Source organism: Amblyraja radiata, chromosome 34, assembly GCF_010909765.2.
Source record: "Amblyraja radiata isolate CabotCenter1 chromosome 34, sAmbRad1.1.pri, whole genome shotgun sequence".
In the NCBI taxonomy this organism is placed as follows: domain Eukaryota; kingdom Metazoa; phylum Chordata; class Chondrichthyes; order Rajiformes; family Rajidae; genus Amblyraja; species Amblyraja radiata.
The window spans coordinates 9,052,019-9,196,197 of NC_045989.1; the positions used below are offsets into that span (position 1 = coordinate 9,052,019).

Below are 144,179 nucleotides of genomic sequence, written 5' to 3' on the forward strand. Positions count from 1 at the left end.
TTTTAGAGATAGTGTAGAAACAGGCCCTTCAGCCCACTGAGTCCAGGCCGACCTTTGATCACCCGATCACAGTAGTTCTATGTTATCCCACTTTTGCAATAAATCCCTAAAGTCCAGCGGGCGGCGCGACTCTCGTCAGCAGCGGCCTCTGCAGTCCGTCTGTCTTTTTATTATTTTTGTCTCGTTTCTATTTATTTTTTTTGTCAGGGTATGTGTGTGAGGGGGTGGGAGTGGGGAACTTTAAAATCTTTCCCCTGCACGGGAGACCCGACCTTTTGTTTGTCGGGTCTCCGTTGTCGTTGGGGCTGGGCAACGTGGAGCGGCCTCCAGCAGGAACGACCTGGGGCTGCAGTTGCGGAGCTGCGGACTACTCACCATCACGGGGCTGGCCGAGTCCGGAGCGGGTGGAGCTGTGGTGGAGCGCTGCTGCCACCCGACCCCCGGAGTTTCGGAGGCTGCAACTGCGGGTCTGGCGGACGGCAACACCGGGAGCCCGCGGGTCCCTGGTGGGAGACCGCTTTTCGGGGCTTCCGCAGCGGCGACTTCTCCCGCCTGAGTTGCGGGGTTGAAGAGCACCTGGAGCGGGGACACTTACCATCGCCCCGCGTGGCTTGGAATGGCCGCGGGACTTTGCGAGCGCCCGCCGTGGCTCCAACAACAAGACCCGGTGCGCGACCTTGCATCACCCGACGTGGCTTTAATGGCCGCGGGACAATCACCATCGCCCGCCGGGGGCTTTGACTCTGACATCGGGGGGGGAGTGCAGTGGAGAGATCAGTTTTTTTTTGCCTTTCATCACAGCGCTGTAATGGATGTATGTGTAAATTATGTTGTGTTTCGGGTCTTTTTCGTTTTGTATGTATGGCTGCAGAAACGACATTTTGTTTGGACCTCAACGGGGTCCAAAGGACAAATAAATTGTATTGTGTATTGTGAAGGGCAATTTACAGAAGTCAATTAACCTATAAACCAGCACGTCTTTGGAATGTGGGAGGAATCCGGAGCACCCGGAGAAAACCTATGGGGTTACAGGAAGAACGTACAAACTCTGTACAGACTGCACCCGTAGTCAGGATCGAACCTGGGTCTCTGGCGCTATAAGGCAGCATCTCTACTGCTGTGCCGCCTCACAAACCTGAGAGCAATACCTATAATGCAAAAAAGACACAAAGTGCTGGAGTAACTCAGCGCGTCAGGTAGCATCTCTGGAGAACGTGGATAGGTGACATTTTAGGTCAGGACCCTTCTTCATAATACTTTTAGTGCAGTTATTCTTGTGTGAAATTCAGCAACTCTCATGTTAACTCTTACATTGTAATGATGACCAGTTAATATTTTTCGGAGATGTGGATTGAGATAGATATTAGCAAGGGAGGAATAGATGGGAGGAATAGATTGGGTCATGCATGACCTGTTTTCCTGGATGGAAAAATCAAATATTAGAGGGCACAACTTTAAGGTGAGTTTAAAAGAGATGTGCAGAGCAACTTCTTTTACACAGTAGGAGGTGAATGGCTGTAACGCGCTGCCTGAGTCGGTGGTTGAAACAGGTATGACTTTGGATAGGATATGTAGGGAATGGAAGGATATGGAGATGGACAAATTCTTGATTAGAATGGGTGTGAAGGGTTCTGAGGAGATGCCAGGGAAATGGGATTTGGAGGCAGAGATCAGCCTTATACTGCTATCAGGTCTTGGCATCATGTTGAGCACAGACATTGTGGGCTGAAGGGCCTATTCTTGTGCTGTGCTGTTCTATGTTCAGATTGCCCCAGTATTTTGAGCATGCGGAACATTAGTCTGGGTTCAAGGTCCAGTTAACGCAACCATTAAGTCACCTCATCCCAGAAGGCAGTTCATGCTCGTGTACAGTTCTGACAATACTGTACTAAACACTCCTTTCACTGGAAAGGTTCTCTCTGGAGCTTCTGTTGGGTGGTACTGGATATGCACTATGGCTGTGGGTACCACCACACTGCTGGAGTGCATGATCAATCATAGAGACAAACTCAGATCTCTTTGCTGTAACTTGGCGACATCACAATTCTTGCTTTGAAGCTTTGAATACCTCCACCTGTAGCTACCAGGCATCAGAGAACACCAGGTTAAACACTGTTCACAAAGTGCTTCACCAGAACAGTCTGTTCTCACTCTCCTGGATCTGTGCAATGAGTGACCCATCACCGACTCACTTGGCTGCCTTTTCCAAATGGATGGAGCCCAAACCTTCTTGACGAACCAAACACAAGAATGAGTTGTGCTGATTCAGCCCAAGCCTCGCTGTTAAAAGGCATTTGGCCAGGAAAAATCTAGACAGATATGGGGCAAATGTGGGTAAATGGGACTAGCTCCGATGGGGCATCTTGGTCGGCAAGCATGAGTTGGCCCGAAGGACATGCTTCTATTACTCTCATTGCAGATGCTGGAAATCTGAAATTTAAAAAAGCAAAACTGCTGCAAATACTCAGTAGGTCAGACAGGATCTCCACAGATGTTGGCTGACCTGAGTATTTCAACAGTCCATTAATGGAGATATTTGGGCTGGGGTCAAAACCCTTTGTCAAGGAGAAAGGTATCAAGGAGGGTCATTTTACCTCAGCAGAGAGTTAACCCATAGACTGAAGAACCATCATCATTTTTCAGGAAACAGAAAATAGGTGCATTAGGCCATCAAACCCGCCCCCACCATTCAATATGATCAACTGATCTATACTGGCCTCAACTCTTCTGTGCCATTCCCTTATTAGCCCTAATTCCTTGATCTGTCAAACACTGGTTGGTCAGTGTGGGCAAGTTGGGCCGAAGGGCCTGTTTCCACACCGTATGACTATGACTCTACAACTGATGAAATTGAGAAAAAAAACTGCTGGAGGAACTTTTTCACACAGAGGGTTGTGAATCTGTGGAATTCTCTGCGTCAGAAGGCAGCGGAGGCCAATTCTCTGTATGCTTTCAAGAGAGAGTTGGATAGAGCTCTTAAAGATAGTGGAGTCAGGGGATTTGTTTAAGAAGGAACTGCAGATGCTGGAAAATCGAAGGTACACAATCAGGGGATTGGGGAAAAGGCAGGAACGAGGTACTGAGTGTGGATGATCAGCCATGATCACAGTGAATGGTGGTGCTTGCTTAAAGGGCAGAATGGCCTACTCCTGCACCTATTGTCTATTATCTAATTAGTAGAAGGCACCAGTAAAAATAAATGGGTGACGTTTCGGGTCGAGTATCTGCTTCAGGAATGCTGCCTGACCTACTGAATTACTTCAACGTTTGGGTCCTTGATATTTGTGGAGAAGACATGCAGGTGTAAAAATACATTACAAGTAATTAGGAGAGAGCACCGGTAAATCACAGACATTTGGAGATAGTAACCTGATTTGTGATAAATGTTCATAGTGACCCATACAGAGAAGAAACAGTTGCCAAGAGATTTAGGTTCATCAAAGTAAAATAATAGCTCAGCATTGCAGGGCGGGTTGTGGATCAGTGATTGTCCACCAAGTAAAGATACACCGATTGTGAGTACAAACATTCCCTGGAAAGCCCTGGTCAATGTTCACACCTCCCCGGGTTTACCAGTAAATAGTCGCACACGATCTGGGCTCATTAGTAGATAATCACACACTCCCAATATCCCAGTAAGTGTCCACACAGTCCCCAGACCCCCAGTAAATATTCACACACTACCAGTAAATGTTCACATTTTTGATATATTTTTTTCAACTTTGGGCTTTAATAATACAAAATGCCACCAATGGCGACTCTTGTCTACTCTCAGTGTAATCTGGTTTTCTTACTCTTTTGTGCTTCAGTATAATGTGTCTGGTTATTATTGAATTGTATGCAAACCTTTTTTTGACTGTACCTAGGTACATGTGACAATAACGTATCATTGAAACATTGAACTCTGCACTGTGGATCTTCCCTTTTGCTCTATCTGTTGTACTTGAGTTTGAACACATTGCATGGAATATTTGATCAGTTTGATCATATACAAGACAAAGCTTTTCACAAACCTTGGCATATGTGACAATAACATATCTGAGCAATTAATTAGTACAGTGAGAGGCTTTGCAGAGTGTTACACAGTTGCAATACAGTAGTTATAAAAACATAGAAACAAGGAACTGCAGATGCTGATTAATACACAAGAGGACAGAAAGTAACTCAGCAGGCCAGGCAGAATCTCAGCATCAGATTGGTGATGGTGCAGGCCGTCTGAGGAAGGGTCTCAACCCGAAAAGTCATCTATCCATGTTCTCCAGAGTTCGACACAAAATGCTGGAGTAACTCAGCGGGACAGGCAGCATCTCTGGAGAGAAGGAATGGGTGACTTTTCAGGTCAACAATCTTCTTCAGAGATGTTGCCTGACCTGCGGAGTTACTCCAGCATTTGGGTCATCGATAGTTGTTGAGAAGACTTGCAGATGTAAAAAGACATTACAAGTAATTGACAATGATACACAGAAACAGATATTATTCCCTTTGTAATGTTTAGTTAACCGGACTGGCTTGACCTAGTTTATCTCCCTTTTGTCACCTGACACCATAACACAATAACCACTTTGCTGTAACATGGCCCAGGCGAGAGGTGAGGATGCTGCAGGCAGTGGATGTCTGGTGCTAGGTGCTGATGCCGGGCATATTCACATTGGCCTTTTTCTCCGTGAAGAACTTCTTCAGGACTACCACCTGTCCGATCGTAACCACGAAAAGGATGATGGTCTCGGCCGTTGCCCAGTACATGATACTGGAGCTGACACTGTCTGCGTGTAGCCAGTCGACCAGTAACTGTACATGGTAATTTTTGTGCAAGTCTTCTAACCTTACCAGAGAACTGTGCACCTTGATGCAGGAATACTCCAGCTGACGGAGAAGCAAAAAAAAAAATCATGATCAGTTTTTAAATACAGTACAGAAACAGACCCTTCGGCCCACTGAGTCCGTGCCGACCAGCGATCACCCCAACCGGATCACCCCCCCCCCCCCCCGATAAATTCCAACCAACAGGGCAGAATTTGTTAGTTGTATCCAAGAGGGAAATCTGAAATTCAGGTCTTCTCAGAAGTTAACAGGTTTCTATACGGTCCTTCCATAAGCTAGGGTACTGTCCGACTCACCACTACCTCACTGAGGACGTTGGAGTTTGTCGACAGAACTGTTGTGCTTAAATGCAGAGAACTATATTCTGCACTTTGGATCATCCCCTTTGCTTTATCTATTGTACTTGAGTTTGAACTGATTGCATCTACGGATGTACTGTGTATATGATCTGTTTGAATAGCATGCAAAACAAAGTTTTCTTCTGTACCTTGATAAATGTGACAATAATGAAATGAAACCTAAACCCATATGGATAGTCTAACTATATAAGGGGCCAGGCTAGACTTTGTATTGGAAAATTAGTGGAGACTAGAGCTGCACAGTGGGGCAGCTGGTAGAGCTGCTGCCTCAGCACCAGACACCCGGGTTCGATTCTAACCTCGGATGCTGTCTCTATGGAGTTTACATGTTCTCCCTGTGACCCCGTGGGGTTCCTCCAAGTGCTGCAGTTTTCTTTCACTTTCTAAAGATATGTGGGTTTGGAGGTTAATTGCCTTCTGTAAAATTGCCCACAGTGTGTGGTGGGTGGATGAGAAAGTGAGATAACATAGAACTTGTGAGAACAGGTGATCAGAGATCGGAATGGGCTTGGTGGGGCGAAGGGTCTGTATGTATCTCCATGCTGTATCTCCAAAGTTGAAAAAAACGTAAACCTAAAAAAACCAGAATGAGTCTGGCCAGGTGACTGGTTTCAATGCGGGAGCGTTTTGAGTCAAGTCAAGTCAAGTTGATTCGTCACGTACACATATGAGATGTGCAGTGAAATGAAAAGTGGCAATGCTTGCGGATTGTGCAAAAAAACTACAAAACAGAATGGAACAGAATCAGTAATTACATATTTGTGGGAGAAATACAGAAGAAACAGGAATTTTAAAAATACACCACACAACAGTAAATTGGTACAGTAAGTTAATCCCTGGTGAGGTAAGAGTTTACAGTCCTAATGGCCTCTGGGAAGAAACTCCTGCTCATCCTCTCTGTTTTAACAGCATGGCAACGGAGGCGTTTGCCTGACCGTAGCAGCTGGAACAGTCCGTTGCTGGGGTGGAAGGGGTCCCCCATGATATTGTTGCCTCTGGATTTGCAACTTCTGATGTATAGATCCTGCAGGGGGGCGAATGTAGTTCCCATAGTGGGTTCGTCCGAACGCACTACTCTCTGCAGAGCCTTCTTGTTCTGAGAACAGTGATGCTATGGTTCAATGGTTCTTTATCATCTCGTATGGACAGCACAGTGAAATTCTTTTGCGCAACCACAAATGCACGGTCTACACATTTTTGGCTGCGTTTTAAAATTTAATAAAACAACTCCTTAATGTTTTAAGATAATCATGAATAAGGATACGTTTGGACTTTGGGGGAAAGTACCAAAGTGTAGAAGGGCAAGTGTTATTAAGCGGGAGGTAGGGAGTGTAAATCGGTAGTAAGTGTTATTTAGCAAGTCCACATCTGATATGTTGGACTCAATTGGAGATTGGATGTTCAGATTTCAGGGCTGGTATGCTCCAGTAAGGAGGTAAGGAGGAGAGACAAGGATGGTAATGTAAGGGAGAAACTTGGATGTCGAAAGAGGTTTTAAATGTGGTCAAATAGTAAAATGAAGCATACGTTAGGAAGATGAAATCAATGGAATTGATGAATTGAAAGCAACCAGGTGGTAAGTGCTCAAGCAGGGAGTTATGTGGGTCGGAGGTGCCATCAAAAATCCTTCGCAAGAAGGATCAGATAGAATCTCAAGACATATTATACATACATTAAAAAGAAGAGAGTTATTGGGGAGAGGGTAGGACAAAAAAACACAAAGTGCTGGAGTGACTTAGCGGGGCAGGTTTCATGGACAAGTCTAGGATAAAGGAGGAAATTTATGCTTAGATTCAAAGGATGTAAGCAAGATGCTAAATGAGTACTTTTCATCAGTATTTGTCATAGAGGAAGACATGTGGATAGTGAGATCAACATGGGGTCTACTAGGGGATATTGAGATATATGGAGGTGGTGTTGGATCTCTTGAAGAGCATTAAAGTGAACAAGTCTCCAGAATCTAAAAAGGGTCTATCCCAGCTTTTTGAAAGAGACAAGAGAGGAGATTGTTGGGGTCTTGACAAAAATCTTTCCATTTTCTTTAGCCACAGGCAAGATTTTAAATTGGTGTTTCGAGGCTTTTAGATAGGCAGATAGATATGCAGGGAATAGAGGGATATGGATCATGTGCAAAAAAAATTGATTGGTTTAATTTAGCATCATGTTCAACACAGACATAGTGGGACCAAGAGCCTACACATGTACCGCAGTCTTGGCAGACCAGTTAGCTCTTTAAATACATTCTATTATTCAATAAAATCCTGGCTGATCCAGCCTTAACTTCAACTCTACTTCCACACACTCTCCCCGTACTCCTTGACTCCATTGTACTTTCAACATCAGTCAGTCTCTGCTTAATATATAATCAACAAAACTTCTTCCTAACATTCTGTGGTAGAGAATTCCAAAGGTCCATGGCCGATAAAAATCCCCCTCACCTCAATCTTACAATGGCAACCCCTTTATTAGATCATAAAACACAGAGAGCAGGTTCATGGCCTTCGGCCTACAATACAGTGTTGACCATGATGCCCAGATACACTGATCTCATCTGCCTGTACATGATCCATATCCCTCTATTCCCTGCACTTCGAAGCTGTTTAAATGCCCCTGTCATATTTCCACCCCACCACCATCCATGGCAGGGCACCCACCAACCACTGTGTAAAAAAAAACCTGCCGCACACATCTCCTTTAAATTTTGCCCCTCTCATTTTAAAGTCCAGTCTTTGACATTTCTTCCATGGGAAAAGGTTTCTGTCTGTCCACCATCTTGATATCTCTCGGGAGATTTAACTAAAACTGGACCGGCCACAGTATAGTATAATTGTGTATACTTCTGTCAGGTCTCATCTCAGCCGTCGGCATTGCTGAGAAAACAATCCATGTTTATTATTCTGAAACTGTGCCCCGATTTGTGGATGCCTCCTCGGAGGGCAAACATCTTCTCCATATCGCTGGTTTAGAGTTGGAGATGGGTTAAGTAAGAGCAAGAGCACAGGATGGCACAGTGGCCCAGCTGGTAGAGCATCAATCCCCCTCAGAATCTGTTAGGTTTCAATAAGATCTTCTAAAGTCGAATGAGGAGAGGCTCAACATTTCCTTAAACATCAATCTAGAGAACCTTCTCTGCTCAACCCCCAATTCAAGCGCATTCTTCCTTAAACATGGAGACTAAAACTGCACACGGTCGTTCATCTGGCATCACACCAGTAAAGTTGTATCAAAATGTTCCTCATTTTATCCCCCACACCCCTTGCAAGACAGCCAATATTCCATCATCTTTCCAGACTTGTTAACTTCTTGTGTTCCATTTACTAGGACTCTCAGATTCACCACAGCGTTTTGTCATCTCAGTGTTAAAGACACGCATTATAGAACACTAACTTGTAGAGAGCAAAGATGGCTATCAAAAATTACAACAGGATCTTGATCAGTTGGGCAAGTGTCAATCAAGCCGTCCACAGAGTACAGATGCAGGATAAAGAGTATAAATAATGCTTAGTGCAAGATAAAGTTCAGTGAGGTCCAATTAAAGACAGTTCAAAGGTCTCCAATGAAGTAGATGGTAGGTCAGAACCGTTCTCTAGTTGGTGAGAGGACGGTTCAGTTGCCTGATAATACCTATGTAAAAACTGACTAGTCTAGCCATCAGTACTTCCTGTGCAAACAAAAAGGTATTAGTATGTATCTTTAATGTAAGGTAAAATTAAATAATGATGTTTAACAATTTAGAGGCGCTGCCATGCCATACCATCGGAAAATAAACCAGTGCTGGCCTCTTGGGTGAAGGTGAAACAGCCTGACTTTCACAAGCCCTGTCATAGTCAACTAACCTGGGTAAGAGCAGCAGCAGTGGTGGAGTTATTGGGGACAGCTGGAATAAAATCGCCAATCTTCAGTTGGAAGTAGATCTTCTTGTGGGTGAAGGTGGAGAATCTGTTGCCAAAGCAGAACTTGTAGACCCCAGACATCATAGCTTTGGCATTGTAAGATTCATGGCTTATCTTGTGCTTTCTGTAGGTGATGTTCCCAGTGGGGTCTTCAATGAAGCTATCCACGTCATAGTGACCCCCTGCAATCACCTGTGGATATAAAGAGGTTTACGTTTTATCAACACATCCACCTATGATCAGCTTAGAGATCCAGTTTAGTCTAGGGATACAACTTGGAAACAGGCCCTTCAGCCCATCGAGACCGTGCCAACCAGTGATCCCCACACACTAACACTATCCAACACACACTAGGGACAATTTACAATTGTACTGAAGCCAATTGGCCTACCAACCTGTACGCCTTTGGAGTGTGGGAGGAAGCTGGAGATCCCGGAGAAAACCCACGCAGGTCACGGTGCGATCGTACAAACTCCGCACAGACAGCACCCGTATTCAGGATCGAACCCGGGTCTCTGGCTCTGTAAGGCAGCAACTCTACTGTTGTGCCACCTTACTGCAGAAGCGATCATTTTGATATTGGGTACAGGAAATTGGAATTCCCTCCCTGAAAAACAGCAGAGGTCATGGGCTGTACCATGTAAATTGCCGCTATTGTGCAAAGGGAAAGTGGTACAATATAAAGTTCATGTGAACAGGCGAGGCATGGCTGGCATGGACTTGGTGGGCTGAAGGGCCTGTCTCCAAGCTAGATTTTTTTTAACTTAAAGAAAACGCACACTCTAGTGATTCACAGCCATTAAATACATGAAGTTTACAACCAATTAGTCCAACGTTGTATTTATTTAATATCAGTTGACTAAAACATAACTACTCTACACTGGAAATACCTAATTAGACAGTTGGCAGCGTTTCAAGAAGGTGGCTCTCCTCCACCTCCACAAGGCCAATGTGGGATGGGCCAACACATGCTGACACAGTCGATGAAGCCAACAGAATGAACTTAATAAAAACATAAGAGCTTTGCACCCATGTACGAAAGATTTGTACCCATTAGACAACTTAACGATGATTCAGCAAGAGTCACAATAGTTCATTGGGACCTGAATCCTTTAAAGTGGGGTCGCAGGTAGTCCAAAAGGCTTTTTGCACATTGGCCTTCATCAGTTGGAATATTGAATATAGAAGTTGGGAGGTAATGTTGCAGTTATATAAAGCGTTGGTCAGGCCACATTTAGAGTGTTGTGTTCAGTCTTGGGCACCATATTATAGGAAAGATGTTGTCAAGCTGGAATGGGCATGCAAGACAACTGATAATAATAAAGATTTATGATGATGTTGCCACTGGCAACTTGCCTGGATTTGAGGGCCTGAGCTGTAGGGAGCGGTTGATGAGGTTTAACAGGAACCTGAGGGGTAAAGTTTTTACACAAAGGGTGGTGGTTGTATGGAATGATCTGCCAGAGCAGGTATTTGAGGCAGGTACGATCACAATGTTCAAGAAACATTTAGGTACATAGACAAAGGACAAAGGACAAAGGACATTTATTGTCACATACACCCAATGGTGAAGTGAAATTTGTCTTGCCATGCAGCACAGATAAAGATTAGACATAACATTAAAGAGATTTAACAATAAACATAAAATCATCCCCGCACAATGGTTCCCACCATGAGGGAAGGCACAATGTCCAGTCCCCATCCCCAGTTCACCCATAGTCGGGCCTATTGAGGCCTCCGCAGTCGCCTCTACGGAGGCCCGATGTTCCAGGCCGTTCTCGCCGGGTGATGGAGCTCTGGCGTCGGGAGAATCCTCACAGCGGCATGGGACACCTGGAACAGCCGCTTCCGTACTGGAGGCCGCGGCTTCCGAAGCCAACAAGGCCGCGCCGGATGGAGCTCCACTACTGGCGATCTCGGTGAGAGATCCCAGGCTCCGTGATGTTTAAGTTCAGCGTCGCCGCCCGCAGCTGGCCGCTCCACAGTCCCGCAGCTCCGCGATGTTTTTCTCGGCGGTCTTCAGCTCACCGGAGCTCCAGCGCGGCGACCCGGGCAAGGCATCGCCCGCTCCGCTCCGCGATAGCGTTCCAGCGTTGTGCCGCCGCCGAAGCCGAGGTACTGGGCGGTCCCCGACAAGAAACGCCGCTCCAGGCCCGCTGGTAGGCCGCGAGGACGGGTCGAAACTGCAGCCCGGAGAAAAGCTGCCTCTCCGACCAGGTAGGAGACCCTAGAAAGCAGTTTCCCCCTCCCCCCCCCCCACCCCCCACATAAAAAGGCTAGAACTCCTAAAAACAAAACACTCAACTAACTAAAAATAAGAAAAAAGATGAAAAACAGACAGCTGCAGGCTGGGCAGCCATACCACACAGGACGGTGCCCCCAAGACTAAAATTAGATAGGATAGGTTTCGAGGGATTTGGGCCAAACGCAGGCAGGTCAAGTCAAGTCAAGTCAATTTTATTTCTATAGCACATTTAAAAACAACTCTCATTGACTAAATGGGACTAGAGTAGATGGGACATGTTGGTCGGCGTGGGCAAGTTGGGCAGAAGGGCTTGTTTTTGTATTACTCTATGAATCGAAAAATTACGAACATTCACATATTAGATAAGTGCCAAATGATATCCCATTAGACCCATGGCCCTTTGCACATTGCTTTTCCTGCTTCCTTTGCAACAACTTCTTAACCATTCATGGGATGCGACGTCACTGGTAATGCCAGCGTTTAGTATCTCTCCCCAACTCCACCTGACCTGCTGAGGGAGTTATGCATTAATGATGTACAGGCCTGACTGAGTCAGGTTGCCATACTTCCTGAAGGAAAGGAATTTTTTGTCTTTACTGCGGTGACACAACGCCATTCCAGATAGTGCTGTCACCATGTAGCTCCAGCGATCCAGGTTCAATGCTGGCCTCTGGTGCTGCCTGTGTGGAGCTTGCATGTCCTTCCTGAGACCACATGGGTTTCCCGGGTGATCCGGTCCTGTCCCCCCTCCCTGCCCCCATATCACAAAGGCATGTTGGATGTTGGCCATTGTAAATTATCCCCCAGTGCATTGGCTGCAGGCTGCATTAGGATGGGGGAAATCTATTAATGGAGTTGCGTGAGAGAGAATAACTTGCATGGAAAATAAGTGGGGGAAATGGGACTGATGACAATGCTCTGAGGACTAGCCTAGCCTCAATGGGCCGAACAGTCTGTTTTTATGTTATAAGAATATGGATAGTTTCAAATGTAATTAATTATTTGATTTTAAGTTCAGCAACTCTCAGCTGCTCTGATGGGATTCAAACCCATGTCTGATTGGTTTTGTGTAGGAAGGAACTGCAGATGCTGGGTTAAAACGAAGATAGACGCAAAAGGCTGGCGTCCAGCTGGTCAGTAACTAACCACGACGTTATCCTTTTCAATGTTAAACTAAATACGCTTCCAACATTCCCAGGGATCACAAATTTTTTTTTAAACCCTACCCTTCTCCTGATTTATTTGATAATTGTTTTAAATCAGAGTTTTCTGATGTTTCTGACCAAGACTGACCCATTCTCGCTCTACCTCTTTATTGTACTTGAGTTTGGCTTGATTGGATTTATGTTGAGTTTTATCTGATGAAAACATTTCATGCTTTTGAACTCTATCAATAAATCTACCTTTAGCTTCACGGTTCAAAGGAGAGCAGTCCCACGTCTCCTAGTCTCTCCATGTAACTCATACCATCTCATAACCTTGCCGTTCTTCAAAATGGATTGGTCCCTGGATTTAGGTAGATTCTTGGTTTCATGTTTCTTGGTTTCCTGGTCCTCCAAAATATTCCAAATGGAATTTAAACTGGTGGAGGGAGGACTTCAGCTAAAAATACCTTAAACTTAGTTGCATCTGGTTGGGTAACTATGGTAGGGTGAAGACTATTCCATGCTTTAATTGTGTGGGGGAAGAATGAATTGTTGTACACGTCTGTCTTGGTAGCTGGTATCTTAAATTGGATCGAATGCCCTCGTCTGCTCCTAATTGGTTTGGGTTTGGTATAGGTTTTGTAATCTATGTCGAGCTGGCCATTTAACATTTTGTAAAAACAGGTCAAACGGTGAGCTGGATGACCGTAGACTATGCGAACCAGTCATTTGTAATTAATTAACCCTCATACTCGAGCCCTGTATCTGGAAAGATTGAGATACAGTGTGCTTTTATCAACTAGTATATCAAAGATTTCTGCATTTGATTGCTGGAATTCACTGTTTCTCGATCCTTTTTAAAACAGTGCGTTTTAGGTTATGTTACCTCTTTCCAATTTTCCCAAATGCATTGGTTTTTCTGTGTTAAATTTCACATTTCAACTGTGCACATTTTACCAACCCGCCTTCTGAAGTCTTTTACCATCCCCCTCCATTGGAGCTCACTTTCAAGATTCACGTTGCTTGGAAACTTTGGTCACCACTATACATCAAATGTGCTGTCTTAATGCCAACCACAAAGGCACACTATTGTTTGTGTTCCCAGAATCTGATAAGCAACTACGAACAACAACTTGAGACAAAAAAAATACTGCTGACATTGGAAATGTAAAATAAAACAGAAAATATTGAAAGCTCTTGGAATTAGACAGCTTGTGTAGAGACAGGAACAGAGGAAGCATTTCCACAGAAAATGTCCAGCATTCCGTTTGTGTTGATCCAGTAGCATACTGAAGTTTCTCTTGGCCAGTCCTGTTGCCAATGTATCTTTAATCTAAACGACACACTTTAATCTCACTGACCATCAATTACCTATTTACATTGTTTTAGCTTTTAGAGGCACAGCATGGAAACAGGATCTTCGTCCCACCGAGTCCACGCTGACCACCAGCCACAAGTCTATCTTCATTCTCTTTTGCATCCTACACACTAGGGACAAGCTAACATACAAACCTGCATGTCTTTGGAAAGTGGGAGGAAATTGGAGCTTCTGGAGAATACCCATGTGAACACAGAATGTACAAACTCCGTACTGATAGCATCTGTAGTCAGGATCAACCCTGGGTCTCCGGCGCGGTGAGGCACATGGACTTTAGACTTCAGCATGGAAACAGGCCCTTCAGCCAACCAGCGATCACCCCGTACATTAGCACTATCCTACACACTAGGGACAATTTACAATTTTACCTAAGCCAATGAATCTACAAACCCTCACGTCTTTGGAGTGTGAGAGGAAACAGGAGCACCTGGAGAAAACCCGCGTGGTCACAGGGTGAACATACAAACTGCAGACAGCGCCCGGAGTCAGGGTCGAACTCGGATCTCTGGTGCTATGACGCACAAAGATCCCACATTAATCCCATGGGATGAATGCTGGGGCAGTGCATCTGATTGATGGTTGATGAAGCCTTGGTGGGCTGAAGAGTCTGTTTCTGTGCTGTATCTCTCTTTGACATCAGTTTTGCTAACAAGTCAGGCAAGTGATGTTTGCTTTTGAAGTCCAAGTACACACATCAACTGGATTACTCTTACCAACACGCCCTGTTACTTCACTGAAGATTTAAGATGGTCACACAGAATCTTCCTTTTACAAATCCATCAGATTTAGGTCATAGAGTGATACAGAGTGGAAACAGGCCCTTCAGCCCAACTTGCCCACACCGGCCAACATGTCCCAGCTGCACTAGTCCCACCTGCCTGTGTTTGGTCCATATTCCTTCAAACTTGTCCTATCCATGTACCTGGGATAGTCCCAGTCTCAACTACCTCCCATGGCAGCTTGTTCCATAGTTACCCTTCAGATTCCTATTAAATCTTTTCCCCTTCACCTCCAACCTATGTCCTCTGGTACTCGATTCCCCTACTCTGGGCAAGAGATTCTGTGCATCTACCCGATTCATTCCTGTCATGATTTGATACACCTCTATAAGATCACCCCTCATCCTCCTGTGCTCCATGGAATAGAGACCCAGCCTACTCAACCTCTCCCTATGGCTCAGACCCTCTAGTCCTGGCAAAATCTTCTCTGAACCCTTTCAAGCTTGACAATATCTTTCCTATAACATGGTGCCCAGAACTGAACACAATAAATGTGGGCTCACCAACATCTTATACACCTGCAACATGACCTCCCAACTTCTATACTCAATACTCTGACTGAAGAATCTGTCAAACCAGAAGGTCTATATAAAACTTGCCAAAACTGCAGTTATCTTTGCCAAAGAAGGCACCAAAAGCTGGAGTAAATCAGCGGGCGAGGCAACATCTCTGGAGAACATGGAAAGGTGACCTTAGGGGTCGGGACCCTTAAGTATCCATATTCTCCAGAGATGATGCCGAACCAGCTGTCACTCCAGCACTCTGCTCCTTTTTTGTAAACGAGCATCATTGGTTTATTGTGTCTCCGTTATCTTCACGGTGCTGGTTCCACAATATGACCAGAGAACGGCGGCTTCAATGCAAAGCCGGAACCACCTGCATCTGCATTTCAATGGAGCGTAGGAGCAAAGGCCCTGGTGTGATAAAGAGTGCACGAGAACTGGGGTCAATGGTATTGAAGAGAAAGTGGTCAGCACCAGGACAGCCACTTGCCAAATCGACAGGGTTTACAAACTATTGTCCAGCAGACTATTGGAGTTTTACTGTACAGTGGACCAATGCAAGACAACTGATAATAATAATAAATAATACATTTATTTGTATAGCACGTTTAATAACAACTCACGTTGACCAAAGTGCTTCACATCAGTGCAGGTACTAATTTGATACATACAATGGTAGACAGACCTAACAATACATACATAAACTGTTTACTGCGCCCCCTCAGAGGGGCTCAAAAACGCTAAGGAGTAGAAATAGGTTTTGAGTCGTGACTTAAAGGAGTCGATGGTAGGGGCAGTTCTGATGAGGAGAGGGATGCTGTTCCACAGTTTAGGTGCTGCAACCGCAAAAGCGTGGTCACCCCTGAGCTTAAACCGAGACCGCGGGATAGTCAGTAGCCCCAAGTCAGCCGACCTGAGGGACCTGGAGGTAGAATGGTGGGTTAGAAGATTTTTGATATGGGGGGGGGGGGGTGGGGTGGGGGGGGGGGGGGGGGCAACCCACATTAAGGGCTTTGTATACGTATAAGAGGAGCTTGGAGTTGATTCTACAGCATACACATTCTGAAAAAGACTTCCTTTTCTTTAATGCCAGCAGTGATTAATTATACATTTAAGGATATAATTTATATTTAAGAACTGCATGAGAACAGTAAGCTGCCTCCATCAGCATCACCATCCCTGGGCAATAAATGGCTTCTATTTTTACTGATGTCCAAAAGTTGATCATGTCTGTAAATTGGAAAACCATTCCATATGGTAAACACACCTCGTTATTGTGGAGACACAAGGAACTGCAGATGCTGGTTTACAAAAAACCTCCCACAAAGATCAGGCAGCATCTGCAGAGGACATGGATAGGTGATGTTTCAAGTCCCAACCCTTCTTCAGTCTGAAGAACAGCCCCAACCCGCAACATCGACTATCCATGTCCTTACAGATGCTGCTTGACCCTCTGAGTTACTCCAGCACTTTGCGGTCCCCCCCCCCCCCCCCCCCCATCCCCATCAATATTGTAATGAATGGCATCAAAATCATACATAATAGATTTGAAGGAGCAATTACTGAAAGTGGATGGAGAATGGACATTAGTTCTGCCAGTTGTAGTAACAAACATATGTACGTACATTAGACTTAATTTAGTTCATAATATTACGGGAGTTTGTCATATGTAGGGGTGTCCATAACTGGAGCATTCATGTCCCACAGATGGACTTTTTTAACTTTAGCAAGGAAATATTATCACATAATCACAGTTACAATAGACAATAGACAATAGGTGCAGGAGTAGGCCATTCGGCCCTTCGAGCCAGCATCGCCATTCAATGTGATCATGGCTGATCATCCACAATCAGTGCCCCGTTCCTGCCTTCTCTCCATATCCCCTGACTCCGCTATCTTACTACAAAGATTAAAAATGCCCCGCAGCTTGCCAACATCAATCTAGCAATCACCAAATAACAACAGTATTATTCCAGAGATTCGCTGGTCTCTGTGAGAAGATGTTTCCCATGCAACTTAGTTTTAAATGATGGACTCTACACCTTGTGATCATGTCCCCTTTGTCTGCGAAACATCTATCTACCCCTCTCAGTGCGCCATATGCTTGAATAAGGTCACCCCTCGTTCTAAACTTCAAGGAACACAGACCCAGATGTCTAGTTACTAGTTCCTCTGAAGTTCCTCTCCAGCATTTTGTGTCTATCCTCGGTGTAAACCAGCATCTGCAGTTCCTTTATATCCTTCTCTCTTCCTTGTATGTCTGTAACAGGCAACCCAAACATGGGAACCATCCTCGTTGGAATCTTGAGCAAAGCTCAAAGCTCCCGGGTCAGGCAACGTCTGTGGAGTAGACGGCAGATGCCCCCCACAGATGCTGCCTGGCCCGCTGAGTTCCTCCGGCACTTTGTGTTTCGCTCAAGATTCCAGCATCTGCAGTTCCCTTGTGTCGCCTCTTCGGGACCTTACCTGGAAAAAGAAGGTGAACTCGGTGCCGTTCTCGACCTGCTCGAAGAAACATTGGACATCTTGGTCGGCCAGTTCGAAGATGAATCGAGTGAAAGCGGCAGAAGCCGAGGACAGCAACAGCAGGAGATAGACGGGCGTGATCATTGCAGGTGGAGCGTGAGGAGCAGCCTGGATGAAACTGACTGGGAGAAACTTCAGGCAGCGCCGGGCTCCCGTTCACAGATTGAAATCATCTCGTCGCCCTCCAGGTCTGTTCCAGCTCCGCCTTCCCTCAATGATCAACCCAAACCTGACGTGGCAGCGAATCCTGAGCCCTCCGGTACAGGAGAGGTGTCATGGAGGGAGAGAGGAGGAGAGGGAGAGACAGAGAGGGGAGGTTAGAGAGAGAGGATGGAAGAGGCGTGTTAACACACTGGCCATTCTGCAGCGTAAAGTCGACAGCGCTGTCACGTTTACATTCAGCCTTCACTTTCTGATGTATTGTCTCCGTTCCTAGCTGAAGCTTTTTCTCTCTGACTAGCCAGAACATTATCCCTCCCCCACCCTTGCTGGTTTCACTGTTTGTATCTGCAGACAGACACAACAATCTGGGGGACAGGCAGCATCTCTGGAGAGAAGGAAGAGGTGACGTTTCAGGTCGAGACCCTTCTTCTGCCAGAGATGTTGCCCGTCCCGGTGAGTTGCTCCAACATTTTGTGCCTATCTTCGGTTTTAACCAGCATCTGCAGTTCCTTCCCACACATCACTGTTTATGTCCCTTTGTTATCGCCTCTTCCACATCCAACAATGGACCATTGTGGGCTCCACCTATCTTGAGTCATCGGTGCCTGCTGTGATTAGTTCTGTACTTTTTCATATCTCTAGTTTCCCTATCCCCTGACTCTCAGTCTCAAGAAGGGTCTTGACCCGAAACGTCGCCTATTCCTTCTCCAGAGATGCTGCCTGGCCCGCTATTACTCCAGCATTTTGTGTCTACCTTCGGTGTAAACCAGCCCTAGAAATCGTGGATGCATTTGTGATCATTTTCCAATGTTCTTTCGACTCTGGATCAGTTCCTGTGGACTGGAGGGTAGCCAATGTAACCCCACTTTTTAAGAAAGGAGGGAGAGAGAAAACGGGGAATTATAGACCAGTTAGCCTTACATGGGTAGTGGGGAAAACGCTGGAATCGATTGTTAAAGATGTTATAGCAGTGCATTTGGAAAGCAATGACAGGATCCGTCAAATTCAGCATGGACTTATGAAGGGGAAATCATGCTTGACTAATCTTCTGGAATTTTTTGAGGATGTAACAAGTAGAATGGATAATGCCCCTGTCCCACTTAGGAAACCTGAACGGAAACCTCTAGAGACTTTGCGCCCCACCCAAGGTTTCCGTGCGGTTCCCGGAGGTTGCAGGTGGTTGCCGGAGGTTGCAAGTAGTGGAAGCAGGTAGGGAGACTGACAAAAATCTCCGGGAACCTCCGGGAACCACACGGAAACCTTGGGTGGGGCGCAAAGTCTCCAGAGGTTTCCGTTCAGGTTTCCTAAGTGGGACAGGGGCATAAGGGAGAGCCAGTGGATGTGGTGTATCTGGACTTTAAAAAAGCCTTTGACAAGGTCCCACACAAGAGATTAGCGTGCAAAATTAGAGCACATGGTATTGGGGGTATTGACATGGATAGAGAACTGGTTGGCAGACAGGAAGCAAAGAGTAGGAATTAACGGGTCCTTTTCAGAATGGCAGGCAGGCAGTGACAAGTAGGGTACTGCAAGGCTCGGTGCTGGGACCCCAGTTATTTACAATATATATTAACGATTTAGATGAGGGAATTAAATGTGACACCTCCAAGTTTGCGGATGACACAAAGCTTGGATGGCAGTGTGAGCTGCGATGAGGATGCTATGAGGCTGCAGGATGACTTGGATAGGTTGGGTGAGTGGGCAGATGCATGGCAGATGCTGTATAATTTGGATAAATCTGAAATTATCCACTTTGGTGGCAAGAACAGGATGGCAGATTATTATCTGAATGGTGTCAGTTTAGGAAAAGGGGAGGTGCAATGAGACCTGGGTGTGCTTGTACATCAGTCACTGAAAGTAAGCATGCAGGTACAGCAGGCAGTGAAGATATCTAATGGCATGTTGGCTTTCATTGCAAGAGGATTTGAGTTTAGGATCAAGGACGTCCTACTGCAGTTGTACAGGGCCCTGGTGAGACCGCACCTGGAGTATTGTGTGCAATTTTGGTCTCCTACTTTGAAGAAGGACATTCTTGCTTTAGAGGGAGTGCAGCGTAGGTTCACCAGGTTAATTCCCAGGATGGCGGGGCTGACATATGATGAAAGGAGGAGAGAGGATCTTATAGAAACATATAAAATTCTTAAAGGATTGGACAGGTTAGAAGCAGGAAAAATGTTCCTGATGTTGGGGGAGTCCAGAACCAGGGGTCACAGTTTAAGAATAAGGGGTAGGCCATTTGGAACTGAGATGAGGAAAAACTGCATCAGTGTATGTGTTCAATTTTCTGCCATCATAAAGTAATAATTCGTGGAAACAGGCCCTTCGGTCCAACTTGCCCATGCTGACCAATAGATACCCCATCTACACTAGTCCCACCTGCCCACGTTTGATCCAGATCGCTCCAAACCTTTCCTATCCATGTACCTGTCCAAATCTCTTGAAATATCGCAAGTTAAAATATTTTACATCCATGACACATGGATGGGAAGAGGGGTTGTGGCGTAAAAAGTGTGGAAGCAGAAGCTGAGAACCATTGGTCCTCACTAATTGCCCTGTTGGATATTACTCCTGCTCCAGGATTTTCAGGATCTTCCGTTTGAAGTGAATTTCATGATTGCCCATTAGCTTGGAATGAACTTACAAAACCACGGGAGCTGGTTTAATGCAATGCGTGGAAGGAAGCTGCAGGCGGCGGCTGTTCTACACCCGAGTGCCAGATGCACAAACATTGGCGGAGTTTGAGGGGAAGGGCGGAACTGGAATACTCTGCTTTCTTTTAACTGTTATTGGCCTGTCCCACTTTTTCGGCGACTGCCGGCACCCGTCATGGGTCGTTGCGGGTCGCCGAAAATGTTCAACATGTTGAGAATTCAGCGGCAACCAGAAAGACGCTACGACTCTTTGGGCAACTGAGGAGACTACTCACGACCATACAGGCAACATGTCGCGGGGTGAAGCCTGTATGGTCGTGGGTAGTCGCCCAAAGAGTCGTACCTTGTTCTGGTCGCCGCTGGATTTTCAACATGTTGAAAATATTCGGCGGCCTGCAACGACCTATGACGGGTGCCGGCAAGTCGCCGAAAAAATTGCATAAGAGGGACAGGCCCATTAGATTTTTCTTGCCCACCTTGTGAAGTATACAACGCAGCATACAAACTGGCAAGGAGTAACCTATCCCGGGGATCAGGGAAGCAAAGAGGCTGTATGGACAAAAACTTAATAGCCACTTCGCAAATGACAAAGACGCACATCGCTTGTGGCAGGGATTTCATACCATCACTGACTACAAGCCCCCCCCCCCCCCCCCCCCCCCCCCCCCCTGCTGCGGATATGCCAAAACGACCCCTCTCTACCAGATGAACTGAACGAGTTCTACGCACGGTTTGAGGTTAAAAACAGCACCCAGACACGTGCACTACTGCCATCTCCCAGTGACCAGTCGCTCAGGCTGTCCGCAGCCGGAGTTAAAAAGGCCTTTGCCAGCATCAATCCACGCAAAGCTGCAGGGCCGGACAACATTCCTGGATGCGTTTTAAGAGACTGCGCCGAGCAACTGAAAGATGTCTTCACAGACATTTTTAACATCTCACTCAGCCAGGCAGTAGTGCCCAACTGTCTTAAGAGTGCCACCATCGTCCCCGTCCCGAAGAAACCAAACCCAGCCTGCCATAATGACTTTCGACCAGTGGCGCTAACACCCATAGTAATGAAGTGTTTTGAGCGACTGGTTATGCAGCATATCAAAAATAGTCTACCTGCCGACCTAGACCCACTGCAGTTCGCCTACAGAACCAACCGATCCACAGAGGACGCAGTCTCAACAACACTGAACCTCGTACTGTCACACCTTGATCGGAAAAATACTTATGCCAGGATCCTCTTCATAGACTTCAGCTCTGCTTTTAACACAATCATTCCGCAGCAGCTGGTGAAGAAGTTGGAGCTATTGGGGGTTGATGCTGGCACATGTAACTGGGTCCTGAACTTTCTATCGCAACGGCAGCAGACAGTCAGGGTGGGCAGTAGGACATCAAAAACCATAGCCGTGAGCACTGGCTCACCCCAAGGCTGTGTCCTAAGCCCCCTGCTGTTTAGTCTGCTTACACACGACTGTACTGCTAGACTCAACAACAACTTCATCAACAAGTTCGCTGATGACACAACAGTGGTGGGTCTCATCAGTGACAATGATGAGTCGGCGTACAGGATGGAGGTGGAGCTGCTCACAGGATGGTGCAAATCCCACAACCTCATTCTCAACGTGGGAAAAACTAAGGAGATGGTGGTTGACTTCAGGAGGGCAGGAAAACAAACATTCGTTGTCTCTAACTGAGACAATGACAATAAATTTGAATACAATACAATACAATACAACACCATAATAATAATAATAATAAATTTTATTTAATGAGCGCCTTTCAGACATCTCAAATACACCTTACATAGTAATGAGAATAAAAACATATAATCGGAATAGAACAGGTAAAAAAGACATCACAGAGACATAAATTAAAAACAGAATTCAATCCAAAAACAGAAAATCAAAAACACAGTGTGAAGAGAGAGCAGCGGCAGCCAAAGCGCGCCAGCGTCCACTCTCTCTTCACGGCAGCCATCTTGGACACAGACCTACAGGACTACAATTAGACCAAAAAAAAAAAAAAAAAAGATCCTCTGTACATCGATGGAGCTGATGTGGAAAGGGTCAGCAGCGTGAAGTTCCTAGGACTACACCTGTCAGATGATCTGACGTCCACGACCAACACCACAGCACTGGTCAAGAGAGCCCAGCAGCGACTACACCCTCTCCGAAGACTACGGAAAGCAGGTCTCCCCACTACACACCTACGAACTTTTTATAGGGGGACAATCGAGAGCACATTAACCTACGGCATCACTTCCTGGTTCGGGAGCTGCAAGGCGTACGAACGGCACCAACTAGACAGGATTGTGAAGACCGCCAGCAGGATTATTGGTGCTCCACTCCCTTTCCTGCTGGACAAATACAGGAAGAGATGTATCAGCAGAGCCATCTCCATCATCAAAGACCCCTACCACCCATCGCATCACATATTCTCCATCCTGCCATCTGGGAAGAGGCACAGGAGCATTAGCTTCAATATCAGCAGGATGCTCCTCAGCTTCTTCCCGCAGGCTATAAGACTGATAAACGGACTTTGCCCCCTGCCAAAGTATCGCACACCAACCACCAACCTGGACACACTGCAGCAGAGCCACTGTCGTGCCGCTGCCGATCGGAACGCCTGTTGATGTTTAGTAGAGAGTAGAGTGTTTAATTTGTTCATGATATATGTATTTTTATTTCTATTTATTTTTTACTGCACACTGAATGGACACTGGTTGAGCAACGTTTTTTTGTTTCCTCTGGGTATGTGAGTACTCAGGAAAATGACAATAAAGATATACTATACTATACTACTATAAGTATAGACCACCAACAAACTCTTCCAAGCTGATTGAGGGAATTTGTGTTTAGATTGGTGGGGCTTCTCTGTGCTGTGGTCCACCACTTTATATACCCTGCTTGCAATTTAACATTATCCTCTATCTGCTTTGTTTACCACAGATTCTGTCTCTTTCTCGTGGAGTTTCTCTTTTTGACTCTTCATGGCAATACACACAGCTGCACAGGCGTGGCATCATCTGACATCGATTTGAAACGTGTTAAAGACACACATGACTGGATCTGCAACTGTGATGATCAGCTTTGAAGTTTGGAGGTAAACTCATCCACCTCCAGCTGAACCACATGACCCTTTGCCCATAGTCATCTTTACCTTTGTATAAATGTGTTTAAAAACCTGTCACACACTTGGCAGGTTCACCCTAAAAGTCACCGACATTCAAAGTCGAGGAACACTATATTCTTTGTGGTTTCTCTGTGTGATTCGGATGTTAATCACGAACCTTCCAGGTGTATCTCCCAGACTTCTGTGCTTCCCTGGTGCCATGTTATAGAGTTATAAAGTTATACTGGCCCTTCAGCCCAAGAATTCTTGCCAAAGATAGACACAACATGCTGGAGTAACTCAGTGGGACAGGCAGCATCTCTGGAGAGGAGTGGGTGATGTTCCGGGTCAAGACCCTTCTTCACCCTTCTGTAGACTGGTAGTCAGAAGGGTCTCGACCCGAAATGTCACCCATTCCTTCTCTCCAGAGATGCTGACTGTCCCGCTGAATTACTCCAGCATTTTGTGTCTCTCTTCAGAGTAAACCAGCATCTGCAGTTCCTTCCTACACATTATTCATGCCAACCAAGTTGCCTACCAAAGCTACTCCCATTTGCCTGCCTTTGGCTCATATCCCTGTAATCTGTTCTTATCCAGGTACCTGTCCATGTTGAGAAACCCTTCGAGAAGGCATTTGGTAACTGCTGTTGATGTAGAGATGAAGCCACTGAATCATCCAGTTGTAGTTCCAGTACCAGTCTACGGACTTGAGCACAAATCCTAGGCTGGGATGTCAGTGCATTACCGATGTCCATATATGAGACCATAAACAGAACTCCATCTGCCGTCACTGGTGAAGGTATAACGACCTAATATTGAAAGGGGATACTCATTTTGGAATCTTGCTTTGCACAGTTTGGCTTTAGAGATTCTGATGATACAGAGGCATCTGGGATGTGAATGATGCCGTGCAAATGGAAGTTCTTTCTCTTTATGTGTGAACAGTAGCAGAGAGCTTGTAATGCATGTCCTCAACTTCTTTGAGAAGACTGGAAAATAGGGTGTGTGGTGGGAAGGAGCTGGGCTGGTGGTGGTTGTGGTCAGCAGAGTGGAACCAAGGAAGGTTAATGGTTGGGATGGAAGAGTCTTCATGAGGAACAAGCCAAGGATGCATCAGGGGCAGAGGATGAGGGTTGATGATTACACCCATCACAGTGTTGTTATTCAAATCCTCTGCAATGATAATTACGAAAAGCTTGAAGTGAGCTTCCTCCTCCCAATACTCCAGTGGGAGTTGGCAATGGAGAGGCATACAATAGAGGTTTTGCACAGTAGCGGAGCGGTAGAGTTGCTGCCTCACAGTCCCAAAGACCCAGGTTCGATCCTGACTATGGGTGCTAGGTAGACAACTTGGTTGGCATGAATAATGCATAGGAAGGAACTGCAGATGCTGGTTTACTCCGAAGACGGACCCAAAATTTGAGGAAGGACATCCTTGTGATTGAGGCAGTGCAGCGTAGGTTCACAGGATTGATCCCTGGGATGACGGGACTGTCATATGAGGAAAGATTGAAAAGTCTAGGCTTGTATTCACTGGAGTTTAGAAGGATGAGGGGTGATCTTATAGAAACATATAAAATTATAAAAGGACTGGTCAGGCTAGATGCAGGAGATATGTTCCTAATGTTGGGCGAGTCCAGAACCAGGGGCCACAGTCTTAGAATAAAGGGGAGGTCATTTAAGACCGAGGTGAGAAAAAACTTTTTCACCCAGAGAGTTGTGAATTTATGGAATTCCCTGCCACAGAGGGCAGTGAAGGCCAAGTCACTGGATGGATTTAAGAGAGAGTTAGATAGAGCTCTAGGGGCTAGTGGAGTCAAGGGATATAGGGAGAAGGCAGGCACGGGTTATTGATAGGGGATGATCAGCCATGATCACAATGAATGGCGGTGCTGGCTCGAAGGGCCAAATGGCCTGCTCCTGCACTTATTTTCTATGTTTCTATGTAGAATTTGTACAGTTTGGGTGGTGTTTGTACGTTCTCCCTGTGACTGCATGGGTTTTCTCTAGATGCTTCGGTTTCCTCCCACACGCCAAAGATGTATAGGTTTGTAGGTTAATTGGCTTCGTTAAGAATTGTAAAGAATTGTAGTGTGTAGGATAATGCTGGTGTATGGGGATCGCTGGTCGGCGTGGACTCGGTGGGCCGAAGGGCCTGTTTCTGCACTGTATCTCTAAACTAAACTAAACGCAACAGTTCAGGTCCATGACATTTTTATCAAAACCTACTGAGTATTTCCAGCATTTTATTTCAGATATCCTGATTCTACAGTATTTTCATATTGTGCTTTAACAAGGATGTTGGAATCAGTCATTTTATGTGGATCAAAGCTTTGTTCAAACTGTTACAAAGTATTTACGTGTGTGTCTGGATGACCTAGCCTCACCTTACAAAGTGTAGTAGGATCAGACTTTTGTTCAATTAATGAGCCTATTAAACATGAATGGACCAGATGCTGCCTTCATCCTTACTTAAAGGGGACGTTCATTTCTTGTTTAAAATATAACACAAAGTGCTGCAGTAACTCAGTTGGTCAGGCAGCATGTCTGGAGAACATGGATAGGTGCTGTTTTGGGAGGTTCAGACTCAAAACACTGCATACCCATGTTCTCCACTACTGGCCACAACGTGCTGGGGTAACTCAGCGGGTCAGGCAGCATCTCTGGTGGAAAAGGATGGGTGACGCTTCAGGTCGGGACCCTTCTTCTGACTGAAAGCAGGGAAGATAGACACAAAAAGCTGGAGTAACAGTGGGACTTGCAACATCTCTGGAGAGAAGGAATGGGTGACGTTTTGGGTCAGACTGGTTAAGGGACAAGGGGAACGAGAGATATAGATGGTGATTTGGAGAGATAAAGAACAATGAATGAAAGTTATGCAAAAAATAATGATGACAAAGGAAACAGGCCATTGTTAGTTGTTTGTAGGGTGAAAATGAGAAGCTAGCGTGACTTGGGTGGGGGAGGGATAGAGAGAGAGGGAATGCCGGGGCTATCTGAAGTGTGAGTAATCAATATTCATACCATTGGGCTGTAAGCTGCCCAAGTGAAATATGTGATGCTGTTCCTTCAATTTGCATTTAGCATCACTCTGACAATGGAGGAGACCGAGGACAGAAAGGTCTGTGTGGGAATGGGAAGGAGAATTAAAGTGTTTAGCAACTGGGAGATCAGGTTGGTTCACGCGGGCTGAGCGAAGGTGTTCCGCGAAACAATCACCCGGTCTGCGTTTGGTCTCGCCGATGTATAAGAGTCCACATCTTGAGCAATGGATACAGTAGATGAGGTTGGAGGAGGTGCAAGTGAACCTCTGCCTAACCTGAAAGGACTGTCGGGGTCCCTGGACAGAGTCGAGGGAGGAGGTATAGCGACAGGTGTTGCATCTTCTGCGGTTGCTGGGGAAGGTACCTGGGGAGGGGGTGGTTTGTGTGGGAAGGGATGAGTTAACCAGGGAGTTGCAGAGGGAACGGTCACTGCGGAAGGCGGAAAGGGGTAGAGATGGGAAAATGTGGCTGGTGTTGGGATCTCGTTGGAGGTGGCGGAAATTTCGGAGAATTATGTGTTGTATGCGACGGCTGATGGGGTGGGACTAGGGGGACTCTGTCTCTGTTGCGACTAGAGGGAGGGGGGGCAAGGGCAGAGCTGCGGGGTACCGAGGAGACACGAGTGAGGGCCTCAACTATGATGGGAGAGGGGAACCCCCATTCCCTAAGGAATGAGGACATCTTGGATGTCCTAGTATGGAACACCCCATCTTGGCAGATGCAGCGTAGACAGAGGATTTGGGAGTAGGGGATAGAGTCTTTGCAGGAAGCAGGGTGGGAAGAAGCGTAGTTGGGATAGTTGTGGGAGTCAGTGGGTTTGTAATAGACCTCAGTTATTGATCTATTTCCTGTGATGGAGACTGTGAGATCAATAAAGGGGAGGGTGGTGTCGGAGATGGTCCAAGTAAATTTGAATGCAGGATAACAATTGGTGGTGAATTTGATGAGGTCCGTGAGTTCTGCATGGGTGCAGGAGGCAGCACCGATGCAGTCATCAACGTAATGGAGATAGAGTTCTGGGATAAGGCCAGTGTACGCCTGGAACAGGGATTGTTCAATGTACCCTACAAGGAGGCAGGCAGAGCTGGGGCCCATGTGGGTGCCCATAGCTACACCTTGGACTTCGAGGAAGTGGGAGCAGTCAAAGGAGAAGTTGTTGAGGGTGGGGACCAGCTCTCCTAGGCGGAGTCGAGTGTTAGAGGGAAATTGGATGGTTCTGTGGTCGAGGAAGAAACGGAGGGCTTTAAGGCCTTCCTGGTGGGGGTTGAAGGTGTAGAGAGACAGAATGTCCATAGTAAAGATGAGGGAGTGGGGGCTTGGAAAGCGGAAGTCATTGAAGAGACGAAGGTATCTTGGACATAGGTCGGGAGAGATTGGATGGGGGGGGGGGGGGGGAGGGGGAATAGGATGGAGAAAGTAGGGAGGGGAGGGGGGTGAAGAGCTAGAGTTGAGGAAATAGCTGGACAATCAAGGTCAGCCACAAATGACCTCAGGCCGGGAGGTGCCTGGTAAGCCTATTGTTAGCTAAGGAAGGTGTGATCTCATGAGGGAAACAGAACTGCATATTTGCAGAACCTCATATTTGCATGTATGGTTGCATGGCAACTCATTTCACTGAACCTTAATTGGTGCATGTGACAAATAAATGTGAACCTTGAACCTTGGCCTCACTCTGACACAGATGCTGCCTGACCAGCTGAGTTACTCTTCAGACTACTTCAGATAGCCCTTGCTTTCTCCCTCCATCCCCTTCCCCTTCCCAATTTGCCCACTAGTCTTACTGTCTCCGACTACATTCTATCTTTGTCCTGCCCCCTCCCCTGACATCACTGAAGAAGGGCCTCGACCTGAAACGTCGCCCATTCCTTCTCTCCAGAGATGCTGCCTCACCCGCTGAGTTACTCCAGTACTTTGTGTCTACCTTCGATGGGAATGCACTGCCAAGGTTGGTGGTGGGGACAGATATGACAGTGGCGTTTAAGAGGCTTTTCGAAAGGCACAAGTCTATGCGGGAGATGGTGGGACATGGATCACGTGGCTACGTAATCAGGAGATTAGTTTAACTTGGCATCATGTTCGGCACGGACATTGTGAGCAAAAAGGGCCTTTGCTGTCCTGTTCTATGTTCTAGGAAGTTGCATATTTAATTACAATTCTGTACTGATAACAACCACCATGTAATCTTTCTTACTGTACGTATCCAGAAGAGGCCAGAGATATACAAGCTGTGCGCGGGATTGACATCGAGTACAAAGTGGCAACTGAACTTCAGTCAATAACTCACATTCTCCTCCTCCACCACAAATCACAATTAATAGTAATAATAATAATAATAATAATAATAATAATAATAATAATAATAATAATAATAATAATAATAATAATAATAATAAATACTTTATTGATCCCCTCAGGGAAATTCAGATGTCCAGAAGCCCCCAACCAACAAACCCACAGATTCAAAACGAACGCAGACAGAAAATACATAGAATACAATGTGGACACTACCTGAGAGCAATAAATACTTAAAAAGACCAATAATTAACAATTAAAATTAAAAATTGCAAAATGCATCCCCCTACAGCCTAGCGGTCCGAATTATAAAATCTAATGGCTGCAGGGGTGAAGGATCTCCTGAACCGCTCCGTTCTACAGGGCAGGGAGAGGAGCCGGTTGTTGTTCCGAGTTCTCTTTTGACTCTCCAGAATTATATGGCGGGGATGCCCGGGGTTTTTCAGGATGACCTGCACCTTGTGCCTCATACGCCTCTCAAGCACATCCATCCCAGAGTCCACTCTCCCCTCCAGCACTGAGCTAGCTCGTTTAACCAATTTGACCAGCTTCTTGGTGTTTTTTGCACTAATGCTGTTGCCCCAGCAGACAACAGCGTAGAAAATAACACTTGCAACCACAGTGTTGTAAAACATGTGCAGCATATCATTACACACATTGAAGGATTTGAGCCTTCTGAGGAAAAAGAGTCTGCTCTGGCCTTTTTTGTAGAGGGAGTCATTAGATGATTTGTAATTAAATAACACCATTTACTTTCCCACTAACTCCGTGAATTCAGCTTCAGTTAGGAACACTGTAACAAAAATAGAATATCTTGCACAAATAAGTTACAGCTGAAAATGTAGACTTTCATCATCTTAGGACATTTCAACAGTGGAGGGAATCACAAGATTGCTTTTTTAGTGCTGTTATCTGATTGAAGTAACTTAATTCCGGCTCTGTGAAAGAACAGAAGGAGCTGGAGTAATATAAGGCACATTCCATATCAAAACTAAACTACTTTTTAGAATGTATCCAAAATGCACAACTAGCTTGCATGTTGAAGCAACCTGGCCAATGTTAAATTTCCCATTTGTCTCTCTTCTGTGATTCAATCAGTCTCTGATAGCAAAGTACCAGGCAGCTTTATACTAGTGCGCAATAGGTTCTGATGGTTGCTCTGGCTTTGAAATGAAGCAAATAACATAATGCTCAGCCAGAGGAGAGAATCCGCAGATGACCTCAATTGATTCCAGAGTTACACCACAAGTTGCCAGGGCGAAGCAAAACTGCTTCACTCTTATTACGCAAATTGCATTGTCTGTGGCCCATGGTATTGTATCACAGTTTGAGAGAGGGTGGTATCAGACACACATTTATTCTCTGTTTCACTTTGTTCTCATGGAGATCGGGGGTGTTAGTGTTGTTAAATGGAAGGCTTTCCTCCATTCATGTGCAGCGTTGATATCAAGAAAATCCAGTCATATATCAGCAGGTGAGATCTTGATTGTGTTGTTCTCAGAAGGGCAGTCAACAGTGAAACATACTTGTTCCCATTTACATAAGCTGTCCTATGAGCAATATAACTAAAATTGCCAATTTCGTTGGGATGTGCACTTCATTGGCAGGAAGCATTTATTACCCAAGCTTAATTTCCTTTGACACAAGGAAAGTGAGCTGCCTCCTGGAATGAATAATTCCCAGCAGCAGTTATACTCCTCTGTAGTATCAACTGTGACACTTGAGGTCTGCTTTGTTCCACACTCTCCAAGAACAGCACTTGGAAAGGGTTATTATATCCCATGGTACACTCTTTGGTCCACATTTTTAAGATGCAATTTTTCATAAATAAAGGCACAGGCATACAAGGACCCGCAACACTTGATAAAAAGCATGTTGTGTGTGAAAGTACCCGAATATAGAATATGTGGTAAAACTTCAATTGTAATACAATGCACTTGAAAGGAACTTTCAACATCATTAGATTATAAGTACAGGTTGAAAAAAAAATGTGCTTCTGAACAAAGATGTGATTTTAAATGTACCCCCTGTGTGTGAATTATCACAGCCCAGAGTGAAGGATGAAGTGTCTCAACCTGAAATGCCACCTATTCCTTTCCTCCAGAGGTGCTGCCTGTCCCCGCTGAGTTACTCTGGCATTTTGTGTCCATCTTCAAAGTTCCAATGGTCTTGAGACTTTAGACTTTAGAGATACAGTGTGATAACAGATAACTTGACACACAGAGTCCGCGCTGACCAGTGATCACCCCGTACACTAGCACTATCCTACAAACTAGGGACGATTTACAATTTTACCAAAGCTAATTAACCTACAAACCTGTACACCTTTGGAGAATGTGTGTGTGTTGTCCCTTGATAATTTATCAGAGAATGAATGAATTAGAGGTTGTGTATTCAAGACTGTCCTCAGAGATCTGAATTCAGACTCTGTAGCGCAGTCCTAATGTAATGTTTTGGCCCTGTCCCACTTGGGCGTCATCTGCGCGTCACGCAGGTAGCGTGCGGAGATTTTGTGAATCCCAAAAATCCTGGGGAGCCGCTCGCGACCGCCCATCACCACGCACCATGCGCGTGTAATGGGCACCATGCGCGTGTAATGGGCACCATGCGCGTGTAATGGGCACCATGCGCGTGTAATGGGCACCATGCGCGTGTAATGGGCACCATGCGCGTGTAATGGGCACCATGCGCGTGTAATGGGCACCATGCGCGTGTAATGGGCACCATGCGCGTGTAATGGGCACCATGCGCGTGTAATGGGCACTATGCGCGTGTCGTGCATCGTGACGCGTAAATGATATTGCGTAAATGACGTCCAAGTGGGGCAGGCCCTTTAACTGTGTATGCTGATTCAAGTGGATGTAAAATATCTCACTGCACTGTGTTAAAGGAGAACGGGAAGATTTTCTAGTGGTCTTGGAAATATTCACATCTCAACAAAAATTACAAAAGAAAAGCTGAAAGTTTATTGCATTGGTGTTTGTGGAAGTTTGCTATATACAACTTAATTGCTAATATTTCCTACATAACAGCAGTGACTACATTAAAAAAAAAGTACCTCATTGCATGCCCTGAGTTTATGTAACGTGCTGTAGAATTTTCAAGGCTTTCTTTTCTCCTTATACATTCTTCATTAAATCCATTAATCGTTTGTCATCAAACTACTCCATGTAATAGCAAGGTCTACAATCCCACCACTGTCTGGGTAATGCCATTTCTCCCAAATTCTTTCTTACATTTACATTGAGTATCTCATGTTTTAGACATATAAAATAAATGTGTTGAGAATCACATGGTGACAGGCTCAATGTTTTTACGTATACTTTATGTAACAAGAGACTTCAAAAGTAACATACAAATAAGCTGCTTATTTTCACAGACATGCTTTAAATAAAATGCATAGAAGTGTTTCCTCTCAAGGTGCTTCTACTAAAAGATGAAAGTAAAAAAGTTACAAAAGTCAGAAAATTGCCAGCAATCTTTGTTTACAAAAGTTTGATCTAAGTTTGGACCATTACACAGAAGTAGACTTTAATATTTCTGGGAGTGACTTTGTAGGTGACTTTGAGACAATGTGTTACAGCAGATCTAGAAACATAGAAATAGGTGCAGGTACAGGTGTAGGCCATTCGGTCCTTCGAGCCAGCACCACCATTCAACATGATCATGGCTGATCATCCAAAATCAGTGCCCAGTTCCTGCTTTCTCTCCATATCCCTTGATTCCGTTATACGAGACTTGGCTTGCAGTGTGAGGTCTGACAGGCTTCCCACTCTAAAACACACCAGCAGGTCACTGTGCAAGATCACCAGCACTCCTGGCATCTCCATGGATGAAATGGTAAGTTGAAACCAAGTCACAGGGACAGTCAAAAAGTGAATTTTCCCCTTCAAGTTCTTGGTTTACTCTAAAGGGGTTGGGGAATGTGGGGGGGGGGGGGGGGGGGGGGGAGGGAGGGGTGTATGTGTGTGTGTGGGGGGGGGGGGGGGGGGGGGGGGGGTTGGAAGTGATTAATTGAGCGAGGAGTTCATTTGATCATATCTTTGGAATGCCTTCAGCCAGCTTTGGCAGCCCTGGTTGAAATATCATAGAGTCATGGAGACAGTACTGTTTTGTGGTGGTATGTGTCAGTATAGTGTACCAACATCTTTTAAAAGTTAAGAACTAGATTTCTAAAATTTTAGAATTATTAATTTAGAATGCTGATCTCATGCTTTTAGTTAAATTAAAACTATTAAACTATTAAATTAAAAGTTAATGGTTCACAAAATCAAAACAGTATATTGATGGATAAAAACATATTGATAAATGAAACTGATGTTTAATTGATATGCATAGCAGCACCTATTTGTCTGCAATGACAGTAGTGCACAGAGAGGTGCAGCACCCTTGGTTCACTGAGTTTGTACCATCTATCAAGCACCCATTTACAATGTTATTGTCCCAGATTTATTATTCTCCCCAGGTTCTGCCACTCTACATGCTGGGGCAATTTACAGAGGCCAATTAATCTACAGAATCACAGCTTTTTGGGTTATGAGAGGAAACCAAAGCACCTGGAGGTAACCAGCATAGCCACAGGGAGAGCATGTAAACTCCACACAGACAGCGCTGGAGGTCAGGATTGAAGCCAAGTCACTGGACCTGTGAGGCAGCAGCTCTACGAGCCACACCAAATGGCTTCCAGCCTCGATTAACTAGTTGAGCACACAGACAAGTATGCTGCTCGTAATGATGGTGTGCTGTGTTTCTGGAGGTAGAAGATAGCTGCAGAGAATATTCAGATGGATGTCAAAGATACTATGAAGAGGGGAAGGGAGCCACTACGATTCCTGCTCAACCAATATCAAAAATAGACAGGTCACACACCTGATTGTAAGGATTGATGGCACTTTTGCAGTGAGTTGGTCCCAAATTGTCTCTGGCGTGCAGGAATGAGAAGATAACGGGTGGAATAGTCCAATAATCACTTGGATTTAGATGAATGAGAAGTACTCATTGAATCATTCACAATTTTAAGAGGGAGTGACCAACGAAATGGTGAGAAACTGCTTTCCATGGTTTAGGAATAAGGGAGAATGTGGGTATAGTCAGCCAGTGTCACTGGGATAAGGAGACATTTCCTCAAAGAAATTGGGTGGGGTGATGGACTTGGCTCAGTTAGCCAACTTGGTTGGTATAGTCCAGTTGGGCCGAAGGGCCTGTTTTTGTTTGTACAGCTCTATGACTCTGCGACACTCAGATAGTTGTGAGTTTTTAACAAATGCCCTTGAGGGATGTGATGTCTCGATGCATTTTATCCAAGGCTAAGACAGGTGGTATTTTGAGCACATTGGGAATCAAGAAATTGAAGGAAGGTGGTTTGTAATTCATTCGTAGGCTGTGGCCATCACTAATAATGCCATCGATTTTGCCCAAATCAATTTGCGCTTGAACTGAATGAGTCTTTTGTCACTTTCAGTGGACTGCTATAAGTGAACTTCAACTGAGATATGTTACACTCTCATGCATTTATAACATAAAAGGAACAGGGGTGGACCACTCGGCCCCTCAAGCCTGCCCCCCCTCCCCTACCCATTTAAAATAATTGCCACAGTCCTCATCTCCTCTTCTGTACCAATTCACCAAAGCCCTTAATTACTTGATCTTGCAAAGAGCATATCATAATATTGCTAGATCTTACCATCTTAATCTGATATCTTTCCTTTCACTGTTACTGCAGTCACTATTTGATGGGTCTACAGTCTTTAAACCATTCTCCACAACATTGTTGGGTTAACCTTCCGGGCTTTCACCTCCACTTGTTCAGAAGGGTAAAGGTTAATTATCTAAAACAAGCTTAGATTTTAGACCAAAAACGTCGCCTATTTCCTTCGCTCCATAGATGCTGCTGCACCCGCTGAGTTTCCCCAGCAATTTTGTGTACCTTAGATTTTAGACTATACTGATCAGCAGGGAAGCGCTGGACAGATTTTTTTAATCAATTGTCTGTGTTTCTAATAGGGGGGAAAATAGTTATTTCAAAGAACATAAAATACCCAATGGTAAAAAAGTAACATTCCTCATGAGTACATTTCTCACAGTGTGTTCGTTATTCCAGTTAAGTAGCCCTTTTAGCAGTTTCCTATCATTTCTTCCAGACAGCACCATGCTCTTTATAAAAAGCAACAATATGTACCTTTAAGATATATTAATAACAGAAAATTGTTTGAAAAGCAAATGTGTTATTTGTGTATTGTTTTTCAGGCTCTAAGTCTGTCACTTCATTTTTAAGGCACGTGAGAATCAAAAAGTCTACCTTGGCTTAAAATATTGGATAATGTATCTGTTGAAAACATTGAATATACCTCTGGACATGATAATGTTCAAGATTATGACAGGCGAAAGTCCATTCCAATCAGCCATCTTTAAGCTTGATTATTATTCTCCATGTGGTGGGTGGTCATCGTTTTATAATCTTCCTCTGTTCCGGTAACCCTTTATTCCCAGACTTCCTATTTCATCTGGCTTTAAGGATCGCAAAATCTCTGCTTGGATTACTTATCATAAGATCGTAAGATAGGAGTAGAATTAGGCCATTCGGCCCATCTAGTTACTCCATCATTCAATCGTAGCTGATCTCTCTCTCCCTCCTAAACCCATTCTGGCACCCATACTAATCAAGAATCTATCTATTTCTGCCTTAAATATATCCACAGCCTTCTGAGACAAAGAATTCCACAGATTCACCATCCTTCAAATAAAGAAATTCCCCCTCATCTCCTTCCTAAAAGAATGTTCTTTAATTCTGAAGCTATGACCTAGACTCTCCCACTAATGGAAACACCCTCTCCACATCCACTCTATCCAAGCCTTTCACTATTCTGTACCTTTCAATGAGGTCCCCCCCTCATTCTTCTAAACTCCAGCGAATAAAGGCCCAGTGCCATCAAACGCTCATTCCTGGGACCATTCTTTTAAACCTCCTCTGGACCCTCTCCAGACCTAGCACATCCTTCCCAAAATTGCTCACAATATTCAAAATGCTGATTAACCAGCACCTTATAGAGCCTCGGCATTACATCCCTGTTTTTGTATACAAGCCCTCTCGAAATAAATGCTAGCATTGCGTATGCTTTATTTACTACTGATTCGACTTGCAGATTAACGTTTTAGGAATCCTGCACCAACACTCATTCCCAAGTCCCTTTGCATCTCCAATTTCTGGATTCTCTCCCCATTTAGAAAATAATCTATGCCTTTATTCCTTATGTATCCCTCCTTATGTATTCTACAATTCTTTGTGCAAAAAAGGTCTTATCCTGAATCCTTTATGTTGAATGTGCCTCTCACTGCATTAGCCCATTTTCTGCCATTCTGCCCTTCAACATCATCTCAACACCAAGTACCTGTACAACATTTCAATTTGTTTTAAGTAAGGTGCAACCAAAGGCATCCAGGAACCCATTGCAAAATGATATTTCCTGTAAGTACATTTACGACCAAAAAAAAAATCAATCATTGAAGGTTGGATGCTTTGACCTTCAGAGATTGATCTTAACATTAGGCAATTGAAAATGCAAGCTTCAGTGCATGCTGAAAAGAAATTAGACCTGCAGACTCTCTCCTGAACGCACAAGATTGTCACAGATTTTGACTTACGATAATGAAAACCCTGACCTTTCAATGGAATATTATATCATATTTTGAGGTCCAATCCCCACCAGGATTCTCACTGGTTTGAGTTTGGAGCATGGACCTCATCTAGCTTTCTGCTGATCTGTCACCTATGTCAGTGGAGTGGAGCTGGACCTTGTGACATTAGCATCTGAAGCCTTCATGTGCACAAGTCAAATTGCTTTGTTCATCACTTTTAAGAAACACTAAATTCCCATTCAAAGTAAATAGATTGTATTCTCAGTTAAAATATTGAGCGATATGTGAAGTGTTTCTAACTTTCTGCTTGGTGTTGATGAAGTTGCTACAGTAAATGACTACAGTATTTCCTACATGACAACTGTTCCAAACTCCAGAAGTCGGAAAAGTTGCAATTAAATCTTCCTGTCTAACCTGATGCAACATAAACATTTTTAGAAGATTTGTGCCTACTTTTGTCGAACCTCCTTTCTTAATGGACGTTCCTTAATGCTACATTTGTTCATATATATTCACACCTAGAAAGAATGATTAAAAAATAACATTTGATGACTTTTGAATCTCCTCTTATCTTCTCTGTCTGGAGCTCAATCACTGATTATCTAGATTTCCCTTAATACCAAGGTCCCCATTTCTGGTGCCACACTGAATAAACTCCTAGGCACCCACTCCTAACTACAGTACATTTTGGTGATAACAAACTATTTACAGTTTCAACTTTGACCGACTACCTTCACCAAAGGAAAGTTTATATGTAGGTCAATATATTTTACCTAAACATCACAACATACAATAGAAAAGGTATCTAAACAAAAGGATACCTCAGAGCTGGTGGTAGGGGAATATTTCTCTGGTCACTGTGCTCAAATAAACCATGGTCCTGATCTTTCAGAACCTCTTTATATTCAATATCCTTCATGTGAAAAGCAAAGTAATTTCTTAAACCAGGCAAAAGGAAGAATTCTCCTCCACCGTCTTCAAGGAAGGCAGAACAATTGCTTTCTGTAACTTTAAATTAAATAATCTGTTCTGGATAACAGCAGGTCACTCTAAGGATCGTAAGGCCAAGTAAAGGCACATGTACAACAACACAAACAACAAGAAACATTAGGAGTACCTTAGAGATCTAGGAAGGTGGTACATGAGGCAACATTTAAGCATTAATATCATAGAAACATGGAAAATAGTTGCAGGAGGAGGCCATTCGGCCCTTCGAACCAGCACCGGCATTCATTGTGATCATGGCTGATCGTCCCCTATCAATAACCCGTGCCTGCCTTCTCCCCATATCCCTTGAATCCACCAGCCCCTAGAGCTCTATCTAACTCTCTCTCAAATCCATCCAGTGATTTGGCCTCCACTGCCCTCTGTGGCAGGGAATTCCACAAATTCACAACTCTCTGGGTGAAAAAATGTTTTCTCACCTCAGTCCTAAATGGCCTCCCCTTTATTCTAAGACTGTGGCCCCTGGTTCTGGACTCGCCCAACATTGGTAACATTTATCCTGCATCTAGCCTGACCAGTCCTTTTATAATTTTATATGTTTCTATAAGATCACCCCTCATCCTTCTGAACTCCAGTGAATACAAGCCTAGTCTTTTCAATCTTTCCTCATGTGACAGTCCCGCCATCCCAGGGATCAATCTTGTGAACCTACGCTGCGCTGCCTCAATCACAAGGATGTTCTTAGATGCAGCTAGATGCAGATCAACCTTCTTTTCAATTTGTTTAAAACTTCTCAGTCACCACTTTAAGTTCCCCAATGGGCTCACCCCTTCCAATTTCATGACCTCTTCCGGCATGTGAAACCTTTGAGATCTCGATGTATCTCCAACAAGCTTCTCTCCTGATGAAAATCAATCTTCAGCTCCATCATATCTTCAACCGCTAAGAACCCAAGACTTGAAATTCCCTCCCTGAACCTCTCAGTCTTCCTCTACCCACTTTATCTCTTCCAAATGACTCCATCAAATCTGGTCCTGCCCAAACCTGGCCAAAGGCCACAGGTGTAGGGGAAAATTAAGACATTGTTTTCTTTAAATGTGGTCAGTTATCTCAAGTTTGCAGCCTGACAATGATAATTGCCTGGTTCTCCATAGAGTTATATGATAATTAGTTCTTAAATACCTCATAGAACACACACTGACAAGAACATCCGTTGATTCAACTACACCAAAGGATGTCTTTTACTTAAACTTCCATAACCTGATCTCGGATATTATACCCTAATCAAATTTGTTGGAGATCGAAGGCACAATGTGAAATTCGACCTAGACTGGAGAAATTTAAACTCCTTTAACGGAGCAGTACAGAGAGGCACTGACACTGATACAGAGGCCACTGACCCGACCTGTACTCACCCCAAGACCAACTTTATAATGCAATAAAATAAATAAGATAAGGGTGTAACAAGAATATCCACAGCACCAGGCCCAAGCATATTGACGATTATTGTACACCCATTAAAGGCACCATTTGGGAATTATATTCCTTTTGAACAGTTGTCCACTTCATCTCTTCACCAGTCACAGTATTCAACTGAGGAGGCTTTCCAAATGCTTTTCCCCTTCAGTAATCTTGGCCTCTTCTTCAGCTAGGCCAAGGGGAGGTGCACCATCCTAATCCACCTTTAGTTTCTCAGTGTAGTAGTGCTGGCTCCTCACTTCAGGTGTCTTTGGTTTCCAGTACAAGCCCAGGGAGAAGAGTGCAATGATGAGGAGGTTCAACAAGAGGGCAAGGCTGATCGCTCCAATGGTGTCCATGAAGGAAGGCAAAGGTGCGTGGAGTGCAAGCCAAGCTTGGCGCAGTGTCATGTCCTTGATAAGTGCTTTCATCTGGAAGTGGGTGCCTATGACAGCACAGATATGAAACAGTTGATGACTGTGACCTGAAAGAGATTGAGAAAGGAGGTTGTCACAAAGCATGCAATCTCCACCCTGTATCCTTGCAAGCAGGTCACTGATGTTATATCCGTGAAAAGACATTGTAGGTAGTGGTTTATGTCTAAATCTCCCGCAGGCTCAATTGGTTTATTGAATGAACTGGTCAAGGATCAACCTGACAAAGTCGTACTGAAAGCCACATTTTTCAACCCTAATGTTGCCAGCAGTACCGATTCACCAGAGAGGGCTGCACAGAGCTACTCTTGGTGAGAGGAGTGATGCTGGCAGTCGTTAATCTAGACCTCATGGTTTCTCATGAGCTCTGGTCAAAGATTAGCAAGGAAACTTCCTCCTGATAGACAGGATAGAGTGTATGTGGCAAAGATGTTTCCATTGGTGGGAGAGTCTAGGAACAGAGGTCATAGCCTCAGAGTAAAAGGACGTGCATTTAGGCAGGAAATTGGAGATTTCTTTAGTCAGAGGGTGGTGAATCTGTGGAATTCATTGCCACAGAAGGCTGTGGAGGCCAAGTCAATAGATATTTATAAGGCAGAATTTGATAGATTCTTGATTAGCATGGGTGTCAGGAGTTATGGGGAGAAGGCAGGAGAATGGGGTTGAGAGGGAACGATAGATCAGCCATGATTGAATGACGGAGTAGACTAGATGGGCCGAATGGCCTTATTCTGCTCCTATCACTTATGACCATGATTATTGCCAACCAACCTCACTCAGCTGGTTGAGCACTGCTTGGTGGAAGCGTTATGGGTTAAGGAGGCAGAGAATGGACTTTGCCTGGAGAATTCCTCTGCCCAATTCCAAGGATGGATTATTTAAGAAGGAACTGCAGATGCTGGAAGGTACACAAAGTGCTGGAGAAACTCAGCGGGTGCAGCAGCATCTATGGAGCAAAGGCAAATGGTAACGTTTTGGGCCGAAACCCTTCTTCAGACCGATTCAGACCTAACCCTACCCTAACCAGACTGGCCGGGAAGCTAATGGAATTGGGGCTCAACACCTCCCTGTGTGCCTGGGTCCTGGACTTTCTCACCGCCAGGCCCCAGGTAGTCAAGATGGGAGGGAATACATCGAAGTCCCTCACCCTGAGCACAGGATCGCCCCAGGGTTGTGTCCTCAGCCCCTATTGTACTCCCTGTACACACATGACTGTGTGGCTAGGTTCAGCTCCAACTCAATAATTAAGTTTGCTGATGACACTGTGGTGGTGGGCCTGATCACAGACAACGACGAGAAGGCCTACCGGGAGGAGGTGGCTGATCTAGCACTCTGGTGCCAGGATAACAGCCTCCTCTTGAACATCAAAAAAACGAAGGAGCTGATCATGGGCTTTAGGAGGGCACATCATCCGAGGACGTACACTCCTTTGAGGATAAATGGGGATCCTGTGGATAGGGTAAACTGTTTTAAATATCTGGGAGTCCACATCTCCGAGGATATGACATGGGCATCACACTCCTCAGCACTCGTGAGTAAGGCAAGGCAGCGCCTTTACCACCTCAGGCAATTGAGGAAATTCAGAGTGTCTCCGAGGATCCTCCAGTGCTTCTACGCAGCGGCGGTGGAAAGCATCTTGTCCGGGAACATTACCATCTGGTTTGGAAATTGCTCTGCCAAGGACAAGAAGGCTCTGCAGAGAGTAGTGCGTTCGGCCGAATGCACTATGGGAACTTCACTCGCCCCCCTGCAGGAACTATACATCAGGAGGTGCAACTCCAGAGCCAACAATATCATGAGAGACCCCTTCCACCCTTGCAACGGACTGTTCCAGCTGCTACGGTCAGGCAAACGCCTCCGTTGCCATGCGGTGAGAACAGAGAGGTTGAGAAGGAGTTTCTTCCCAGAGGCCATTCGGACTGTAAATTCCTATCTCACCAGGGACTAACTCTACTGAACGTTTTTCCTTCCATTATTTATTATGTAAAGGTATATGTGTGTTATGATTGTGTTTATAGTTTGTTTGGTTGTTTGTCTTTTTGCACAAAAGTCCGCGAGCATTGCCACTTTCATTTCACTGCACATCTCGTATGTGTATGTGACAAATAAACTTGACTTGAACCCTAACCCTAACCGTGCATTAGGGTTAGGGTTAGGGTTAGGGTTCGGATGGATTGGCAGCACCAATGCTCGCCCCCCCCCGGCAGCATAGGCAGACCGTCCCTGTACCGTTCGGCTCCTCTCGGAGGCCGTGACCACTGTTGGCCCATCAAAATGGATAACCCAGCAGAGCTCTGGAACCATTGGTGCCAGAAAATTGGTGGTGAAAAACTGCTCAATCTACCTCACCATAAATTGACCATAAATTGAGTATCACCCAGTGGATGGTCTTCAGGCAGCCATTGTGGATCACTAGGGTAGATTGACAAAGGTTTTTAATCAGTCCTGGCCAGAAACCTGAATTATAAATTTCTAGTATGTTCCCCTGTTTTGGACCTTGTGGTATGCATCTATTAATAGTACATGTTATTAATGTTTATATTGTCAACATACAAATTGCAAACGCAAACTCTGACCGAGAATCATGTCTAATCTTTAGCTGACTGGATGACACACAACGAAAAAGCTTTACACTATACTTTGGTGCACGTGACTGTAATAAGCTAAACGAATCTAGAAAAAACTCAATTTCAGGCTGGGCAAAGGTTGGTTTCTGGATCTGTAGGACCGCAACACAGTGACTAGTCAGTAACAGCACGAGGGGAATGATATTGAGGTTTTGATGGTCTCACCAATGTAGTCAAACGTCCCTGGAGCGAGGCGCTCGGGTAAGTGAGTCGCAAACAAGAATCCGGTCAGCATTGCAAGTGTCACGTGTCTGTAGTGGATCGGAATCGTCTCGTTGTGGGCACATCCCTCTCCTGTGCAAATGAATAGCTGGGCAGAGGGAAACATGACAGGAACATAATCAGTTACACCACAGTTTGTGGAGAATAACCTCAGGGCATGCTTACAGTAACACAGAGCCTAGTCAACACATAAACGAGCAATTGTCCATGTCCGCAGCTTGCAAGCCCCATTGTTATCTATCTTAAAATATGCATATATTTTATATACTTGTCTATCTATAATTATGAATATATGTGTATAGTACATGTACGTAAGTCTATTTTAGTTCCACAATGTACATCCATATACAAACACCTAAAGCTCTGTATTGCTTTGTCCCAAATTGAATGAAAGGATGGCAGACATTAACTAGCAGAGAGCTACAGTTTGATCCCAGCTTTTAATTATTTGTTCCTGCCTTGTTCTCCCAATGATACTGAATCCACCAGCTGGTTATGATGCTGTTTAAACACCTGGCAATGGGCAACATGATGTGTTTTTTTTTCCTTAACAGGGAGCTTTTATTACATGTTCACAGTTTACAAAGAACTGCAAGAATCAATCCTGCTATTCATGCAGTTTGCAAACACGGACTTGCAATCAATTACAGCATGGGGGTGCTTGTTGTTATGGTAAAGGGCCGGTTTTAACGTAGGTGGTGGGTGGGAGAATCAGGACGGAGCTGATAGGGGTGTGAGAGAGAGAATAAGTTGCAGGTGAATATGTTGGGGAATGAGGTGGATGGAATCGCTCTGTGGGCTGGAACAGACTCAAGGGGACGAATGGCCTCTTCCTATGTCATAAAACACATATAATATGATTTTTGAGAAAATGCATTGGGAAATAAAGGTTGGCAAAGATACTTATTTTGTAAAAGAATATAAAATCTTCCCCGCACCTCACCAAAATATTAGTTTCTGCAGCAAAGGGGAGAATTTTTCCCTGCACTTGAATTAACAAATTGAAGCTGTGGAAAGGGTGGCACAGTGGCGCAGCTGGTAGAGTTGCTGCCACACCGAGCCAGAGACCTGAGTTTGATCCTGACTTCGGATGCTGTCTGTGTGGAGTTTGCACATTCTACCTTTGACAGCGTGGGTTTCCATTGGGTGCTCCGATTTCCTCCCACATCCCAAAGACGTGCGGGTTTGCAGGTTAATTGGCCATCTGTAAATTGTCCCTGGTGTGTATGGAGTGGGTGAGAAAGTGGGATAACGGAGAACTTGTGTGAACTAGTGATCGATGGTCGGCGTGGAATTGGTGGGCCGAAGAGCCTGTTTCCATGCTGTATCTCTAATAACTAAAAAAAAAACGAAATCTAAAGAATCAAGGTATGTTGGTACTTTCTAACATGCAGTGTACCCTGAAACAAAGGAAACCAAACACCAAACAGAAAATATTCCTCACAATTACTAACACCACACAATGGTCAACATACCCTGTAGAACAGCGGGATGTTATCAAAGAAATATGGGTAAGCAAACGCAACGATTCGCAAGACTTTGCTCATGTTTGGACTTTCCTGCTCCGGAAACCTGAAACAAGAGCCATTGTTAGTGGAGGTAACGCAAAGACAGCTCGCTCCCGCCAAAACCCGAATCGTCAGCCTGCTGTGGCCACTGTGGCCTGATGGGAAATGGCTGCTGAACGTCCAAGCTACCTTCTCTCTCACTTCCATTTTCTTCTTTCTTCGCCCTCTATCAGAACATCTTGTGAACTGGGATGAAATGCACGATTGGTTGAACAACTTCACTTTGGTAAAACACAAAGCGATGGAGTAACTCAGCGGGGTCAGGCAGCGTCCGCTCAGGACGTATGCAGACAATGTTTCGGGTCGGGATCCTTCTTCAGCCTGTTTGTAGAGGGAGGGAGAAAGCTGGGAAAGAGGAAGGGGCAGGGCAAAGCCAGGCAAGTGACAGATAGATGGATACAGGTGAGGGGGGGGATGGGGGTGGAAGATATTTGGCTAGAGATGAAAAGGAGACAAAAGGGTGTGAGATAAGATGGAAGAGGCGTAAAGCCAAAGGGGGTGGCGGGGGGGGGGTAGTGGGAGAAATGGGTGTGGGGGTGGGGGAGGGAGGGGCAGTAAACACAGGAATGGTAGAGAGGGTGGGAAGGGGGGTTGTTACCTAAAATTAGAGAATTCAATGTTCATGCCGTTGAGATGGAGACTACCCAGAGATGCTGCCTAATCCGCAGAGTTACTCCAGCACTTTGTGCTTTACTCAAGATTCTAGCATCTGCAGTTCCTTGTGTCTCGTTTTCACTCTGCCGTCTGATATACACCATTCCTGTTTTTCAGGCTAATTGACTCTGAGGGAACTTGTAATGAGACCTGCAACTCATGTGGTGCACACAGTTCCCCTGGACAGTTTGGATTTTGAGGCTTGTACCTGCTGAGGGAAAATGGGTCAAGGTGACGAAGCTCGATCCTACGCTCCTCCATGTTTCTACAGAGCTCGTGATGAAGTGATCAGGAGTGGGAACACTGGCTGACGTTTCTCTCCATCGATCGGGCGCAAGGTGGACAAGGAGATGAGGCGATAGACTCAGGTACAACCCAGACATCCAGGTGACTACACCTGCCCCCTGTGGCTCTGAAGGAATCAATGCAATGAATTACAGAGTATCCCAGCCTTGGCAGGCTCTCCTTGTTAGACAAAAAAAAACTGGCGGAGGAGCTCAATGGGTCTGTGGAGGGAAATAGGCAGACGGGTATTGTTTGGGTTGCGACCCTTCTTCAAACTGATTAGACGCTTTGTGTTGGGGCCCATCTCCAGACTGGTCTAATTAGTCTGAAGAAGGGTCCTGACCTGAAACGCCATCTGTCCATTTCCCTGCCCAGATTCTGCCTGGTCCGTTGAGTTCCTCCAGCACTTTGTCTCAAGCTGAAGATTCCAACATCTGCAGTTCCTTGTGTCTCCAGCCTTGCCTTCTCCGTGTCACCTCAGCCGAGTGTCAGAGAGTGAAGCAGGCCTGGACCAAAGGGCAAACACTCGACATCTTGTGCCGGGAGCCTTGCTCAGTGGGTGCACATGTGGAGAGGGCTGTCATCATGTGTGCTTGGTTGGGCTAGGGAGCTCATGGAATGGACATCAGGGTTGTGGTGTGGAATTTGTATAAGACGTGGGAGATCTCAGAAGCGGAATGTAGAGAATCCTGGAATAGAGAACAAAATGGCAATCGCCGTATACTGATTCAAAAAAATATTAAGCACACTCCAATATGCTCCCTGTGCTGTTTTAGTGGAAGATGTTGAATAGAGGTGGAAAATGTTCACTGGGTGGGTTCAACAAGGGACATTAGAAATCTGCACAAAAACAGCCACAATCACGATTCCGACCTTACTTTTGTTCAGCTGTCACTTACCTTTCAGTGATGCTGCAGTTAAAGTGGATGAAAGGCAATCCCAGTCTAAGCCAAGCAAGACAGTGAAGGGAAGGAAATGGCAGGTTTTGTGTTAGTAACAAAGGAAGTGGGAAGAGCAGCACTTTATACACAGTGTTAGACACAAAGACAACATGAAGAGCCAGCACCTTCATCCAAAGCTGGTCCACGTGACGAGGCTTGAGGCGTTTGTTAACAGAGCCTGATATCAATAAATGGGCATCACTCGATCTTAAGCCCCACCTGGGAGTGTAAGGTAGTGGTGGTGCACAGAGCAGCACTGGGGAGGGTTGTACAGCTGCATCTATTGTTATTTCAGTTATGCTGATAACTGGGATCTGGCCTTTCAGGAGAACACATGGCCACCATTTTAAAGTAGACCTGTTGGGTCTCCATGGTGTCCAGGGGAATATTTACCCATCATCTAACAACAGGTGATCTAGTCTTCACATCTCTGCTATCTGTAGGATGTTGCTGTGCAGAAATTGGCTGCAGTCTTTCCTAGAATATGTCACAAATACACTTAAAAAAATATTTGTCCAGTTCAAAAGTTCTGATGTTGTGAATGGTCTAATATACATCTCAAGGATCTTCCTTACGATCTAACAATGTACATTATATTTACACCACGATTCCATCGCCCCTATGAGTCATAGTCATAGACAGGCTCTTCGTCCCAACTTGCCCACACCGACCAACATGTCCAATCCACACTAGTTCCACCAGCCTGCGTTTGGCCCATAACCCTCTAAACCTGTCCGATCCATGCACCTGTTTAATCGTTTCTTAAATGTTGCAATGTCTGAACTACCTCCTCCGGCAGCTCCTTCCAAACACCCACCACCCTTTCTTGGCTCCAGAACCGACTTCTTCAGCCGTCTCAAGACCCACAGAAAGGACCCACCAGATGGACAATCACACTCGACTTCAAGTCATCCCCGATGACTATGATGAAAGAATGGCAATAGCAAATTTTAATTGATCATTTCTCTGCTGCAGCCATGTTTTGCTTTCCAGTGCATTCTGCACTGAAATTAATTTTGGATGTGTCCCATGTAATGAAGAATCCGCAGTGCCACATTCAGCCAGTAGATGTCACAATTTCCTTTCAGTCTGACACGAAACGTCACCTGTTCTTTTTCTATCAGCATTTTGTGTCCATCTTCGGTATAAACCAGCATCTGCAGTTCCTTCCTACGCAATTTCCTGCAGATGCTTTAATAATGGGATAGACACACGAGGAATAGAGGACATTTGTGAATGAGGGGGTCAGGTAAAGTACGTTGAGAAAGAGCAAGCAGGGTTGTGAATAATTCGGAGAAAGAGATAGGGAACGGTACTGACCCACCTAGTCTACCAGGAGATGGTACAGGTTCAATGGGCCGAATGGCCATCTTTTGTGCTGTAACATTTCTACGCTGTTATAAGTGTGCTTATATTTACGCTAATCACAGTGGGATTCCGTTCAAAGACAAATACTCCAGCATTAAATTAATATAAATCATTTTAAACATTAACTACAGTAAACTCACAATTACCACTCCCTTGACAACAACAATCGAGATTGAAGCTCTGATTGTTGTCTGGGAGACTTTGAATTGCGCCATTAAAAACATCTATAAATTTTAACAGCTATCTGTGTTGCATTTCCCCAGGCGCCAGCACTTGGTGGATGAAGTTGACAACCAGCTGTGTGCTGGTATAATACAAGCTACACAGTCACAGAAGGCACCATAGTCTGCACCAGTCTAATGTCCATTCACTTGGCCACGTTAGGGGATAACAGCAGATCGCAAATCCTGGCTACTTTTCCTGCCTCAACAGAAAGAAAATCCCTCTTGTCACAACTCTTTAAGTTTGCAACTGCGGAAAGAATTTCCAAGAGTGCTGATCCACATAGCCAGCTTACAGGATATACGGGATATATTGCCAGCTTACAGGATATATGCGACGACTTCAGGCACATATCAACAATAAAAAACAGACACTCTGGGTGCAGGAGTCTAGTTTAGTTTAGTTTAGGACAGTGGTTCCCAACCTTTTTTAGCTCATGACCCCCCTTGGAATCTTTTAATTTTTCTGTGCCCCCCCCCCCTGACATTATTAACGGAAAAAAAGTACTTCAATGTTATAATACCTTCCATAAAAATATCAGTGTCTATTAATTGCACATATATTCTCTTTTATTCTATTCCACAAACATCAAAAATATTTCAACTACATAGGTTTAAATTTATTAGAACTGAAATTTAGGAGGCAACAGAGTGGTAGCTCTGTGGCCCCCTTCATTGAACCTGTGGCCCCCCCTGAAATTTGCCATGGCCCCTTTGTGGCCATATGGCCCCAGGTTGGGAATCAATGGTTTAGAGACACAGCACAGCGCAGGAAACAGGCCTATCGGCCCACCGACCAGCGATCCCCGCACACTAGCACTCTCCTACACACAATAGGGACAATTAACAATTTTTACTGAAGCCAATTAACCTACAAATCTGTACGTCTTTGGAATGTGGGAGCAATTGGGGAGAACACACGCGGTCACGGGAAGAACGTACAAAGTCCGTACTGACAGCACCCATAGTCAGGATCGAACCAGGGTCTCTAGTGCTGTAAGGCAGCAACTCTACCATTAAGCTACTGTGCCGCCCTGGAAGGATTGAAGCAGGAATTTTAGGTGACCTTAGAATAAAATCAGCAAATATTGGAAGCACTCAGCCTGTCAGACATCATCGTGCAAGGGGGAAACAGAGTTAATGTTAGCAGGAGGGTGGGAACCAGAGTAGTAGGCCATAAATTGGAAGGAGTGATGAGAAGTTAGAGGTTAGGACCAGTAAAGGAAGGATAGGCAGGGAGAGGTGAAGGAATATTGTAACGCTGATGGGTTGAAGTGTATTTATTTCAATGCAAGGAGTATTATGAAGAAGGCAGATGAACTTAGTGCCTGGATCAGTGCTTGGGATTGTGATGTGGAGGCCATTGAAGAACGTGGTTTCGAGAGGGACTCCGCTGGCAGCTCAATGGTCCACGGTTTTGCTATTTCGGATGTAATTGAGAGGGAGGCAAAAGAGGTGGAGGATTTGCACTACTAATCAGGGAGACTGTCACAATGGTAGAGCTTAGAAATAAGAGAGGTGCAAGCACTCTAATGGGATTTACTAGAGGCCCCCCAGTAGTAAATGGGAAATAGTAGAACAGAAATGTAGACACATTACCATTAGATGCTAAAGCAACAGGTTTGTGGGTGACTTAAACTTTCGTGGGTGACTTAAACTTTCTCACGGTTGACTGGGACTTGCTCAGTGCTGAAGGCTTGGACGGGGTAGAATTTGCGAGGTCTATCCAAAAAGGATTCTTGAAACAGTATGTGAATAGTCTAAAACACGAGAAGGGACTTGTGTTGAGAAATGAGCCTGGCCAGGCAACCTGGGCTTCAGTGGGAGTGCATTTTGGGAATAGTGATCACAACTGCATAAGTTTGAAGATTGTTTTGAACAGAGCGAAGGCTGGTGCTTGTGGGAAATACTAAATTGGAGCACGGCAAACTACAACTTTATCAGCTTCTCCATCCAGTATTTGAATTTTCCATTCAGGGAAAAAGATTCTGACTGTCTACCCTATCTAGGCCTCTCATAATTATACACACTTCTGTCAGGTCTCCCTGCAACCCTTGGCATTCCAGTAAAAACAATCCCAATCTGTTCAACCTATCTCTATAGCTAATACTGCCTAATCCAGGCATCATTCTGGTAAACCTCCTCCTTTCCAAAACCATCATATCCTTCCTGTAATGATGCGACCACAATTGCATGCGATACTCCAAATGTGGCCAGACCAAAGTCCTATAAAACTGCATGCTAACTTCCTGACTCTTATACTCAATGCCCCAACCATTGAAGGCAATCATACCATGGGGGTGGTGTGGGGGGGTTGGGGGTAACTTTTAAATCTCTCCCTGCACGGGAGACCCGACCTTTTCTTTGTCGGGTCTCCGTTGTCGTTGGGGCTGCAATGAGGAGCGGCCTCCAACAGGAAGACCGGGGGCTCTGGTGCCGACTACTCACCTCACCGTCGCGGAGCTGGCCGAGTCCAGAGCGGGTGGAGCTGTGGTGGACGCTGCTGCGACCCGACCCCCGGAGATTCGGTGGCTGCAACTGCGGGTTTGGCGGACGGTAACACCGGGAGCCCGCGGGTCCCTGGAGTGAGACCGCTTTTCGGGGCTTCCGCAGCGGCGACTTCTCCCGCCCGAGTTGCGGGGTTGAAGAGCACCTGGAGCGGAGCCTTACATTATCGCCCCGCGCGGCTTGGAATGGCTGCGGGCTGCGAGCGCCCGCCGGGGGCTCTAACATCAAGACCCGGTGTGCGACCTTGCATCACACGGCGCACCATGTGCCTTCCTTATCATTCTATATACTTGTGTTGCCACTTTCAGGGAGTTATGGACTTGACTCCAAGATCCCTCTGTACATCAATGCTTTAAGGGTCTTGCCATTAATTGTATATTTTCCCCTTACATTCAACCCCCAAAAGTGCAACACCTCACACCTGCTCAGATTAAATCTGCCATTTCCCCGCCTATTGCTGTAGCTGATCTATATCCAGCTGTATACTTTGACAGCCTGCATCACAGTCCACACCCTCAGCAATCTTGCTGCCATCTGCAAACATATGAACATCTACCATTAAACCCAATATATATATATGTTTCCCTTTCCATGGATGCCATCCACCAGAAGGTACGGAAGATTGAAAGCGAGCGCCACTGGACTCAGAAGCAGCCTCTTCCCCACTGTTCACAGGCATCTGAATGGCCATTCCATAAGATTCACCTCTGCCTCATAATGGACGTTGCCAATGGGAATGATGCGCTACAATGCTGAGAACAATATTCTGCACTCTGTAACTTCCGCTTTGCTCTATCCATTGTACTTCAGTTTGACTTGATGTATTTATGTATGGCATATCTGATCTTTTCGGACAGATGCAAAACAAAGCTTTTCACTGTACATCGGGACGACAGATGGCACAATGGGCTAAGTGTTCGGCTGGCAACCGGAAGGTAGCCGGTTCGAATCCCGCTTGGAGTGCATATTGTCGTTGTGTCCTTGGGCAAGACACTTCACCCACCTTTGCCTGTGTGTGAATGTGTGTGAGTGATTGGTGGTGGTCGGAGGGGCCGTAGGCGCAGATTGGCAGCCACGCTTCCGTCAGTCTGCCCCAGGGCAGCTGTGGCTACAGAAGTAGCTTACCACCACCGAGAGTGACTGAGGAGTGAATGAATAATGCGATGTAAAGCGCCTTGAGTATTAGAAAGGCGCTATATAAATCCCATCCATTATTATTATTACACATGACAACAACAAATCTAAACCTAAACCTTACACGTTGAGTGTTTCTAGCAATTTTTGGTTTTACTTCAGATTTCCAGCATCTGTGTTTTGATTTAATTTTCGTTTGCGTGATCATTGGATGTTTATAGGTGACATATAACTTAACGTTGGTGTTGCTGCCTTATTTACAGGAGTGCATCGAAGTATGAGGCCATCTAATACTAATACTATGAGAATGGTGCTGCATAAATATCATCAGGTGCCCTGAGCTATTTCTCTGCGGCTTCACCCTGGACGTGTGAAAATTTAAAAAAAGGATTAACATGAACCATACCCAATAGTGGAATATTCCAAATGTTAAACATGAACTGCATCCAAGCCAATTATACCAAACCTTCATGCTGTGTAGGGGTAAATGCAAGCAAGTATTAATCATACAAGGTCCCAAGTACTGTTCAAACAGGTCTTCTTCCGCTCTTTATGCCAATTCTCCAATGGAAGACTCAAAGTGCTGGTCACATCATTCTTGGACAGGGGAGGATAAGGTAAATCAACTTGGTCCGTTTAGAGGACGCCAATTCATAGAAACATAGAAACTTAGAAAATAGGTGCAGGAGTAGGCCATTCGGCCCTTCGAGCCTGCACCGCCATTCAATATGATCATGGCTGATCATCCAACTCAGTATCCTGTACCTGCCTTCTCTCCATACCACCTGATCCCCTTAGCCACAAGAGCCACATCTAACTCCCTCTTAAATATAGCCAATGAACTGGCCTCAACTACCTTCTGTGGCAGAGAATTCCAGAGATTCACCGCTCTCTGTGTAAATTTTTTTTTTCTAATCAATCAATCATTCATGGAGGTATAAGGATGTGGCCTGTTCAGAGAAGGGAAGACTGGGCAATACAACGCGTTCTGCTGCAAAGTCCCCAACTCTCTAGTGATATCTCTGAGGTTTTCCTCACATGAGAATCCCCACTCAAACTGTCCCCACCCCAACACCATCGTCATTGACCAGCTGACACGTGCTGTCCAACACGAAAAGTGGTTGGATTTTTAATTAAACCATTCTTGGCTGTTAGTCAAGCAGCCTCATACCCATAGACTTCATGACTCAACGTGTTCAAAGAAAATGTTCACCGTTTCTGAAATGCCTCTGTGATACTTTCCCTGGTTATTTCACAGTGAATCTCAAGAGGATCATCTTTCAATCCTAGAGCCTCCTGGTGCCATCCATAGGATTGGTAGCTTAAGTCTTGCAGCTCACTGATGTCCTTAGCTTAAGCAAGAAGCAACTATCAAGAGGTCGGGCAACTTTCCATAGGCCTCTTGATAGTTGTAAGAGGAAAAGAAGACTTGAATTCTACTATACCTTTCACCTTATTTTGAGGATGTACCTACAGCCTTTCTGGTCAGTGAAGCCTGGTAGCCAATTTGTGCACAGCAATCCCCTTGGCATAATAATGTGATATTGAACAGATGGTCCAAGTGATGTTGGCTGAGAAATTAATATTAGCCAGGATCTTTGAAATAACCGTGTACCTCTGCATGGAAGTAGTGCCAGGTGATCATTAACATTATCATGTCAGAGAAACAGTCACTTTGTCACACTGAGTTCAGACCACAGAGCACATGGTTACCCCACACTAATCCCACTTTATTCTCTCCACATTGTTCCTACATTATGCTACTCATACACACACTGGGGTTAATCTACAGGGGGCAATCTATCCGCCAAGCTGCACATATTGGGGAACATAGGAATAAAACTGGAAGAGGGGGCCAAACTCTTGTGGCCACACGAAGGACATGCAAACTCTGCACAGACAGCGCCGGAGATCAGGAGTGAACAGGGTCTCTGGGGTTGTGAGGGAGCAGCTCGACCAGCTGTGCCACCCCTTGATTTACACTTGGAGAGGAGCGATCAGCCATTCTATAGGAAGTTGCCACCATCAGATGATTCATATTCATAAATTTGCAATGCTCTCACAACCAGTCAGAAGAATGGACACTGTAACAATGTTGCATGAATCCATTGGCTGAACATTACAAATGTGGGAGTTTGAAACCAATCTTAAATTATTTAAATGAAATAAAATGAAAAATGAGAATTCTCTTCGTGGAATGAGGAGTAAGAGTGTGGAAGGTACTATCTTCACATTAAGGAACATCGTCTTAAAATGAACTGGTTTTTGAATGCTAAATTGATTAAAATTGCTGGATTCAGAGTAAATTTGAGAATTGAGAGGAAAGGTAAAGATGATGCCTTGGTTAAAATAGGAAAGAGTGGCGTGGCCTCGTGGATTAAGAAGCTGGCTTTTCATTTGCTGGACACAGGATAGTGGAATTTCCAAGAGGGTTTGCTAGATATCATGTTGCAATTAATGTAGATGATTGACGTACATTCGGAGAAATGGACAATTTTAGGATAATCAGGAAAATCCCTGGTGGAAATCCATATCACCCCATGACTGGTCTAGTACAGTTACAGTTAGAATAGATCAATGTCAAAGAGGGGAAATAAATCAGCGATGACCTGTGACCGTTGGGTTAATAGTGTCACAGTTGCTTAAAGTTTCAGCTGCAATTCGCTCAATCTCCTGCATCGTCAGTCCAAGGTCCCCACTGTAGTGGCGGTGGGAGATTGAGAAAACCTCAACTGTGAAACATAGGTCAAAATGCAGCAAAGCTCAAAGGGTCAACAAGCAATTATAGTCATGGTGCAATAAAACTATCATAATATAGCCAAAATCGATGTGTAACTAGGATTTAAGGGCCTGTCCCACTGTACAACGTAATTCAAGAGTTCTCCTGAGTTCTCCCCTGATTCGAGCTCGTGTAATGTACGTAGCGGGTACGTAGGAGCTTGTGGATGTCACGTAGCGGCTCGTACGAGTAACGGTAGGTACTCGGGAAATCCGGTAAACTCGTGACGTTTTTTTCAACACTGTGAAAAAATACTCGTGATTAAAAAAATGGTTACTTTCTACTCGTACGAGCCCCTACGTACCCGCTACGTACATTACACGAGCTCGAATCAGGTGAGAACTCGGGAGAACTCTTGAATTACCACGTACAGTGGGACAGGCCCTTAAAGAGTAGAGGACCAGGGCATAATTAAGACCATGGTATTTTTGCCATAAGGTCATAAGCAATAGGAGTAGAATTAGGCCATTTGGCCCATCAAGTCTACTCCGCCATTCAATCATGGCTGATCTATCAAAGTACAATTAGAAATTAGAGTCATTATGATTACCCAATAATTAGGGTCTGAGTACATTTGGGTCAAGGTATAATTAGTGACCAAAATTATTAGGGTCATAATATAAATAGGTTCAGAGTCCAAATAGGGTCAAAGTGCAGTTAGAGGTCAGAGGTTTTAGGGTCACTGTATGAACAGGTTCAGAGTACAATTAGGGTCAAAGTGCACTTAGAGGTCAGAGGTTTTAGGGTCACTGTATGAACAGGTTCAGAGTACAATTCGGGTCAAAGTGTAATTTTGAGGTCAGAGATATTAGGACTGTTGTATAAGCAGGTTTAGAATACAATTAGGGTCAAAGTGTGAAGTCATAATAAAGTCATAAATAGGTCAGAGTTGAGGCCTTTTACTAGCAGTGAGCTTGGAATGTCGATGTTCTCAGACAATTTGGATGCAGCCATTCTGTACAACGTCCTTCACTCTGTTAGCAACGAATAAGTGAGCAACAGGGATCTAATGGTCATTGTGATCCCCCTGGCTGTTGCACCAGAGTCAGCAGGAACATGGAGTGACGCTGTGGTCAGCCCGCTTACCGGGAGTAGCACGACAGACCGGTGCAAACCACGGTGTTGAAGACGGCGAGAGGCATGAACCACTCGTGGAAGGTGCTGTTGATCCACTTGTCCGGCATGATGTAGGCTGCGTAGACCGTCGCTGAGCCTGAGGGGGTGGAAAACAATACAAAGAGGTCACTTGTACCTGACCGGTTTGTAACCTGGGTGCATCTCCTCAAAGTGTCTCCTGTGGCATCCCACTAGCGTAGGCAGTGGTTTATGTTTATGTGGTTTATGTGAAGGTTCTCGACCCAAAACGTCACCCATTCCTTCTCTCTAGAGATGCTGCCTGTCTCGCTGAGTTACTCCAGCATTTAGTGCCTATCTTCGGTTTATGTGAAGGGACAGGTAATGCTACCTCTCATTGATAGGGTAGGGACACTGCAGTCAGAACCAACATTTGTGGCCCACTGTGACTTACCACCAGCAGTAGATGGTGAAAAACCTTCCCAAATCACCACCGTCCAAGGGGTGACGGTATCAGACGTGAGATAATCAGGTCCAGAGGTTGATTAATGATGATGATAGACTGGTAATTTCTGCCGTGACTTGGAGGGTGAACCAGAGTAATGACCCCAGCAGATTCAGGTCGGCTGCAGGAGGTGCCCCCGGGACACCAAGATGGCCTGGATGAGGAGAGGAGAAGAGAGGGACGTCGGTTCACGGGAACTGCTCCAGTACATCGAGCACACAAGCCGACCGGACTTTGGACTTTGTATAATAGCGCCAATAATGGCTGCGCCCGCATGTGAAATGTATGCAAATATAATTTAATTGTGCAGTTGCATATGGGACAAATAAAGCACTATTGACTATTGAGAGGAAACGGCAGGCAAGAGGTTCCCAACTTGTTTAAGAAGGAACTGCAGATGCTGGAAAATCGAAGGTACACAAAAATGCTGGAGAAACTCAGCAGGTGCAGCAGCATCTATGGAGCGAAGGAGATAGGCAACGTTTCGGGCCGAATAGAAGGAACTGCAGATGCTGGAAGATCGAAGGTACACAAAAGTCTGAAGTCTGAAGAAGGGTTTCGGCCCGAAACGTTGCCTATCTCCTTCACTCCATAGATGCTGCTGCACCCGCTGAGTTTCTACAGCATTTTTGTGTACCTTCGAGGTTTCCAGCTTCCCTGATTTTGCTGCCATTGAGACAGTAGTGAATGAGGACTTGGGAGTAACCATGTCAAGTTGCTACAGTGGGATTACTGCAGATTGCAGCCGCATTGTTCTAGTGTTGGGGGAAATGAATATAAACCAACAGCCACCGTTCTTGCGGAGCATCAAGAGACACTGAGAGCACATCCAACACCACGAGTTCATGTGTAGTCAATGCAACAACTCTCACCTAGGCTGTAGAGGCTCAGAGCACCATAGTCGAAGAAGAAGCAGATATGCCTTGCTCGAGTGGACATTGAGCTAAACGTGTGGGCACAGCTTGAGGTGAAAGGATAGATACAAGCGGTGACCATGAAGACCAGGAATGGCCATGTGTAAGCTTCGTTCCAGAAGTCCAGAGTGTATGAAAGGGCCAGCAAGTTCCAGACAAAGTACCTGCAGAACAAGACAACATGTTAATGCAGAGTGAAACTTTGCAGTAAATCCATCTCCCACATTTGCAAGGGTGACTACACTTCAAAACGCTCCATGGGCTGCAAGGTGCTTTAGGAGGTCCTGATGGGGGTCAAAGCACAATTAGGAGTCAATCTTATTTCCTCTTCTTTACTCCCGACTTACAAGTTGTCCTTTGTATTTGACTTGCAAGAAACAGTCTTAGTGTAAGACATGAGAAGATAGAGTTCATGGAACGTGCTGCCAGAGCAGGTAGAGACAGATATGACTGTGGTGTTTTTAGAACGGTTTTAATAGTAAGAAGCTTTTAGATAGATACTTTTGGATATGCTGAGAATGGAAGGTTATGGACCATGTGCAGACAGATAAGATTAGTTTATCTTAGCATCATGTTCGGCACAGATACAGAGAGAAGGAATAGGTGACCTTTCGGGTCGAGACCCTACTTCAGACTGATGCCAGGGGAGGGGACGGGACAGAGATAGAATGTAGTCGGACACTGGTGGGAGACTGGGAAGGGGGAGGGGATAGAGAGAGAGCGAAAACAAGGGCTATTTGAAGTTAGAGAAGTCAATGTTCATACCGCTGGGGTGTAAACTACCCAAGCAAAATATGAGGTGCTGTTCCTCCAATTTGCGCTGGGCCTCACTCTGACAATGGGGGGGGGGGCAGGACAGAAAGGTCAGATTGGGAATGGAAGGGGGAGTTAAAGTGCTGAGCAACTTGAAATGTCTCTTCAATGTCTCTATTCTGCACACTAGGGACAATTTACAGAAGCCAATTAGCCATTGTATCTGCTTCCACTACCTCTCATGGCAGTGCAGTAGGTGCACCTACACTCTCTGTGTAGGAAATGTGCCTCACAAATGTCCTTTCAACTTTGCTCTCGTCTTAAATCTGTACCCTCTTGTGTCTGTCATCACCACCCTGGGAAAAATGACTCTATTTACCTTTTCCATGTCTCTCCTGTATGCTTCGATCAGGATCTATACTTTGCTGAAAATTGCAACGATATCCCCTCATTCTGATCAACAATATTTCTTACTGCGCAACACTCTGAATGCTGCACAGTCTCTCAGCACTCCATCGGAACAAGAGACAAGGTTTCAGGAATAAATCCCCAGGAGTTGATATTAACATGTAACCTCCTGATTTCACAAGCATCGCTACAATGATATTGCTGGTGATGTTAGTATTTATTGGTCCTTCTAAATTGGCATGGCTGTAGACAGTTAAGAGTCAACCATGGGTGGTATACAGCCATATTTGGAGCTCAAAATGGACAATGCAGGCCATCACTTCACTGGAGGTTCAGTGAACCAGAGGGTTTCACAACAATTCGGTTCGTTTCATAGTTACAGTCACTGATACCAGCTTTCTTCTGCAATTATGTGTGTTAATACAACAGATTGCGGGAGGCAAAAATATCACAATATTATTAGGTGCCAGAAGAGGTGCAAAGGAATAGATTTGCACAAGTGGTAGCAGAAAGGAGAGGTTGCAATTTGTCCTGCAGAGTTACTCCAGCATTTTGTGTCAACCACACACACATATATATTTATATACATGTGTGTGTGTGTGTGTGTGTGTGTGTGTGTGTGTGTGTGGGCGCATTCACACACATACATATACAAACACACATATATATATATACACACACACATACACATATATACAGTATATCACACACACACACATACGCACGCACACACACATATATACAGTATATCACAAACACATATCTATATTACTAAAAGTCTGTTCTTGACCGGTTTTGGCCATCTGTGCTACGATTTCCGAGAGAACGCAGCCACCTACGGCCGTCATTTTTGGCCACCTCGCTCAGAGCCGCCCTCCACCGCTTGTGTGCCGAGAATTCCCGTCGATTAAAAATGACAGAGATATTAATGTTTTTACAAAATTCCCCATTCTCTCTGCTGCCCCCGCTGGCGGCAGGGGGGAGGGACTATAAAACCAGGAAGTGGTGTGCCACACAGTCTCTTCAAGATGGAGGAAGGCAGAGGGTCATGTTTCTCTGAGCTGTGAATAACACTGAACACATGTCTACTCAAATGTAAGTGTCCTTAGTGGTTCTAAAATGCTTGCAGAATGTGTCTATTGGTTCTAAAGCTTGCAAAAAGTGTCTCTATTGGTTCTAAAGCTTGCAAAAAATGTCTATTGGTTCTAAAGCTTGCAAAAAAATGTCTATTGGTTCTAAAGCTAGCAAAAAGTGTCTCTATTGGTTCTAAAGCTTACAAAAAGTGTCTCTATTGGTTCTAAAGCTTGCAAAAAAAATGTCTATTGGTTCTAAAGCTTGCAAAAAAATGTCTATTGGTTCTAAGGCTTGCAAAAAATGTCTCTATTGGTTCTAAAGCTTGCAAAAAAATGTCTATTGGTTCTAAAGCTTGCACAAGGTGTCTCTATTGATTCTAAAACTTGCAAAAAATGTCTATTGGTTCTAAAGCTTGCAAAAAAATTGTCTATTGGTTCTAAAGCTTGCAAAAAAATGTCTATTGGTTCTAAAGCTTGCAAAAAATGTCTATTGGTTCTAAAGCTTGCAAAAAGTGTCTATTGGTTCTAAAGCTTGTAAAAAAATGTCTATTGGTTCTAAAGCTAGCAAAAAGTGTCTCTATTGCTTCTAAAGCTTGCAAAAAGTGTCTATTGCTTCTAAAGCTTGCAAAACAATGTCTATTGCTTCTAAAGCTTGCAAAACAATGTCTATTGCTTCTAAAGCTTGCAAAACAATGTCTATTGGTTCTAAAGCTTGCAAAACAATGTCTATTGGTTCTAAAGCTTGCAAAACAATGTCTATTGGTTCTAAAGCTTGCAAAAAAATGTCTATTGGTTCTAAAGGTTGCTAAAAAATGTCTATTGGTTCTAAAGCTTGCAAAAAAAGTGTCTATTGGTTCTAAAGCTTGCAAAACAATGTCTATTAGTTCTAAAGCTTGCAAAAATGTCTATTGGTTCTAAAGCTTGCAAAAAATGACTATTGGTTCTAAAGCTTGCAAAAAAAATCTATTGGTTCTAAAGCTTGCAAAAAAATTGTCTATTGGTTCTAAAGCTTGCAAAAAATGTCTATTGGTTCTAAGGCTTGCAAAAAATGTCTCTATTGGTTCTAAAGCTTGCAAAAAAATGTCTATTGGTTCTAAAGCTTGCAAAAGGTGTCTCTATTGATTCTAAAACTTGCAAAAAATGTCTATTGGTTCTAAAGCTTGCATAGAAAATGATTATTGGTTCTAAAGCTTGCAAAGAAAATGACTATTGGTTCTAAAGCTTGCAAACAAATGTCTATTGGTTCTGAAGCTTGCAAAAAATGTCTATTGGTTCTAAAGCTTGCAAAAAAAGTGTCTCTATTGGTTCTAAAGCTTGCAAGAAAATGACTATTTGTTCTAAAATGGTTCATACTAGTGCTCCAGAAAGCGTCCCCCCCCTCCCTCCCCTGGTTGGCTTGGGTGTGTCTTGAAATTGAAAGGCACTACTTACTGCAAATGGTGGCATGAAGTTGAAAGGCACTACTTACTGCAAATGGTGGCTTGGGACCTTTGACTTGAAGTTGAAAGGCACTACTTATTGCAAATGGTGGCTTGGGAGCTTTGGCTTGAAGTTGAAAGGCACTATTACTGCAAATGGTGGCTTGGTTGCTTTGGCTTGAAGTTGAAAGGCACTACTTACTGCAAATGGTGGCTTGGTTGCTTTGGCTTGAAGTTGAAAGGCACTACTTACTGCAAATGGTGGCTTGGGTGTGGCTTGGGTGTGGCTTGAAGTTGAAAGACACCACTTACTGCAAATGGTGGCATGAAGTTGAAATACACTACTTACTGCAACTGGTGGATTGGTTGCTTTGACTTGAAGTTGAAAGGCACTACTTACTGCAAATGGTGGCTTGGGAGCTTTGACTTGAAGTTGAAAGGCACTATTACTGCAAATGGTGGCTTGGTTGCTTTGGCTTGAAGTTGAAAGGCACTACTTACTGCAAATGGTGGCTTGTATGCTTTGGCTTGAAGTTAAAAGGCACTACTTACTGCAAATGGTGGCTTGGGTGTGGCTTGAAGTTGAAAGACACCACTTACTGCAAATGGTGGCATGAAGTTGAAAGGCACTACTTACTGCAAATGGTGGATTGGTTGCTTTGGCTTGAAGTTGAAAGGCACTACTTACTGCAAATGGTGGTTTGGGAGCTTTGACTTGAAGTTGAAAGGCACTACTTCCTGCAAATGATGGCTTGGGTGTGGCTTGAAGTTGAAAGGCACTACTTACTGCAAATGGTGGCATGAAGTTGAAAGGCATTACTTACTGCAAGTGGTGGCTTGGGAGCTTTGGTTTGAAGTTGAAAGGCAATATTACTGCAAATGGTGGCTTGGTTGCTTTGGCTTGAAGTTGAAAGGCACTACTTACTGCAAATGGTGGCTTGGGAGCTTTGGCTTGAAGTTGAAAGGCACCTCTTACTGCTAATGGTGGCTTGGGTGTGGCTTGGGTGTGGTTTGAAGTTGAAAGCCACTACTTACTGCAAATGGTGGCTTGGATGCAATGGCTTGAAGTTAAAAGGCATTACTTACTGCAAATGGTGGCTTGGGTGCATTGGCTTGAAGTTGAAAGGCACCACTTACTGCAAATGGTGGCATGAAGTTGAAAGGCACTACTTACTGCAAATGGCGGCTTGGGTGCTTTGGCTTGAAGTTAAAAGGCACTACTGTAAATGCACTTACTTCCTGTTTGCACTGTATATTGATTTTAGATAAAATGCTACCACTTGCCGCTGTGATTTTTGGCCATCTTACTCAGTCCCCCTCTGCTGAGCAGGTGCAGAGAATTCTTCCCATCAATGAAAAATAAAAGTGTTATTAGTTTTTTTTTAAATGTTGAGAATCTCTCTCCTGTCAATCACTCCATGAAAGCCACACCTTTTCCGGTGTGGGGGGGGGGAGGGGTTATAAAACCCGGAAATGTATGTGGGTGTGGCTCAGTCTCTGCAAGATGGAGGAGGGAGAGGTCACGACTCGCTGTCTTTAGTGGCTTTGCACCATACTTCAAATGGTATGAAAATGCACTTGAATTTGGTGGCCTTGCACCCTGCTTGAAATAGAATTTCAAGGATTAGCCGTGAGTCAACTACCAACCCACCAGCCGTGAGTGAGAGAGTTGCCAGCACAACAGGCTTGATTGACTGAGACGCCAGCCCAATAATCCATTTGGCGCACAATTTGCATACTAGCCCTCTGGAAACCAGTCCCTTCAGCCCACAACACCCATACTAGCGCTCCAGAAAGCCCCCCCCCCCCCAACTGGCCACCAATATTAGAATTGGTGGAGAGGTGGAATATTGCGTTGGATGCGCAGCCCTCCTGTATGATGCTGGGACCCAACGGGTCCCACTTAGTCTAGTAGATATATAAATCTGATGAGGAATGCTGAAGGTGCTTTACCGAGAGCTATAACCTCATACAACACAGATATGTCCTTTCACTCTTTGTGTCCCAGCCAACCATTAAATACTCATCTAAATGAATCCCATTCACCAATGGCCACTCAGTGGTTTTCTATGTGTTGGTGATGCAAATTCTCATCTGGATAATTCTGAAATGTTTGGAAAGTATCTGCCTCCACCGCCCATGCAGGCAGGGTGTTCTAGGTTCCAACTACCTCTGGGTGACAAATTTAGTTTTTGGATTCCCCCTCTGAACATATTATCCCTTACTCTAAACATCTGCCTCCTTGCTTTAGACACCAGCAGCCCAGTTAGTACAGCAGCTGGTAGAGCCGCCTTCTTAGAGCTCCAGAGACCAGGGTGCATTACCTGACCTCTGGTGCTGACTATGTGGAATTTGCACACTCTCCCTGTGACCACGTGGGCTTCTGATAATGGGAATATGGAGAGAATGAAACGAGATTTGTGTAAATGGGTGCCTCATGGTCATGGAACTAATGGGCTGAAGAGCCTGTTTCCCTGCTGTATCTCATTAAAACTCTATATCTTTTCTACAGGAAATGTTTACTCTCTACCCTATTATGCCCCTCATAATTTGTACTCCTCTAACAGGTCGATTATGGAGTTAATGCTTCTCAAGCTCCTGTACATCCTTTCTGACGGGACCGGTGACAAGAGAGTTTAGCCAGGGTGGTGTGGGTCTCTGATGATATTGGCTTCTTTCTTGAGACAGCGCCTCCTGTAGATCCCTTCAATGGTGAGGGGAATGCCCACCACTCTGCACTTTCCTTCATCCTTGGGTGTTAAGGGCCTGTCCCACTTGGGCGTCATTTGCACGTCATTTACGCGACATCATTTACGCATCACTACGTATGACGCGCGCAATGTGACGCGCACGTGATGCGCGCATGGTGAGCATTACGCGCGCATGGTGCGTGGTGATGTAGGCAGTAACGCGCAGCCGCGTGCGGCGCCCCAGGATTTTGAGATGTACAAAATCTTTGCACGCCATCCGCGTGACGCGCAAATGACACCCATGTGGGACAGGCCCTTTAGTCTTGCTGAACCAGGCTGCGATACAACCAGTCAGTAAACTCTCCCCCTACACCTTCAGAAGTTTGATGGAGTATTCGGCAACGTACCCAATCTCCTCAAACGTCTGAGGAAGTAGAAGCGCTGGTGAGCTTTCATTGTAATTGTACCAACGTGCTGGACCCAGGACAGAGCACCAGGGATGATGCAACCCTCTGAGATTGTCACATTTGTCATGGAAAGTAATAACGATCCACAATTTTATTAAACTCCATCACCTCCCTCCTGGGGTGGGAGATTGCAACCTTCACGTGGTCTGCCTTGTTTCGACTAATGCAATCAACCCGACGTGCACAAACAAGATCAAATAGAACAAGTTGACCTACAACTGTAGGCTGTGCACACCATACTCAAGAAGAAGAAGACTAAATGCATCCATGACATTTCCTTCAAACATCCCACTCTCCGACAGAGGAGATTCACCAGAACATTGGCTGGAATGGAACAATTCAGTGGTCAGGAGAGAATGGATAGACTGGGTTTGTCTTCTTTGGAGTAGGAAAGGCTGTGGGGGTGAAAATACAAAATTATTTTCACTGCAATCCATTCCATCATCATGGCCCACAATTTCCATCTTTATTTTATTGGCATAACATTAGGAGCCGTACAGCACAAAATCATCAAGTCCGTGCCGACCATCAATCATCCGTTCACACAAATCCAACATGAAGGAAGGATCTAATAGGATCCAGAGGGGTAATGTTTTTACACAAAGGATGGTGGGTGTATGGAACGAGATGCCAGAGGAGGTAGTTGAGGCAGGGACTATCGCAACGTTTAAGGAACATTTAGACAGGTACATGGATAAGATAGATTTAAAGATGTATGGGCCAAATGCAGACAGGTGGGACTAGCGTAGATGGGACATGTTGGTCGATGGGCAAGTTGGGCCACATTGTCTGTTTGCACGCTGTATATGACTCTATTAATCCCATTGTGTATTCTCCTTGCATTCCTCTACACTCCCCCCTTTTGTATTCCACTCACGTACACACTAGGACCAAGTGATAGTGGCTAATTAGACCAGCGACCTATGTGTCTGTCTGTGATGTGGGAGGAATGCAAGGCATCCTGGAGGAAACCCACACAGTCTTTCATCCATGCTTTGACTCCTTTGATGATTATTGCAGTGCTCTCCAAGGCACCCTCTGATCTCCCACTCACCACCGATCTGAAGCCACCGGCAGCTCTGTCGCTCATGTCCTCACTCACACCAATTCACATTCACCCACCACCACCGCACATGCTGGCCTCCAGTGGTACCCGGGTCAAGCAATGCTGACCTTTCCAAACCTCATCTTTACTTTCAAATGTCTGCATGGCCTTGTTGCCCCACATCCATTTAGCCTTCTCCACAATCAGACCCAGAGAGTCTTACTACGTGGAAACAGGTCATTCGTCCCAACTTGCCCACACCGGCCAACATGTCCCATCTACACAGGTCTCACCTGCCTGCATTTGGCCCATATCCTTCTAAACTTGTCCTATCCATATACATGTTGAAATGCTTCTTAAACGTTGCGATTGTACCTGCCTCAACTACCTCCTCTGGTAGTTTGTTCCATACACCTATCTCTCCTTGCGTGAAAAGGTTACCTCTCAGGTTCCTGTTAAATCTTTCTCCCCTCACCTTAAACCTATGTCCTCTGGTTCTCGATTCCCCTACTCTGGGCAAGAGACTCTGTGAGTCTATAAATCTAATATCTACATCCCTTTGATTCTGGGCTTCTGCATCTCCCCATTTTCAATCATCTCACCTGGTGAAATCATGCCTTCAGCTGCCAATGTCCTTAACATTTACCTTCTCTCCGTAAACCTCTCCAGACTTTGCTCAAAACTAGCCTCTTTGACGTCCCGTCCCGTTGTTTGACATTATATTGCCTCAAGATGCTTGACATCAAATTTTGTTTGTAGACATACCCATGAACTGCCTTGATTCACTTTTCTACCTTGAATGGGTTGCGTTGTTTCTGCTAGGCTCCATTTAATTAAAGAGCTTAATTTTAACCTGGTGCAATGGATTCTTTTTTTATGCTTTTATTTTGTTCACAAATATGAGATGTATTCTGCACCTTAGTAGCAGTGGTCAATGGTCAAAGCTTAGACTAAGATACCCTGCACTCACGGTAAACATGCTGGTGTTGGACATTTACTCATTGACTCTGTGCAAAGGTGCGTGTTATTGCCGTGGGGATAATTAGGAGGACGTTTGTCACCTCCTATTGCCTGTATTGCAGTAGCTAGCAAACTCTCAGAGTCCCTTTCATATTGCACCAAGGAGTTTTCTTGTTATATCATGAAAATGATTCAAAATATATTAGTGCCGAGGGAAATGTTGCAAGGTGATACACCAGGGTCAAGCAGGCTACTTGCTGCCTCCAATCTGATTTATCCATGTGTGTTATTGGTTCAGTAATAAAAGCCAGCAAGAGGGTGGCACAGTGGCGTGCTAGAGACCCGGGTTCGATCCTGACTACAAGTGCTGTCTGCATGGAGTTTGTACATTCTCCCCGTGACCGCATGGGGTTTCTCCAGGTGCTCTGGTTTCCTCCCACACTCCAAAGACATGCAGGTTTGTAGGTTAATTGCCTTTGGTAAAGTTGTAAATTGTCCCTAGTGTGTGGGATAATGGCATATGTATATTATATATTAGCATATGGGATGATTGCTGGTCGGCGAGGACTCGGTTGGCCGAAGGGCCTGTTTCGGCGCTATATCTCCAAAGTCAAGCAAAGTCTAAATCTACCTTCACATGGTCGTTTCCGTCAATTCCCTGCCAGTTTGTGTGCCTGTCTTTATGCCTCTTAAATGTTGCTGTTGTATCTGCTTCACAGTGGCTTCATCGCAATGACGGCACCTCAGAAAGGATGCCATTGACTGTCAAGCACTTTGAAATAAGCTGAAAGGAATGCGAAGGGCGCTATATGAATGCACATCCTCACTTCCCCTCTCCCTTCCGTCTGAGAATAAATAACCCTGCTCCTGTCAAGTCCGTGTAAGTGATTGTGTGCAGAAGATTCACTCCTGTTTTACTATTAACAATCTTGACCTTTGTTTCACTTTCACAAATGCAAAACAAGGCTTTGCCCCGACCATTGAAACAAATCAAACTGAAGTGAGTTGGAAACCAGCCACAACTCGATCATTGATGGACTAGGAACATTCCGGAGTGAGAAATTGCTGCTGCCTCCCGTTAGGACTGGCGTGAGGCGGCCGCATTAATTTGCCGGAAACCCTGCAGGCGCTGAGCAGATTGTCAACAGCTTTAGACAAACGCAGTGTGGCTTTTGCAGTTGTTCCAAGTGAATATTAAAGGGCCTGTCCCATTCAGGCGTCATTTGCGCGTAATTTATGAGACATCATTTACGTGTCACGACGCGCTCGTCAAGGTGGTAATGTGGATATAGGTGAAGTGAGGTTTTCATGTTCTCCAGAGATGCTGCCTGACCTGCTGAGTTACTCCAGTACCTTGCGTCCTTTTGTGGTAAACTAGCATCTGCAGTTCCCTGTCACTCACGTTTTCCCTTCCCTTCTGAAGGGTCTTTGACCTGAAGTGTTTGGCGTTTTCTCTTCCCACAGATGCAGCCTGGCCTGCTGAATAATTCCTGGATACTCTGTTCCTTATTTTACAAAGCACAAAAGTATTTCACTGGAGTGGCTGTGAAACATTATGGGATGGCCTGGGATGGCGAGTTTTTTGCCTGTTACATGAGAATCTTTCTTTAACAAAGGAAAAAAAATTACACTGCTGCGATCATTGTAACAATTTTTTCACAGCATTGTAACATGTAACAAAACCTTATCACGATATAAATAACATGACACACTGCCAAATAAATCGTTCCAGTTTCCACTATTGGTAATTGTTCCAATGTTCCCTTCAGCCACTCCCTGCTCTGCTACATTCTTTATACTTGACAAAAGATGTAAATGAAAACTCAGAGAACAGGAGAAAACATTTTCAAGCATTTCAAACGAAACAATATACTCCCAGCTACCTTCTGATACATTACAATTTGATTGGGCAAAATCTGCCATCCCCCTGAGTATGTGCTAATTTTTAAGTGAACAATATAACCCTGAAGTTTTTGTCCTGGACCCAGCACATTGATACAATCATAAACAAAGCCCCTCTCAATGCCTCTCTACCTCTGTGGAAGATTGAGGAGATTCTGTATGTCATGGGGTCATAGAGTGATACAGTGTGGAAACAGGCCCTTTGGCCCAACTTGCCCACACCGGCCAACATGTCCCAGCTACACTAGCCCCACCTGCCTGCGCTTGGCTCATACCCCTCCAAACCTGTCCTATCCATGTCGATGAATAATCTCTTGAACATCTACAGGTGTACGGCAGAGAGCATATTGACTGGTGGCCTCACGGCCTGCTTCAGCAACTTAAGCACCCAGCAATGAAGGAGATTGCAAAAAGTGGTGAACACTGCCTGATCCATGGTAGACACAAAATGCTGGAGTTACTCAGCGGGACAGGCAGCATATCTGGAGAGAAGGAATGGGTGACGTTTCGGGTCGAGACCCTACCTTCAGACTGATCTATCATGGGTGCTGACCTCCTCACCATCGAAAGGATCTACAAGAGGTGCTGTCTCAAAAAAGGCAGCCAGCATCATCAGGAGCCCACACCACCCGGGCCATGCTCTCATTTCTCCCCTGCCAATGGGAAGAAGGTATAGGAGTCTGAAAACTGTAACGGCCAGGTTCAGGAACAGCTTCTTCCTAACAAACATCAGGCTATTGACCACCATAAACGCCAAACTATGAATTGCCTGGGTTGCACTTGGGACTTTGTGCTTTGTCTTGTTTTTGCATATATTGGGTTTTTCATTTATTGAATTAGGACTCAGACCCAGTGGGCCACAGGGCCCGTTTCCATGCTGTGTCTTTCTATCAATCATCTCATCTTCATTCCAGCCACCAATTCTGTGCTTTCCTACCAAAGTTGACGACCTCATATTTTTTCCGCAGTTTATTCCATCTGCCATTTTCTTGCCCATTCACTTGGTGTATCTATATCCCCCCCCCCCCCCCCCCCCCCCATAGCCTCCCAGCATTCTTCTCAAAGCCCACTCTGCGACCTAGTTTTGTATCAAGGTTTGTTTTGAGCCGGTGTGTGCCACTCTTCAAAAGAACACGCCATTGTCTGTGAAACAAAGAGGAGGAGGCAATATCTGCAGAACATGCCATTTCCATGTGCTTGCTGGCAGGTGGATAAGCATGGAGACACTAGAGACTTGCGGCCAGAAATAGCTTTAACAGGACCTTTGATAGACTGTATCTTTGATGTCCCACCCATTCCATGTCATCTCTTGCCAGCCCTGGTTTAATCTGGCCTTTTTCTACCTCCAGTTACACCCCCTCCCTCTATGTTCAAGCTGAAAACGAGTTCCGACCCGAAACGTCACCCATCTTTGTTCTCCAGAGATGTTGGCTGTCCCGCTAAGTTACTCCGGCGCTTTGCATCAGTCCAAGAGACTGGAGATACTGGAATCTTGAGCAAAAAAACAAGCTGCTGGAGAAACTCAGTGGGTCAGCTAGCGTCTGTGGAGGGAGATGCACAGACGATGCTTTGGGTCGGAAGCCATCTTTGAGACTGGAGTAGAGGGGAGAGAGCTGGTAGAAAGGGTCGAGGGGAAGGGGTTGGGGTGACAGTTGGCAAGTGATAGGTGGATCTAGGTAAGGATGGGATGTTTGGTAGATTACTTAGGTGGGAAGAGAAGGGTGGAGGTGATTGTCTTCCCACTGCTCACCTCCAGCTTTGGTGACCATCTTCCTCATGAAGAACAGGAACAGCCCCTTGGGCCCACAACATCCATGCCGAACATGAAGCCAGGAATAGCTTTAACAGGACCTTTGATAGACTGTATCTTTGATGTCCCACCCATTCCATGCCTCTCAGAGTTCTTCAGAGTACAGTTGTCTCGAAAAAGAGGTTCCAATGTTCTCAGGTGATTACTGTAGATCTGAGTACATCAGTTGGAGCACTGATAAAAATATTGTGTGTGCGATTTATGAAGTAGCGTTTACAATCTTCAGGACTCTCTACTAAACATGGGGCCATATTAATAACTTTTAGATGAAATCAAGCTCTTTTCAGTTAAAGATGAGTATCCCTGAACACCGATAAAGCAGATTAAAACACTGCTCAAGATAGAAGCAAAGTGCTGGGGTAACTCAGCGGGTCAGGCAGCATCTCTGGAGAAAAATGATGAGTGACATTTTGTGTTGGAACCTATCTTCAGACAGGTTCTGTACAGATTCTTAAGAAGGGTTCTGACCTGAAACATCACTCGTCCTTTTTCTCCAGAGATGCTGCCTGACCCGCTGGGTTACTCCAGCACGTTGTGTCTACCTTCGGTATAAACCAGCATCTGCAGTTCCTTCCTACACATTAAGTCATCGTTCATCGTTCAACCCACAGGTGCTGGTGAGACAGTTGCTCGGTGCAATGCCTATTGCGACCAAGCCAAATCCGTAAAAGGTTCTGTTACGAGTCCCGGCTCTACCTGTGTTGGGACAGGCTCGGGAAACAGTCAGCTCTTACCAGGTTGGCAGGAAGTGGGTCCAGATGTTGACGGTCTCATTCGTCAGCTGGAAGAGACTGAAGAGGCAATCTGTGGCGGTGCATCGTGGTTGGCGATAGCCAAAGATAATGCTGTGTTCGTGGAATACCTGTTAGAGACAACAAGAGCTCAGAATTAAACAGTCAGGTAGTGTGGTGGTAAAGGTGCTGTGACTTGGTTTTGTCAGCGAGTGGAGAGATTGCAGCTCACACTCTAGACCCAATGCCAACCAGACCACAGAATGGGGAATTTTATATGTAGAAGCACAGCATGCAAACAGGCCCTTCGGCCCACCGAGTCCACGCCAACCATCAATCACCCGTTCACACTAGTTCCATGTTATCACAATTTCTCCTCCACCCCCTACATATCAGGGTCAATTTTACAGAAGCCAATTGACCCACATCCCGCACGTCTTTGGGATGTGGGTGGAAACTGGAGCGACCGGGGGCAACCCATGCAGTCACAGGTAGAACGTGCAAACTCCACTTAGACAGCACCCGAGGTCAGGATGGAGCCCGGGTCTCTGAGAGAGCAGCTCTACCAGCTCATGCTATGACATGGTTAAACCCTAAAAAAAAAACGAATAAAGAAGTTGGACTCCTGGACTTCCTGCAGGCACAACAACTGCTGCTCAGGAACTGACCAGGTCAAGTTTTGTCACAGCAGTCAGGGTGATTGTTTAAAAAAATGTAAATTGTCACAATTTCATGATTTAGAGTCATACGGAATGGAAACAGGCGCTTTGGCCCAACTCATCCCATGCCGACAAAGATGCCCCATCTATGCTAGTTCCAGATGTCCGTGTTTGGCCCATTTCCTTCTAAACCTTTCCTATCCATGTATCTGCCCAAATGTATTTTAAATGTCGCTGTTGCACCTGCCTCAACTACCTCCTCTGGCAACTCGTTTTATACACCCACGTATCATGTGTGAAAAATTTGCCACTTGGGTTCCGACTAAATCTTGCACCTTGAACTATATAGCCTCTGGTTCTTCACCCCCCTACCCTAGGGTTGGGATATAACCATATAACCATATAACAATTACAGCACGGAAACAGGCCATCTCGACCCTTCTAGTCCGTGCCAAACACGTATTCTCCACTAGTCCCATATACCTGCGCTCAGACCATAACCCTCCATTCCTTTCCCGTCCATATAACTATCCAATTTATTTTTAAATGATAAAAACAAACCTGCCTCCACCACCTTCACTGGAAGCTCATTCCACACAGCCACCACTCTCTGAGTAAAGAAGTTCCCCCTCATGTTACCCCTAAACTTCTGTCCCTTAATTCTCAAGTCATGTCCCCTTGTTTGAATCTTCCCTACTCTCAGTGGGAAAAGCTTATCCACGTCAACTCTGTCTATCCCTCTCATCATTTTAAAGACCTCTATCAAGTCCCCCCTTAACCTTCTGCACTCTAAAGAATAAAGCCCTAACTTGTTCAACCTTTCTCTGTAACTTAGTTGCTGAAACCCAGGCAACATTCTAGTAAATCTCCTCTGTACTCTCTCTATTTTGTTGACATCCTTCCTATAATTAGGCGACCAAAATTGTACCCCATACTCCAGAATTGGCCTCACCAATGCCTTGTACAATTTTAACATTACATCCCAACTTCTGTTTCCACTTTGTACTCAAGTTCCCATACAATTAATACTAAAATACTATTTGCATTAATGATTTATCACTGAACCGGCATGCTAACTTTCAGTGCTTCATGTTCAGGGAACAGTCCCCTCTGAACACTATCACCTCTCCACCTCTCTCCACTCTTCTATTTGTCCCACTGCAAGAAATGTTATCGCATTTTTCCACATTGTGCCCCAGCTGTCATGACCATGCCCTTTGACTTAACCCAATGTATCAGCATGGAGGCTCTTTGCACGCCCCTCCCTGGCCTCCCCTCCCCTCGCCTCGCCCCGCCTTGCTGTATATCTTCAGCAAATTCAGAAACATTGCACTTGACCATCAAAATAATTGATGTCGCTTATGAGCAGCTGTGTTTTAACATCCTCAAAAAATTGTTTTATCACACCGCAAATCCATTTTAATAATCCATGTTGATTCTGTCCAGTCCTCCTGTTCTAAGTCGCCTACTAACACTTCCTTAATAATAGGTTCCAGCAATTTCCCTTCGACTGATAAAAGATTAAACCTTTCTTTGTTTCCTTTTTTCCCCTCTCTTCTCTTCTACCCCATTCTGGACAGTGGATTTTATCTCTGGCACTGTTGCCTTACAATTCTGAGAACTATATTCTGCAGAACTGTAGTGCAACAGTCCCAGAGATAAAATCCGCTGTCCAGAATGGGGTAGAGGAGGAGAGAAAAAATACGGTGAAGTTTCATTAGCTACCATCCATGTACCTACCCCAATATCTATTAAATGTTGTTATAGTATCTGCCTCAACTGCCTTCTCTGGCAGCTCGTTCCATATATCCACCACCCTCTCTGAGAAAAAGCTGCCCCACTGGTTCCTATTAAACCTTTCCCCTCTCACCTTAAAGGCTAGTTTCCCCAAAGATCCAAACTTACAGAGAAAATAATAAACGGAAAGGATGGTCATTTATAATTCATTTAAAGTTAATCTTTCCTCCATCCTAGTTTGAAATAAGCTGCCTTTATCTTTACTTCCACTCTGAGCCCAGCACTGACAGTGTAATTTGTCCCTCAGCTACCCCTAGCTCCATATTTAAATATGTGGAACGTAAATGGATGTGTCAGTTTTAGCACCATTAAATGGGTATCAGTTTTACAAATATAAAATATCGCAAAGCAATTGTAAGACACTCCAGCGCCGAATTGAACACAATAAACAAAATATCCCTGCAGGCAATGAAAGTGATGTTATTTTTAGGCCAGTAACCATGGAGACAAAATGAAAAAAAAAAAATGCCCATAAATCGGTGGCAGACATGCAGTGAAGGGAATCCGAATGATGTAGCCTCATAGTAGGCCATTCAGCCCACTTTGCATGCACTGGTTCTTTGAAAGAGCAATTCAATCAGTCCCTCTGCAACCACCCTCAACCTTTTCTCAAAGGCTGACACAAAGTGCTGGAGTAACTCAGCCGGTCAGGCAGCATCTTTGGATAGGTGACATTTCGGGTTGGGACCCTTCTTCAGACTGATTGTAGGTGAGGGGGGGGGGGGGGGGGGGGGGGGGGGAGGGTGAGCAGAGGGGGAAGCGGAAGCAAGAAAAGACCAGGAAAAGAACAGATGACTACAAGCAGGGGGGGGGGCGGGGGGGGGGGGGAGGAGGTTCCCTGATAAGCCGATTGTTGGTTAGGGACGATGTGATCCCAAGAGGGATCTTTGTTGCAAACTATGGAACTGGTTAAATGACTTTTCGTGGAGGAAGGGGGGGGGGGGGGGGGGGGCAAGTGGGGATGGTGGTTGGGGGGGGGGGGGGGGAAGTGAGGGGAGGGGAGGGGAGTGCCTGTAGAAGTTAACTAAAAATTAGAGAATTCAACATTCATACCGCTGGGTTGTCAGCTACCCAAGTGAAATATGAGGTACTGTTGCTCCAGTTTGCATGTGATCTCCTTTTGGCAATGGAGGAGGCCTAACATTCCACCCCTCTCTCCTGTGTCCCACTTGGATGCCCACCCAGAGGGTGGAAGACACTTTGACAGCGAGGATGTTTTCTGACAATAGCACAATGTTCAATCCCATCCACGGGGCCTGTGGCACAAGCAGCAGCCCCTGCCCATGTGGAGGAAGACCTGAGCATAGTTGGTGTGCGGGTGTATAAGTCACAAGTAACCTTATTGCTACAGAAATGCCAAGCAGTGACCATCTCTAACATTAGGGAATCCAAGCACCTATCATCGGCATTCAATGGCATTGCCATCACCGTGTTTGCCACCATCAACATTCTCCCAACTCGGGATAGGAAAGGTTTAGAGGTCTATGGGGAAAACACGGGCAGGCAGAACTAGCGTAGATGGGGCCTCTTGTTCGGCACTGGCAAGTTGGGCTAAAAGGTCTGTTTCCATGCTGGATGAACTTAAGACTCTATATTCCAACTGGCTGTATGACTCTATTACGACTACACAAATACCATGCCTCAAGAGTAGATGGATGTGTCAGTTTTAGCACCATTAAATGGCTGGATATCCAGCGGTGAGCGATGCATCTCCCAACAGCCGAATGCCTTTCCACCATCTACATCCCACCATCTCTCAATGCAGCACCAACATGCGTCAAACAGTTGGACACGATTGGTAGCACGGTGGCGCAGCAGTAAAGCTGCTGCCTTACAGCGCCAAGAGACCTGGGTTCGGTCCTGACCATGGGTGCTGTCTGTATGGAGTTTGTACATCCTCCCCGTGACCTACATGGGTTTTCTCTGGGTGCTCCTACACTTCAAAGACGTACAGATTTGTAGGTTAATTGGCTTTGGTAAAAAATGTAAATTGTCCCTAGTGTGTAGGATAGTGCAGTGGACGGGGATCTGGTCGATGCGGACTCGATGGGCCGAAGGGCCTGTTTCCGCGCTGTATCTCTAACCTAAACTAAAAATCAAAAGTGCCCATTGTTGTAAAAAATGAGGGTATTACACCACTTGAAACATATTCCACATATTCTCAGCACGCTACGTTAATGAGGTATCCCTGTATTAGCCTCCTGTTTCAGTCGATCTAGTTAATTGTAGTTTTTAGTCCTGCGATACTTCCTCTTCTCTACGCCAGTTACAATCACCCTCCAGTCCTCTTTGGCAAAGTTTGGATAAAATAATGGTCCTGTGATATGGCTTGCAACGTTCCCACTGAGATATGAACATTCCCTCGATCCTGCATTCGTTCCGTAACTTCAGACTGACTGATTGCTTGACCCAGCTGCAGTTTCCTGCCTGATCCCTATAATGCCTGACGTCCTTAGAGTACAAAATATCTTTAATCGGACTCTACTAGACTTTATCTTGCACTAAACACCGTTCCCTTTATCCTGTATCTGTACACTGTGGACGGCTTGATTGTTATCTTTAGACTTTACTTTAGACCTTAGAAATACAGCGTGAAAACAGGCCCTTCAGCCCACTGAGTCCCTGCCGACCATCGATCACCCCATACGGTAATACTATCCTACACACTAGGGACAATTTACAATTTTATCAAAGCCAATTAGCCTACAAACCAGTACGTCTTTGGAGTGCGGGAGGAAACCAGAGCACAGGGAGAAAACCCACACGGCCACAGGGACAGCACTCACAGTCACCCACATCAAGCCCGGGTCTCTAGCCCTGTCAGGCAGCAACTCTACTGCTGCGCCACTGTGCCACCCCTCACATATAGTCCTTCCACTGACTGGATAGCATGCAATAAAAAAGCTTTTCACTGTACATGAATACACCTGACAATAAATTGAACTAAACTAAAAAATATCGTTCCATCTTTCCTTTTCCCATTGACTTGCGATTATTTTCTTTTTAAATGGATATCTCATTCCCTTTTTTGCATTTGTTGCCACTACCTAATGAGGCAGGGCCTCCTGATCTCCAGCCTCCCCCAGGGTCAAACAGGTTATTCCTTGCCTTACCCAAATATCTGTTCAGGTATATTTAGACTCATCTAGCCACAGCATGCACGTAGTCAGCCACAGAACAGAAGAAGGGTCTCGCACCCAAAGCATCACCCATTCCTTCTTTCCAGAGACGCTGCCTGTCCCGCTGAGCCACCCCAGCATTCTGTGTCAATCTTCGATTAAACCAGCATCTGCAGTTCTTTCCTACACATAGAATTGTACTGCGCAGAAATGGGCCTTTCAGCCTCCACAGGGAAACGCTTCAGTTCTGGAGATGGGTGCATACCCGAAACGTTACCTGTCCATTCCCTCTGGAGATGCTGCCTGACTGGCTGAGTTCCTCCAGCACTTTGTTTTTCTCAGACCAAAACCATATGCCGTTCTTCCCAGTGACAGGAACAACGTCTCATCCAAAGCCACTAGATCACATTATGTCACGATGATATTGTTTTGCTTAAAGTGACGTTCGCACAGGTGCTCCAGTTTTTTTTTTTTTTGCCTTGCATTTAAAGTCACTGGTCTCAGAGGAATAAAGTTTGCATCATTTATCCCAACGGCTTAACTGCAATAAACAACTGTATTTCACTCCATCTCTTTGGGATTCCAAAACAATGTTCTCATTTTGTTTATCTGGAAGTTGGCTGCACTCTTCTGCAAGGACAGAGTAATACCTCCCCCACCCCCACCCCCATTGTAAAGGACTTCATGCATCTACCCTATCTACTCCCCTCATGATCTCTAATGTCTTTCCTCATCCTCCTGTGGGCCAAGGACTGAAGGCCTAGCCTGCCCAACCTCTCCCTCCCTATAGCTCAGGCCCTCAATCCCTGGCAACATCCTTGTAAATCTGCAAAGTAAACTTAAAAAACGATGGGTCTGAAGAAGGGTTTCGGCCCGAAACGTCGCCTATTTCCTTCGCTCCATAGATGCTGCTGCACCTGCTGAGTTCCTCCAGCAATTTTGTGTACCTTAAAAAAACCATTGCAGCTGCTAGGTATCTTAAATATAAGCTGCAAATGGTGGAGATACTTATCAGGTCAGTCAGCATCTGTGGAGAGAGAAAGAGAATCAGCATTTCAGGTGGAAGCCATGTTAGCTGTTTCCCTTTCTGCAGATGCTTCCTGACTTGATTATCCATGCCAATTCCATGGCAGCTTAACCAGAGTGTTTGCAGTGCATGTGGATATAAAACAAAGTGGAATTCACCTACTTTGGGCACTTGATTGATGCTGAGGAGACGAGGTAATTTTAAGCTCAGCATCCCCAAAGTTGTTTTGGACTTCTGGCCCGATGCGTCGCCTTCCTCGTGGATGGAGTGAGCGGTCGCTGCTCTCCGGGGAGCCTCTGCGATCTCCCTCCTGCCTCAGCAGCCCGGCCTCCACGCTCCCCTCATGGGCTTAGCTCGCACCCTCGACCGAGAACACAGCACATCAGCACTGAGGGAGAGAGAGCACATACGTGTCATTGTCAAGGCGACACTGATACCAGCGACTATCAGGGGCACTTTATCTTTCGACCAAAAACTCACTCCCATACTAATTCATGGTAGTTTTATCTTATCCAGTTTGCCTCTCAGTTTTTCCACAAAACATGCTTTGTCACGCCAAGATAACAGGATCAATGACAGTCCAGAGAGCATAAATTAATAGTTCAACTGTTTGCCTGATAATAAGTTCAGAATCACACAAAGACGACATTTTATAGTCCACCCACAATTCATAACAGCCGTGTATTAAGTTACGACTGTTTCCCGAATAGAAGCTTCAAACATGCACAATGGCGGTTCAGTTTCTGGCAATGAAGCTGATTCCAACAATGTCCTTAATCTCTTGCCGTTCCACATCTTACAATGGTCTAGTCAGTGAGAGTAGTGCCGATCAAATACTCAACCATACAGATGAGACAGTTCCCAGTCTGTGCTGAGTTGGCTGAATTTTGGAGTTGTACTTGTGCTAGTCCCACCCGGGTTTCGACAATTAGCGATGGCAGGAGGCCATTTGGCCCCCGCGAGCCTGCTGTGCCGTTCAATTGGATCTTGCTGAACCGTTGCTGAGAAGAACTGCAGATGCTGGAATCTCGAGCAAAGCACAAAGTGCTGGTGGAACTCAACAGGTCAGGCAGCATTGGTGGAGGATATGTAAAGGCAACGTTCTTGAATCTGAAGAAAGTCCCTGACCCGAAGCGTTGTCGACTCTATCCATATCCTCCACAGATGCTGCCTGGCCAGCTGAGTTACTCCAGCACTTTGTGTGGTGCTGAGGTTTATTCCCCCATCTTTGCTCCATAAACTCTTAATGACTCGTAACTAGTGAAACATGTGTGAAAAATTCCAATTGATTCCCAGTTTCCACAGAACCTCCCCCAAGCTTCCTCCAGCATCAGTATAGTGCATCTGTAGGTCTTACCACCCATAAAATGCAATGCAACGCAACTCCGGGGCTTCTTCAATAATCTGTCCCAAACTGGCACCCTTGACCACCTAGAAGAACAAGGGCAGCAGGTGCATGGGGACACCACCGATAGCATGTTCCCTTCAAGTGGCACATAAACCGGTCCAGGAAACACATCACCAGTCCTTCATCTAAACCCTGGCAGTCAACCCTGCACTGTGGCACAAAGGGTAGTTTGGCATTGTTTCGTCCAGTTTAGAGATCCAGAGCCCTTCGGCCCACCGAGTCCACACCGACCAGCGATCCCCATACACTAGAAAAAACATGCAACATAGAAAAACATAGAAAAATAGGTGCAGGAGTAGGCCATTCGGCCCTTCGAGCCAGCACTTCCATTCACTATGATCATGGCTGATCATCTAAAATCTGTAGCCTGTTCCTGCTTTTCCCCCATATCGTTTGATTTTTTTAGCCCTAAGAGCTAAATCTTGTGAACGTCCAGTGAATTGGCCTCCACTGCCTTGTGTGGCAGAGAATTCCACAGATTCACCACTCTCTGGGTGAAAATGTTTTTCCTCATCTCAGTCCTAACACTAACCTACACCCTAGGGACAATTTATAATTTTGGACGGGGTGATCGCTGGTAGGCACGGACTCAGAGGGCTGAAGCGCCCATTTTGCGATATTCCACGGAGGTCTATAATCTGCCGTTCCTTGTGAATTTCAGCAACCATTCACCAAGAACCAATTAAACAGCACAGCAGGCGTGTGGGACCAAATTACATCCTACAGTCTATAATTCAAAATCCTTTCAAAAACGTCTCAAAAATAACTCAAATCACCATAGCGTTAAAAACGGCACAGCACAGGAACAGGCTCTTCAGCCCATAATATCTATGTCCCCAATGATGCAGAGTTAAACTAATCACTTCTGCCTACATGTGATCCACACCCCTCCATTCCCTGACTCTGTAAAAGTCTCTTCAACTTACTATAGACTGAATGAACATTAACTGTAATCTGCGATGGGCAAGGAATTCTCGGTCTAAAATTACTCTGATGCCTTAATCATGCCTTCCGGGAATTCCCACATTTTTGATCCGTCCTTTCTAATTTTTGCTTTCCTCTGCAGTAAAAGTGTTCCCACCCAGTCAAGGTCTGGAAGCAATAGAGCTGTTTGAAAGGGAACATGCCCAGCTTTTAACTCAACGGGACAGGCAGCATCACTGGAGAGATGGAATGGGTAACTTTTCGGATCGAGGCCTTTCTTCAGACCGAGTCTCGACCCGAAACGTTGCCCATTCCCTCCATCCAGAGATGCTGCCTGTCATGCTGAGTTACTCCAGCAGGACAGGCAGCAAACAGATTTGAGTATAAGAGCAGGGAGGTTCTACTGCAGTTGTACAGGGTCTTGGTGAGACCACACCTGGAGTATTGCGTACAGTTTTGGTCTCCAAATGTGAGGAAAGACATTCTTGCCAGAGAGGGAGTGCAGAGATGGTTCACCAGACTGATTCCTGGGATGTCAGGACTTTCATATGAAAGACTGGATAGACTCGGCTTGTACTCGCTAGAATTTACAAGATTGAGGGGGGATCTTATAGAAACTTACAAAATTCTTAAGGGGTTGGACAGGCTAGATGCAGGAAGATTATTCCCGATGTTGGGGAAGTCCAGAACAAGGGGTCACAGTTTAAGGATAAGAGGGAAGTCTTTTAGGACCGAGATGAGAAAATCATTTTTTACACAGAGAGTGGTGAATCTGTGGAATTCAGAAGGTAGTTGAGGCCAGTTCATTGGCTATATTTAAGAGGGAGTTAGATGTGGCCCTTGTGGCTAAAGGGATCAGGGGTAATGGAGAGAAGGCAGGTATGAGATACTGAGTTGGATGATCAGCCATGATCATATTGAATGGCGGTGCAGGCTCGAAGGGCCGAATGGCCTACTCCTGCACCTATTTTCTATGTTTCTATGTTTTGTGTCTACCTTCGGTGTAAACCAGCATCAGCAGTTCCTTTCTACATATGTTCTCCAGAGATGTTGCTTGACCCGCTGAGTTACTCCAGCACTTCGTGTCTTTTGCTCAAATGATTATCTTGTGTTTTACAGATGTCCTTCGTTCGCCCTGAAGTTTCTCATCTCCCTGTAGGTTACATGAAGGGCTTTCTGTCTCGTATCCATTTAAAGGAGATGGCTTCTGTGAAAGATAGGAATCGCTGTGCACTTAAGAGCTCCAAATTGCCAACTCACTCATACTCTGCATTTTTTCCTGACGAATAACTGAATTACTGAAAGCCATGGAATTTCTTATTTATAGAATGGGTGTAGCAGATCACAGAGTTAAAGGGTTTAAATTCTGATGATGGGTTAAATAAACAGCTGCCATTTCTTGGCTCATAACCTCTGGTTATGTGACTCCTTTAACTTGGTGAAATATCCCAGGTGGTTCACAGGAGGCAAAACAAATGTATAAATATTTTCACTGTTTCACATTAGAAAGCTGCGTTAAATCAGTAGGTTTCACAGAGCATTTTTCACAGGAGAGAGGGATTGGAAAACTGAAGATACTGCCACAGACGGCTGAGGAAAAAGAATTGTTGTTTAATTGAAGTATTTAAAATGATAAACGGTACAGCAGATACAAATTTTCATCCGCTGGGAATCCGGGACAAGGAGATTAAATTAGTCACAGGAGTAGAAGCAGGAATCTTTTCTCCCCATCGGGATACATCACAGCTTGGTTTGAGAACAGCTCCATCCAAGAACGCAAGAAATTGCAGCGAATTGTGGACGCAGCCCAGACCATCACACAAACCAACCGCCCTTGCCTATTTCCTTCGCTCCATAGATGCTGCCTCACCCACTGAGTTTCTCCGGCATTTTTGTCTACCTCCCTTCTATTGACTCCATTTATACCTCACGCTGCCTCGGCAAGGCCAGCAGCATAATCAAGGACGAGTCGCACCCTTGGCCACTCCCTCTTCTCCCCTCTCCCATCAGGCACAAGATATAGAAGTGTGAAAATGCACACCTCCAGATTCAGGGACAGTTTCTTCCCAGCTGTTATCAGGCAACTGAATCATCCTACCACAACCAGAGAGCAGTGCTGAACCTCTTTGATGACCATCGGACTATCCTTGATCGGACTTTGCTGGCTTTACCTTGTACATAACATTATTCCCTTATCATGTATCTATACACTGTAAATGGCTCGTTTGTATTCATGTATTGTCTTTCTGCAACAAAAGCTTTTCACTGTACACGTGACAATAAACTAAACTGAACTAAACAAACAGAATTCTGAAATCAAAAGCAGAAATCTGCAGGTGAACATCTGAAATAAAGTTGAGTTGAGTTTAGTTGAGTTTAGCTTACTGTCACATGTGCTGAGGTACAGTGAAAAGCTTTTGTTGCAATGCCAACCAGTCAGCGGAAAGACAATACATGATTACAATTGTACACCAAGTAATAGCAGTCCTATGCAGGCACAAGGAACTACAAATGCTGGAATCTTGTGCAAAACAAAAAGTGTTGGAAGAACTCAGCGGGTCATGCAGCATCTGTGGAGGGAACAGGCAGATGATGTCCTCTGTTAGGACTATTCTTCAGACTAATGATAGTCTTATTTCAGGTTAGAAAAAGACACAACGTGCTGGAGTAAATCTAAGTGTCAGGCAGCACCTCTGGGGAACATGGATCAATGATGTTTCAGTTCGGAACCCATCTTCAGACTGATTGTAGTAGGGAGAAAGCTGGAAGAGAGGTGGGGGAAGGAAAATGTCTGGCAAGTGATAGGTGGATACAGGTGAGGAGTGTGGGGGAGGGGCGATGGGAGGGTTGATTGGCAGATGGTTGTACAATGGCTGGAGATGAAAGGACAAAACGTTGTGAGACAAGGAGAGAAGAACTGCAAAATGTGAAGCCAGATGAAAGGCTATGGTTGGAGGGGGATGGCGAGATGGGGAAAGAGGGGCAGGACAGTGGGAGAAATGGGTTATGCACCTATTTCAGGTCATAGAGTCATAGAATCTTACAGCGTCATGGAGTCTAAGAGAGTCTTTGACCCAACTTGCCCACACCGGCCAACATGTCCTGTCTATACTAGACCCACCTACCTGCATTTGGCCCACATCCCTCTAAACCTATCCTATTCATGTACCTGTCTAAATGTTTCTTAAACGTTGAGATAGAACCTGTCTCAATTACCTCCTCTGGCAGCTCGTTCCATACACCTACCATCCTGGTGTTGGTTCAAAGCTGAGTATGTTATGTTTTACATGGTGATCACGGTGGAACAATTGCTTTGTATTTTAGAGTCAAAATAATTAACCAAGAGATGGCCATTGCTGAGATCAATTTTCCACTTACATCACGAGGATATTCATGATGATGCTGTGGTAACATGATCGTCATTTCCAAGATTAGCTGCATTTGCTGATGTGAATGCCAAATTATTAACTGGACTTTAATTCCACATCTCCCAGGGCGGGATTTGACCTCGCGGTTGTAGCCCAGGAACTTAATGTATGTGCCACCATCTCTCCCACCAGTGGCGGACTGGCCAGGGTGTCAGCTTGCCCGATGGCAAGTGGGCCCCTGATGAAGTGGGCCCCCTTTGTCTCCTGGCAACCAATATTTTTAGACCCAGTCCGCCACCATCTCACCCACATATATTCAACGATACACCAATTCTCACTCAGTAGCCTCTGTAACCATCTGCAGCACATGAAGCAACCTATTCTCTTCACTCTTACAAGGTCAGCTTTATTTGTAGCTCAGCCTTCTCTCCCACTCCCACTGCCTGGATACTGGCTGTTGTTAAAAAAAAACCTCAGATTAGGCAAGTAGCAAAAGATCCAAAGGGAGGCGCTGGGCTAGTTATAAGATGAGGGGAATGGAACTAATGGGTTTTCTCGGTCGGGAGCTGGCATGATTCTGATGGGCCAAATGATCTTGTTCTGTGCAGGATTAAATAAGAAAGATAGTTGCATTGCTGGTTGTGGGAGCAGGAGGAAGTCAGCGGGATAGGCAGGGAAATGTGGAGGGAAATGTGATGGGCGACGTTTCGGATCAGACATTGTACATGGACTGCATGCTAAATATTCTACATTACAAAGGTATTGCACTGGCTTTGAAGAGTTCTGAAAGGATGTGACAGGTGCTTTAGAAGTGCAACTCTTTCCTTTGTTGTAAGTATATAACTTTCTTATGTAGCATTCCTTAAAGAATCAGAGACCAGTGTCAAACTCTGTCCGTGTCGTTTGACACTCCCCAATGGTTTATACTTCTGTAATATCAAGGAATCTTAGTTTAAGCACTGGAGCATGCAGTCACCAGACTCAGGCTGATGTGTTCAGCTATTGAAAGAGTTTGACCTAAATTTAAAGAATAATGAACAGAAAATAGATCTCGCACCTCAATTGGCAGCTTGTATCTGTCTTATAGTTTAGTCTAGTTCAGAGATACAGCGCAGATACAGGCCCTTCAGCCCACTGAGTCCATGCCAACCAGCGATCCCCGCACACTAACACTATCCTACACACACTAGGTGCAATTTACAATTATACCTAGCCAATTAACCTACAAACCTGTACGTCTTCGGAGTGTGGGAAGAAACCGGAGAAGCCAGAGAAAACCCACACAGGTCACAGGGAGAACGTACAAACTCCGCACAGAGAGCGCCCTTGGTCAGGATCGAACCCGGGTCTCTGGCACTGTAAGGCACCAACCCTACCGCTGTGCCACCGTGCCACCCATGTTGTGCCACCATTCCATCAGAGATTCATTGCATCTACATCTCCTCCAGGTCCAAGCAACAGAAGAAAAACACGTCAGAAGGGTCCCAACCTGAAACATTGTTTCCCATTCCATCCACAGATGCTGCCTGACCCATTGAGTTGCTCCAGCACCTTGAGTTTTACTTCAAGTTCCACCTGGGGAGTAGACAACCCAATGGTATGAACACCAACATTTTCAGATTCAGTTAATCTGCATCTCCGGTGCCCCTTTCTCTTTCCTCATTCACCAGGCTCCTCACTGCTCCCACATTATCCAACCCCCCACCCCCCACCCATCCAGTCTCCCTCATCCAGGTTCATTCCTTATCCCCACTTAATTCCATCTGCTGCACACAACCTATCGAGTCTCCTATCCTCTCCCCAACCGATTCCCTCAGCTCACAATTCCTCATCAAGTTCAAGTTACATTTATTGTCACATGCACCAACTGGTACAGTGAGATTAGAGTTACCATACAGCCATACAAATGAAACATAGAAAATAGGTGTAGGAGGAGGCCATTCGGCCCTTCGAACCAGTACCGCCATTCATTGTGATCATGGCTGATCATCCCCAATCAATAACCCGTGCCTGCCTTCTGCCCATATCCCTTGATTCCACTAGCACCTAGAGCTCTATCTAACTCTCTCTTAAATCCATCCAGTGATTTGGCCTCCACTGCCCTCTGTGGCAGGGAATTCCACAAATTCACAACTCTCTGGGTGAAAAGGTTTTTTCTCACCTCAGTCTTAAATGGCCTCCCCTTTATTCTAAGATTGTGTGTGGCCCCTGGTTCTGGACTCGCCCAACATTGGGAAAATTTTTCCTGCATCTAGCTTATCCCAGTCCTTTTAGAATTTTATATGTTTCTATAAGATACCCCCTCATCCTTCTAAACTCCGGTGAATACAAGCCTAGTCTTTTCAATCTTTCCTCATATGACAGTCCCGCCATCCCAGGGATCAATCTCGTGAACCTACGCTGCACTGCCTCAATCACAAGGATGTCCTTCCTCAAATTAGGAGACCAAAACTGTACACAATACTCCAGATGTGGTCTTACCAGAGCCCTATACAACTGCAGAAGAACCTCTCTACTGAAATCCTCTTGTTATGAAAGCCAACATTCCATTAGCTTTCTTCACAATACACAATAGATTTTAACATGAACATCCCCTACAGCGGAAACAACATTTCCCACTGTGAGGGAAGGCAATAAAGTTCAGTCAACTTCCTCTTTGTTCACCCGAAGAAGGGTTACGACCCAGAGCGTTGCCTATTTCCTTTGCTCCATAGATGCTGCCTCACCCGCTGAGTTTATCCAGCATTTTTGTCCACCAGGTTTGGAGGTTAATTGGCTTCGGTAAGTGGTGTATGGGGTGATCACTGGTCGGCGCAGACTCGGTGAATCTAAGACCCTGTTTCTGCGCTTTATCTCTGACGTCTAGTGACAGAGGACCTCGAGCCCAGGCACTGGAAACTTGCAAAGGCCCAGCATAAATGGCGGAAAGACAATAGCACCTCACAATCAACCCATCCACCATGGAAGTCGTGGAGGCACAAGGGTTGTGGACACTGGAATCTGGAGCAAACAAAAAAGGATGACCTTAGTCCAAATGAAGAGTCATGCCTGAAACGCTGACTGTCCATTTCCCTCCACAGACACTGCCTGACCTGCTGAGTTCCTCCAGCAGCTCTCCTTTTTTAGTCATGTCACCAGCCCATGTATAGTTAGTTTAGTTTTAATTTTGAGATACAGCATGGAAACAGACCTTTTGACCCACCTAGTCCACACCGACCATCGATCACCTATTCACAAGATGTTATTCCAGTTTTTCATCCACTCCCCTACACACTGAGGGCAATTTATAGAGGCCAATTAACCTGCAATCCTGCATGTCTTTGGGATGTGGGAGGAAACCGAAGCACCCGGAAGAAACCCACGCGGTCACAGGGAGAACGTGCAAACTCCACACACGCAGCACCCAAGGTTAGGATCGAACCTGGGCCTCTGACGCTGTGAGGCAGCAACTCTACCAGCTATAAGTCAGTGAGTTGGAGTTTGAGTTTAGCTTATTGTCACATGTACTGAAGTACAATGAAAAGCTTTTGTTGCGTGCTAACCAGTCCGCGGAAAGACAATATATGATTACAATCGAGCCGTTCACTGTGTACGGATACAGGATAAAGGGAATAACGTGAACACTATTTAGTGCAAGGTAAAGCCAGTAATGTCCCATCAAAGATATTCCGAGGGTCTCCAATGAGATAGATAGAAGTTCAGGACTGCTCCCTAGTTGTTGGTAGGATGGTTCAGTTGCCTGATAACAGTGGTCCCCACAATGGCCATGTTCAATCGCCTTAAAAACCACAGCGGTCTGCATAACTACTTAAAAGATTCCATTTGGGGAAGAGCAAATGCCAGGTGCTAAAGCATAAATGACAATGTTATGACAATTGCAACATGCACGGCCCCTTTAAGAGGAAACATTTTGAGAAACAGAATGTCTCAGGAACATTAACTCAGTACAGTTTTTTTCCCCCCACATTGTTTTCCTTTGGTTCTCAGTTTCTCACCTTCTCTTACCAGGAGTTAAGCTGCTAATGGCTCACGGATCGCACTGCTTCCACATTGTGCCAACGTGTGTAGTGATTGTTTCAGCAGACTTGTGGCTGGCTGGTCTCCAGGAGTCTGCTGGAGCGTGTTAGCAAGCTCGGGACTCCTCGATCCAGCGAACAAATCCTACCGCTCGCTTAGCAGCTCAGAACAAACGGCTAATCAGGGGCTCACTTTGCAAAGCAGTCGCGACAAAAGCATTGATGGACCTCCCGTGTCCCTCCAATCTTCCCCATCGCCTCGTACCTGTTGCTAGGGCTAAGCTGAGGCAGTAAAACCGATCAGGCACATTTCATGATTCAGTCACTGACTGAAAGGGTTGTGTCCCCACTCCAAACGCAAAAAAAATCAAAAAAAAAAAAATCGCATGAGATAATGAAAGTCATTGTGTCTTGATTAAAGGGCAATAGTGTAACTGTAGAAAAACTAGCAATTGCTCAGGGAATTAACTCCTTGTCTGTCCTGTAGGGGTGGACTCCTGCTCGCTTCAAAGTCTGTTGCTAGGCTGTACCCTCCAGTCTACGCCTGGTCTCCAGCTGTGATACTGCCCACTTAGAATCAAACGCCCATTTGGATTGCACTGATTACTGGATTGTGATCTGGAAATAGAGATCTAAAAGAAATGCAGATGCTGGAGTCGTGAGCAGAAGACAAAGTGCTGAACTAACTCAGCGGGTCAGGCGGCATCTGATGAGGGGACAGACAGGCGATGTTTCAGGTCGGGTAGAGACGCAGTTAAGGGTCTGTAGAGCTAATTCAAGAGTTCTCCCGAGTTTCCCCTGATTCGAACTCGGAGAATTACGGTAATAGCCGCTCGTAGGTACTCGGGGCTATGTTAAAAAATGTTCATGAGTCTTCACGAGCTTACCGCGTTTCCCGAGTACCTGCCGCTAGCATTACGAGCCGTTAAGAGACGTCACGAGCTCCGACGTACCCGCTACGTACATTCTACGTGCTTACCACGAGTTTGATTTTTTTTAAACTCGGGAGAGCTCTTGAATTGCCTCGTACAGTGGGACAGGCCCTTAACTCAGCGGGTCAGGCAGCATCAGTGCAGAAAAGGGATGGGTGGCGTTTCGGGACCAAATCCTTCTCCAACACACACAAACCTTCATCACACAAACCAACCTCCCTACTATCGATTCCATTTATACCTCACGCTGCCTCGGCAAGGCCAGCAGAGTCGCATCCTGGCCACTCCCTCCTCTCCCCTCTCCCATCAGGCAAGAGGTACAGAAGTGTGGAATCACACACCACCAGATTTAGGGATGGTTTCTTCCCAGCTGTTATCAGGCAACTGAATCATCCTACCACAACCAGAGAGCAGTGGTGAACTCCTATCTACCCCTTCGATGTCCCTCAGACTATCGTGTTTAAGAAGGAACTGCAGATGCTGGAAAATCGAAGGTAGACAAAAGTGCTGGAGAAACTCAGCGGGAGCAGCAGCATCTATGGAGCGAAGGAAATAGGCAACGTTTCGTCCCGAAACGTTGCCTATTTCCTTCGCTCCATAGATGCTGCTGCACCCGCTGAGTTTCTCCAGCACTTTTGTCTCCCTCAGACTATCCTTGACCGGATATTGCTGGATTATCCTTGTACTAAACGTTATTCCCTTATCATGTATCATCTATACACTGCAAATGGATTGATTGTGATCATGTATTGTCTTTCTGCTGACTGGTTAACACGCAACAACAAACCTTTCACTGTACCTCGGTACACGTCACAATAAACTAAACTGAACTTCCTTCAAGGGGGACTCTGTCCTTGGTGCGACTGGGGGAGGGGGGGAGCAAGAGCGGTGCTACGGGATACAGAGGAGACACGTGTGAGGGCCTCATCCGTGATAGGAGAACTCCCATTCCCTAAAGAATGAGGAGAGATGTCCTGGCTTGGAACACCTCATCTTGGTGGAGTATTACGTTCGGGGCCAGCCCTCCCCTGTGATGCTGTGCCCCCCCCCCCCCCCCCCCCACCCCTCTATCTCTACCTCCCTCCCCCTTCCTCTACTCTCCCTCTCTACCCCCTCACCCTATCCCTCTCTACCCCCTCCCCCTCCCTCTCTATCCCCCTTCTTTCTCTAACTGTGCCTGCACAGTTGGGGGCTATGCGTGAGTGGATAGGGCAGGGGATGGGGGAAAAGGAGCAAATCAATTATATTAATATAATATCAAGGGGGGGGGGTTAGTGTGTGTGTGTGTGGGGGGTGGTTAGTGTGTGTGTTACGCCGCAGGCTGCGCCCCCCCCCCCCCGCCAACCGCACGTTGAGGGGACGGGACCCAACAGGTCCCACTTGGTATAGTTTTTACTAATGTTTGTTGTGGTTCTCTTATCTTCTAGTGTAGAAATCTACCACTCATATGCTTTCTGCCATATATGTGACCAACCCTAAGTTGGACAACTGGCTCTAAATCTCCCCTGGAGGTTGAAAGGTTTTTAGTTTTTAGTTTTAGCGATATAGTGCGGAAACAGATCCTCCGGCCCACCGGGTCCGCACCGACCCCCACACGTTAACACTATCCTACACACACTAGGGAAAATGTATGCATACATTAAGCCAATTAACCTACAAGCCTGTACGTCTTTGGAGTGTGGGACCATGCGGTCACAGGGAGAACGTACAAACTCCGTACAGACAGCACCAGTAGTCGGGATCGAACCCGGGTCTCCGGCGCTGCAAGCGCTGTAAGGCCGCAACTCTACCGCTGTGCCCAGATATTTAGGAATGGGCAACAAAATATATATATTTTTAAATGATGATAATGTGATCTTGCTTTGCTTTTGTGCAGACTCTCGAAATGGACGTCCGTCCCAGAGAAATCAGTGGTATCGGGGTATGGATATGGACTTTATCTTGGCATCAGGTTCGGGATAGATATTGTGGGCTGATGGGCCTGTTCCTGAGCTGTACTGTTCTATGTTCTACGTACATCATTAAGGAAGAGGAGAAGCACATAACGAGACAACAAGTCAAGTCTTCATTGAATGAATGATAGCATCAGGAATCAAGTCAGACAAACACGCCATTTTATAAACAAATTGGGCCTCGTGCTATTACAAAGAAAGCTTTAAGGCCCATCCTTAAATAGTTTGTGAAAATTCTTGCAAGAATTCTAGATTTTTAGAATAAATCTAAAAGCCTGAAAATTAAATCATAGCAATAATACTGACACACTCACCCACAGGGAACATCTTATGAATCTAATGCATCTTTTGCATAACCCAATTATGTTAACATTTAGATAATAAGGACAGTGATGTTACTGATTCCCTGTTAAGTAACATCAATTATATAATGCATTGTGTGCTATAGCTCTCATGATGATTACAGGATAACTTTGAAGTGGTCCCTTCAAACTCCTTGACTTTCATTTCCCCCAAGTACAGAGCCCACCATGTTTTGGAATTTAGATCTTAGAGATACAGTGTGGAAACAGGCCCTTCAGCCCACCAAGTCCACCCCGCCCAGCAACCCCCACACACTAGCACTATCCTACACACTAGGGACAACTCACAATTTTTATTCCCCAAAGCCAATTAATCTATAAATCTGTCGGACTTTGGAACGATGGAGGAGACCGGATTACCCGGGGAAAACCCACGCGGTCACAGGGAGAATGTACAAACACCGTACAGACAGCACCCGTGGTCAGGATTGAACCGTGGACTGTGATGCTGTAAGGCAGCAACTATACCGCTGCGCCACTGCGCCACTGCGCCACCGCAATGTTTCTTAATTGAGCCTAACCTCAAACATTCAGATAGATGGGCCACATTCTTTTGTATAGAATATAATATCTTACAAAGTAAAAAGCAGATTGGCAGGTTATACACGTTGGGTTGGGTTTGGTTTGGGTAATAACTTTGTCGATGCAAACAGTGAACTTGTTAAAGTTGAAATTGCACTTATTTCCATGGGGATTTTCCTGCTCCTACAACTTATGGACTCATGAGACCCTTCTCTAGATAGAACTAGTGTGAATGGGTGATGGATGGATGGTGTGGACCTGGTGGGCCAAAGGGACATGTTTCCCTGCTGCCTCTCTAAAAACTCTAAGCGTAAACTCTAGCGACTGTTATAAAATTCAAATTATTTATAGTCTTCAGTTCTCAAACGCGAACTTTGAACTCCATTTCTCTCTCCTTAGATGCAGCCTGACTCCCTGAGGGGGGGTGACCAGATGGAAATACTAAAACATTATGAGAGGCATAGATAAGGTAGAGAGCCAGAGATTTTGTTCCAGAATGGAATTCTTGTTAAAAATTGCAGTAACATTTGGAGTCATACAGTGTGGAAACAAGCCCTTCAGCCCAACATGCTCACACCGACCAACATGCCCCATTTTCACTTGTCACACCTCCCACTAGTCCATGTTGGACTAGTTTAGTTCCAGAATGGAAATGTCAAATACTAGGTGGTTCAGTTTTAAGGTGAGAAGGGAGGTGAGTTTAAAAGAGATATACTAGGGACATTTTATATACACAGAGCTGTAGGTGCTTGGAACACATGGCCATGGGGGGTGGTGGAAGCAATTACATCAGCAATGTTTTTGAGGCATTTAGACAGACTCTTGAAGAGACAGGCAACAAATGGATCCAAAAACTATGCAGGCAGATGGGTTTAGTTACACTGGCATCATGGATGACATATAAATGTGGGTTGTGGGGCCTTTTCCTGTGCTGTACTCTTCTATAGTCTGTGCATCAGTATTTATAGTACTGTAGTAACATGGATATACGATGATCACATAAGCAGTAATGTCATACATTTCCAGATGTTTTAATGTCATAGACTGACCTACAAATTTAGCGAGGGGAATCTTTTGGAGGGGTACTTACAGAAATATGTTTAAGCCGGCACTTCTGACTGCAGTAATGCCTTAGCAACTGAAGTAAAGAGCAGAAAAGATGCTAGTTAACTCCACACCTTTGTAAGCTGATACACGCAGAACTCCAGAGTAGATAGCTTAAAATTCACAACATCATATTTATACAACATAAACGTTTCAGCAACTCATATTCCACATGCCACTTGACTAGTTCATGAGTTCATGGAGCAGGATTAGGCCATTCAGCCCATCAAGTCAATCATGGCTGATCTAACTTTCCCTCTCAACCCAATTCTCCTGCCTTCACCCCATAACGCCTGACACCTTTACTATCCCCCATCTCACCCCAAAACATCGCCTATTCATGTCCTCCAGAGATGCTGCCTGGACAATGCGTTACTCCAGCACTTTGTATCTTCTTCTGTCAACCAGCATCTGCAGTTCCTTATATCTCTATCCTTCTAATAAGGTTCACTCTGTATGTTTCTGGGTCACGAGGGAAGTGTCAGATTCTTATCGTGATGAGGTTGCCAATTCAAAAAGAAAAACATGAATTCTCTGCAGATTGTTTCAAATGTGGATTTGAGCCAGAATGATGGGAGTGGATTAGTAGTCTTCCGCTGTGACCCAAATGTTGATGTTTCCACATATTCATACAATTCAATGGAAGAAGAAGGAATCGGATCAAGTTTTAAGGCCCTTGCATTAGATTCTTCACTTAATGTCATGTCTGACCAACCTCAAACGCCTCTCAGATCCTGATATTCCTTTCGTGCCCCAGACCTGCCAGTTTCCATCCTCTCTCTCTCTCTCTACATCCTTCCCCACCCAAGTCGTTGTACTAGTTTCACTGTCCTCTTGTTGAGTTTCACTGTTTGCATAACTCATTATCACCTTCCCCACAGCCCACAATGGACCATTGTGGACTCTACCTTTCCTTGATCACCATTTTGCATATCTTTAATCCATTTGTTCCATGTACCTTCTACACCTCTCGTTTCCCTCTCCCCTGAATCTAAGTCTGAAGAGGAATCTCGACCCGAAACATCACCTATTCCTTTTCCCCAAAGATGCTGCCTGACCCGCTGAGTAACTCCAGCTTTTTGTGTCTATCTTTAGTTTGTAGGTACTCTTTAGTTTGCAAGAGCTATTTGGCACAGGATCCAAGTCTTACCATGAAACAGAGATGTGTATTAATGCCCAGAAGTGTCCCTTTACAAATACCGTCTACAACAACCCAACACCAACACGAAGCACTTGGTGAATCTCAGACCGTGCATTTCTGTTGATAAACCACTTTGGCATTTTCACTCTGCTGCTGTCTGCAACTTGTTTACATATTTCCCTGCTTTTTGTGAAGTAATATTCCACGCATTATTACTTGAGGGGAAAAAGTAGAATGATTTGCAAAGGTCAATTGAACCATTTCTGATTATGCACAGTTTCTGTTAATGGTTTAACTTGCTGTTAGTTACAAATTAATCTCAGTCAGTGGGAAAATAATATTCTCATCAACCAGCAATAAACCATCAGAGTTAACTTTTAAAATACCTTAATGTATCCTGCCAAAGGCAATTGGCAGACCTCTGGCAAGTGCATTGAGTCAACAGCTTGTATCCAAATATCACGTCTAACGGTGAAAAATGTTTACAGGAGTTTTGTCAAACAGAATCTGTCAAGAATAATCTCAGGAAATGTTAGGCTACCTTCACTAGAGGGACTGTGGCAATTCGGAGCAATACGGATATGGGGTTTGTACTTTCTCCCTGTGACTGAGTGGGTTTTCTCCGGGTGCTCCGGTTTCCTCCCACACTCCGAAGACGTGCAGGACTGTAGGTTAATTTGGCTTCAGTAAAAATTGTAAATTGTCCCTAATGTGTAGGATAGAGCTAGAGTACGGGGATCGCTGGTTGGCACCGACTCGGTGGGCCGAGGAGCCTGCTTTCCACGCTGCATCTCGAAACTAAACAAGAAAACGAAAGTGGAGGAGGAGGAACATTAATTTGTTCCCAATACAAATAGGGGGTTGGGGGAAAAAATATCCCATTATAAAGATTTAGAATTATAAATGGATTTTAAAATGGATCTACAGAATACTGAAAGAATTATCACGAATGGCCAACCAATAAAGACTGGGTAAGTGCAAGGAGTCAGGAATTAGAGGAGCATAGAGATTACAAATTGCAGTAACCTTTTGAGTCATACTGTGTGGAAACAAGCCCTTCAGCCCAACATGCTCACACACGACCAACATGCCCCATTTTGACTTGTCACACCTCCCACTAGTCCATGCCAACCATCGATCATCCATTCACATGAATTCTATAATATCCCACTTTCCCATCTGCTCCCAACACACTAGGGGCCAATTTACTTACAAACCTGCACGTCTTTAGGATGTGAGATTAAACCAGGGTACCCAGATCGAAACCCACAAGGAGAACATGCAAACTCCACACAGACAGCACCTGAGATCAGGTTTGAACCCGGGTCTCTGTGGCAGCAGTTCCACTAGCTGTGCCACCATGCCAGCCTTTAATAATTTAAACTATTCTGTAGGACTATTCTGAAAAAGAATGAATGTGTTCTTCACGAGAGTTTTGTCTCGTTATCAAAAATATAAACCAGGTTAGTTGGACAATAGACTGTAGTAATTATTTTCCTCCGGTTTCCAACAGCACAAAAATGATTACAGTTTCAAAATATTTTGTTCTGAAGGATTCCGACCCTTTTCCCCGGAGATGCTGCCTGACCCGCTGAGTTACTCCAGCATTCTGTGCCTATCTTCTTTAAACTCCTTTGAAATATTCTGACCTTGCTTTACATGTTTCTGCAGGTTACATTAGTGCTGTCTCTACTTCAGCTCACTTTTGGGTTCCCAACTTTGCCTTTGCTGCCCTGAAAAGAATAGGCCCAGCGGCATCTTCATACCAATGTGTGTTCAAAGTGTCAGCAACCGGGAGAGAGGAGTCATCAAATCCATTAAGGAGACTAAATGGAATCCTGCTTAGTTTTAATTCGTTACTTCCAAGACAGAAGGTTGGGGTTGCAGATCCCATTCGAAAGCCTTGACCTCAAGAATTCAGGTGGACATTCCATGGACAACCATGCAGCGAGATTGCTGCACCATCAGAAATGCTGCCTTTGGGATGAAATGGTAATGCGAGCTTCTGCATCTCTTCTCAGATGCATGCATAAAATCCTGTGGCAATATTTTGAAGCGGTGGAATGAATTTGAAGTGAGGGTCGGGTTGCCTCTTGTGACCTCATCAAATTTATTACTTCAATTCTTCCAAAAGCAGATTATCTGCTCTTTTTGGCACTTAGTTTAGTTTAGTTCCATTTGGTTTAGTTTAGTTTAGTTTAGAGATACAGCGTGGAAACAGCATCTTCGCCCCACTGCATCTGCGCCAAACAGCGATACCCGTACACTATTCTGCACACACTAGGGACAATTTACAACTTTACTAAGCCAATTAGCCTACAAAGCCTGTACGTCTTTGGAGTACAACGGTGTTCCTATGCAATTACATATTTTCATTGCGTCCACACCCTCAACTGAAAAATGGCTGTAAATCACTTTGGTGTGTTCTGAAATGTTTATGAGTGTCTCTGCAAAAGTCCAAGTCTTTATTATGTGGAGCAGAGAGTAATTCTGCCAAACATTATTCAGTAGCAAACTGCTGGGTTTTGGCATTCACTGCATTGATCACTTTATATTTTCACAACAATGAACATGGACCAGAGAATAAATAAGTGAACTCTAAGGTCAAATAAGAAATAGAATATTAAACACCAGCCGCTAGGAAACCACACCGACCAGGACTTAATGGAAGAATAAAGGCTTTTATAGTCTGTGGAATAATAAATTATTCTTTGCCAGTTTTAAATGGGATTAAAGGATTAAGAAACACTGGCACAAATGTATTGGTAGTGAAACTGATTAGACAACTCAATGTGAAGACATGAGGGACTGCAGATGCTGGAATTCTGAGCAAAACCCAAAGCGCAGGAGGAACTCTGTGGGTCAGGCAACATGTGTGGTGGGAATGGATAGGTGATCTTTTGGGTCAGGACCCTTTTTCAGACTGATCGGAGTAGGGTGGGGAAAGCTGCAAGAGGGAGATGGGGGCAGGACAAAGCCTGGCAAGTGATAGGTGGATATGTGCGGGGGTGATTTGCCAAATGTTTGGAGCGAGTGACAAAGGCTGGCGATATCAGATAAGAAGAGGAGAGGAGGAATGAAATGTTATTCCAGAGGGAGGGACGTGGGTCGAAGAAGATGTGGGTGGGGAGAAAAAAGAGAAAGTAGGGAGATGAGAGATGAGTGTACAGAGGAAGGGACAAGAGCAGGGTGAATATGCTCTGGTGGGAGATGGTGGGAAAATGGAAGCAGATCATGGTGGCAGTGGGGGCCTTGGAAAAGAAAGGAGGTGATAGGGGGAGAAGTTTCCTCAGCCATCTGTTTCTCTGTCTGAAGAAGGGTATCTACCCACAGTCACCTATTCCTTTTCTCCAGTGAAGCTGTCTGACCTGCTAGGTCACGCCAGCATTTTGTGTCTACCTTCGGTATAAAACCAGCATTTGCAATTCCTTCCAACTCTTTGACATTTTGTCTATCAGCCTTTGTTCTTTGCCCATAGAATCCGACTAAACCCACCCTACTATTTATTTTACAACTTTAAAGGGTGTGAGGGGTTATGGGGAGAAGGGAGGAGAATGGGGTTAGGAGGGAGAGATAGATCAGCCATGATTGAATGGCGGGGTAGACTTGATGGGCCGAATGGCCTAAAGTTGCTCCAATCACTTATGATCTTATGAACCCTGGTGATTGAGACCTAAGTAGCTATGCCCCTTTTTAACAGTGATTTATCTCTGTGGAGATAGATCAGCCATGATTGAATGGCGGAGGAGACTAAACGTGTCGAATGGCCTAATTCTACTCCCATCACTTATGATCTTAAAACACCGATATCAGATCTCTTTGGACTCTGCTGCTCTTTGGGGGAGGACAATTTAATTTAATGTCTTTACTTAGAATTCCTGTATTGCTAATGTTAGCAGTATTATATCAACTTGGTTCACAAAGTAAGTAGCGTTTTGGCAATCTGAGCAATACATCTCAAACATACAGCAATTACAATCCATCGTTTCTGCAGCCAACTAGTTCTTCAATGTCAAAACACATTCTGCTTCCATCAACACCATTTCAGTAGCACCGCAGATGTTAAAAACATCCCCAATGTTAAGAGCAATGCAGTCAAACAGATGTTGCCTCCAAAGCCAAAAAGGAGACTCACTCCTTTGTACACTCGTTTCCCCTTTTAAGTTGCTATACAAATGCAAAGCTTCACGGTACATTTCTTGTCAAAGAGTAGAGGAGCAGTATAAATAACTGCGAGGACGAACGTTGAACGAGGGACTCAGAACTGCCCTTTGAAGTAAGGTGGAGAACTGTTTCAATGTGGGCAGGCCTTGAAGAGAATGTCTAATGGATAGCACATTAAATATTAAGTTCCTCATGGGTCTCCAGTCCTCTCTCCTCTATCAGGAAGGTTCACCTCCCTCTGGAACAAAGACCCACCCAGACTCCTCCACCAACACTCTGATCACTGTCCTAAAGCAGGGTCTCTTCATAAGTTTGTAAGTTACAGGAGCAGAATTAGGCCATTCAGCCCATCAAGTTTACTCTGCCAAGTTTACTCATGGCTGATCTATCTCCTCCTCACAACCCCATACTCCTGCCATTTCTCCATAACCCCTGCCACCCTTACTAATCAGGAATCTGTCAATCTCCGCCTTAAAATTATCCATTGACTTGGCCTCCGCAGCCGTCTGTGGCAATGAATTCCACAGATTCACCACCCTCTGACTAAAGATTAAGTCCCTTCCGAAACCTCGACCACCCCTCTGCCTCCACAGATGCAGCTTCACCTGCTGTGTCCTCCAGCATTGTTTTTGTGTTTTTTTTGGCTGCAGTTTCCAACATCTCTAGTCTCTTGTATCCGTCATTTTCCTGGGTCTGTCCCTCAAGTTGTAGTATTTTGATTACGAGCGATGTCTTGGCACAAATAGTGGACCAGTTAGTTACCATTCTCTCTGCTATATTCACAATACAAACATTGGTGTGGGGACAACACTGGCTGGGTACTGTTATCACAACAATCTACTTTAGCCAGCATGATAATTGACTTAAAATTGGATGCTCAGTAAACTCCTTTCTTTGCTGGCAAATCCATAAAGGAAGGAAAGAGATATTTGTCGATTCTGTGAGGATTTTCACGGCATCATTTTGCAGCTGAAGCTGATATTATAAATGAGGACACCGTTGCTGAGTGGGAAACAGCAACTAAATTGCACACGGCAACATTTCTCAAATAGGAATAGAGTACAGAAGATCTTTAATAATGAGGATGTTGGCGACAGGGCCCAAGGAGGATTTTTCGTCGTTTCTTCAGGTTCGTTCAGTTGGATTCCCAACTGAAAAAAGCCATAGAGTTACAGGGTCGTACAGTGTGGAAACAGGCCCTGTGGCCCAACTTGCCCACGCCGACCAACATGCCCCATCTACACTAGTCCCATCTGCCTGCGTTTGGGCCATATCCCTCTAAACCTACCCTCTTCATGTGCCTGTCTAAATGATTCTTAAACAGTGCCTCAACCACTTCCTCCGGCAGCTCATTCTATACACCCACCACCCTTTGTGTTAAAAAGTTACATCTTGGGTTCCTATTAAATCTCTCACCCCTCACTTTAAACCTGCGTTTTTAAATCTAGTTTTTGATACCCCAACTTTGGACAAGACTACCCGATCTGTCCCTCTCATGATCTTGTACACCTCTATAAGACCATCCCTTTTATCCTCCTGCGCTCCAAGGAATAGAGTCCCAGCTTGCTGAACCTCTCCCTATAGCTCACACCAGTCGTTTGGTCTCACCCTTTATGATGCCTCTGCTTCCAGTGAAGCTCTGTGTAATTTTCTGCTCCCATCTCTATGTTCCTATCAATAATTGAACTGCCAGCTGTTTAACACGAGGCTTCCGTTAACGGTATCATTGCACTGGCATCCGCAAAACTGGTCCATTGCTTCACATTTAAAACCGATACAGCTAAATTTCCAAATCACCTGATAATCAAACCAAACTCTTGTTGACAAATGTCTATACGGAGTATGTACGTTCTCCCCGTGACCTGCTGGTTGGCGTGGACTCAGAGGATCGATGGGCCTGTTACCACACTGTGCCTCTAAACTAAACTAACGGGGATGGCTGGTCAGCGAGGACTTAGAGGACCGATGGGCCTGTTTCCGCACTGTTTCTCTAAACTAAACTAAACTAAAGTAAAACTGCTCTGATTCTCAGAGGATCCAAAACATCGGCATTTCTGGTGTAACAATGCTTCAAGCCTGACTGCCCGCATTCCAGTGATGCCATTCCCACCAATGAGCAACAGTGTTTTACAGAACATTTAATCATCTAGTTATCTCTCTTTGACCTTGATTATACTCATCATTTCAGCTCGACCCAACTCCCACATGCGCACATTGACATGGCATCAGCCGGTTTTAGAGTCTTTTTCATTGAGATACTATGATTTAGGAAGAACTAATTCCAACCTTTTGTCTGAGATTTGCTGAGTCAGCAAACTAATGCTTTGTAATCAAAATAGGAAGCCGGTTCAACTGGTTTTAAACGATACTGTACATGGCGTCTTAACTATTGCGAGTAGCTGCATTTTAAGCGCTGCAAACTGCAGTGGAAAACTTTCTCCATGCACAACTTAAAACAGGGCAATCTGATGAAGGGTCTTGACCCGAAACATCGCCAATTCCTTCTCTCCATAGATGCTGCCTCGCCCACTGAGTTTCTCCAGCATATTTTGTCTACCTTCGATTTTTCCAACATCTGCGGTTCTTTCTTAAATATACAAAACCAAAGGTAAGTAAAGGTAATTTGGCTCATCATTGCCCCTGTGTCCAGCAGCCCCTCTATCCCTTGTTGCTGTATCCAGCCAATTCACATCAAATCACATCACCAAAGCTTCACAAAATAGGAGACTCAAGGAACTGCGGATGCTGGTTTACAAAAAGAAGATACAAAGTGCTGGAGTAACTGATCGGGTCAGGCAGCATCTCTGGACAACATGAATACGCAACGTTTTGGGTCTGGGCCCTTCTTCAAACTCGTGCTACAGCAACAGAGAAAGTGCAGATCAAAAGGGAAAAGCAAAGAATGAATGATGAAAATCAGTCGAGATTCAGTCGTTGTTGGAACAAGGAACTGCAGATGCTCATGTACAAAAAAAGACACAAAGTGCTGGACAGCTCAGCAGTTCAGGCAGCATCTCATGTTCATAAGTTATAGGAGCAGAATTAGGCCAATCAGCCCATCAGGTCCACTCCGCCATTCAATCATGGCTGATCTATCTTTCCCTCTCAACCCCGTTCTCCTGCCTTCTCCCCATAACATCCAACACCTGTACTAATCTCTGGAGAACATGAATATGAGACATTTCACGTCAGTCTGAAGAAGGGTCTGAAGAAGGGTCCCAACCTAAAACGTCACCTATCCCTGTTCTACAGAGATGCTACCTGACCCGCTGAGTTACTTCAGCACTTTGTGTGTTTTTTTACAAGGAAATTGGAACAGGGAAGGCCACTCGGCCCCTCGTGGCTGTTCCATTCAATGTGATCACGGCTGAACTACCCCACCACTCAAATCTCTGTGTGCCAGAATCCCAGAGCCCTCAACCCATTTTTCCTTCAAAATATTATTTATTTTAAATACACTTTAAATACTTCGAATGAGCTGGGCTCCACAATACTTTGGGGCAGAGAATTCTAGAGATGAACCAATGTAGCATGGAATCTATTTCATTTTGCTAACCATTCTGATAAATATTTCCCTCTGTTAATCTTAACTCTCCCTGTTTTGGGAGCACTGATGTGTGTCTCTAAGTAACTACTTTATGGAGGGCCAATGTGTACAGGTGTCAGATGCCTTTGCGAGGCAACTCTTCCTATGAAGGGAACTTGCGACAATGGATACACTTGGCTGCATTGGCATGTTTGCAATTCTTGGCAACAACATCAGTGTTATTGAACTGAAATCCCTTTGTACCAAGGTTGACCGAAACCTAAACGACACAAGAGACTGCAGATGTTGGAGTGGAATGAGAACGTGGCCAGTGTGGTACGGCTCATTCATAATATTGACTATCTTTTTGAGGGGATCATATATCAATATGAATATCAGTGGCAAATATCAATGTCTGCAGGTTTGAGATCAATTTTAATTTTTGAACTGAAATCCCTTCAGGGATGTATTGGAGGTTGCAAAGTAAGTGAGCATTTGATATTCAGTCAAATTCAATGTCCATAATGAGCTGTGACACATAGATTCACGGTAGTGATTCTGATTCTGGATACAAAAGCTAAGCCCCTGTCCCACTTTCCCGAATTGCTCACGAATTCTCCTGAGTTTTCCCCTTGATTCAATAGACAATAGACAATAGGTGCAGGAGTAGGCCATTTGGCCCTTCGAGCCAGCACCGCCATTCAATGTGATCATGACTGATCATCCCCAATCAGTACCCCGTTCCTGCCTTCTCCCCATATCCCCTGACTCCGCTATCTTTAAGAGCCCTATCTAGCTCTCTCTTGAAAGCATCCAGAGAGCCTGCCTCCACAGCCCTCTGAGGCAGAGAATTCCACAGACTCACCACTCTCTGTGAGAAAAAGTGTTTCCTCGTCTCCGTTCTAAATGGCTTACTCCTTAATCTTAAACTGTGGCCCCTGGTTCTCGACTCCCCCAACATCGGGAACATGTTTCCTGTCTCTAGTGTGTCCAAGCCCTTAACAATCTTATATGTTTCAAAGATATCCTCTCATCCTTCTAAACTCCAGAGTGTACAAGCCCAGCTGCTCCATTCTCTCAGCATATGACAGTCCCGTCTTCCCGGGAATTAACCTTGTAAACCTACGCTGCACTCCCTCAATAGCAAGAATGTCCTTCCTCAAATTAGGGGACCAAAACTGCACACAATACTCCAGGTATGGTCTCACTACGGCTCTGTACAACTGCAGAAGGACCTCTTTGCTCCTCTATTCGATTCCTCTTGTTATAAAGGCCAACATGCCATTCGCTTTCTTCACTGCCTGCTGTACCTGCATGCTTACTTTCAAACTCGGGGAATGTCCGTAGCGGCCCGTAGGAGGCCGTAGGAGTCCGTAGATATTTCGTAGCAGCTCCTAATGCCAGTCGTAGGTACTTGGGGCATCAGGTAAGTCGGGACGTTTTTTCAGCATGTTGAAAAATGTCCAGGAGTAAAATAAATAGCCCCGAGTACCTACGGCTGGCATCTCCGAGTTTGAATCAAGGGGAAAACTCGGGAGAATTTGTGAGTAACTCGGGAAAGTGGGACAGGGGCTTAAGGTTCAAGTCTGGCTTCAAAGATAACAGCACGGGATCTAAGCTGATGGTCCAGGCAATGTTGATACTTTGATACAGCTGGGATGTTATAATAAGGCATTAGTGAGGCCACATTTGGAGTATTGTGTTCCGTTTTAGGCACCATGTTATAGGACAAATGTTGTCAATCTGGAAAGAGTGCAGAGAAGATTTACGAGGATGTTGCCAGGATTCGAGAGCCTGAGCTATAGGGAGAGGTAGAGCTCTATTCCTTGGAGAGCAGGGGAATTAGGTAAATGGATCGGGTAAACACACGGAGTCTCTTGCCCAGAGTAGGGGAATCATGAACCTGAGGACATTGGTTTAAAATGAAAGGGGAAAGGTTTAATGGGGTGTCTTTTTTACACAATGGGTGATGAGTATATGCAACGAGCTGTCGGAGGATGTAGTTGAGGCAGGGACTATCGCAATGTTTGAGAAACATTTAGACAGGTTCATGGATAGGACAGGTTTAGAGGGCCAAATACAGGCACGTGGGGCTAGTATAGATGGAGCATGTTGAGTGGTGTTAGCAAGTTGGGTGTAAGGGCCTGTTCTCACACTGTATCTATGACTCTATGAATGAGAGAGCTAACATCAGTTGCAAGAGCCTGCTACAAAGTAAGGGAGCTGCCTGCTATTTTCCACCAAGTCACCTCAATAACCTCTAGCTTATAGGTGTCACCTGTGGTTTCTTTTCTTTGATTGCAGAGAGACAAGAGACTGCATAAGCTGTAATGTTGAGCAATAAACAAAGTGCTGGAGGAACTCAGCAGGCCAGGCAGCATCTGTGGAGGGAAACACACAGACAATGTTTCGGGTCGGGACCCTACTTCAATCTGGAGAAGAAGGGCCCCGACCTGAACAGTCCTCTGTCCATTCCCTCCGCAGATGCTGCCTGGCCCGCTGAGTTTGTTTTTTGCTCGAGTATTTTGATGACACAGACTTGAGATGAACACCAGTGTTCACTGATGTTTTCTCCAGAGGATTCAGCTGGCTCTTGTGTTTTGAGCCTCAGTTGGCTGTATGTCACCTCTGACTCAGATGTTTGTGGGTTTCATGTCCTTTCCAGCACCTACTCTGGGTTGGTAGTTTGGTCATCTTATAGAGGTGTATAAAACCATGATGGGAGTTGATAGGATGAATGTGCAGTCATTTACCCAGGTTAGGGAAATCAAGAACCAGAGGACATAGATTTAATGTGGGAGGGGCAATATTAATAGGTACGTGAGGGACAATGTTTCACGGAAATGGTATGTATACGGAACGAGCTACGAGAAGAGATAACTGACAAAAGTTTAAATTTTAAAGGTATTTTAAAACCTTTTCAAATGCTGTTTAAAGGGTATACCTTATACCTTGACAAGACATGTACTTGAATATTTTCTGTATCCAGGTACATGGAATAGGACAAGTTAGAGGGATATGGGCCCAATGGGAATAGCTGAGATGGGGCATCTTGGTCAGCGTAGATGGGTTAGGCTGAAGACTATGTTTCCATGCTGTTTGACTCTGTGACTTTAAGGGGGTGTGCAATGGGTGAGGTTTCAAGGGTCATGGATGCAAAGGGTAGGATTGAAAGAAGAGTTAAGCCCCTGTCCCACTTAGGAGACCTAAACAGCAACCTCTGGTGACCTTGCCCGCCACCCAAAAAAAAAACCAAGGTCGAGGTGACCTGCAACCTCCTACCACCTCCCACGCACATGTTGAAAACCTTCCTCGACTATTAAGAAAACCGGCTTCGACTAGACCTGCGACTAAAAAGTTATCGATTTTTAAAATGGCAACTTATTTTTAGTCAAGGCCGGTTTTAATCATGATGAAAAAATAGCAGCAACCTAGATGAAGCCTCGACCACGCGGAAACCACTTTCGACCATTAGGGAGAGTGACCAAAACCTCCGGTGACCTCATGGAAACCTTGGGTGGCGGGCAGCTGTCTGTCTCTTCATCTTTTTATTTTTATTTTAAGTTAGTTAAAGTGTTTTGTTGGTGCACTCAAATAATTTCTTCAGATATCTACAAATTAGAGATTATGTTAAATCTAATACACAAGTTTACAGGAATAGGGAATCAGAAATTCTTGATGAATGTCTGAACAAGCATCCTAATACTGAAAAACTAATAGCTTATATTTATAACACCTTACTAAATAACGAGGTACCACCGACCGAACCATATAGATACAAATGGGAAAATGAAATAGGTCATCCTATCACGAAAGATATGTGGGACGAAAGTTTACAACAAATACATCAATGTTCATTAAATGCCAGACATACTTTAATACAATTCAAGGTCTTACATAGACTACACTTCTCTAAAATAAAACTAAATAGAATCTTCCCACAAATCTCTCCTATTTGTGATAAATGTCTACATTTAGAGGCTAATTTAACACATACGTTTGCAAACTGTATAAAACATAAACATTTCTGGACAGATATTTTTGAAATAACTTCAGAAGTTATTAATACAAAACTGGACCCAGACACAAAATTAATAATACTTGGAATATCAGGACAAAGCTTAACACTCACAACAAACCAAAGAAACTTCCTCAATTACAGTATAATAACCGGAAAAAAATTAATATTAAAATTTTGGAAAGGCCCTACAACCCCCACAATTAAAATGTGGATTACGGAAATGTCGGAGACCCTATACTTAGAAAGAATTAGACTTGTCTTAATGGACAAACAAGATCTTTTCCATAAAATTTGGGCTCCATTCATTAACTATCTGAAGGGATAGACTGGCACAGCACGAGGACCCAGCTGAAACTTGAACTCAGGAACAGATGAAAAACTATACTCTATACTTTATAACCTACGAACCTATCTCCATTGACGTATTACAGGTAACCCATTCCACCTCCCTTGTTTTTCTGTTGTGTTTTTTTTGCTTTCTTTTTTATCTGTAACTTTCTACCCTCTCTTTTTCTCGCTTTCTATAAAAAATAAAAATACTAGAAGCAGAAGTAATTGATAATGGAAAATTTTAATAATGTATGACTGATGTATATGAAAAGTTTTTTTTTACTATAATATGTAACTACATTTTATAATATGTCTACTTCTAATAAATAAATTTTTAAAAAAAATAAAATAAAAAGTGTTTTGTTGGAGGTCTACACTTTTTTATGTGGGGGGTGGGAGGGGGAAACTACCTTTCAGGGTCCCTACCTGGTCGGAGAGGTGGCTTTTTCTCCGGGCTGCAGCTTCGACCCGTCCTCGCGGCCTACCAGCGGGCCTGGAGCGGCGTTTCCTATCGGGGACCGCCCAGAACCACGGCTTCGGCGGCGGCACAGTGCTGGAGCGCTATCGCGGAGCGGGCGATGCCTTGCCTGGGTCGCCGCACTGGAGCTGAGCTGAGACCGCTGGGAACAACATCGCGGAGCTGCGGGACTGTGGAGCGACCAGCTGTGGGCGGCGGCGCTGAACTTTACACCGGGAGCCTGGGATCTCGCGACGAGATCGGCAGTTGTGGAGCTCCAACCGGCGCGGCCTTGTCGGCTTCGGAAGCCGCGGCCTCCAGTACGGAAGCGGCCGTTCCAGGGTTCCCAGGCCACTGGGAGGACTCTCCCGACGCCGGAGCAACATCACCCGGCGAGAACGGCCAGGAACATCGGGCCTCCGTAGAGGCAACTGTGGAGGCCTCAATGGGCCCGAATATGGGTGAACTGGGGTTGGGGACTGGACTTTGTGCCTTCCCTGATGGTGGGAACCATTGTGGGGGGATGTTTGTGTTTAAGACTCTCATTGGTGTTATGTCTGTATTCTTTTTTTGTGTGCTGCAAAATGGCAAAAAGCATTTCACTTCACTACACCTAGGTGTATGTGAATGTGACTAATAAAATACCTTTGATACCTTTGTTTAGGTCTCCTAAGTAGGACAGGGGCTTTAAGGGGCTGTCCCACTTGGGCGACCTAACCCGCGAGTTCTGGCGAGTTTACCCTCGGCTCATACTCGCAGCATGGTCGACACGAGGTCGTAGGAGGTCTTCGTAACTCTCCTTCATGCTCGAGAGTGGTCTCCACGTACTCGAGGCCTCAGCTAGGTCGCGCCGTTTTTTTCAATATGTTAAAAAATGCCCGCGAGTAAAAAAAGGTCGCCATGGAAAAAAATCGATACTTTTTTTACTCATAGGTTTAGTCGCAGTAGGTCGGCATGTTAGTCGTAGGTAGTCGAGGGTAGTCGAAGGTGGTCGTAGATAGTCTTTATCATAGTCGAAGGGAGGTCGAAGGAGATCGAAGGAGGTTGTCTTCACTCTCCACTATTCGGTGTCCAATTTTCCCGAAGTTAATCGTAGCTAGTCGAAGCTGGTCTTCAACATAGTCGAATGTGGGAGGGGCAATATTAATAGGTACCTGAGGGACGATGTTTCACGGAAATGGTATGTATATGGAACGAGCTACGAGAAGAGAGTTGAACATAGAACATAGTTGAAGGAGGTCTTCTACATAGTCGAAAGAGGTCTTCAACATGTCATTTTTTCAGACTCTTCTAAACTCGCCAATTAGGTCGCCCAAGTGGGACAGCCCCTTTAGGGAGCTCCCCTACTGCCCAAGACAATATTTTTCCCTCAACAAACAACGTGTATTATCTGTTGATTTTGCTGCAGTTTTATTGGAGCTTGCTGTGTGCAAATAGGCTGCTCATATTATTACATCACAACAGCACTGGAAAATAAGCGTATTGCTTGCAAAGCCCTCTGAGATGTCAAGATATTGTGAAAGACTTTAAAGAAATAGAAACCTCCTCATGTCAGGAGTGGGAGTGGGTGACTGGGAGATGTAGTAGGGTCTCGGTTGATCAGATTAAAACCACAGCTCCTCACTCTGGTCTAACTGTTGGAACAACAGTATAGCTGGTAGAACCATTACCTCTTGGCACCCAAGACCTGAGTTCAATCCTGACACTGAGTTTTGTCTGTGTGGAGTTTGTATGTTCTCCCTGTGACCAAGTGGTTTCCCCCCTAGTGCTCCTGTTTCATCTCACATCCCAAAGACGTGCAAATTCGTTGTTTAATTGAGACATTGTAAAATGTCCCTCGTGCATAGTTAGAGGGAAAGTGTGGAGGATACAGACTGGGATTAATATAGGAGTAGTGTGAGTGATGGTTGATGATGCAGATTCAATGGTTGAATGGTTACCCCTCAGTACGATTCTCACTATGACTGTGACTCTATGATGTACTGCCTTTATTATGAGTGGGAATACTCTGGTGCAGTCATTAGAGCTGCTGCCTCATAGTTCCAGACCTCCTGTGATGTCTGTGTGGAGCTTGCATGTCTCTTTCTGATCCATGAGTTTTGTCAGCTACTCTTGTTTCCTCCAATGTGCCAAAGATGCATATGGTGTTAGGTTAAATGGCCATTGCAAGTAGTCCGTGGAATGTGGTTATGTGAGATATAATGGGATGGGAATGTGGAAATAAATTAGGATTCATGTAAATGGAAGCTGGATAGTCAGGGCAGGGCAGACGTGGCCAAATGGTGTTTCCAAGCTCTCTTTTTCTTTTTGCGGAAGGAACTGCAGATGCCGGTTTATACTGAAGATAGACACAAAGTGCTGGAGTAACTGTGGATCAGACAGCATCTCTGCAGAAAAGGAATAGGTGTCGTTTGGGGTTGGGAACCTTCTTCCGACTGAAAGCATAGAGTGGGGAACTGGAGGTAGGAAGAGGCCAGAACAAAGCAGGGGCGGCAACAGATGACCAGGGAAGGTTGGAGCCCATAATGGCCGATTGTTGGCTGGGGTATAGGTGGTAATGAAGGGGTACCAGGGATGTGAACAGTGGAACTGGTAGGACAACTAGAGTGGGGGAGGGGGAGGGTGGAGGGTGAGAGGGAATGCATCCCTATTTATTTTATTACACGGGTTACTCAGCGGTTGTGCTACTGCTGAAAGTGATTTGCTCTTGGTAATCAGTCAGTCACGAAACCACAAATATTTACCCAAGTCAGTAGTGCTTGGTGTATGCTACCTACACCTCCTGTCATTCCTCCACAAAAGATAATTGATTCTGGGTGTGTGCAGCCCTGACAAAGCCAACATATTTTGCTAGCAGCTAATTGCTCGCAATTCCATTGCAAAGGGCGTCCAAGTCAACCATGCTGCTAGGGTTTGGAGTCACATTCCGGCTTGCATTCCTGGTAACCAGGGGAACAAATGACAGAATTACAAAAAGAAAAGACACTAAGTGCTGGAGTAACTTGGCGGGCCAGGCGGCATCTCTGGAGAACACGGACGGACAGGTGACTTTTCGCGTCTCTTCAGATTGACGTTAGACGTCAACTATCCATGTTCTCAAAGGACGCTGAGTTACTCCAGCACTTTGTGCTTTTTTTTTTGTAAACCAGCATCTGCAGTTTCTTGTTTCTGTAACGACACAATTACTACGGATTTTCAACATTCATGCTTTGTTTTACCGTTTCTATCTGAACTTTACCTATAGCTGTAACAGTAGATTCTGCACCCAGGTTCCTTTCTATGTTCTAGTCATGTGTGGTATAATCTGCCTAGATAGCATGCAAAACAAAGTGTTTCACAGTATCTCAGTACTTGAGACAATAATAAACCAATACCAACATCTCTGTTCCATCTTTAAACATGAGTGGTCATCCATGGTCATCCCCAATCATTACCTTGTCACTGCCATTCACCATTCTCACCTTCCCAGTCCCCGGACATTCCCTCCTGCTCACTGCTGACTCAGTTCAGTTCAGTTTAGTTTATTGTCATGTGTGCCGAGGTGCAGTGAAAAGTTTCTGTTGCGTGCTGTCCAAACTAAAACGGAACTGACTACAACCCACTACCTCCCTCTCCAACTCTCTCAATCAGGCGGCAGACAAAAGTGCTGGAGAAACTCAGCGGGTGCAGCAGCATCTATGGAGCGAAGGAAATAGGCAATGTTTTGGGCCGAAACCCTTGTTCAGACCCTTCTTCAACCCTTCTCTCAATCAGGCCCCTTCAATCAAGCTCTTTTAACCAGACAGCACAAAGGAACGGTCCAATATTCCCCTGCTCTTGCAACAGCCCGGCTAGCTGAGTCGGAAGAGCATGGGACTCTTAATCCCAGGTTCGTGGGTTCGAGCCCAAACGTGGACGTCAGTTTTACAGGCGGCATGATGGCACAGAGGTGGAGTTGCTGCCTGACAGCGCCAAAAACCCGGGTGCTGTCTGGACGGAGTTTGTACATTCTCCCCGTGACCGCGAGGGTTTTCCCCGGGTGCTCCGATCCCTCTCAAACACCACAGACATACAGGTTTGTAAGTGAATAGGGATATACAGGGATCGTTGGTCGGCGCCGACTCAGTGGGCCGAAGGGCCTGTTTCGGTGCTTCGGTATCTAAACTAAACTCAATGTACATCGGTGAGACCAAGCGTAGGCTTGGCGATCGTTTCGCCGAACACCTCCACTCGGTCCGCATTAACCAACCTGTTCTCCCTGTGGCTCAGCACTTCAACTCACCCTCACATTCCGAATCTAACCTTTCTGTCCGAGGCCTCCTCCATGGCCAGAGTGAGCACCACCGGAAATTGGAGGAGCAGCACCTCATATTCCGCTTGGGCAGTCTGCACCCCAGCGGTATGAACATTGACTTCTCCAATTTCCGGTAGCCCCTGCTGTCTCCTCCCCTTTTCAGCTCTCCCTCAGCCCTCTGGCTCCTCCTCTTCCTTTCTTCTTCCCGCCCCCCCCCCCCCATCAGTCTGAAGAAGGGTTTCGGCCTGAAACATTGCCTATTCCCTTCGCTCCATAGATGCTGCCGCACCCGCTGAGTATCTCCAGCACTTTTGTCTACCTTCGATTTTCCAGCATCTGATGTTCCTTGAACAAACTCAATGTAGGAACAGGATGAGGCCATTCAGCCCATCAATCTATTCTGGCACTCAGGCAATCATAGTTTATTATGGCCAAGCACCAGATGACCGCCTTTTCTTAATCTGTCTACACGCTTACAAATTAAATTAATCATGAACTACCTTGACACCTCAGCCAAGGAAGTTGTCAACCACACCAACGGCTCAGAAGGCTAAGGAAATGTGGCAGCTCCCCAATCACTCTTACCAATGTACCGTAGTAGTATCCTATCAGACTGGGCGATTGTTTCACTGAACACCTACACTCAGTCCGCCTTGGCCTACGCGATCTTCTAATTGCCAAATACGTTAACTCCCCTTCCCATTCCCATAGTGAGCTCTCTGTCCTGGGCCTCCTCCACTGTCCCACCAGAAAGTCCAAGGTCCCGCTGAGTAACTCCAGCTTTTTGTGCCCATCTTTGGTTTAAACCAGCATCTGCAGTTCCTTCCTACACATTTCGCCATGCTTTCATCTGCCTGGGCTCCGATCTGAAATTCCTTCTCTCAAACTCTCCACTTCCTGCTCTCCACCTCTTGAATCCATTGTTCAATCAACGTTTGGTACCTGCGCTAATATATCTTTACAAGGCCTATTGCCATGTTTTAAATACATTGTTCTTCTGTGCACTTTCGATTCCGCTGTGTTAATGTTTTTGTACAAACTATTATCAATGTATCTCCCCAAGACTATTTGGATACTGATATATTTGCAAATTCTCTCTCTCTGTCTCTCTGTCCTCTCTATCCCTCTCTCTCTCTCCTCCTCCTCCTCCTCCATCTCACTTTCCATACCCACCCAGCCCCATCCCCAACTGCTGAAGATACCATACAGTTACTGTGGTGATGGCCGTAGTCCTGGCAGTGGAGTGGCTCCAGGTTGCAAATGAAAACAAGCTTTAGAAACAAACCTGTCTTACAAGTTGACCAGCACTCTGCACAAGATTGAACGATAGTGAGGGTAGATGCAAAATGCTGGAGTAACTCAGCGGGACAGGCAGCATCTCTGGAGAGAAGGAATGGGTGACGTTTCGGGTCGAGACCCTTCTTCAGTTCTTTCTTACCCATTTAATGATCGTGGCCAGGCAGAAGAAAGCTTTCATCGTTTTCACAGACTTCAATTCAACCCACCCGATTGTAACAGAATAATCTCGTGATATAGAGTTTTATAAAAGCCCAGGCAGGATGTCATAATTCACCAAGGTATTAGTGGTTCCAACAAACTTGAGAACAAATCCCACACACAAAGCAGTCATCACTCGTTGAGGTTTATAAGTATTAACAAAAGAAATCTGAGCGCTCCAAAAAGACGAGAAAAAACCGGCAAACTATGGAGCTGAGAACACGTATTGGGTTCATTCTTTTCAAACAAATTCAAAGAGGTAATTCAATCTAATAGTGTTTATTGCCTCATCCGCCTCTCTCCTGCTCTCCCTCTCCCCCCCCCCCCCCCACCCCCCCCCCCCACCAATGACCAGTGGACCTGCAGTTAGCGTGGACCAACCCAGAGTATAGCCCTGGCAAGTGAAAGTCATTTATAGTATACTGACCGCACCAAGAGACAAGCCAGGAGTGTTTCATTGTCGCATGTACCGTCTAGAGAACAATGAAATTCTTACCTGCAGCAGCGTAGCACAATGTGCATAGATAATATACAATAAACAATAACATCAATAAATTAATAACCTCAATACTAGTGAAAAAAAAAAAGCCTGAAGTTCGTGGTGCAAGGAATGACAGTCCATAGTTTGTGAGTTAGTGTTGTGCAGCGTTCAAGAGCCTGATCGTTGCTTGGATCAATATCACTGGTGTAGAATTTCAACTTGGTGTAGAAATGCCCATATCTCTCCCATGGACTCCCTGCACCTACACGGAGCTTGCAGGCTGTCAATTTTTTATCTCTGCAGGACATAGTCCACCCTACTCCATTCCAGACTGCATCTGGAGGTGTTGAGGAATTGGTCCTAGTCATACAGAGTGGAAACAGGCTCTTCAGCCCAACTTGCCCATACCGGCCAACTTGTCCCATCTACACTCGTCCCACCTACCTGCATGTCCTGCATACCCCTCTGCACCTGTCCTATTCATGTACATCTAATTGTTTCTTAAACGCTGCATTATGCCCCTGTCCCACTTAGTAAACCTGAACGGAAACCTCTGTAAACTTTGCGCCCCACCCAAGGTTTCCGTGCGGTTCCCGGAGGTTTTTTTCAGTCTCCCTACCTGCTTCCACTACCTGCAGCCTCCGGCAACCACCTGCAACCTCCGGGAACCACACGGAAACCTTGGGTGGGGCACAAAATCTCCAGAGGTTTCCGGTCAGGTTTCCTAAGTGGGACAGGGGCATTAGTCCCTGCCTCAACTATCTCCTCTGGACCATGTTCCATACACCCACCACCCTTTGTGTGAAAAAGTTACCCCTCAGATTCCTATTAAATATTTCCCCCTTCACCTTAAACATATGTCCTCTGGTTCTCAAATTGGTGATGAGTCTCAAGACCATTTTTCTCAGCGTCCTACTCTCTGGTGATCAGTGTAAATCTTTCTCGTCAAATCCCAGAAGGATCCAAACCTATAACTTTCTGACTCAACTGAGCCACACTTAGTCAGCAGTGGCATTACCTAGAATTTGCTCTGAGGTATCTGTTCAGAAGAGAATAGTATAGAATTCTGAAGGAAGGGCCCAACCCGAAACGTCACCTATCCATGTTCACCAGGCTTACCTGCCTGACCTGTTGAGTTACTCCAGCAGGCCTACAATTTCTGTAGCAAACATGATGACAAGATAAGCTAATCTCGTCTGCCGACTGGTGATCTATTCCCTACCTGATCCATGTGCTGATCAAAAAGCCTTTTAAACGACACTATTAAATCTACCTCCACCACTACCCATGGCAACACAGTCCAGCCAGCTACCCACTTTCTGTGTTAAAAACTTACCCCCCTTTAAACTATGTTCTTCTCATTTAAAATCGATGCCCTCTAGTCTTTGATATTTCCACCTGTGGTCAGAATCTTCTAGAGCATTTGGAAATAAAATACCTTAGTTATTAGAGTTATATAGCATGGAAACAGGCCCTTCAGCCCCACTTGCCAATGCCGACCAACATGCCCCATCTACACTAGTCCCACCTGCCCGCATTTGGCCCGTATCCTTCTAAACCTGTCCAATCCATGTACCTGTTCAAATGTTCCTTAAATGTGTGATTGTCCCTCACTCAACTACGACATTTGGCAGCTTGATTCATAAACCTACCACCCTTTGAGGTAAAAATGTGCCCCTCAGGTTCCTACTAAATCTTTCCCCCCCTCACCTTAAACCTATGTCCTCTGGTTCTTGATTCCCTTACTCTGGGTAAAAGACCCTTTCCATTCCTCTCATGATCTTGTACATCTCTATAAGCTGCCATTAGAGCATTAGTTCTTGCATTTAATTTTTCATTAATAATGGTCCTTCCCTAAGCTCAGGAGGACGTTAGGGATCACAGACATCAAACGCAAAGTGCTGGAGTAACTCAGCGGGTCAAGCAGCATCTCTGGAGAAAAATGATGGGCGATGTTTCGGGTCTGGACCCTTCCTCAGTCTTAAGGATCACAGTAACTTGTTAGAGAGTAGGGAATATTCTGCCACTCCCACCCACTCACCACCATAGAGGTTCTTCATTGCCTCTTGCCACTCTGATGTCTGACACTGATGTCACGAGTCACCAGTAAGTGCAGTCTGTAGACGACCCATCAGCTGTGAAGGGTTTGATGGAAGTGATTCTGTGACATCAAATCCTATCTGTTCCTTTATACCAATTCTAGTGGAGGAGGGAGGGGATTTCAGACAGCAACTCGGGCACTGAACTGGGGGGTTATCTGTGCCTCAAGGCACTATGAAAGGTCGTCAGAAGCTCGGTAATGTAGGAAAGGGAGTGGTCTGAAGAAGGAATCCGACCCAAAGCGTCGCTTATCCGTGTTCTCCACAGATGCTGCCTGACCTACTGATTCATTCCAGCATGTGTGTCTTTTTTGAGTGGAATGTAGGAAAGGGAGTGGTCTGAAGAAGGGTTCCGACCCGAAGCGTCGCTTATCCGTGTTCTCCACAGATGCTGCCTGACCCGCTGAGTCACTCCAGCACATTGTACCTTTTTTGGGTCACCACAGATCGGATTGGAACACGATATTCCAGGCACAGTGGCAGAACATATGAACTGCATCTTTAGTGTGCACATTAAAAAAATCACCGTGTATGGATTTTAGTTTTCACAGTGCTAATTTAGAACTATTTATTAAAGTCCCCTTTGTATAGGGTTAGAGATTGCCGCCCCCTGTCTTTTCCTAGTTGTGTCACTAAAATCCTGAACGGTGACACCATTTAAGGTTCAAGCCAAGAGTTGTCAAGTGTGGTCTACTCTCACTGTGAGCTGGGGGTTCACATCCCACTACAGGAGCTTCAGTATAAAACCCAGGCAAGCACATGGATAGGTGACTTTATTCCTTGGAGCACGGGAGGAAGAGGGATGATCTTATAGAGCTGTACAAGATCACGAGCGGAATAGATCGAGTAATGCACTGAATCTTTTGCCCAGAGTAGAGGCATTGAGAACAGGAAGGCATAAGGTTAAGGTGAGGGAGAAAGATTTAATAGAAACCTGAAGGGTAACTTTTTTTTACACACAGAAGGTGATGGGTGTATGGAATGAGTTGCCTGAGGAAGTATGTGTAGGAAGAAACTGCAGATGCTGGTTTAAACCGAAGATAGACACAAAAAGCTGGAGTAACTCAGCGGGACAGGCAGTATCTCTGGGGAGAAGGTATGGGTGGTGTTTCAGGTTGAGACGATTCGGGTCTGAAGAAGGGTCTCGACCCGAAACATGGCCATTGAGTTACTCCAGCTTTTTGTGCCAGAGGAGGTAGTTGAGGCAGGTACTATCATAATGTTTAAGAGACATTTGGACAGATACATGGATATGACAGGTTTAGAGGGATATGGGCCAAACATGGGCAGGCGGAACTAGTGTAGATGGGGTATGTTGGTCGGCATGGGCAAGTTGGGCCGAATGGCCTGTTTCTGCACTGTATGCCTCTATGACTGAGGATGGTGTGGTCTTTCAAATGAGATGCTAAACTGAGACCCTGGCCCGTGGATGGGAGAGATCCCATGGGGAATTTGTCAGGGCAGAGCAGGGGATTTCTCTCAGGCCAATACCTATCCCTTGATAGGGAAAAGCAAAATATTTTGTCATTAACCCATTGCTGGCCACGGGAGGTTCATGTGTGCAAATCAGTCACTGCATCCCACACAACAATCCCTAATACTGTTGGAAAAACAGTATCCCTTTCCAGATTCTTCACAGGAATGTTAGGAAACAGAAAGCCAGCACCAGAGTATTTTTGGTAAGATGCCCAAAAGCTTGGTCAAAGGGCGAGAGGGAAAGTTTTACAGTTCGGGGCATTGGCAGCACTGGGGCACCAGCGTTGGGGCTTTTAAACCCCTAGAGAGGCACAATGGGGTGCAGCAGGCGGGGTATTCAAGGAGGGGGTGAATTTGCAGGAGGTGGCAGTGAAATTAGAGAACAAGGGTGGAATGGGAGAACCGTGGGGGGGGGGGGGGGAATGGGAGGGGGTAGCATGTGAGGAAAGAGGGATAGAATGGAATGAGGGAGAGGACAAAATGGGTGGAGGGGAGAGCGTAGAGTGGGAGGAGGGAGGGAGCAGAATGGGTGGAGGGGAGAGCATGGAATTGGGGGAAGGCGGGGGGGGGTAGAATCGGAGGAGGGAAGAGGGTAAAATGGAAGGAGGGTGGAGGGGAAAGGGAGAGTGGGCGGACACAGAGGGCGGAGGGAGAGTGGGTGGAGGGAGAGGGCAGAGTGGAGGGGAGAGGGGAAACCAGGGGGAAGAAGGCGGTAGACTGGGAGGGAGGATGTAGAATTTGAGGCCGGGGTTGGGATGAGAGAATGCAGGGAATACAATGAGGGGAGGGAGGCAGGAATTGAAGGTGTGAGGCATTGAAGAATATGATACGATAGAACTTTATTTATCCCAGGAGGGACATTGGTCTGAGCCTGAAATAAATCACAGAATGGGTAGGGGGGAAAAATACATGATGATATGACAGCAAGGCTTCAAAGCTGCCTCATTAAGTATAAAAAGCCGAGTGAGAACTTGCCGGTGTGGCAAGTGCTACGGAAATGCCCAGCTTTCTTTCCAAGAAGCTTGTGTCCCTGGAAGGATTTGTTTTTGAGTGGTTTTGTATCCACGCTCCCCACGGCCACTGACAAACACACGGGGCGCCGTTTTAACACCGGGCGGGAGAAGTAAAAGCGGTTCCCCCATCAATCACACTGACATGAAGCGTTAAAAGCCAAGACAAGTGCCCGCCGAGTGTCAACAGGAGAAACTCGGTTCCATGTTCCCCCTACAACAAGTTAGTTTCACAGAAAGTAGACAACTGATAATCAGTCTGAAGAAAGGTCTCGACCTGAAACCACCACCCATTCCTTCTCTCCAGAGATGCTGCCTGTCCCACTGAGTTACTCCAGCATTTTGTGTCTATCTTCGATTTAAACCAGCAACTGCAGTTCCTTCCTACACATGGTAGATAATATATCTCTCTCTCTCTCTCTCTCTCTCACTCTCTCTGTTTGAACTCTTGAGAATGTCAGAGGCTTACCTGCACTTTCGCCTTGCTGCCAGTCGAACTCTTCTCAACCCAGACCTGCTTCTACCTGTAATAGATCAGCAGGGGGGTAGGATGTAGGTGCTGTGAGTGTGAGTGTGTCTCACACAGATATGCTGCTCCACTTCCTGGTCTGCACTTGGATTTCTAACTGCTCCCGCTGTCGAGGAAGAGGAGGGAGTGGAAGATAAAACAGGTGGAGTGGCCATGCGGGGGGTGGGAGCATGCAGAGAGAACATCCTGAGCTTCAGAGTGTCACACAGTTCCCAACCTTTGCTCATTATACCCGCAAGCAGAATTCAGCTAATGGAGCCTCGGTGAGATGTGAATAATAGGGGGCGAGTTACTATTTCTTTAGCATAGCTATTCCGCACAAATAAGTGCACAAAAGTAAGAGGGTTAATAATTACAATATTCCCTGCAATGTATCATGCGCTGGCTGCACTGCCCCACAGCTAGAGGCTGCACTGCCCAACAGCTAGAGGCTGCACTGCCCCACAGCTAGAGGCTGCACTGCCCCACAGCTAGAGGCTGCACTGCCCCACAGCTAGAGGCTGCACTGCCCCACAGCTAGAGGCTGCACTGCCCCACAGCTAGAGGCTGCACTGCCCCACAGCTAGAGGCTGCACTGCCCCACAGCTAGAGGCTGCACTGCCCCACAGCTAGAGGCTGCATTGCCCCACAGATAGAGGCTGCACTGCCCCACAGCTAGAGGCTGCACTGCCCCACAGCTAGAGGCTGCACTGCCCCACGGCTAGAGGCTGCACTGCCCCACAGCTAGAGGCTGTGGGCTGCTGCTGCTGCTGGCGTTGGGGCGTCAGAAACTGGGTGACAGAAACTGCGGCTCAAGAACATCCAGTATTGCAACAAAAACAATATTATAAACCATACCGGATTGTGAAAGCCTTCCTGGGAAACAGTCCTGTGTGTTCTTGTCTCTACTGGAACACAGCCAGCAGCCTCTAGGCTCTCCTGGGACACTCAAGTCCCTCAAGTTCTTGCCTCTGCTGGGAAACAGTCCAGCTCTGTTGGGACAATCGAGCAGGTTCTTGCTTCTACAGGGAGCAGCCACTTGCCTCTGATGGGACACAATCCAGCAGATTCCTGCTTCTACTGGGATGCAGTCCCGCAGGTCCTTGCCTCTGCTGGGAACAGATCCCACATGCAGTTGCCCCTGCTGAGTCACATCCCCACAGAAGACTAACTCTGCTGGGACCCATCCCACCGGTGGCATTCCCTGCTGGGACACGATCCCACATGCAGGCATTCCTGCTGGGATACTGCACCATGTGTGGGAATCTCTACTGGTCGAACGCACCAGGTGGAAGGAGCCTCTGTTCTCAGCTGGTGTGTGTGTGTGTGTGCGCGCGTGCGTGCGTGTGTGTGTGTCTGAACCCTGCTCAGAATTGCTCATTGCTAATAATTGTACGGCAAGATGCTGAAGGTAATACAACGAGCGCTCATATACCCCTCTGCTACAGAGGCTGCAGATAGAGGAAGAGAGAAACAAGGAACTGCAGATGTTGGTTAATACACAAAAGGACACAAAGCACTGGAAGGAAGGAATTTCTTGTGCAATCTTCTTCTTCTTGCATATGGCATGCACAGCCTAAAGTTGTAGGACAACTTGTTCTATTTTATCTGATTTGATTGTGCACTCGTTGAATTGCATTCATTGAAACAGGGCGGACCATGATTACGGTTGCATTCTCCCACCCCTCTTGTGCAATGAGGACCAGCCTCTGTGTTTAGTTTAGTTTAGATTGGGTTTAGATTATTGTCACGTTTTGCTTGAAGGGAGAAGAGGGAGTGACCAGGGTGAGACTGGTCCTTGGTTATGCCGATAGCCTTGCTGAGGCGGCGTGAAGTGTGGAAAGAAGGGAGGTTGGTGTGCAAACCCTTCCATAGTTGAATAGCCTGACAGCCCTCGTTGCCTTGGTTCACAGCTGAAAATCACTGGTCACGGTGGTGTGTCAGTGGACACACGGGAACCTTGGGATCATTACCATCGCCTGAGCCCGTGCAGGAAACTTGCCAACACTGAATCAGAAAAGTTGAAGCGAGCGCAAAAAAAAGCTCAGTGGGCCAGACAGCATCTGCGGAGGGAAATGGGCGGATGATGCTTTTGGTCAGGACCCTCCTTCAGACCCACGTCCAATTCCCTCCACGCTGCACACAGTACTCACTCAACTGGAAAACAAAAACACCTACGCCAGAATCCTGTACATTGACTTCAGCTCAGCTTTTAATACCATCATCCCACAGAGACTTGTGGAGAAACTAACCCTGCTGGGCAACGGCGGAAAACCCGGAGGGGCCAGAGGGGACACGTCCCCCCCATGTTTTGAGAGGTGGGGGACATCCCCCCCCAAGTTTTTGTGATCCCGATTTTAAAGCGCTGGATTCAGCCTCCGAAGCCTCGCCCGTGGGTGTGAGTGTGCGCATGCGCGCGTGGCTGCCAAAAAATGGTGTCCCCCGTCCCCTCCATGTTTTGATAGTGAGTTCCGTTCTTGCTGCTGGGCCTCAACACCACCCTGTGTCACTGGATCTTGGACTTTCTGACAGAGAGACCGCATTAGTCCGTGTTGGCAAGAACACTTCAGGCTCGATCACGCTGAGCACCGGCTCCCCTCAAGGCTGTGTGCTCAGCCCGCTGTTGTTCACACTGCTCACACATGACTGTGCTGCCAGATTCAGGGACAATAAGATCATAAAATTCGCAGATGACACAACAGTGGTGGGACTCATCAGCGGAGATGACGAATCAATGTACAGGGAGGAAGTAAAACAACTAGTGGACTGGTGCGGCAACAACAATCTAGCTTTAAATGTCGACAAAACAAAGGAGATGGTTGTTGACTTCAGGAGGGCGCAGCCAAAACACACACACTGCTCAACATCAGTGGCACCACAGTGGAGAGAGTGGAGAGCATAAAGTTCCTCGGAGTGTTCCTCGGGTCCAGGAACAACACTGGGATTGTCAAACGGGCCCATCAGCGGCTGCACTTCCTGAGGAAACTCAAACAGGCCTCACTCCCCACCAACATCCTCAGAACTTTCTACAGGGGCACGGTGGAGTCTGTACTCACGTACTGCATAAATACGTGGTACTCCACCTGCAACTGCTCAGACAGGAAAGCTTTGCAGAGGGTAGTGAGGGAAGCAGAGAGGATCATTGGCGTCTCCCTACCCTCGGTACAAGAACTATTCCAGAGCCGCTGTCTGAAAAAAGCTCTGAGAATAGCTAAGGACAAACTGCACCCCCTCCACATACTGAAGAAGGGTTTCGGCCCGAAACGTCACCTATTTCCTTCGCTCCATAGATGCTGCTGCACCCGCTGAGTTTCCCCAGCAATTTTGTCACCTGATTCTGCGGCTTTGCACTGACATTTTAATAACTCTGGCACTGGCCACTCAAATCAGCTGCCCTGGACATTTTAATGACGGGTTTTACTGTATTTTAATGTTGCTGTTTTACCTGCTTTTAACTATTTATACTGTTTCATCAGGGACTGGATTGTTTTTATTGTTATTATGTGTGAAATGTTTCATGTGCGATGCTCCGGTATTCCCTGGGAAACGTCTTCTCATTTTGCACTGTACAACTGTTGCTTTGCAAGATGACAATAAAGGTTGATTGATTGATTGATTGACTGAGATAAGACACAAATTGCTGGAGTAACTCAGTGGGACAGGATGTATATCTGGGGAGAAATAATGGGCGATGTTTTGGGTCTGAAGAAGGGTCTCGACCTGAAACGTCACCCATTCATTCTCTCCAGAGATGCTGCCTACCCTGCTGAGTTACTCCAGCATTTTGTGTCTATCTTCGGTTTAAACCAACATGGAATAAGGGGGAAATCCTTTAAAACCGAGATGAGAAGAACTTTTTTCACACAGAGAGTGGTGAATCTCTGGAACTCTCTGCCACAGAGGGTAGTCGAGGCCAGTTCATTGGCTATATTTAAGAGGGAGTTAGATGTGGCCCTTGTGGCTAAGGGGATCAGAGGGTATGGAGAGAAGGCAGGTACGGGATACTGAGTTGGATGATCAGCCATGAATGGCGGTGCAGGCTCGAAGGGCCGAATGGCCTACTCCTGCACCTAATTTCTATGTTTCTATGTTTAACATCTGCAGTTCCTTCCTACACATTCACTCCGTGGATGCCGCCTGTGCCTGTGGAGTTCGTCCAGCAGTTTGGTTTTTAGCTCAAGACTGCAGCATCTGCAGTCTTAGTTAAATGAAGAATCTGGCTCTCTTTTGATAATTAAAGAGTTAAAGTTCTTTCTGTCTGCAAGTGAGCTGCAGAAAATGCAAAGTCATGCAGGGCCTGATGCAACCCAAACGCATGTGAGTGCAGTGTATTGTTTCTGATCACCTTCCAAAATACCCCAGCAAATCAACTGTAATATCTACATTAAATAGACTTCTGTAACTATACAAACAGCAAGCACTCCTTACTGAATTATTTATATCACCCTGAAACACCCTCTCTGACATTTGTAATCCTGAAGGCTTCAGGTACTGCCAATATCTTTTCAAATTTCTCTCAACACATGACATGTAATCTTGTGTTTGTGACTTCCAGTGCAGTACAGTGGTTTCTAAATGTTAATATTCCCATATCACCCATACACATATTTTAGTTTTAGCCAAACTCACATTAAAGTTTTGTCAGTCAGAAGGGATTTGCTACCTCTGGATCACAGAATTACATCTGAAAATGTTCAGGGAACATGTAACTCAAAGCAAGAGTCCTCTGTAACTTTTGATTGAATGCCGTTATGATGAGGCCCTTCACCTTATTACATCTCTCAATTATATTATATGGATAAAGGGATCTACTTCAGGATAGTCACGCTAGTTCCAAACTCTGTAAGCTTGTCCCCCTGCTAACAATCATAATCATACTTTATTAGCCAAGTATGTTTTGCAACATACGAGGAATTTGATTTGCCATACAGTCATGCCAATAAAAAGCAACAAAACACACAAAATGCATTTTAACATAAACATCCACCACAGTGACTCCTCCACATTCCTCACTGTGATGGAAGGCGAAAAAAAGTTCAATCTCTTCTCTTCTTTGTTCTCCTGCGGTCGGGGTCCTCGAGCCTTCCGTTAATGGGGCGATCTTGGCTCCTGTAGCTGGCGGCATTTGGGCCCTCGCCTTGGGGTGATCAAGCTCCTACATTGTGGGGGGGGTGGGGATTCTCAGCTCCCCCGCACCAGGCGATCTGACCCCGGGCCGGGGCTGGTCTAAACCTTCGGCGACTTTTGGGGCTCCCGACATCGGTCTCTACCCGAGACTGCGAGCTCCGAACATTTACATCTACTCACCAATTTATCACCTATGCAGAGAAGGGTGATGAGAAGATCACGAGAAAGTTACCAGGACTCAAGGGCCTGAGCTATAGAGAAAGGTTGGGCAGACTAGGACTTTATGCCTTGGAGCACAGGACAGGAGGGATAATCTTAGTGTATCTTTACATAGTGTATAAGATCATGAGGGGAATAGATAGCGTGGAAGCACAGAGTCTTTTACCCAGGGCAGGGGAATCAAGAACTAGAGGACATATGTCTAAGGGGAGAGGAGAAAGATTTAATAGGAATCAGAGGGACAAACTTTTTCACACATAGAGTAGTGTGTATATGGAACGAGCTGTCAATGGAATATTTGAGGTACTACACCAGCATTTAAAAGACACTTGGACAAGTACATGGATAGGGAAGGTTTAGAGGGATATGGGCCATAGTCATCAAGTTATATAACATGGAAAGAGGCCCTTCGGCCCAACTCGTCCATGCTGACTAAGGTACATTAATGAGGTAATCCCAATTGCCTGCATTTGACCAATATCCCTCTAAACAAGATGCCTTCCCTCACAGTGGGAAACTTTGATTCTGCTGTGTGGGGATGTCCATGTTAAAGACTATCGTGTTCTGTGCTCATTTTTATTCGTGAGGCTGTATGGTGACCACACATTTCACTGTAACAATTGGTACATGTGACAATAAATGTCTCTTGTCTCTTGAACACAGATATTTCCTAAACACAAATCTGTCCACATGTCTTTTAAACACTGTACCCACCTCTACCATTTTTCTCTGGCAGTCTGTTCCATATATCCATATATGTGTGAAAACGTGCCTCTCAGGTCCCCTTTAAAAATTTCCCCTCTCCGCTTAAACCTATGTCCTCTAGTATTAGACTCCCCTAGGGAAAAGATTGTGACCATCCAACCAATCTATGTCCCTGATGATTTTATTAGCCTCTATAAGGTTGTTCTTCAGCTTCCTTGGCTCCAGGATAAACAGCCCCAACCTATCCCGTCTCTGCTCATAGTTCAACCCCGTCAGTCCTGGGAACATTCTTGTGGATCTTCTCGGAACCTCGGTCAGTGGAAAGACTACACATGATTACAATCGGGCTGTCCACATTGTACAGATACATGATAAAGGGAATAACACTTAGAGCGAGATTAAAGATAGTCCAAATATCTCCAGTAAGGTAGATACTAGCTCAGGACCACTCTCTAGTTTTTGATAGGACGGTTCTGTTGCCTGATAACAGCTGAGAAGAAAACGTCCCTGAGTCTGGATGTGTGCGTTTTCACACTTTTGTACCTCTTGCCTGATGGGAGAGGGGGAGAAGAGGGAGAGACCGGGGCGAGACTCATCCTTGATTATGCTGCTGGTCTTGGCAAGGCAATGTGAGGTGTAAACATAGAAACATAGAAAATAGGTGCAGGAGGAGGCCATTCAGCCCTTCGAGCCAGCACCGCCATTCATTGTGATCATGGCTGATCGTCCCCTATCAATAACCCGTGCATGCCTTCTCCCCATATCCCTTGATTCCACTTTGAGTCAAATTGAGTCAATGGTAGGGAGGTTGGTTTGTGTGATGGTCTGGGCTGCGTCCATAATTCTACATGCTTAATCTTTATGTAGATGGAGTCTCGATCCAAAATGCAAACTACACTTTAACCTCCACAAATACTGCCTGACCTGCTAAGTTCCTCCAGAAGCTTGTTTTTCTTGCTCCAGATGACCGTATCCACGGTATCTTGGGTCCCCTCTGTATCTTTCAGCAGCTTATTATTATCTCAGATTATGCATCGTGGTGTTGCCATGGATTTAATACAACATAATTGAAGAGTAATTATATGGTAACTAATATTAGATTACAGTTTTCATTAATACCAGTAAATTAACACTGGCTGATCTAAACAGTTGGCTTTATAATTACAAAAGAGGGCAATTTTTCTGCACAATGTACTAAATTAAGGGAATGTTAGTATAATTCATGCAGACATCTCGACTGTGGAATTAACATCACTGGCTAGTTAAGATCGACATTTTCAATGCTGAATAGCTGGATTTTGGTGACAAATGCTAGATGTTTGACATGAAAATGGTAGTATTACTCGTGTACGAAATATTCAAAGTCTTGTGTTTACATGGCAACCATTACAACTTCAGGGCATAAAACCTTTTGACCTCCTACTTTTGTGCATTTATTCATGTGGAATAACATTGAGTATATTTCATAGAGTTCGTGAACAAATATTTCAGTTTAGTTTAGAGATAGAGAGCGGAAACAGGCCCTTCGGCCCACCAAGTCCCTGCCGACCAGCTATCCCCACACCTTAACATTATCTTACACACACGAGGGCCAATTTACAATTACACCAAGCCAATGAACCTACAAACCTGTACGTCTTTGGCGTGTGGGAGGAAACCGGAGCATCTGGGGCAAACCCACGCGGTCACGGGAAGAACGCACAAATTCTGAGTGGGTAGCACCCCTAGTTAGGATCGAACCCGGGTCTCTGGCGCTGGGAGGCAACCACTCTACCGCTGAGCCACCGTGCCGCCCAATCAAATATTGTGGATTTAATCGAGTATTTAAGAGGTCTTTTATTAGAACAGTGCCTTAAAGAATCAGTGGAGGCATCACACTATTTTAAATTTAGTATTGCATAATGGAAAAAGATTAAATAATAAGCTGATAATTAACGAGCCTTCAGGAAAAATAGATCATATGACAGAATTTTATATCGTTAAGTTATTTTGTTTAATCTGGAACCAGCATCTAAAGTTTAAACAAAGGAGGTTATTAAGAGGTGAGATCTGAGATATTTATGGCAGATTGGAAAATTATATTAAATGTTACGATAGCGGTGACCCTTCCCGTACACTGTGCTTTCACCGTCTGAATTACAGCGCCAAACTTCCTGTTCACCGCGGTGTGTGTCTGTATCACATGGGCTTTGCACCGTGTGAATTTCACTCAGACAGCGCTCCCCCCGCTTGCCCTGTCCCCCGCCTGCATAACGGGCTGGTGAAGGAAGCGGTGTGTGTGTGTGTGTGTGTGTGTGTGTGTGTGTGTGTGTGTGTGTGTGTGTGTGTGTGTGTGTGTGTGTGTGTGTGTTTTCCACTCCGACAGTCACCGTTCCAGTTGCCGTTTTTACCTAAGTGGGACAGGCCCATAAGGTTATAAAAAGCACAAGGAAAAGCGATCCAGTCATGGTGAAGAAAATAAGTTAAAGATAGTATTACATCAAGAGAAAGGGCTTATAAATTGCCAAAGAAAGCAATAGGCACAAGAGATGGGACATTAGGTTGAAATCTTTGCTAATTTGACCAATTATATGAACAAATGGAACTCTGCTGAGAGAAAAATCACTGAAAATGGGTTAGAAAATATATAGAACAAATATTTTAGGGAAGACATAAGATATGGTTCATATCTATCGGTTCCCTCTCCCCTGACTCTCAGTCTGAAGAAGAGTCTCGGTCATCTATTCCTTTTCTTCCAAGATGCTGCCTGACCCGCTGAGTTACTCCAGCTCTTTGCGTCTACCTTCGGTGAAAATTGGCATCTGCAGTTCCTTCCTCCACAAGTATTTTAGAATCATGTCTAAAGTTACTTGGAACAATATTAAAATATTGTAAATAGACGCACTGTGTGAGTGTGCAAAGGGCACCAATTTCATTTATGTATCAATAGAATTGACAAACCAATCTATCGCAAATTACAATCAATACCTTTAGCACTAAACGTCCTGATTGAAGAACTAAAATAAACCAGAGAGTTTAGGAAGCACTCACAGTGTCAATGCGTTTTACCCGTTGTGATTTCATAGCTGAAGAAAGCCAATGCAATCTAACAATCAACTTCACAATGGGCTGTGCTCACTTACCAAGCTACCGTATAAGTTTAACATCTCCATGAGTTATAATACAGACACAGAAAGCTGGAGTAACTCAGCAGGACAGGCAGCATCTCTGGAGAGAAGGAATGGGCGACATTTCGGGTCCAGACCCTTCTTCAGACTGGTTAGGGATAAGGGAAACAAGAGATATAGATGGTGATGTAGAGAGATAAAGAACAATGAATGAAAGATATGCAAAAAAGTAACGATGATAGAGGAAACAGCACTTTGTTAGCTATTTGTTGGGTGAAAACGAGAAGCTGGTGCGACTTGGGTGGGGGGAGGGATAGAGAGAGAGGGAATGCCGGGGCTACCTGAAGTGTGAGTAATCAATATTCTTACCACTGGGCTGTAAGCTGCCCAAGCGAAATATGAGATGCTGTTCCTTTCTTTTTTTTATTTATTTTTTATTTTATTTTTATTAGAAGTACAGTAAATTACAATAATACACATCAGATATATCTTATTACATTTGTTGTACCACTTCGTTTTTCGAGCTTTAAAAAAGATAGAAATAAAAGAAGTAAGGAAAGTGAGCAAGAATCGTGAAGGTGCAGGAAAGTGTTGGGGAAAGAAAGTCCCTTAGGGAAGAAGTTAGAGAAGGAAGTAAAGAAAGACCCTAGAAAGAAAAGAAAAAAAAAAAGGAAAAACAATCGCTCTATTGTAACACAAAACTCCGCAAAAAAGGATATACCAACCGTGTTTTAAATTTTTTTTTATTTTATACCCCCCGTTACCAGATCCTGGTACCATTTATATTTAAAATTACTATTGCACCTTATGCTTGTAATAGTTCCATAAATGCAGACCACGTCTTTTGGAAGTGGTCTGCTTTGCCTGCTAGGAGGAGTCTCATCTCTTCCAAGTGTAGTGTTTCGAACATGTTTGAAATCCACATTTTTATTGTTGGTATTGGAGCATTTTTCCAAAATTTAAGTATAAGCTTTTTTCCCATTATTAGCCCGTAATTAAGTAAGTTCTTTTGAAACACGTTTAATTCGGGGTTACCTTCTGATATTCCAAAAATGATCCATTCTGCTTTTGGTACAAGTTTTATTTTAAATAATTTTGTGAAGATTTCAAATATTTCGTTCCAGAATTTTTGGATTTTTATACAGAAAACAAAAGAGTGCGCTATGGTAGCTTCTTGTGACTGACATTTATCACAAATGGGTGAGACATTGGGGAAAAGTTTATTTATTTTAGTTTTTGAATAATATAGTCTATGTAATGTTTTATATTGAATTAGAGTATGTCGTACGTTGATCGAGCATTTATGCACATATAGTAAGTGTTTATCCCAGCTCTCTTTTGAAATTTTTATAGCTAGTTCTTGTTCCCAGGCTCTTCTAATACCATCGGTTATAGGTATTTCTATATTTAAAATAATGTTGTATAAGTATGATATTAGATTTGCTGATTCAGCCTTTGTCTTCATGGCTTCATCCAATAAGTCTGGGGACATGTTATGATAGTCTTTTGTGTATTTTTTCAGATAGTCACGGATTTGAAGATATTTAAAATATTGATTATTTTTCAAATTATATTTCAGTTGTAATTGTTGAAATGATAATAATTTTCCTAATTCATACAAGTCTCCGAGCGTTTTGATTCCCATTCTTTCCCATTGTGTAAATGATTTATCTATAATTGAAGGTTTAAACGACGGGTTATTGACTATTGGCATTAAAAGAGATAGATTTCTTAATTTTAGATTCTGTTTTATTTGTTTCCAAGTTCTAATTGTGCTATGTATCATTGGATTTTTATTATAATTTTTGTTATTCAGATTCATTGGTGAGAGGAGAGTCGCTCCTGTATTACACGGAGAGCAGTCCTCTCTCTCCATTACAATCCAGTCCACCTGCTGGGCAGAGTTGTCCAGCAGGTGAATCATATTTTTAATATTTACTGCCCAATTATAGTACATAAAGTTAGGGAGCGCTAGACCACCCATCTCTTTTGGTTTACTAAGGTGTGCTCTTTGTATTCTGTGGGATTTATAATCCCATATAAAATTTGTAATGTCTGAGTCTAGTTTTTTGAAAAACTTTTTGGAAGATATATTGGAATTGATTGAAATAAATATAGGATTTGTGGTAAAAAGATAATTTTTATAGCATTTATTCGACCTATTAAAGACATCGGGAGCGTTTTCCAGAATTTGATTAGATTATTTAGTTTCTTAAGATGCTGTTCCTTTCAATTTGCGTTTAGCCTCACTCTGACAATGGAGACCTAGGACAGAAAGATCTGTGCGGGAATGGGAAGGAGAATTAAAGTGTTTCGCAAACAGGAGATCAGATAGATTCAGGCGGACTGAGCGAAGGTGTAACATGTACTGAGATATAGTGAAGAGTTTTGTTTTGCATGCTCGCTAGGCATAAATAGAGCAAAGGGAAAGATATAGAGGCAGGATATAGTTCTTAGCATTGTCGTGCATCAGTTCCTTAGACAAAGTTCAATGTCTTCATTGGGATAGAGGTGAATTGAACATTATCCTAGCTTATGGAAGAAACCGGAGATGCTGCCTGAACCGTTGAGTTACTCCAGCATCTTGTGTCTATCTCCCTCCTTTCCTTGCACGTCCATGTGTTATCCAAAAGTCTCTTGAATGCCACTATCTTATCTTATTTATCTATCTTATCGAAACTCCGACGCGGGGTTCGATCGTCCAGCGCGGCGGAGCAAACATCCCCCCCGATTCAGGAGCTGATCGCCCCGATGCGGAGAGCCCAACAGCCGGCTACGGGAGCCAAGATCATCGGAGGGCTCTAGGCCCCTGACCGTGGGAGAGCAAAGGGAAGAGATTAAACTTTTTTTCGCCTTCCATCACAGTGAGGAATGTGGAGGGGTCACTGTGGTGGATGTTTATGTTAAAATATGTTTTGTGTGTTACATTGCTTTTTATTTGTATGATATGACTGACTTGGCAAATGAAATTCCTCGTATGTTGCAAAACATACTTGGCTAATAAAGTATTATTGTGATTGTGATTGAACTTCCACCACCAGCCCCAGAGGCGTATGTATTCTCCAGGCACGCACCACCATGTGTAAAGAAACTCCCAAACTTGCTCCTTTAAATGCAGTCCCTCATATCTTAAAGCTAATATCTAGTATTTGAAGGTAGACAAAAATGTTGGAGAAACTCAGCGGGTGAGGCAGCATCGAAGGAGCGAAGGAATAGGTGTCGTAAACACATGCCGGTTGATAGATTAATTGGGCACTGTAGGTAGAGCTGCTGCCTCATAGCACCAGAGACACAGGTTCAATCCTGACCTCAGGTGCTGCCTGTATGGAGTTTGCATGCTCTCCCTGAGACCACATGGGTTTCCTCTGGGTGCTCCGGTTTCATCCCACATCCCAAAGATGTGCGGGTCTGTAGGTTAATGCAAATTGCCCTTCTTGTGTAGGGAATGGATGTGGAAGTGAGATAACTGGGAACGAGTGTGAAAGGGTGGTCGATGTTCGGCATGGACTCGGTGCCAATTGCCTTGTTTCAATGCTGTATCTGTAAACTCTAAACTCGACAAATAAAACATAGGATTAATGTAGAATTAAGGTAAACGGGTGGATGATGATCGGTGTGGTCTCGGTGGACAAGAGTGCCTGTTGCCATGCTGTGTCTCCATGACTAATGTTGATGTCATCACTGCAAATGAAGATGAATATGGAGGTGGAGGAAAGATACACAAAAGGTGTACAATCTGTACATGAAAAATGAGTCCTGTTGGTGCATTATAACAACAAGTGTGTACAGCTCCATGCTTGCAATGCTGGAGTCGAAACAATGCTTTGCCCTGGCCTGCATTGTGGCCAGGAGAAGCTGAACATGTATGGTCAAGCACTCTAACCAAGGGCGGAAGAATAACTTGCTCAGACAGTGTCCTCCCTCAGCCATGAACAGCAACTCCACTAATCTAAAATTTCTTTTTGGTGATGACCATGAATAGACGTTGACCAGAATACTCGAGAAACAGTTTCCTGCTTTACCCTCGTTTAGTTTAGTTTAGAGATACAGTGCGGAAACAGGCCCTTCAGCCCACCGAGTCTGCACCAACCAGCGATCCCCACACATTACACACACACACACACACACACACACACACACACACACACACACACACACACACACACACACACACACACACACACACACACACACACACACACACCAATTTTGTATATTTATACCAAGCCAATTAACCTACAAACCTGTACGTCTTTGGAGTGTGGGAAGCCGAAGATCTCGGAGAAAACCCACGCAGGTTACGGGGAGAACGTACAAACTCCATACCTCAGACAAGCACCCTAGTCAGGATCGAACCTGGGTCTCTGGCACTGTAAGACAGTAGCTCTACAGGTATCCCACCTTGCCATCTTTACAAATCTTAGAAATAGTGGGGCTCCTGATCTTTTAACCAACAACTTAATGTGCTAGCCAAAAGTCAGTATTTCCAACAGAGCAGTGGTACATAAATCCGTGGGAGTCACTGGTTAGCAGTCAGGAGACTGACTACCATTTCCTTAGCTAGTCAACAGTTTGATTACTAGCTCAGACACCAGAGGAGATTCCAAAGAGATATTTGGGATAAAGTACAATGAATGCATTTCCATTTGTGCTAAATATTTAATTAAAAGAAAATCTCTGTGTTGGAATGGGCCATTGCTTCAGGTCTTGACAGCACTAAATAATCTGCGTGGGCATCAGGGAGATTGTCTGTAAGGAAATAACAGAAGAAAGCAATTTCTGCCAACCTCACATTATTTAACGGCAGAGCAACAATTGCTTAAGGGCAGAGCAAGGGGATTGCAACGGACAATTACTGGTGTAAGCAATTGGGGCTGTTGAAGTTTAATTAATATTGCAACCCCTTCCGGTTTATGTCCTACTTACAGAATTTCAATTAAACTTTCAATAAAAAGCAATAAATCAATTAAAAGCAATTAACCTGACGAGGCATTAGCGTTTATGATTATGGCTTTGAAATATTCCATGCAATTAATATATTACCATGTAACATTGAACAGTAATGAAGGACGTTGAGCGAATTGGTTTAACGTCTGCAGATTTTTACCTAGACACATTGAAAATGACTTGTGGAAGCTTTATATCATTGAAATGGTTTTCTTACTCACATGACCCGTCCCCATCCTCAATCCCAGTGCTATATACGAGAGTAATTCTGCACCTAATAAGTCGACATGCTAAAATGATTCGAGTCTTCCCGTGGTAGAGTTGGGTAAAAATCCCGCTCCATCGATCCCATTCCAAGCTGATACTCCAGGTGTCGGCACAGTGGCGCAGCGGTAGAGTTGTTGTCTCACAGCGCCAGAGACCCAGGTTCGATCCTGACTACGGCCGCTGTCTCTACGGATTTTGCCCGTTCCCCCTGTGACCACGTGGGTTTTCTCTGGGTGCTCGTATTTACTCCCACACTCCAAAGACGTGCAGGTTTGTAGCTTAATTGGCCTCTGTAAATTATCCCAAGTGTAAAGAATAGAACCAGTGTATAGGTGATCGCTGGTCGACATGGACTCAGTGGGCCGAAGGGCCTGTTTCCACTCTGTATCTCTAAAGCTAAATAAATCTAAAACTCCAGTGCAGAACTGGAGGGACTGTTGCACAATCCTCAGTAAAGTCCAAAGACTTGTCTGCTCTCTATAGCGAACACAAACGCCCTAGTGTCACCATCTGAGGATGAGAGGTGTCCAATTTTTAATTGACGCCACTAAAAATCAGAATAACATGTCTGTTATAATTTTATACATGGAAGCTGGCTATGCCCAAATCAGCTGGAGTTATGGAAGTGGTGGCATGTCAACGGTTCCTTACGGACAACAAAGCACTTTGGAAAATCAAGAATCGTAAAGTCATACAATTCTTATTGCTTCTAATAAAATTAAAAATGTTAAAAATAAAAAAAATAAAGTCATACAGCACAGAAACAGGTCCGTTGGCACAACTAGCCCACGCTGGTCAAGATGCCCCATCTACACTAGTCTCAGCTGCCTGCCTTTGGCCAATTTCCCTCTGAACCCTTCCTATCCATGTACCTGTCCAAATGTCTTTTAAATATTGTAAGGGAAGGCAATTTAGAAATTCAAACATGTCTGAGCATTTTTCTTTATAATTACAACACAGGAGGGTTGCAAGGTTAATTGCTAATCTGCATGCAGTTGACATTAGCTGTGAGCAAATAGTTAGTGATATTTCAGTAAAGGCCTGTCATTAAAAATTAAGGGAGACAAAAATGCTGGAGAAACTCAGCGGGTGAGGCAGCCTCTATGGACCGAAGGAAATAGGCAACTTTTCGGGTCGAGACCCTTCTTCAGACTGATGTGAGGGTGGCGGGGGAACGTGGAAAGAAGAAAGGAAGAGGTGGAGCCAGTGGGCTGACGGAGATCTGAGAAGGGGAGGAGAAAGCAGGGACTACCTGAAATTAGAGAAGTCAATGTTTATACCGCTGGGGTGTAAACTGCCCAAGCGAAATATGAGGTGCTACTCCTCCAATTTACTGTGGTCCTCACTCTGGCCATGGAGGAGGCCCAGGACAGAAAGGTCGGATTTGGAATGGGAGGGGGAGTTGAAGTGCTGAGCCACCGGGAGATCAAGAAGGTTAATGCCTACGCTTGGTCTCACCGATGTAGAGCAGCTGACATCTAGAGCAGCGGATGCAATAGATAAGGTTGGAGGAGGTGCACCACCTGCAGGAACCGGCTGGAGGACCCGAAGGTTCGGCAGACCGTGGACTGTTGAGGAAAGCCATCGAGCCCGGATCCTGCTCGTCCACCGAAGACCGGAGATGGAGCCGCTGGTGACGTTGGACGCGAGGAGCAAGTGCCAGTAAGGAGGATGAACCGGAGTAATGCCACCAGCACCTTCACCGGGCGAGGAGGCGGACGTGGGTTAGCGGGCTGATCCGCTCAAGGGCAACGGAGAGAGGCCCTGCAGGAGCCTGGGGCTTGCCTGGATCAAGGGCCACTCCAGCAGTCCAAGCGGCCTGGATCAGGGGCCACTCCAGCAGTCCGAGCGGCCTGGATCAGGGGCCACTCCAGCAGTCCGAGCAGGCGGGCTGACCGGACCTTTAAAATCTTGGCGATTTGAAATCTTCTGCAAAACATGGTGGCGCCTGCATGTGTAAATATGCACAAAGAACATCACTGTGCAGTTGCACGTAACAAATAAAGTTCCATCGAACTATAGCGGCGCACACTATACTTACATGGAAATATATCACCACTCCTGCATTGTGACTGCATCAAAATCTTGGAACTCCCAACCCAGCAGTCCTGTGGGTCCATCGAAAATTCCCAGCAGGCCATGCAGTTGAAGAAGGCAGGTCTCCAACGCCACCCATGGAGGCATCTGCCCAGCTGATCAATGTTGGCCCTGCTACTGACACTCTCATTCAGCGGATGAGTGATGAACTATCATACTTAGAGCCCTCATGGCTGGGGACAATATGATAAATGTAGAACAGGACGGCACAGGAACAGGCCCTTCGGCCCACAATGTTCGTGTCGACCATGATGCCAAGTTACACTACTCTCTGCCTGCACGTGATCCATATCCCTCCATTCCCTGCATATCCATGTGTCTATCCAAAAGCTTCTTAAATGCCACTATCATATCTGCCTATGCTACCACCCCTGGCAGTGCAATATGGGTACCCACCACTCTTATAAAAAAAAAAATTGCCACGCACATTCATTTTAACTTTGCCCGTTAAAATGCAAATAATCTGCAGGAAACCAATGGCAGATCCAGTAGAAGATAAAGGATCTCAAGTAATTCCTCTCTGACTCCGTGGACAATATCCAGTGGATATCTTGGACCAAATGGATATTAACTCTTCACCTTTCAATTAAAATACTTTTTTCTAATGAGAGTGGGATCTATATTGTTGTAGCACCTAATCCATCCTCCAGATGTCCCAAAGTGTTTTCCCGACCAATGACGTACATTTAAAAGGGGTGTTGATGTGGGTTAGGCCTTAGCTGTTCAATATCTGGGAGCTCCTGAAACAAACCAAACAAATTCTAGACTGTAGATAGACACATAAATGCTAGAGTAACTCAGCGGGTCAGGCAACATCTCAGGAGAAAATGGATAGGTGACATTTCAGCTCAGGACCCTTCTTCAGGCAGAATCGAAACATTACCTATCCATTTTCTTCAGAGATGCTGCCTGACCCGCTGAGTTATAGTCATAGTGTCATACAGTTTGGAAATTGGCCCTTCGGCCCAACTTGCCCACACCAGCCAACATATCCCAGCTACATCAGTCCCACCTGCATGTGTTCGGCCCTTATCCCTCTAAACCTGTCCTATCCATGCTCCTGTCTACTTGTTTCTTAAACATTGCGATAGTCCCTGCCTCAACTACCTCCTCTGGCAGCTTGTTCCATACATCCACCACCCTTTGTGTGAAAAAGTTTCCCCTCAGATTCTGATTAAATCTTTTCCCCTTCACCTTAAATCTATATCCTCTGGTCCTCGATTCCCCTACTCCGGGCATGAGACTCTGTGCATCCACCCGATCTAGTCCTCTCATGATTTTATACCCCTCTATCGGATCAATGCTTGAGTAACTCAAGCATTTTGTATCTATCTTTGGTATAAACCAGCACCAGCAGTTCCTTTTTATCACATTATATTATTAGATTCCAGAATGTGTGGGGGAACGCCTTTGACTCATGATCGCGAGCAGATTAGAAAGGTTTTGTAAATTGTGCAGCAATTATTAGATGATGCCCAGTTTTAAACACTTGGCCGTCTTTGAAGTCGCCTGTAACCTTCCAATACTTTCGCTAACAACATTTTGTTGTTTTAAAGTATTGTAAGTCTGCTCAAATTATTTGCCCTTTATTCCTTATGTATTTGTGTCCTACCTCGCTCATAAAATGTTGACTAAATTGGAATTTTTAACTCCCATGTAATTGAGTTGTTAGATCGCAGTAGACTTTTATTATGCAATAAAATTCCTGATAGCAAAACGAAATCTGTACATTCATTCTGCACTGACTTGACGTCTCGAATGCCGGTATATACATTTCTTGTGACTTCTCTGCATGACACCCAGATACCTTCAGCTCTTATCTCTCTCCTCTCGTGTAATGAATATTGCTGATTGCTATTCCAGATAGAGATGCCATTGTTCAATCTGAATATTTATTCTAAGGTGCTTGAGCAACAAGATGCTGCATGACTATCGCTGAAAGGAATCACCTTTAAATTGGTGAAAGCTATATTTAGAGAAGTTATTGGGAAGAGAGGACGGAACATGAGATGATGTCGACTAGAGTGGTGGGTGCTGCAGCAGGAAGTTAAACTGAGTTAGTACAGGTTTTGGCAAATTGCGAATTGCCCCTTTTTATATATCGAAGGACATCTTGAAATGTTTTTGAGGCAGTTTAGTTGAGTTTAGTTTAGTTTAGAGATACAGCATGGAAACAGGCCCTTCAGGCCCACCGAGTGTGCACCGACCAGCGATCCCTACGTACTAACACCATCCTACATACTCTAGGGGCAAGTTACAATTTTACCAAGCCAATTAACCTACAAATCTGTTTGTTTCTGGAGTGTGGGAGGAAACAGGAGCAAACCCACGCAGGTTCATGAGGAGAATGTACAAACACCATACACACTGCACCCGTAGTCAGGATCGAACCTGGGTCATCGGCGCTGTAACGCAGCAACTTACCGCTGCACTACCTTGCTGCACAGTTCCTTGCCATATACAGGTTGAGGACTTGGTTTCTGGTTCCATGCTGCAGAACATGTGTCAGATAAGCGTTCCTCCTGAACATCATGATATCTCACCGGCAAGATGAATGGTATTTCTACATGCATCAATATTGTCCCATGTAAAGAGCCACTCATACACATCAGTCATCTCAAAGGCGTAGAGATCTGGATAACAAGACAAGCACAGAATCACGCAGCACCCGGCATCAATCACTGAAGAGAAAATGCTCACAAATTGGAAGTGGAGATTCAGTGACAGAAACAACATCCTAGCGATTCTAATACACCCACATGCATAACCTGAAGATTAATACAAGAAGCTGGAGTAACTCAACGGGACAGGCAGCATCTCTGGAGAGAAGGAATGGGTGACGTTTCGGGTCAAGACCTTTCTTTAGACTGAAAGTCACGGGAAGGGGAAACAAGAGATATAGACAATGATGTAGAGAGATATAGAATAGATTAATCCTGGTTCCAGCCTGACCTCCAGTACAGCCCATGTGGAGTTTGCACGGTCTTCCTGTGAACAGTCGGTTCCTCCCGGGTGTCCCAGTTTTCTCCCACGTTACAAAGATGGGGAGGCTGGTCCCCAGTGATAGAATCTTTTGAGGTAGAGTGCGTGCCATAACAGTGACCACTTTGTACACTGACTCTATCCTACACACTAGGGACAATTTACAGAAGCCAATTAACCTGCAAACCTGGACGTCTTTGGAGTGTGAGAGAAAACCAGAGCACCCGAAGAAAACCCACGAGGTCTTGGGGTGAACGTACAAAGTCCATACAGCCAGCCCCTGTAGTCAGGATTGAAGTCTGTGGCGCTATAAGGCAACAATTCCACCGCTGTAACACAGTGCCGACCTTAGAGGAGTTGATGGAAAAGTGGAGAGAATAAATCAGGGTGCTAGAGGCTGGATCGGACTTGGTGCGCTAAGGCACCTGTACAACTCAATAGCCACACCATCACGTCCTGCTCACAACACAAACATCCAGGAGGTAAAGTCTACTTCTACTCTGTAGCTTATGCACCCCGGACTGAATTTATAAATATTACCCCCGAGATATACAAGTAGTCAGGAGCCCACAGTGGGACAGGCAGCATCTCTGGAGAGAAGGAATGGGTGATATTTCAGTTCAGACAGGTACACAAAAATGCTGGAGAAACTCAGTGGGTGCAGCAGCATCTATGGAGCGAAGGAGATAGGCAACGTTTCGGGCCGAAACCCTTTAAAGGTTTTGGCCCGAAATGTTGCCTAATTCTTTCAGTTCAGACAGTCTGACGAAGGGTCTCGACCCGAATTATCACCCGTTCCTTTTCTCCAGAGATGCTGCCTATCCTGCTGAGTTACTCCAGCATTTTTTGTCTATCTTCAGTTTAAACCAGCATCTGCAGTTCCTTGTGTAGGAAGGAACTGAAGAAGGGTCTCAACCCGAAACGTCACCCAATCCTTCTCTCCAGAGCTGCTGCCTGTCTTGCTAAGTTACTCCAACTTTTTGTTTCTATCTGCAGTTCCTATCTACACAAGTCAGGAGCCCTCATTTGTGAGACATCCAAATCCTCTCCAGGATCTTGGCATTCTACAATGCGGTGCCCGGAACAGGCCACGATGTAAAGAGTATTATTCAATCGAATGCATAATTAAGGGGCTGTCCCACTGCGGTGACCTAATCCGCGAGTTCTGGCGAGTTTGCCCTCAAACTCGCAGTATGGTCGACACAAGGTCCTAGGAGGTCTTTGTAACTCTCCTTCATGCTCGAGAGTGGTCCCTGACTACTCGAGGCCTCAGGTAGGTCGCGGCACATTTTTCAACATATTGAAAAATGCCCGAGAGTAAAAAAAGGTCGCCATGGAAAAAATAAATACTTTTTTACTCGTAGGTTTAGTTGAAGTAGGTTGTAGTGTGTTAGTCGTAGGTAATCGAGGGTAGTCGAAGGTAGTCATAGATAGTCTTCATCATAGTCGAAGGGAGGTCAAAGGAGATTGAAGGAGGTCGTCTTCACTCTCCACTATTCGGTGTCCAATTTTCCCAAAGCTACTCGAAGCTGGTCTTCAACATAGTCGAAGGAGGTTGAAGAAGGTCTTCAACATGACATTTTTTTCAAACTCTCCTAGATTCTCCAATTAGATCTCCGCAGTGGGATAACAACTCAGACCATGCACCTGTTTTGGGCGGGCATTTAAAAAAGCCCCACAAAAAGCTGGAGTAGCAAGACTTTCCCCTGACTCTCAGTCTGAAGAAAGGTCTCTGCCCTAAACGTCACCTATTCCTTTTCTCCAGAGATGCTGCCTGGCCCGCCGAGTTACTCCAGCTTTTTGTGTCTATCTTCGGTTTAAACCAGCATCTGCAGTTCCTTGCTACATAAGATCTTGGGATCAATTAAAATCCCAGAGTCGAGTCATCCCGGAGTGACATTGAATCCTAGAGGTACAGAGGAATACATTTTCCCAAAGTCTTCAGCAATCCCGCACCATCAAAGTGTGAGACACTGACTGCAACAATGTGCGCTGGTCCGGGAGAACCAAGAGACATTTGCACCTAATATTCAGTCGGGAGGAAGAGTCAAAACCTGAAACCACCATCAACTCTTTCCCTCACAGATGCTGACTGACCCACTGAGTTCCTCCAACTGTCTGATTTTTGTTCCAGATTCCAGCACTTTAGAGGCACTTAATTTTAATAACTTTGAGAAATCGATGCAAGTGAAGTCACGAGGTTTAAAACACGCTGGTAGACTTTTTTCTTTTCATACAAAACCTCCCTTTGTGTCTGGTTTTGCTCCCATTTTTGTGCCAAAAGTTTGTATTCAACATTCGTCTGGTTAGCATTGAATAGAGGCAAGCTACAGTTCATTACAAAGTAATTCAACACCTCAAACCAGGCCAGAACTGAGCTGGGTTAACGTGTACTGTCCCTGGCGCTGGGATTCAAGGTGAATCCATCACACTGTTGACACAAAGGTAGACACAAAATGCTGGAGTAACTCAGCGGGACAGGCAGCATCTCTGGAGAGAAGGAATGGGTGACGTTTTGGGTCGAGACCCTTCAGAAAAGCTGCCTGTCCCGCTGAGTTACTGCAGTATTTTATGTCTACCTTCGATTTAAACCAGCATCTGCAGTTCTTTCCTTCACACTGTTGACACAACTGTGTCCCAACCCTAACACTCTCCGCCCTTCATTTCCCCGTGCCCTCCTTATGTTACTGAACTACATGTGCAGGGCGATATTGAACACCAGTGTTGGGTGAAGGAGGGGGGGTAGAGGAGGTGAAAGGGAATGGGAAAGCGAGGTGATAGAGGGGGAGAGCGGGGGGAGAGAGGGAGAGAGAGGAGGGGGAGAGAGGGGGAAAGAGGGGGGAGCGAGAGGGGGGGGGGAGAGGGGGGAGAGAGGGGGGGGGAGGGGGGGGGGAGGGGGGGGGGAGAGGGGGGGAGAGGGGGGCGGAGAGAGAGAGAGGGAGAGAGAGGGAGAGAGGGGGAGAGAGGGGGAGAGAGGGAGAGAGATGTGGCATGGAGATTCTGGAAACAACTTTGGGGGAAAAGAAAAAGAGGAACAAAGAGTAACAAGAGAGTGAAAGAAAAGAAGCAGAGAAGAAAGGAAGGAGAGAGAAATAGTGAGAATGTAGTATTGTGTGGAACAGAGTTCTAAAAAGGAGGGGAATATGATGGAAAGGTATTCAACAAGCAAGAAGCAGGGAATGCCAGATGTAAGGTTTGCATTTATATAGAGCCTTTCACTTCTAGTCATTAACATGATGAGCATAGTTATCCATCTCCACAGCATGGACAACCAACAATGTGGTAATCACCACATTAGTACTACTGTACTGAGAGGGAGAAAACACTTGGACCCTGGTCTTCTTCTTCTTGCGTATGGCGAGCACGGCCTAAAGTTGTCGACACCAAAACGCTACATCTAATTGTTTGTGCACGTCAGGTTGATTGCATTAGTTGAGACAGGGTGGGCCACGTGAAGGGTACAATCACCCACCCCTGGACCCTGGTAATGAGGAAGGAAAGAACATGAACACTTGTGTCCTTCACCAGGCCCATCAAAAACCGTCCTCACCTGGATCTACCTATCACTTGCCAGGCTTTGAACCACCCGCACCTTGTAGCTTTCTCTCCCCCCCCCCTCCCCCTCCCCCCTTAGTCCGATCAGTCTGAAGGAGGGTGGGCACTGGGCACAAAGTGCCGGAGTAACTCAGCGGGTCAGGCAGCATCCCTGGAGAAAATGGATAGGTGACATTTCGGGCTGGAATCCTTCTTCAGACCTGATGGAGTATGAAGAAGGGTCCTGACACAAATCATCATCTGTTCATCCATCCTCAGACGCTGCCTGACCCGCTGAATTACTCCAATATTTTGTATTTTGCTTGAGGAGCGTGAGCGGAACAGGCAAGGAACAGAGGCATTTTAAGTCTGAATGTAGAGAAACAGGACAGACTACATTGTAGACATTTCTAGTGAACGCACCCAGCATTGTGCCGGGGGGGGAGCAACAGACACCCTGAGGGGAATAAGCACCAAGATAGTGATCTATTCTGAACGGAGGCTGCTGGATTTTGTTATTGGGCAGATCTTGGAGGGGTTTATCGATTCCTCTTTGATTCTTTACAGCTGAAATCTGAAATGCACCACTAAGTGTACAAATGAGCTTGATACACTTGCGTCCTTGCATAGAACATAGTACAGGAGCAGGCCCTTCGGCCCCCAATGTCTGTGTCAAGTTAAGCCTGCGTGTGTTCCATATAACCATATAACAATTACAGCACGGAAACAGGCCATCTCGGCCCTTCTAGTCCGAGCCGAACACTTACTCTCACCTAGTCCCATCTACCTGCACTCAGACCATAACCCTCCATTCCTTTCCCGTCCATATACCTATACAATTTATTTTTATTTTTATAAAAATATATCCCTCCATTCCCTGCATATGCATGTGCCGATCTAAAAGCCCCTTAAAAAAATGCCACGATTGTATCTGCTTCCACCACCAGTACACTCCAGGAACCCACCACTCTCTGTATAAATACTTGCCCCACACATCTTTGCTCCCCTCACCTTAAAGCAATGCCCTCCAGACTGTGACATTTCCACCCTGGGAAAGGTTTATGGCCGTCTACAGTGCAAGCAAACGTTAAAGAATCCCTCTGGTCCGACTTCCAAACACCACTCCCTCCACGTGACCCGCTTAGTTTAGTTCTATCGTCACATGTACCGACGTACATTGAAAAGCTTTTTTTTGTGAGCTCTCCAGTCAGGGAAAAGATCATGCACGAATACAATCAAGCCATCCGCTGTGCACAGATGAAGGATGAAATGTGAGGGGTGTTAGGAAGATGCGTAACTTCCTAAAGGGCTTGTCCCACTTGGAGAACCTAATCCAAGAGTTTAGAAGATCCTAGACGAGTTGGAAAAAATTTCAAGGTTGTGTTGACTCGCCGAAGTAAAAGACCTCCTACGACCTCCTACGACTATGTCTACGACCTCCTAAGACTATGTCTACGACCTCCTAAGACTATGTCTACGACCTCCTACGAGCCCCCTCGACCTCAGTCTTCCACACCTAAGACCAACTACGACTAGCTACAAGTGGAAAATGATCACATGATAAAATGGTCATTTTTGCATTTTTTCCTCGGGCCAGTTACTGACCTGTGACTACATTCACGACATTCTATGACCTACCTACGAGTAAAAAGTATCAATTTTTTCCATGCCGACTTTTTTTAAACTCGTGGACATTTTTGATCAGGCTGGAAAAAACGCCGAGACCTACTTGAGGCCACGAGTACGCAGAGACCACTCACGAGCATGAGGAAGAGTTACGAAGACCCCCTAAGACCTCGTGCCGACCATGCTGCGAGTATGAGTCAAGGGCAAACTCTGCAGAGGTCGCCAATTAGGTGGTGAAAGTGGGACAGGGGCTTAAGAATTCTAAGGAAGTAGAGGCATTGGTTTGCTTTCTTGACCATAGCTTTGATGTGGCTGATCCAGGATAAATTGCAGGTGATGCTTATTACTATGGAAGCTTTCAACCCTCTCTAATTCAGCACCATCAATGCAGACTGAGCTGTGTGTACTGCCGTGCTTTCAGCAGTCAATCATAATCTCCTTGGGCTTGCTGGTATCTATTTGCTATTCTCTTCCCAATATATACTATTCACTGGCAAGAAAAAAAGAAAGCTATCGGATGAAGAAGGGTCCCGCCCTGAAATGTCATATGTCCATTCCCTCCGCGCATGTTGCCTGACCTGCTGAGTTCCTCCACCACTTTGTGTTTTGCTCCAGATTCCAGCATCTGCAGTTGCTATGTGCCATGTAGAGTTACGTGTTTGTGAAGGGTGGGTGAGTTGGGTGGAGACAAAGCTAGTGTGCGTAGAGATACTGTAGCAGCTGGTATCTGGTCTTGTTTTGGAACATGCCCTGAAGGTCTGTGTCCCAGGAGGAAAACCCCTCCCTGTGTCTCTCTCCAACTTTTACATTTGAAATGTATAACTGGTCTATTGAGAGACCAAAGATTAGACACAAAATGGTGGAGTTTACTCAGCGGGACAGGCAGCATCTCTGGAAAAGTCCCTCCGAGTTACTCCAGCATTTTATGTCTGTTTTCGGTTTAAAGCTGGATCTGGCTGGACAGGAGAGGGAGAGCTGCCTTGTTGCAAATGGACTTTGGGGAACGGAGTGTCGAGGATCATGGCGCTGTGCAGGTCGCCAAGTGGATGTGAGGGGTGGAGTGGGTGAGAGGTGACTAGGAGAGGAATGGTTGGGAAGGGTGGGTGACCTGTAGAAGTGAGAACTCTCTCGAACTTCTACAGGTGCACAGTAGAGAGCATGCTGACCGGTTGCATCGTGGCTTGGTTCGGCAACCTGAGCGCCCAGGAGGTGAAAATGCTGCAAAAAGTAGTAAACACTGCCCAGTCCATCATCGGCTCTGACCTCCCCACCATCGAGGGAATCTATCGCAGTCGCAACCTCAAAAAGGCTGCCAGCATCATCAAGGACCCACACCATCCTGGCCACACACTCATCTCTCCGCTGCCATCAGGTAGAAGGTACAGGAGCCTGAAATCTGCAACATCCAGGTTCAGGAATAGCTGCTTCCCCACAGCCATCAGACTATTAAACTCAACTTCAAACAAACTATGAAGTATAAAAACCTATTGCACTTTATCTGTTTATTTATGTGTGTGTGTGTATATATATATATATATATATATATATATACACACACATATATATACACACACACACACATATATATATATATATATATATATATTCTATGGTATATCGTCACACTGATCTGATCTGTATTTATGCCTACAATATTCTGTTGTGCTGCAGCAAAGCAAGAATTTCATTGTCCTATCTGGGACACATGACAATAAACTCTCTTGACTTGACTTGAGGAGGGAGGTGAATGTGAATAGCGAGCGTATGAGAGGGGCGTGCTGAGGTGTGAGTGTACTAGCCTTTGGTTGGGTTTGGTGTGAGTGCTACTGGGAGCTGGGGCAAGAATGACAGGCGCTTGAATGTGGTTGGAGAACAGAGGCCGGAGAAGCAGGAGATGTGATTGATACAAGGATGAAGTATGAATGTATTACATTACAAGCAGCAACACAGGAGCTAGAAGTAAGTAAGTTTATTGGCCAAGTATTCACATACAAGGAATTTGCCTTGGTGCTCCGCTCACAAGCAACAACATGACATACAGTGACAGTTACGAATGACTCAGAAAACACTAAACATTAATAGATCGTAGATTCAACTCCCATTGATTAGTACGGGTGTCAGGGGTTATGGGGAGAAGGCAGGAGAATAGGTTTGAGAGGGAAAGATAGATCAGCCAAGATTGAATGCTGGAGTAGACTTGACTCTGATCTTATCACATGAACTCCGGGTGACTGAGACATACATCTCCATGCTCCTTTCTAACAGTGAGGCTGTGCTACTCTGTGGAGATAAACGTCCCGTAGATGCGATGTTTAACTCACACCCAGGCTGCTCTTTTGGATGGACATAGATGGCATTGTGTTCATCATTCTGAAGATGAGCAAGAAGCCCGACTGGCAATTGCCTCAACAGGCAGCAGAAAGGTTGCACACTCTGCTCCAACTCCAAGCAGCACACATTTCATCCAAGCCACTTGCCCCGTTCATCGTGACCTGGTTTCTCAATATCCTGTTTAAGAAGGAACTGCAGATGCTGGAAAATCGAAGGTACACAAAAATGCTGGAGAAACTCAGCGGGTGCAGCAGCATCTATGGAGCGAAGGAGATAGGCAACGTTTCGGCCCGAAACGTTGCCTATCTCCTTCGCTCCATAGATGCTGCTGCACCCGCTGAGTTTCTCCAGCATTTTTGTATTCTCAATATCCTGGTGGGAGTCAGCTGTTTCTAGGCACTTGATCTGCACAAACTGACTGCCGCCTTACAGCACTTTAAAGACAGTGCGCTTATAAAACACTTTGGGTCCACTTGAGATTGCGGAAGGTACATTTCTTATTATCAACATCAAACAAAGTGACACGCTGTCCTTAACCAAGTACCTTTCAGCATCTCTGTGCCTTCCAGACTTCAAAGCAAAGGCAATTTATTTCTTCATCAGTACTTCTCAAGGAAGACACACTGGCCTGGCAGATATGACAAGACATCTTGTCCGTTCAAACAGCCTAGGTGACACAGATGCGTGCACCACCGTGTCATGAGTTCCCCCATGAAACAGATTCAACACAGAGCGCAGAAAAAAAAATCACCCCTCAGATTCCTATTAAATCTTTTCCCCTTCACCTTGAATGTTCATCTTTTTGACCACCCGATCTACCTGTGACTCCACCTTCAAGGAACCCTGCACCTGAACTCCTACATCCCTCTGCTCTACAACACTCTCCACAGCCCTCCCATTCACTGTGTAGGTCCTGCCCATGTTAAACATCCCCAAATGCAACACCTCACATTTCTCTGCATTAAATTCCATCAACCATTCCTCTGCCCACCTGGCCAATCGACCAAGACCCTGCTGCAATTGTTCGCAACCATCTTCACTATCTGCAAAACTACCCACTTTTGTATCATCCGCAAACTTGCTAATCTTGCCCCGTATGTTCTCATCCAAATCATTGATGTAGATGACAAACAGCAATGGGCCCAGCACTGAACCCTGAGGCACACCACTAGTCACAGGCCTCCAGTCCAAGAAGCAACCTTCCACCCTCTGCTTCCTTCCATGAAGCCAATTTTCTATCTCCACTTGGATCCCATGTGATCTAACCTTCTATACCAGCCTACCATGTAGAATAACTTCATAGTAAAAAATCTATTTTCTAAAGAGAATGTTCCCAGTACAACTGGTCCATGCAATTATTTAATGGTTACTGAACCAGATTAAATAACGAGTTTAGGTTATCCTGGCTATGATACAAACCAGAAACAGCCTTGCAATACATGAATCATTTGAACATTGCCTTCAGGAAACTGCCTCAGTATGGTTTGTAGGTTAATTGGCCTCAGTTTGTAGGCTAATTGGCTTCTGTAAAATAAAATCCCCTGAATGTGTTGCGAGTGGATGAGAAAGTAAGATAACATAGAACTGGTGTGAATGGCTCGGTGTAGACTCGGTGAACTGATGGGCCTGTTTCCATGC

General features: G+C 45.3%; 2 protein-coding genes across 4 annotated transcripts; both read right to left on the reverse strand.

Moving 5' to 3' along the window:
* Window positions 1-3,689: 3,689 nt before the first annotated feature.
* LOC116991601 (transmembrane emp24 domain-containing protein 3-like) lies at window positions 3,690-18,012 on the reverse strand. Its single transcript, XM_033050345.1, has 3 exons — window positions 17,590-18,012; window positions 9,017-9,265; window positions 3,690-4,863 (listed from the first exon to the last, which is right to left on the reverse strand). Exons 1-3 carry the CDS (start codon window positions 17,731-17,733, stop codon window positions 4,621-4,623), a joined length of 636 nt encoding a protein of 211 aa, XP_032906236.1. The 5' UTR covers window positions 17,734-18,012; the 3' UTR covers window positions 3,690-4,620.
* Window positions 18,013-38,095: 20,083 nt separating this feature from the next.
* paqr5 (progestin and adipoQ receptor family member 5) lies at window positions 38,096-115,856 on the reverse strand. 3 transcript variants are annotated; one of them, XM_033050551.1, is made up of 9 exons: window positions 115,561-115,856; window positions 76,191-76,416; window positions 69,430-69,557; window positions 56,128-56,333; window positions 54,763-54,889; window positions 45,625-45,669; window positions 43,694-43,790; window positions 42,162-42,306; window positions 38,096-39,419 (listed from the first exon to the last, which is right to left on the reverse strand). In XM_033050551.1, exons 2-9 carry the CDS (start codon window positions 76,239-76,241, stop codon window positions 39,151-39,153), a joined length of 1,068 nt encoding a protein of 355 aa, XP_032906442.1. In that variant the 5' UTR covers window positions 76,242-76,416; window positions 115,561-115,856; the 3' UTR covers window positions 38,096-39,150. The 3 variants fall into 3 exon arrangements, with proteins under 3 accessions (XP_032906442.1, XP_032906443.1, XP_032906444.1); XM_033050552.1 differs by lacking the exon at window positions 115,561-115,856 and adding an exon at window positions 112,548-112,569; XM_033050553.1 differs by lacking the exon at window positions 45,625-45,669 and having other exon boundaries at window positions 115,561-115,852.
* Window positions 115,857-144,179: the final 28,323 nt, after the last annotated feature.

What these genes read in the sequence shown, in the direction of transcription:
- LOC116991601 (XM_033050345.1), bottom strand. Translation starts at nt 17,733, where the DNA reads ATGATCACGCCCGTCTATCTCCTGCTGTTGCTGTCCTCGGCTTCTGCC. An exon ending in AGTTCACCTTCTTTTTCCAG is followed by an intron (nt 9,266 to 17,589) that starts GTAAGGTCCCGA and finishes TTATATCCACAG; the next exon opens with GTGATTGCAGGGGGTCACTA. An exon ending in CTGCTGCTGCTCTTACCCAG is followed by an intron (nt 4,864 to 9,016) that starts GTTAGTTGACTA and finishes CTTCTCCGTCAG; the next exon opens with CTGGAGTATTCCTGCATCAA.
- paqr5 (XM_033050551.1), bottom strand. Translation starts at nt 76,241, where the DNA reads ATGCTGAGCTTAAAATTACCTCGTCTCCTCAGCATCAATCAAGTGCCC. An exon ending in GCATCAATCAAGTGCCCAAA is followed by an intron (nt 69,558 to 76,190) that starts GTAGGTGAATTC and finishes TGTCTCTAACAG; the next exon opens with GTATTCCACGAACACAGCAT. An exon ending in AACTGCAGCATCACTGAAAG is followed by an intron (nt 43,791 to 45,624) that starts GTAAGTGACAGC and finishes CTCTTGTTTCAG; the next exon opens with GTTTCCGGAGCAGGAAAGTC.